The 125617-nt window shown below is 42.0% G+C and overlaps 2 protein-coding genes across 2 annotated transcripts; one reads left to right on the top strand and one right to left on the bottom strand.

Annotated features, from left to right (window-relative positions):
- Positions 1 to 19129: 19129 nt before the first annotated feature.
- PTER (phosphotriesterase related) lies at positions 19130 to 93405 on the top strand. Its single transcript, XM_047867761.1, has 5 exons — positions 19130 to 19200; positions 60168 to 60638; positions 61976 to 62241; positions 87345 to 87485; positions 93195 to 93405. The coding sequence occupies exons 2-5, from the start codon at positions 60207 to 60209 to the stop codon at positions 93403 to 93405; spliced, it is 1050 nt and encodes a 349-aa protein (XP_047723717.1). The 5' UTR covers positions 19130 to 19200; positions 60168 to 60206.
- A 2661-nt stretch (positions 93406 to 96066) lies between these two features.
- C1QL3 (complement C1q like 3) lies at positions 96067 to 103365 on the bottom strand. Its single transcript, XM_047867371.1, has 2 exons — positions 102724 to 103365; positions 96067 to 96901 (listed from the first exon to the last, which is right to left on the bottom strand). Exons 1-2 carry the CDS (start codon positions 103309 to 103311, stop codon positions 96722 to 96724), a joined length of 768 nt encoding a protein of 255 aa, XP_047723327.1. The 5' UTR covers positions 103312 to 103365; the 3' UTR covers positions 96067 to 96721.
- Between the last annotated feature and the right edge of the window lie 22252 nt (positions 103366 to 125617).

A 125617-nucleotide genomic window follows, 5' to 3' on the forward strand; every position in this document is an offset into this window, starting at 1 on the left:
TTTCCTAGCAGAGGCATCCCTAATAGTGCTATACAATCACTATTAGACCAAGCCTCAGAGAGGAGTGTCAGGAAAATTAAAACGGACAGGCACCTCTTTAAGCCACTTGGTGCAATTTAGTTGGGCTTAATAGGGTCTTTCTTTGGGAGTCTGAATAGAAGCATAAGCAATTCCACCCAGATTTTCAGATCTTAACTTGTGTTAGAAATGTCAGCTGCTTTTGATCATGTTAATGATGGGGTCCTCTAATTGGACTTGTATATAAGGCTGGGCTCCTACAAGATATTGTCTTCCTTCTTTACGCACTTAACTGTTTCTCTGCTTTCATTTCAGTGTAAACAAATGTGCATCTGGTAACAAGCCACCGAATGATGAGATTCCTCAAGTCGGTATTCCGTGCACATCTTTTCAGCCATGCATCTTCAGTTGCTCTGAATGTCTCCACATCCATTTTTAGGCATCATGTATGTTAGCCCTGTTGTATCCAGTTTTGTCACTCTATTTTCGAACAACTACAAAAGAGACCTTGCCTTTATAAAAATTATGAATGGAAAAAACTTATTTTCCATCTTAATAGAAGAGCAAACTTTTGAATTTTATCATCAGATGCCGCCTCTGTTTTAAATGCTTCGGCCAACAATGAGTTTCACTTTTATTGCATTGTCTATTCCATTTTTGAAGACAGTTTAGGGTGCATATCCAGACTGTGAAGCTTTCCATAGCAACAAGATACAAGAAAGGATGTGGCTTTCTTTTGCATTTTCTAGGATAAACGCCTATGAGCTACTTTGATTTTTGCCTTTTAAATGCATTTCCATCGCATTCGCAGAGAGAACAAATCCCAAAATTTATTGCACATCTCTCAAAACGAACTGAGTAAATTCTATTTTGTAACTACAACTTTAATTGTGACCTCTGCTAGATGCCAAATTTCAGGGAAGCAAAATTCTTGCACTGTGCACTTACATGAGATACGAAATGATTTACTTCATGTATAATCCGGGGAATGGAGAAGTCAGACATGCTTAAGGAAGCCGATCTCTCTCCCTTGCCCTCGCCCTCTCCTTCTGTCTACCCCCCAACACACACAGCTGTGTGATCTCCAGGATCTGAATCATGGCTGGGATTTAGTGAAGGAGGGAGTGAGGTAGAGTGTGTTTGTCTGTTGGGGAACAGAGTGGTCATTGTTGGTGGAGAAAGTTCACAAGTTCTAAAATCTTGGACCTCGCTGTTTTGTTTTCCCTACCTCACTAGACATTTTATCTCCTATGAGCTGGGAAGCCTGGCCAACTGCAGTAAAGGTGCCTGATGACTAATTTAACATTTTCCAAAGCTGCAAAATCACTGATCTACCAGTGGGAGACTCCTGGGCTCAACAGTGTGGCCAAGAAATCCAGCCTCAACATCCTCGTAACCTGGTGTTCTTTTGGAGAATAGTTCCTGCAAAGCAGTGCCTGGATAATGATATTTAAAAAATGAATCACTGCATTTGTGATCAAGGGGATGGGGAAGAATAAGGCATAATTTTTAATATTTGTGAATAAAAGAACTTTTGCTATTCAAATGGAAGGAGCTAATAATAGTGCTACAGGATGATGACTTGGAAATCTGGCATCAAATTTCTCTGTTTGCAGAAATGCCTGCCTTACACAATCCCTGTTTATACAGTTCTAGTTTACTTTAGCAAAGGTACCTGTTACATATTTGTTGATGTTCTCTTACCTTGTGTTGTTGATGCTGTTTTGTTTTTACATTAAGAACTCCCGAGGTACAGGGTTCTGTTTCCTGTTTCTCATGAAATGCCTATTTACTTAAACATGAAAGTCTGTAAAGAAAGAAAGAAACAGCATGGAAACACACACAATAGAGGAGCAAAATTTGCCATGTATCAAAATATTATATGTTCCTGACTGGTTTTTAATTGTTTTCATGAAAAACTGATTGGATACAAAGGAATAATTGTAACATGTGTATAAGGCATGATGAATTACACTAAAATTGAGGACCATGAAACCACCACCCAGGATAAGGAATAGAGTGTCCCCCCCCCCATGCCCACCCCTTTGAGGGCGCCTATGTGCCGCTCCCTAATGTTGTGGGGCTTCTCCCTGGAGAAAACCACTACTCTGAATTTTGGTTTATCATCCCCTTGTTTTGCTTTGTAGTCTGGCATATATGTTGATATCTTCAAACAATGTGTAGTTTAGTCTTGAATGTGTTGAGTTGATATAAATGGAATTGCTGAATTCTTCTGAAACTTGATTTTTTTTTCACTCAGTATTATTTCCTGAGATGTATCCAACGTGATGTGTATTTTATTCTTTTTCACTGCTGTATGGTAATTTTACATCATTTATTTTTAAAGAAAATGCAAGGAGGAAAGTTGGCTATAAGCATACATCTTCAGTATTTGTTGTTTAAGAGAACTTCTATCTTCATTTCCATTTTAGTGTTTGGATCAGCTTTATACTTCCCCTAGAGAAGAAGAATGATATACTGGGTTTTAAATTTTTTTCTAATGTTTTTCATTTATTTTGAGAGGCAGGGAGGGGCAGAGAGAAGGAGAGAGAATACCAAGTTGGCTCCGTGCTCTCAGCACAGAGCCCAAGGCAGGGCTTGATCTCACCAACTGTGAGACCATAACCTGAGTGGAAATCGAGTCAGACACTTAACCAACTGAGCCACCCAGGTGCCCCAGAATGATACGTTGTTTGTTAGCGCTCAAAGGAAACTAGAGATTCTTTTGCTCAACCTTACATAAGGTACCTGTAACTGCCCCCCGACCCCACTCCTGGTAAACAAAGGGATCCATCTAAGGTTACAGAACAGTCAGGTCTTTGGGCATCTAGCTCTCACCTCCTCAAAAGAAAGAAGGGTTCACCCTCTTGCTCTTCTCTTGTACCTTCTCTTTTCTTCAGGAATAATTCATCAAGATACTAAAAAAGAGACTGTGTCCAGACTCACTTCAAAGTGACCACAGGTCTTGATTTTTAGAAAAAAAATACAAGGACTTGATTTTATAATGTATGTGGATACTCTTAAGTACTTGTTCTGTTTTCTGTCATCTAGAAAACAAGCTCTTGGTGGATTGCAAAATTTTCTTTTCCCATTTTAGCAAAAGAAACTATTGAGAAAAGTAAGTTAAAAAAAAAAAACTTTGTAGCTCTCAAACTTTAGTATGTGCAAGAATCTTCTAGAAATTTAAATTCTGAGGCCACACTCAGAAACACTGATACAGAAGGACTACAGAAGAGTCCAGGAATCTTTGCTTTAACAAGCACCCAGATGATCAACACAGTCATCTAGTAACCTTGAGAAAATATACAAAGAAAGTGAGCTTCTGCACTGTATTGGATGAGTTTACCAAGAATACTCTTGGTTCCCATGAACAGAATTAAAAAAAAAATACAGAGGAAGAAAAGTGGAAATAATAGGAGCAATTAGAAGCTGGGTTTCAGTAAATTTATGCAGGGAGGATGGAGAAGAGCAAGAGTGTAAAATCAATTATTTTCTTTTCTTGAATTGAGGTATAATTGACATAAACATCACGTTAGTTTCGTGCATACTATGTAACGATTCGATATTTGTATACAGTATGAAATAATCACCACAATAATTCTAGTGAACACTCATAACCACACACGGTTAGGAAATTTTTTCCTGTGATAAGAAATTTTGAGATCTACTCTCTTAGCAACTTTCAAGTTATGCAATAGAGTATTATTAATTATAGTACACATGCTGTACATGACATCCCCACAACTTCTTTATTTTAGAAGTGGAAATCTGGCTTTTTTGACCACCTTCACCTATGTTGCCCACCCCCCAACACCACTGCCTCTAGCAACCACCAATCTATACTTACGAGCTCATTTTATTTTTTTGGTTCCACATATAAGGGAGATCATGTGGTATTTGTCTATCTTGTTTCACTGAGCTTAATGACCTCAAATTCCATCCATGCCATTGCAAATGGCAAGATTTCCTTCTTTTGTGCAGCTGAGTAACATTTCATTTTATACATACCACATTTCTTTATCCATTTATCTGTTGGTGGTGGACACTTAGGCTATTTCCATGTCTTGGTTCTTATAAAGAATGCTCCAGGGTGGGAGTGGGGGGTGGGGGGAAACTCCTGCAAGTCAGCAGTGTAGGAAGATCCCGAACTCACGGCCTTCTACGGACTCACCAAATCTATAGCTACAGCTCTGAAAAGGATCTGAAAACTAGATGAATTGCTTCTCCACAACAAAGGATAAAAAGACCATGTCCAGATGGGTAGGAGAGGCAGAGAGACATGGTCTCATCAACACCCCGGCCCCAGAGTGGCAACCCACAACAGCGAAGGATCTCATCAGGCACCCCCACCCCTGGGATCTACATTGGAGACATGAGCGCCCAAAATGTCTGGCTTGGAAAACCAATGGGACTAATGTCCAAAGGACCCAAAATGTAGTAGAAAACAAAGATTCCCCTTTCACTTTTTAATTTTTTTTTTAAGTTTCTTTATTTATTTTGAGAGAGAGAGAGAGGCAGGAGGGGCGGGTGGGCAGAAAGAGAGGGAGAGAGAATCCCAGCTAGGCTCCTCACTGTCAATATGGAGCCCGATTTGGGCCTGGGACTTACAACAGTGAGATCATGACCTGAGCTGAAATCAAGAGTTAATGCTTAACCAACTGAGCCACCCAGGCATCCCTAGGATTCACCCTTTAAAGGGCTCAAGTGACATCTCACTTACCTTGAGACCCAGTGAAAAAACAGCAGTTGGAAAAGCACCTAGACTATATGTAGAAGGCATTGGATGGATTGATGATGTACTGATATGGGGATGTGTTTTGTTTTGTCATGTTTTTCTAAGTAGAATAGCTTGCTTTCTTAGAACTTTCCCTTAAAAACAAATTGAATTATAATAATAGTAACTTTATCTGCTTATTTTTTTCTGTTATAAAATGCTTTCACATTATTACAACCCATGAAACTTACTCTATGCCCAGCCTACATTCTCTTTTACAGAGGAGCAAATTGAGACTCAGTGGAGTTCATCAGAGCTTTCAGTTAGTTAAATACTATACATTTTTAAATTTATATTTAAAATTAAAAATTTTTAAGCTACACTTTTAGAAATTAAGCATTGTCTCTAATCTGCTTTTACGAGTAATGTTTGAAATCTCTGAGCAATACTTTTTAACAATTTTTTTATGTTTATTTATTCATTTATTTTTTTGAGAGAGAGAGAGAGAACTAGCCAGGGAGGGGCAGAGAGAGAGAAGGAGAGAGAAATCCCAAGCAGGTTCAGTGCTGTCAGCACAGACCTGGACGTGGGGTTCGAAGTCACAAAATGTGAGGTCATGACCTGAGCCGAAACCAAGAGTCAGATGCTTAAGTGACTGAGCCACCGAGGTGCCCCTATGCAATATTTTTTAAAAACCATGTTAAAGCTAAAAAAAAAAAAATGTACACAGATCTACCTTTTTCATTGTTTTAGGACAAACATTAAGATTCTAATGTGTGTTTTTTGTTCTCCAATTCCTGCATTTTTAATTTGTTTTAGCTTTGGTTTGGTTTTGGAAAATAATAACTTCCCCTGTATATTCTCAAATGATTGTTTGATGGACACAACTACCTTTTTTCAGTAAATTGTTAGAGCATTATTTTCTTTATAAAGCAGGACACACTACTTACTTTTAGACAAGAAATTATACATCCTAGTTTCAACTGATAGCATTTACGCTTTTATTTTTTTTAATGGTTATTTATTTTGAGAGAGAGAGAGTGAGAGAGCATGCGAGTGGGGCAGGGCCAGACAGAGAAGGAGAGAGAATCCCTAGCAAGCTCCACACTCAGCTCAGAGCCCCATGTGGGGCTCGAACTTACAACTGTGAGATCACGACCTGAGCCGAAATCAAGAGTCGGACACTTAACTGACTGAGCCACTCAGGCGCCCCACATTTATGCTTCTATTCATGTTCCTCTTTCCAACCTCTTTCCAGCCTAATTTACAGAGGAATAAAATTCCTGATGACCTCTCCAAGAAGGCTCGGATTCACCAGGTGACACTAACCCCCAAGGTCAAGAGGAGGTGCACAGTCCAGACTGGGTCGCTGATGGACTGGTCAAAAAGATCCTAAGTGAAAAGTGGCACTGCCACTGCTAGGTCAGAAGCACTGAGAAAGATGTGATGTCCTGCATGGGGCCCTTCTGTTCTGTCCCCAAACAATGCAGAGAAACTGCCCCCAATCAAAGCAAGTGGTTTCGGAGGCCAGTAGGTTTGGCCAGCTCAGCTTTGAAATGGCGACTTGATCCCATCAGAAGCAACCATGGCACCCCCCCACCCAGCTTTCCAACAGTGGGGACTCTCAGCCAGGAAAATGTGGTCTGCCTCATCTTTCTACAGTACAGCCACCATCGCTGGTCCTGCAGGATTCGATCTGGGGGCGTTTACATGCTCAAGGCAACAACCCTGGACATCACAGACCCCCTTTTCCACGTAAAGAGAAATGGGTGAAACTTGGCAAGAGGAAACAAGGTAAGGCCTTTGTCTGTAGGCAGAAAATAGATGCTTTCTTTGTCTAAATACACACTCCTCTTCCTGAATGGGCTGCTGAAGAGAACTTTAAGTACAGTGATGATGTCAATAACAGGTGAATGATTTGTCTACATAAACTTAAAACCGGAACTGATCACATAGTAAATTGGATAAGAAAGCCAAATACTCAGAGGCAGAGGAGACAGCTGTGCGGATAGCATGATGTTAGAAGAAGTGAAAGACTGAACTGACTGGGTGATCCAGTCTGTTAAGCATCCGGCTCAGGTCATGATCCGACCGTTTGTGAGTTTGAGCCCCGCTATCAACACAGAGCCCACTTCGGATCCTCTGTACCCCTCTCTGCCCCAACCCTGTTCATTTTCTCTCTCTCTCTCTCTTTTTTTTTTTTTTAAATTTTTTTTTCAATGTTTTTTATTTATTTTGGGACAGAGAGAGACAGAGCATGAACGGGGGAGGGGCAGAGAGAGAGGGAGACACAGAATCGGAAACAGGCTCCAGGCTCTGAGCCATCAGCCCAGAGCCTGACTCGGGGCTCGAACTCCCGGACCGGGAGATCGTGACCTGGCTGAAGTCGGACGCTCAACCGACTGCGCCACCCAGGCGCCCCTCTCTCTCTCTCTCTCTCAAAAAAATCAATAAAAACTTTTTAAAAAGAGAGAGAAATTGAAAGAAGATCTAATTCCAAAATGCTTACTCAAGGTGCCACCACGGTATCTGAAATTCACACCAGCAGACAAATCACAACTTTGGAATAATGAAGTATATCTCTAAGTGTGTTCTCCAGGGAGCATTAATAGTCATTATACTAAGAAAAAAAATGCACACAGACAGATATTTTCACTAATGTTCATAAATGTGGGGAAATCCCAGGTTTAAATGAACAGCTGTCTTTACTGTAGAACTTACCCGGGCTTGGAAAAACTACAAAGTCTTATGAATCTCCAATAACGGGCATAAATGGGTAGTTTTTCCAAATGTGATTGGCCATAGGACACCCTTTTTAAAAAAAAAAAAAAAACAATGTACCTTATTAAACTTTCAGGTTTTTCTAAGACTAGAAAATGCATCTTTCCCAGATGACCCATAAGAGTATGCAAATGTCCTAGCAAGATGGACAACTCATGAACTCATTATCATTCATGAATACTTGAGCATGGGTCCCTACCTCCCCGCCCCCAACCCCATTCAACTCAGGAGCTCCAGAGAACAGAAACTTGCAGCAACAAGGGATTTACATTTGGGCCTGAAGGAAAGAGAATGAGTATTACCCAGAGGGGGCTGGCAGGGGTGAGGGCTAGTGTCTGGCAGGTGGACTTAGGTGCAGCACACTAAGAGTTACTACTACCCCTCTCCCAGTGAGGCCAGGGTGCACGATGTGGAGTCCAGACAACGTGGGAGAATCTCCAAACAGACCAGAATGGAAGCGAACAGGGAAAATGGAGAGAGACATTACAGCGACATTTTGTTCGTGGAAATCCTTTGGTTTGGACTATTTACCAAGAGAAAAAGTCACGATTTCAATTTCCAGTGGCAGCCAGCCATGATAGCCACCCCTGTTTCAAAGTCTTCCAAATGGAATTCTTTCTGCACTCAAACATAAGGAGCACAGTGGCACTGTGCAAAATGGTGGAGGCCTCCAGCAACACAAAGTTAATGCCCAACATGCAATAATATACCATGACCCTCCAACACTGTGAATGCCAGAAGCATTTGAACGCCTCCTTTCTTTTATGGAAAATGGGTTCATGTCACTCTCTTGTTAAGTTTATTTATTTATTTATTTTGGGAGAGAGATTGAGAGTGCGTGAGAGGGGAAGGGGCAGAAGGAGAGGGAGAGAGAGAGAGAGAGAGAGAGAGAGAGAGAGAGAGAATCCCAAGCAGGCTCCTCGCAGGGCTGGATCTCAGGAATCATGAGGTCATGCACGACCTGAGCGGAAATCAAGAGTCTGACCCACAACTGACGGAGCCTCCCGGGCATCCCCCCATTTCATGTTTTGAAAAATCATCGCTCGAAATCACACACTGTTTGTACGGTTTCACTCATATGTAGAATTTAAGAAACAAAATAAAGGAACAAAGCGGGGAGAAAAAGAGACATATCAGGAAACAGACTCTTAACTAGAGAGAACACACTGATGGTTACCAGAGGGGAGGTGGGTGGGGGGATGGGTGAAGTAGGTGAGGTACCTAAGTACCTAAGGAGTACATCTGCGATCAGCAACCTGATGGTGTATGGAAGTGTTGAATCACTATATTGTACACCTGAGACAAATACAACACTGTATCCTAACTAGACTGGAATTAATTTTTTTAAAAAGAGATATAGAAAAAAAAAACAAGGGCATTGGTTAAAAGTGTATATCTGGAATAGGAAAAAAAAAACCCAATTTTTAATTCTGTATTTTGTATGTATTCTTATGCTGAGAGTTTTAGATTCAGCTCCTAGGGATATTACTTTCTACTACAGGAGATATTGATTTCTACTGAAAAGTGAAGTTTCAGTCAAGGCTTTGGAATTCATACATAAACACCATTCTTATTTTAAAATTAAAGCGCTCAAACATTTCAAATGATTGGGGATTCGACTGAACCTAAGAGCAACTTTTGTGCGTTGCCTCTCATTAGAGCTGAATATAGTTCGAAGGTGGTGACAGGCGCTCTATTTTGGGAGATGAGCATATCATGTCAGGACCATAATTCAAGGAAGACATGATACATGGGTGGACTGTTACTTTGAACGGTATCATTTTCCAGCTGAACGAAAAAGGTGTCTTGCCATAGCAAGAGGGTTTTATCTCCTCCTTCCCACTTAAAGTCATGTTTTCCACCTTAATCCTCACATTCAATGAAATATTTTTTAAGTGATTTTATTTATTTTGAGAGACAGAGAGAGAGAGAGAGAGAGAGAGAGAGTGTGTGTGTGTGTGTGTGTGAGGGGGAGGGGCAGGGAGCGAGGGAGAGAGAGAATCCAAGCTGTCAGCACAGAACGCGACGAGGGGCTTGATCCCACGAACTGTAAGACGGTGACCTGAGTCAAAATCAAGAGTGAGACACTTAACCGACTGAGCCACTCACACGCCCCCTCAATGTAATATTTTCTTGTGAGGTTTCTGCTGCCCGTCAAAGGGCACAATCTGCCTATTATGTGATGTGCTAAGATATTTGTACTTTATCAACTGTTAATTAGAGTGACAGCCTAGCAAGCTTTTTCTTTTTTTTTTTTTAATTTTTTTTTCAACGTTTTTTATTTATTTTTGGGACAGAGAGAGACAGAGCATGAACGGGCGAGGGGCAGAGAGAGAGGGAGACACAGAATTGGAAACAGGCTCCAGGCTCTGAGCCATCAGCCCAGAGCCTGACGCGGGGCTCGAACTCACGGACCGCGAGATAGTGACCTGGCTGAAGTCGGACGCTTAACCGACTGCGCCACCCAGGCGCCCCAGCTTTTTCTTTTTTTAAATGTAGCACAGCTTTTGGTGTCTAGGCTTAGGTTAAAAGTGTAGCCTGACATAACCACTCTCCTTTTACACTTACCCCATGTTCTCCGAATGCTGACAGACATATTTTCTATGCTGATAAGTCAGACTGTCCTGTTATCTGAAAGAGGAAAGAAGGCAAGCAAAAAAAAATTTAGGGAAATAAACATTTCCATGACTTTCACCCATGCCAGAAGGAAAGTAATAATCCCACCTCTGAGGAGTCTAGGTGATATTTTATTCCTACAGGATTTATTTTAAAATACTGAATTTGCCCCATGTTAAAAAATATGATGTTGTTTTCTATTGCCATAATCAGTGACGTAACAGTAGCTTGTCCTTTTAAATAAATCCCTGATTAATTTCAAAACCTGTATTTTCCACCTTTTTTTCCTCTTTACTTTTCTGTCTATCCCCGACCTATTACAAAGTCACCTTCATGTAAGGCTGGTTTAGAATCATGAATCTGAGCCACAGGAATGACTCAGGGCGGGTACATCTGCAAAGTCAGGTGTGAGCAATGAAGACCCAGAATAGGTTTTCATGCAATTCGCAGGCAAGAAACAAATCCCGGATGAGGCAAAGGGACTTCTATCCATTCTGCTGATCAAATGGAGGAATTGTACGGCACATTCTCAATAGCACACAGCTGCTTTTTTACATAATTTTTTTTTACATTTATTTATTTTTTGAGAGACACAGAGAGACAGAGCTCAAGCTGGGGAGGGGCAGAGAGAGAAGGAGACACAGAATCCGAAGCAGGCTCCAGGCTCCGAGCTGTCAGCACAGAGCCCGATGCAGAGCTCGAACCCACGAACGATGAGATCATGACCTGAGCTGAAGTCGGACGCTTAACAGACTGAACCCCCTTTTTTTCATTGGCCCCAGGGCTCTTAGTTAGTTATCAAGTTTCTTTCTGTTTAATGACTGGGTCTAGTAGGGAGTGGCTGAGCAGAAGGGAGATGGAACCCATCCCATCATGGGACACCATGAAGTTGACCAAGGTCCAGCATGACCTATGACCTGCCTTGGAACTGAGTCCTTCTGGGTGCCTGTCCAAGCTTGGGCTCTCCGGATCTGCCCTTCCTACTTCTAGCAGGGAAGCCAGTGAGGCCAGAACGGCCGCCATCAACTTAGCGTCCTCCCCACATAACGACCTCACCCCGCACCACACCGATAAAAAGGGGGTCTTTGTGAGAAGTGTCACAGTGTCTCACCAGGAAAAGCTTCGGATCTTTGATTTAAGAAGAGGAGTGAGCCTCTTCACCCCAAATCTGCCGAGTACAGAACCGTCTTTCTCACAAATACAGAATTTGCATGTTCTGAACATTATAAGATTTTGAGTATTAATGTTAAAATAGCCTTCTCAATATACACCTAGTGTGGACATTATTCCTTGGGGAATTATAATCCTTCATTACAAGGCTGAGACCAAGTCAAGTTTACTCATGTGTTGTGGAATTTAACTAGCATCCTGTGTGCTTAATTCTATTGTGAAAGAACTTTTACAAGTCACTTCTACCTTATCTGCTATGTCTCGGAGAAGGAGTATCATTAGTTAATTTTCAAGACAAGCTAAATTTGGCAAACCTGTGTTAAGAAATACGGCGTTTGCTGTCAGTTTGCAACCCTGATTTATAACAGTAATACTTTCCCTACTCTTTGGAATCCTGCATCCAGGCTACGGTGTGGTGAAGGTACCTGAAATATTGAAATATTGGATGCCTAGGTATAGAAGAGTGGCTGCCCCTGGGGCGGGGGGAGTGGGGGTGAAAGCAGAGGGTAATTGAGACCAGAGAGGAGTATGCACTGGGCGTCTATGGTATTGGTAATGTTGAATGGTGGGTTCATAGATGTTTATTACAAGGCTTTATAACTTCCATAAGGTTTATTGAATATATTCTTCTCTACCAATTAAAAATGCCATGTGCCTGATATTCTAACAGGACTCTTAAAGCTTCCACACACTTATGCACCTTAGGGTAAAAACGATAGTTCTGTATTAAAACGACCACATCATCCTCACATCCTATTACCATGTAAACATCAGAATAATGAAATGCTCTATTTTAAGGGAATTTAAGAAAAAGAATGCCAGGATCAAATATAGATGTTTTCCTATTACATCTGTTACTATTAACACATTCTAACCTTAATCTCACACATATGCCATGGATTCTAGAGTGCTTTCTGACTCACTCTGTTTCTCTGAAGTTAAAACCTTTCTCTGGGACTTTAGATTGAGTTAAAAGCCCTTTCGAGTTTGCTTATTTCTCTGCGGTCGGTGACTTTTTAAAATCCCAGTGAATGTCCTTTGCCTCTTTCCGAGAGAAGAGAGTTGGGATACTAGATTGTTTTTAAGATCTTCTTCTGGCTCTAAAAATCTGATCCTGTGACAATCCAGGAACGTGTTAGGTTGCCTTTCCAGCTTCCCTGTTCTCAGAGCATCTGGTTCCTTCTTAAGACAATTAAAGAAAAAGAAGCATGGAATTAGGAATTATTTTGCTCCCTGACTTCACCACACACACACACACACACACACACACACACGCACACACGCACACACACACACAGAATATGTATGGGGAGCCTGGCCTCAGAGAGTCTTCAGCTCCGATCTCATGTTGCTTTTGCTGATGTGTGCCACATACTTATTCCCTTGTCTAGGTAACAACAGCTAACATTTCTTGATCCCTTTGCTATGTCCTGTGCTAAGCACTTAACTTGGATTACTGGGTCGTTAGTTCTTAGCATTTGGGTTTTGGGGTCAGCTAGTCCTAGACTGACATCTCAGGTCAGCCCTTTATCAGCTATGAGACCTCGAGCAAAAAGAATTCACATGTGTTAGCCTCAGTTTCCACATCTGTAAAATGCGGATTACGTAAATATAAAATCTTAAAAGTGTTTACAAAGGGCTACGAGAATAGAGAGACTGGCACACGGACCGCCATAAACGTCGACATTGTTTTTGCTATTGTTGTTAGTGTTATTTTTGTTACTATTAGCATTATTGCCAGTGAAAAATACTGCCAGACCACTACTCCTGAACCCTTGCTCCTAGGCTCCTCACTGGTGACTCTGACGCTTGATTTTCTTACGTCCAGCCTGGGTGTCAGATCCCTTCTGACCTGTTGGACCCTGGGCTTCTCACATGGGTGATTCCCCAGAGGGCTGTACCCTGAGGCCCATCTACACTTTCACACTGTTTCCTTTGTTCTATTTGCTGTGTCTGACTTCTCTGTACTTAAACCCTCCTTACGCCACCTGCCTAGCAAAGTCCCCCAATATTGCTCTCGAGACTCCAGATAAGACACTCTCATAGCCCTAATGCTTATGAGGACTTCATACAAACCTACGGAGGTACAGGATCTCTGCCATCCTCAACACGCAGATTCCATCTCCCAAGATTGCCCCTACAGCTCCCATCATCTCCCAGCCAGATAAGGCACATATCAAACCCGCAAAGTCACCTGGCCGTGGCCAGCCACAAGAGAGGCTGCAAAGCGTACCTCTAACAGGGTGGCCATGGGGGCGCTGGGTGACTTCGGGGTTTCGGCTCAGGTCACGATCTCATGGTTCACGCACCGGCAGCGTGAAGCCTGCTTGGGATTCTCTCTCTCTCCCTCTCCCCCACTTGCACTGTCTCTGTCTCTCTCAAAATAAAGAAATAAAGTTAAACAAAAACGAAAACAGGGTGGCCACGAACGCTGCTGAATTATTAGGGTGAAAGAAAGTCAGAACGGATCTTCAGGACAGCCAGCAAGCTGCCAGAGAGAGGTATTAGGATTTTCGTTTTATAGAGGGCACCGCGACTAAGGGAAATTAAGAGGTCGCACAGTAAGAAAGACAAGGAGCCAGGAACTGAAGTCAGGCCTTTCAGACTCTGGAGCTGCGTCTGAAGGTACTTGTCACTGGTGCCTCCCCACCACACTGTTCACTGAGAGCATAGCTGCTTCCAGCACTCTCTGACAGGTGATTTGTCCCCGATTTCCCCCCATATTCTACCTGGAAGATTGAAGCAAACTCTTCTCTTCAGTTATTTTAGGGTAGTTATATGCCCTACTGTGTTTTCAGACATCCCAGTATATTGTCACTTCTGTCAATATTTACTAAGTGACACAATCTGGCCAACAACTCACACAGAAGAATTCAAGGACTAAAGTTGCAAAGGTTGCCTTCCCATAGTACAAACTATATCAAACCATGATTTCAACAAAGCTTCTGAATAGCAATTTAAACTAATTCCATAGCAAAAAAAAAAAAAAAAAAAAAATCGCACAATCAAAAAAGATCCTGAAATGAAAACAAAGAAATTCTTCATCTTATGTAAAGGAAAAACAAGTCGAATTATTTGAATCATAAATTCAAGCCATCCCTTTAACATTTGCTTCAAGTCCACATTGTTTTGTTTTTCAAGACTGAGACAACTACTATTTGGTATTCTTCACAGACACGCATGCCTGGACTTACAGTTAATGAATAGCTTCCTGCTGGGTTTTTTGGATTTAATTTCATTCTGTTCAACTTAGCTCTCAACACCGTATTTATTAGAGATCAATAATCACATTATTGTGTGCTAACAGATGCCTCTAACACTTAAATAATTCTCTCAAGGATTTGGGAAGCCATAATGGAAGCCATCTAATATTAGTCATTAATACTAGCTGGCTAAGGGATAGTGGTTTTTTAATTTGCATACAGAACCGCCCAATTCTCTTACCGGGACAAACACTATATTAATCAGGGTCGACTATCTTCTGAAACAAATGATCCCCATGGTTTAATACACTTTTCACTGGAGAAAGAATGGAGGATGCGGGGTGGGTGGGGGGTTTTTCCAGGGGCTGCTTCTGGTTGCCACTTCCACTACATCCCATTGGCTGGCACCCAGTGGCAAGACCTCCCCTAACCGCAAAGGGGGCTGGGAAATGTAGTATAGCTACCTGCCCAGGAGAAGGAGGACATGACTTTAGTGAGCACCTAGCCACTGAATAAAATTGAGCCTGTCATAGACACCAAAAGAAATTGTTAGGCAAGAGGAAAAAAAAAAAAAAGGAAATTCAATTTAAAAGGGTTTTTTTGGGGGGGAGGGGTACCTGGGTGGCCCAGTCACTTAAGCGTCCGACTTCGGCTTAGGTCATGTTCTCACGGTTTCTAAGTTCGAGGCCTGTATCGGGCTCTGTGCTGACAGCTCTGAGCCTGGAGCCTGCTTCGGATTCTGTGTCTGCCTCTCTCCCTGCCCCTCCCTTACTGACGCTCTGTGTGTGTCTCTAAATAAATAAATAAATAAATAAATAAATAAATAAAATTTTGAAATTAATGACGATAAAATTGAACCTTATGACCTTTTATTTATAGTAGCAAATCTAGTGAGAGTAACAGGTGTTCTAAATTCACGTCATCTTTTTACAAGTTACAAACAGCTGTCTCAGGGTCAAAATTTTTTATTATGGGAAAATACTCACAACGTGAAATTTAACATCTTTAAGTGTGCGGTTCAACAGCATTAAGTAGGCTCACACTGTTGGTCTACTGTCACCACGCTCCACCTCCATTTTTTTCAGCTTCCCAAACCGAAACTCTGTGCCCATTAAACACGAACTCCTCCTTGCCCCTCCCTCCAGCCTCAGAGAACCACCATTCTACATTCTGTCTTCGTGAATTTGACCTCTGAAAGTGAAAACAACCAATATTTGTCCTTTGGCGTCTGACTTATTTCACTTAGCATAATGTCTTCAACGTTCCACTGGATGCACAGACCACATTTTGTTTATGCATTCATCCACCAATGGACACTTGGGTCGAATCGCCACCTTTTGACTATTGTGAATAATAGTGTTACCAGCATGGGTGTGCAAATACCTGTTCACGCCATGTTTTCACCTTTTTTGGATATACACCCAGACGTGGAGTTGCTGGGTCGTTTGTTAATTCCATGCTTAATTTTTTGAGGAACCGTTCTACTGTGTTTCACAGTGGCTGTAAAGTGGTAACAGTTCCAAAGACCAACTTATCATTGGCTTCTACAAAAGGTTGTAAAGGCTGATTTGTAAAGGGAGAGTCTCCATTAAAAAGTCTCTGGAATTGGGGGATTATGTGTTTTCCGTTTAGCTCTTTAAGAACTAGAAAAGTTTTCATTTCATTCTTCCTTTGCCTCTAAATGAAGTACCAAAATATACTGAGTAATTACTTGTGTTCTCTGGGAGGTATAAAGAATAGGAATTTGATAGAAAAACGTGTGATGAAAGTTCTGTCCTGGCCCTCTTGTGACATTGGTATCTAATAGATCTCCTGGAAATGATGGGACTAGTTTATCACACCATGACTAAAAATTAAACCAAGAAAATCTCTGTAGCACTGTCAACTTGAACTTCCAATTAACAGTTAAAACCCGACAGCCACACCATTTACAAACTGATATCGTTGGCTGTGCTTTTTTTTTCTGCTGCTCATCCGATAATTATCTGGCTTACTTTATATTTACCTCTTTGGTTTTTTTTTTTTTTCTTTTTCCCTATAGACTATTTTTGTGTAAATATTTAAAACAACTAACTAAGGTGATGAAAACCTGAGTGCTTTCCAGAAGTTTAACCCAACCAGCGAGGGGTTTGGATGTTTGGTTTTGATTTCATTCTCTCTGCCAATTTAGGGTTTCTGAGTACAAGTACTACCAAACTTCAAAGATACCATGAAAATGAAAAGCAGGTACTGTGGATATGAGAGCACGTTTGAACTAAACCCTTCTCTGACAGATTGATTTGGAAACCTTTGGTTCCTTAATAATATGATTTTTAACTCAGCTATTTCATCACAGGCTATGGCAGTACATTGATGTTCTAGGTTTCAAAAACTATCTCCAAGTTAAGCTTTTCCAGGAGGAAAGGCTGAAAAATGAAGTTGGGCACATGGCTTGATAACAGATTATCATTTTGGACAGCATAACACCATACAGGACCCCTTTCATCCATTCTTGCCTGCCTATCCTCAAGCCTAGCGGATTTGGGGGGCCAGCACGGGACAATGTTTATTTTAATTATTTTTCAGTAAGACAGCATTTGCTGCTTCACCAACAGTACTGCTTAAATCACCTATGATGTGAAATGGAATCGTACAGTATATACTCAAATACTGGATGACATCAACGTTTTTCACTGTTGCACACTGGATTGCTGTGGATTTCTCTCCCTTTGTTCGAACAGATGTTCACAATAGTTGGATAAAATTCCCAATATAAGACTTCTACGTATTAATTGGAAGTTTCCTTGAAGCGATTTCTTTCAAAGAGAAATAAAATCTACACTAGCTTCTCTTTAACACCGTCTTTAGGGAGTAAAGCCATACAAGTGAGAGCCTGCATGTGAAATCCGTCACAAACCTTGTACAATGGGTGCAATGTGGGCGGTGGAGGATTTAGCAACTTCCATAAAGAAAAGCTGACGTCATTTTTTAACATGAATCTTGTGTATAATTTCACTTCTGGCAGCATAGACTAGTAAAATGCAAAGCATGATAAATGATGGACTTTTAGTCCTCTCTTTAACAGCCATTGTCAGGTACACATTTATATGGCTTCATGGTTGCAGCATGGGCAATCAAAGGGGTAGCCAGCACTGAAATCTCTCTAGAAGCTTCCCTCCATCCATCTATTCACTAAACAATCTCCGTGTGAGCCCCAGTCATCCCTAGTGATATTGAACTCTCTCAATACTCTTTCCTCTGGAGTTCTTAACCTCTACATTTATTCTTATCTCTCTCACTCTTGGGCCCTATTTTTATTCCCTTCCCTGTTCCTAGGATTTAAGCAGCCACCTCCTTAAGGAACATTGCTCTCCTTCAGTCTTGTCCCCCTGCCTGTCCTTCACCAACCAAGTTATAGTTTTACCCTCCTTAAAACACAGACAGACAGACACACACACACACCTTCATTTCCTTTTCTCTTCTTTTTCTGACTGAAATATATCAGTTTAGTACCTAGCGTCTTACCAAAGTGCCCTGTTCTCTACCAGGAAGGTGTGGTGTAGTGACATCGACCACAGCACGTTCTAGCCCTGGCCTGGCACAAGGGACTTCTCTTTCGGGATCTGTTTTCTTATCTGTAATTGGAAGAGGAAACGATTCCACCACATGTAGGCTGTTCTAAAAAATTAAGCAAGATAACCTACACACAGGACCTAGAGGAGGAGAATTGGCTTCAGGAAGTATCATCATCATCATTATTATCGTTAATTATTAAACGTTTACCTTCCTTCCAAACGACACCTGGAGATTCTTGCCATCTGAGTACTCATCCCCTTTTCCCCAGAATTCAGGATAAAATTAATTGAATACAGCGTAATACCTAAGGGTATTGTCCTGTATCGCCGCGACTGTTCCCAGCACTAGGTTTGGTCGACAGGTGCACTCACTTTCCCTAAGCCAGCTGGCACTGAAGCGTAGGGCCACTTCAAGCGTCCAGACTCTGCTGGTAAGGATGAGAAACCTCAGGTCCAGGGACATGAAACAATGGACAATCAACCCAAAGTCGCTTTGCGTTCGGAATGATTATCCAAATCCTGTTCAAGATACCAAACTGCCAGTGCACCCCCTCCGATCCGTTATCCTTGGAGGAAGCTACAATAGCTACTAAAGCCTCCATGTTCCAGGCTTTTCTACAGAGACCTGGAGTCTGGGGAAAATGCAGCTGCTTCCTTTCCCCTTGGGGGATCTAGCCCCTAATTCTTTCGACTCAGCTGAACTCGAGGGAGACGAGAAACCTCTCCTTCCGGGATATTGGGGGGCGGGGGGGTATCTACAATAGACTCTCACGCAGAGAAAGTAGGCTTCCAGTGCGGCAGCTGAACGGATCCTGCAGCTACCAGCCTACTGCCCCCTTCAAGGTTAGGACAGGCAGCCGACAGGAGTGAACCCGGACTTGGACGGGCGGCGGGCGGGGCGGGTCCTGGACCCGCGGGGCGTGACCTAGGGCCGGGTAGGGCGTGGCAAGAGCCACAGGGCGTGACCTAGGGCCGAGTGGGGCGTGGCCGGGACCCGCGGAACCCTGCCCTGGGACCTGGGGGCGGGGAGAAGACTAGCCCCGAGCGTGAAGCGCGAGGGGAGTGGGGAGACCTTAAAGGCCCTGCACGCTGGCCCCGCCGAGGGTCCCGGGGGCGAAGGCGGCGCGCAGCGAGCGGAGGGAAGGTGCGCGGGAGCCGGGGCGGGGGCGTGGGGGCTGTGAGCCGGGTAGGAAGGGTGGGGTGAGCAGGGGAGCCTTTCGTGTTCATCCCTGCGGGGAGCCCCGGCGATGGTCCCCCTGAGGGAGAGAGGTTGAAAGCAATCCGCGCTTTGGCGAGCTGCTGCCTTTCTCCAGATGCGCTGCAAAGACGCGCGGATCGTGAGGCTGCGCGAGGCCTAGGAGGCTGGTCTGTGTTGGAAGTGGGTGGTTGGTGACCCCAAAGTCTAAAGTGCAGCGAAGCCTGGCTTGAAACCCGAAGCCGAGAGTCCCACGAGGAGGAAGGCCCCGGGGGGCCTCGCGTGGCTCCAGCCCAGTGTTGCTGGACAGAAATGCTGCAGGGGTTGTCGGGCCGTTGGGCTGGGGGGGGGGGGGGGGGGGGAGGCTTCTCTAACATGCTGGTTCTCCTTTCCTGAGCTTTGAAATCATACCTCTAAGCCTTGAGCCTCAGCCTTGCCCTTTATTTTACCGTCTCATGGTTCTTCTGTTGTAAAGATATTCCAAACACACATAGGTGCGCCTCCCCTACAGATAAGAGCGCGGTGTTTACAGGCGCAACGTTGTGATATTTGTGGAGGCGCCTCGGGTTGCAGGACACCTCCGAGGGGGACACATTTACAGAGGAGAGCTTCCGCCTTGTGTAAAAACGTGTCCATTCGCCCTCAAATCACTGCCACACTGGAGGAAAACGACAAGCGTTTGCTCCTATCCTAAAGGACCATCGCAGTCATTGTCAAATAGAATGAGCGTCAGTGAGAGAAGCGAGCTAACACTTCTGACACCGACTTGGCCAGTTGCGTCTTGTTTTGCATAGACAGCAGGGGTGTTCAGCAGTTATCCTAAAGGCCTGATGCAATTCCGGAAATAATGAACCCCTTTTTAAAAAGAAATCTCAGTGCACGCTGCAAAGAAAAAGGGATCGGACAACTTGCCGTGGAAAGCAAGGCAGCAACTTAATTTCAGAAAACAGGAGAATTGGAACACAAAATTCACGGCGCGCTGCTCTGTGAAATTACGTTTTCCATGTGTGGAGGCTGGATGTTGCTTTATTCTTATGGAAGTTACAAAAATGTATGTAGTATAGATTGGGGCATGCATTTTTATTGCAAAATGCAAATGCATGCAAAATGCATTTTATTCCCATTCCTGGATCTTAGAATCGGAAGAGGAATGCCCACGCCTATGTTTTTCAACATTAGTGAAAGCTAATCACCAAGGGTCTTCTTTGAGCTCTGTGCCCTAGAAGTTCACACTTTACACTGCTCCTTGAGGTGTTCTCCTGATACTGAAGAGGAAGTTAAGGCATAGGGGTGAGGCCACACTGCTGGAAAGTTTAGGGGGAAAAAACCCATGTCTTTCTAACTCAAAACCTGTGCTCCTACCACTGAGCCCCCCTGTACTTTGTTTTTCACAAGTATGCCCCCTGTCCAACAGGAACTAAAGATACGCGGGTAGAGGGGGCTATAAGACAAGTTGCTAGTTTAACATACTCAGGACCCGTGAGTGGAATCTCATTCTATTTCCGATTCCAGCTCTGTGACTTTGCACAAGTTACTTATCTTTTCTAGGCACATGAAAGTAATTGATCTCTAGGTCTCTGCTAGATCGAAAAACCTATAGATTTGTGAAAATAATATTCTGCTTTTGCCACTTAATGATATTTTTGGTCACACTTGGTGTTGGAATTACAGGGCGGTCAGGAAGGGTTGGTTTATTCATTCAATAAATGTGCGTTGTGTAGCTGGACACGTACTGGGGCTGCTGCAATACAGAACAGGACAGATGAGGATTCTAGCCTCCAGGGGTATATATTCTGGTTAGAGGCAGGGAGACCTGAGCAAACAAAGAAGGAACTAACAAACAAATTAATTAACCAACAGCTACAAGTTGTGAACAGAGGGCTGTGATAAAGGAAAATGGAGCAGAGAGGTGGTGGGGCACTTTAGATGTGGTGGTGAAAAGGAGTCCTCACCAAGGCCTGCTGGTTTGGAAGGATGCGAAGGACCTAGTGAAGTTCCTTCCTTGCAGTGGGACCTGCTTGGGCAAAGGAGCCATGAAAGGACTTGGCATGTTCTGGTAATGACCAGAACGTCTTTGTGATGGTGATTGGTTCAAGATGAAGTCGGAGAGACAGGGTGGGACCAGGTCATGCAGGGCTTTGTGCAGCCTGGTAAGGTCTCTAGATGTTCATCTCACAGCAACAGGAAGCCACTGAAGGGTTGTGGGCAGGGGAGTGACGTGAAGGTGGCTATGATGCAGCCCAAGTGAAAGGCAGAGGTAGCTCAGGCTGGGGTGGCAGTAAGAGTATTTATTGATTTTGAGAGAGAGAGAGAGAGGAAGGAGGAGGAGGAGGAGGAGGAGGAGAAGAAGAAACAGAGGGAGAGAGAGAATCCCAAGCAGTCTTCATGCTGTCAGTGCAGAGCCCCACACGGGGCTTGATCTCATGAATTTCGAGATCATGACCTGAACCGAAATCAAGATTTGGACGCTTAATCAACTGAGCCACCCAGCTGCCCCCTGACAAGCATATTTAAAATCACATGCTAACACCCCTCGAACACCCTGGCATTCCCATCCTCCTGTTCCCTTTAGTTTTCCCGCATACAACTTATTCCCATATGACATATTACACATTTTGTTTATAAATTATTTACTCCTTCCTATAAGAATGTCAACCACTTGAGGGCAGGGTGTGCATGTTTTATTTATGGCTGTTTCTCTAGCACCCGATGCTGTGCCTTGTGCAAAGTGGGCCCTTGATCCATTTGTTGTAAGAATGGATGTGATAAATGCTTTGGATTTTGATTCTGTAGAGCTTGCTGATGAATGGGATATGATAGTGAAAGATAAGGAGAAACCAAGGATGAGTCTCAAGATGCTGGCTCAGAAACTGGGCAGATGTGGATGTTAATCAATAAGGAGAAGGCTAGAGAAAGAACAAATTGGGAATTGGGGGAGGTGAGATGGAAAGTTCCATTTGGTACATATTAAATCTGTGGTGTGTGGATTAGTTACCTATTACTACATCTAAAAAATTACCCTAAAATTTAGCAGAGCAAAACAACAGACATTCATTGCCTCAGGTTCTATGGGTCAGAAATTTGCACACAGCATAGTTGGGGAGGTTCCGGCTCAGGGTCTTTCATAACGTTCCAGTGAATCTTTCAGCCAGGGCTATGGTCATGTCACGGTTTGACTGGAGCTGTGAGATATGCTTCTTAGCTTCTTCCATGGCTGTTGACAGATTTCAGTTGGCTGTTGGCCAGAGAGTTCAGTTCCTTGCCACATGGACCTCTCCACAGGGCTCCTCATGATGTGGCTTCCCCCAGGGCAAACGTTCCAAGAGGGAAAGCGAACCCAAGATGGAAGCCAGTCTTCTTTTAGAACCTGATCTCAGAAGTAGCATACCATCACTTCTGCTGTGTGCTGTTGATCACACAGATCAACTCTGGTGCAGTGTCAGGGGTGGGGGTGGCGGGGACAACACAGGGGTGCAAATACTAAGAGGGGTGGGGTTGTTGGGTGTCATTGTAGTATCTGCCTCCTACAGGGTCTATCAGCTGTCTAAGGGGAAATGTCATATAGGCTGGTGGGTATATTATGCTGTAGCTCACAGGAGAGATCTGAGCCACAGATAATTATTGGGGAATCATTGGAAATGTGTCACAGGATCCAGGGAGAGAATAAAGGTGGAGAAGGGAAGAGGATCCTGGACCCAGTATCGAAGAGCCCAATGCTTAACGGTTAGTGGAGTAGCAGCCAGCAAAGGAGGATGGCCAGCACAGCGTGTATTCTGGGGGTGACTTAAGGGAAAGATAGGTTTCACTGGACAAGTTTCCCCTTCCCTGTGAAGGGCAGAAAATAGTTTGAATATGGCGGAAATGAAAAGAATTTCTGAAACGATGCAATTTAATACAGTTGAAATGTGAGTAGTTAAACGTTGACCCAGATAGAAACAGAGAAAAGAACATTTGTTTATTTTAAAGTTTATTTATGTAACTCTGTGGGCGAGGGGCACACTGAGAGAGAATCTCAAGCAGACTCTGCACTCAGCACAGAGCTTGACGAGGGGCTCGAACCCATGAACCGTGAGATCATGACCTGTGCTGAAATCAAGTCGGCTGTTTAACCGATCAAACCACCCAAGTGCCCTGGGATGGAATATTTAGAGTTTTGAGAAGTCTATGGTTGCATCCTCAGTGCCCTGGCTGGGATTATAGTTGGTAGAGAGCCCCCGTGTAAAGATTTTAGAGGTTGAAGAGAAAAGAATAAGGGATGTAACATAGGTGGAGCTACTGGCCTTGGAAAAGGCCTACCCTTACTTCCATATGTTCTATAGCATTACTGTATCAGGAGTCTTTCTCCTCGAATGTCTTAAATACCCCAGTGAGCCATACAATGACAATGGGAAAATTAACTCCTGGTTCAGTGGTGTCCTGCTCATAGCCCTATGAACTTCACTGTTAATAGAAGGACCGAAGAGGATTGTTGTACATGTTTTTCACACACCAAATGTGGCCTCGGGCTAAATAAATAAATAAATAAATAAATAAATAAAATAAGGAAGATGGAGAAAAATAAAATACCTGCTCCCACCTGGCCACCTGGCATAAGCTGGCTCTGTGGTTCTGTCTGTTCATGAAGGCAGCATCTGCCTGAATACAGATGCCTCTGCCTCATGGCAGTCGTTGAGTGTTATCCATTTCTCTGTCCCCTTCCAGTGAGGTATGGCCACGTGACTTGCTTTGGCCAATGCAATGTGAGTGGAGGGAAATGTCACTTCCAGGTAGACGCTTTAAGAGCCAGTGAGAAGTCTGTCACACTTTCTTTCCCTCTGCCGGAGTGACCACCAATTTTCTAGATAGTGGCTGTTCTGTCAGCTTGGCTCTTGAAATGAGGGCAGTGAGCAGAGCCCCCTGTCAACCTCTGTTAGCCATAGAGAGAGCTAGAAATAAGCTTTTGTTGTGTTTAGGCCTCAAGATTTGGAGATGTGTTTGTTACCACAGCATAACCTTGCCTATCCTGATTAATGTACTTGGGTAAGGTCTGATCCATGTGCCTCCAGGAATTACTGATTTCCAGTTTACCAGATATAGTGGGAGCCTAAGAGAGAAGGCACCCTGAAAGTCTTGCTGTTGTGACTCATGTTCCTCTTACTGTTGGTAAACAGCAGGGTACTTGTTTCCATAACGCTCAACTCAGCTTCAAGATTTTAATCAAAGGGGGCAAAATGGCATTTAGGTGTTCAATCATACCCTGTAAGGGCAGCCATTGTTAAAGTGTAAAGTACATAAAGGCTCAATGTCCAGAGGAATTAAGGCTCTCATTTCTATTTTGAAAAACACTACACGCACACACACACACACACACACATATTATTTTTTTTAATTGTCAGCTCACTTCCAAGTTTTCCAACACAGAGAAATGTTCATGGGTTCAATGTTAAGAGATAATTCTTCCCAAGTGTCCGTATCCGTGGATGCATTTCAAAAATGATTTTGTCACCAAAGGACATTGGAAATGCCTCATCCATAAGCATTTTTAAGGCATTTTTAAGGCATTCATTTTTAAATGAATATTTAAGTATGATTTCCTGGCTATCTTACTTTTGCGCTAAAAGCATCAGACCTGGGTTTTGCTCTCACTGTCTTGGAGGCAGTGTGTTCGCACTTTTACTCTGAGTTAAGCAGAAGTGAAGCAGGGAGTGTTTTGCTTTGGGCAGAGCCATGCGGTGCTCCTAGGGATGTTGGCTATAAATCCATTCTCCCTAGAGGTTAACAATCAAAGTTCTCCCCCTCTCTTACTCAGACGAGTGATATGATGATGATAAATTGCTTGGACATGACTGCCCCAAGCACTAGTGTGATGAATTATGTTGTTGAGGGCATGACCACAGATTCTCCATTGTCAGTATGCCACATTGAATATTGGCAGTATTCATAAATAGCCTCCTGCCAATTTTGGTCACCGCTTTGCATATTAAATTTGCTGCTTTCACAGGTCATGGTTGTTCGTTCTTAATCAACTCTGTCTTTCCCTGAATTCACTTAACTAATCAACCTTTTGTTTTTCTGTTCTCTACTCGCTAAACCGATGGGGCGTTCTCAGAGTTGTGTTCAGTAAACATCGAGTCTTTCTTCACAGAAACTGTTAAAATAGTAATTATTAGTCCTTTTCACTAAATCTAGAGTAATAACAGCTTATCTTGCAGTGGCTTAATTGGGTCATTATTTAGCGTTTGAAAAGCACTTTGAGGAGAATATTGGTAAATACTGTTGTTAATTTAATGTTTCCTTGTAATTGAAAGTCCACTGCACCCGAAAAGTCCTTGGTATTACTATGTACCAACAAGGATGTCTTAGTACTGCTTACTGTTTTCAACATTATATATCTACTGATTTTTGAAAAATTTTAAATATTGTCATAAATTCCTAAAGTTATCATGTTCACACTGTCCCACTTCTACGTGTGTCATCTACTATATTCATTACACATCTGAAAAGTTAAATGTTATGAGTCGTGCTCTCTAAAGTTTGGAGGAAATAGAAAGCCCAACCCCCAGTGCAGAGGTATGTCACGTGCTATCTTCTACACAATCTGTGTGTAGTATCTGATTAACTTTTCAGCAAGCTGACCTATTATACCCTGACAAATAACTGAGGTAAATAACGCTGAGTCCATATACTGAGCTATCACCTGATTGTCATTAAACTTTGTCGAAAAGGGTTAGATTGAATCACACGTGCCCGGCCAGCTCTTTGAACAAATTTTCTGCTCACTCTAGCCCCAGATTCCCCGGGTGTAACTAAAGGCCACTCTGTAGCTTGGATTAGGCAACCTCAATACTGAAGGTATTACTTTGCTAGGGTTGCGATAGCAAAGTAGCACCAGCTGGGTGACCTAGACAACAGATATTTACTTGCCGGCAATTCCGGAAGCTACAAGCCCAAGATCAAGGTGTTGGTAGATTTGGTCTCTTATGAAGCATCTCTTGGCTTGTAGATGGCCACCTGTCCCTATGTCCTCCCTTGGCCTTCTCTTTGTCTATGTTGTCTGTGTCCTAATTTCTGCTCGTAAGTATTGAAAATGGTCATATTGAATTAGGACCCACTCCCAAAACCCCATTTTAATGTAATTACCTCCATGAAGGCCCTATGTCCAAATCCAATTACATTCTGAGGTTAAGACTCCAACATATAAAGGTGGGCGGGGGGAGGGGGGGCGGCACAATTCAGCCCATACTCCTGAACTATAATGATCTGTGGAAACTACCAGTTTTGGAGTTATTTTCGTTGCTTATCAAATCTGAGCAGACAGCTGACGACTACAAGCGTTTGGAGGTCTACTCAGTATAGGAGCTTCTTAACGTTACCTGGAGGAGGGCTTTATGCTTGTGACTAAAACAATGAAGTAATTTGATAAACATTGTAGCAACATTAAGTGAGTTCTGTATACTTTATTAAGATGCTAACCTTAAAGTGTACATGATTAAGTATACCTTGCCATCTGAACTACCACCCGCCAAATATTTGTTATAACAACTCGCCAATATTTTTACCCAGAATTTCCTCTCTGAACCAAAAACTTGGCTATGATTAGTCCACATGCTTGTATCATCAAAATGGGCAACAGGATGTAGAGGGCACGGTGGTCCCAGCTCAGATCTCCCCCCTAGAGGGGAACATCTTGCCCTCATGTTGTTAAACGTGTCGAGCATTTTTGCCTTCATGTTATCGGCTGAAAACATCTAAGAAAGCAGGAGAGTTTCTAAGGAGAGATGATGAGCCTAAGAAGCTAGAAAAGCTCTTACATTTGAAAAAAAATATTGGGAACGTGAAAGCATCAAATACCTCAATCTGACTGTTCCCTGCCTGCCTCTAGTATGGGTACTATAGTTGTTTCTGGAAAGCTTTACAATGTTCCTTCAGAATAGAATAATAGTGTTTTTGTAATTCTAAAAAAATGTCCTTTGTAGTTAATTAATAGCCAGAAACCCTTAGAGGATTGTTACATGGATCTCTAAGAGTATGTTAGTAATATTTGGGATAATTGGTTGGTAGTTTTGAATGAGCTGCGGAACATTAATTTTCCCCTTAAAAACTGTTTTCATTAGAATTTATTGTTGAAGCTGGGTGATGGATATCTAGAGGTCCATTATACTGTTCTCTCCACATTTGCAAGCTTTTGAAAATGCTCGTATTAAAAAGTTGGACTGAAATGATTTTTTTCTTAAAAAAAGACATGAATGAAATATATAGCCTCCTGCAATGCACCCATCATGGGCTCAGGGACAAATTACATTTGAATAATGAAGTATGAGTGCATATGTAAGACAATACATGTGTGAGCAGAAGGGGTTTTTTTTACTACCAATGTTGCCATAGAAAAGTACTGTTGAGACCCTTATCTAGGAAAGGCTGTGAGAGTGTCTTTCTTAGTTGTGACCTAGATTATTTGACACATGTTTTTATTTATCACTCCCTGGAGTATGGCATATCTGTCATTTCATGAGTCAATGCCTTTCTACCAGTCATGGAGTTGCCCCGGCCGCATTTTCTCCCAGTTGAGTCTTTTAGCTTCAGACACTTTCCACCTGTAGCTATACAAATCCATTTAACACGGGAATTCAAGAAGAGGGTGCTAGCTTCCAATGCCCCATGCCTGGCGAATACCTTCTGCCCAATACTTTCTATAAAAATGTCCTCTACTCCTGCAAGACGGGTGTTCACAGATTGCCGCTAGGCAAGAACAGATCTCTGCTGAATGTACTTTGAGGAAAGTTACTCCAAAGCCCCGTCTCCAGCCTGTTGCTGACACTGCCCATCCAAATCCCCCCAGCTTCCACAGGGAGGATTAGGGACTGTCCCGGACCTCTCTTATGAGTCTCACATTCCTGCATAAGTCGAAGGCCCAACATTGCTTTGAATTTGCCCCATTCTCATTCAGAGAAGTTCATCTTCAAGGTGTTCCTCTTTGTCTTGCGTAAATATTTTGGAGCAGCTTAGTGTATAAGAAGTAAAGAGGGGCGCCTGGGTGGCGCAGTCGGTTAAGCGTCCGACTTCAGCCAGGTCACGATCTCGCGGTCCGTGAGTTCGAGCCCCGCGTCGGGCTCTGGGTTGATGGCTCAGAGCCTGGAGCCTGTTTCCGATTCTGTGACTCCCTCTCTCTGCCCCTCCCCCGTTCATGCTCTGTCTCTCTCTGTCCCAAAAATAAATAAACGTTGAAAAAAAAAAAATTTAAAAAAAAAAAAAAAAAAAAGAAGTAAAGAACCTGCTGTTTTGAGCACTCGCATTCCTGAGCCTTTGGCCTTACAGACATATTTGATCTGGTGGGTGTGCGGGGTGGGGAAGGGTCCTGCAAACCACACGGCAGTGCTCCCTTTGGACATAATTCATTCCTCCCAGGCATTATTATTATTATTGTTATTGTTATTTTTGCTTTCTGTTTATGAGTGGATTTTAGTAGAAAGCTCAAAATATTTCAAGCTAAGAGAGCCAGGTTTAAAATGATCCCTGCGAAGATTTTACATAGTTCTCTATATTGTCTATTGAATTTCATTTAACTGTTAGATTTAAAATATATAAAAGAACATATACAGCTTCTAGCATTAGGGATACTTCATGGACCTTTGCTACTACTTACTCCTGACATAGTAAAGTCAAAAGGATTAGTTTCTAAATTCCGTTGCTTTTTGATAGACCGAATCAGAATTGTAAAAGGTTTTTTTATATAGAATTTTCACAATGCGTTATGTAGGGATGGTATAGTTTCTTGTGAACCTGTCTTCACTTCTTTATGTTTATCTCTGCGTTAGTAATACCTTGGCTAAAATAAATATTCATTAACTATTCTTATTTAATGTAATGATTTCATACCATTAGCAGAAAGGAACGTTTCTTTATATGTTGTTTCTATACAAAGAACAATGTATTAAATTTCAGAGTTTTCTCTACTAAAATTGGAAAGCTTACTCAGTAGCTACACCATGTCTGAGCCATAATGCCCCAATTTATATTCTTGACACCATGTATCATATTTATATTTTTAAATCAACCTCATTTAAAATAATGTCAACAATTATAGGACCAAGAAAAAGGTCTAAGAGTGAAAAGTGGGTGATAGCTTTCCCTGCCTAATTAGAAGTCATGATTGGGGCACCAGAATAGCTCAGTGGGTTGGGCTTCTCACTCTCGATTTCAGTTCAGGTCATGATCTTATGATTCATGGGATCAAGCCCCACATCAGGCTCTGCACTGACAGATCAGAGCCTGCTTGGGATTGTTTGTCACCCTCTCTCTCTCTCTCTGCCCCTCCCCAGCTCATGTGTGCATGTTCTCTCTCACTCTTTGTCTCAAAATTAAATAAATGAACAGAGAAAAAAATCACGATGATATTTCTGATGAATTAGGAGGATGTTACCCCCAGAACAGAAGTTAGTTCTTTGATAGGCCCAAGAAAAGAAATGTGTTACAAGACACTGTAGAGATATATGCCTTTTAATTTTCACAAACTCAGCATAATATTCATCAGAATGGATGAATTCATCATTCATTAATATTTATCAAGTTTGTCAAATTTGATTCATTCTCCTATCATTTTTAAAGCATGTTTGCTATGCCCAGGTACTACCTTTTCTAATTACTTAACATATTTTTTTAAAGTAACCCACTTTTTTTGCTTTACCCTTATCCAAAACAACAATCTCCATAAAGTCAGAGGCTTGCAACATTAATACTTTTTTCTAAAACACATTAAAATAAACAAATATGTGTTTAAAACATTGTTTTAATTCTTTTAAATGTCTTATTTATTTTTGAGAGAGAGAGACAGAGTGCGAGCAGGGGAGGGCCAGAAAGACAGGGAGATACAGAATCTGAAGCAGGATCCAGGCTCCGAGCTGTCAGCACAGAGCCCAATGCGGGGCTCAAACCCATGAACCATGAGATCAAGACCTGAGCCGAAGTCAGACACTTAACCAACTGAGCCACCCAGGCACCCTTCTAAAACACATTAAAATAAACAAATATGTGTTTAAAAGACCTTAAATGCCCATATATCACCTAAAATTGGTTTGAACCACCAGTGGGAAATATATCACACCTTCTGAAAACATTGACAAAACCAAGCAGATTACTGACTTTTTTACTTATCTCACTGTCCACGAGGAAATAAAATAATCATTGGCTGTGAAGTTGGCACAAAACAATTTTCAGAATAGTCTCCGTATTTGTATTGTGATAATTAGAAAATGTGCACACTGTATATGTATGTGTGTGTGTGTATATATATATATATAAATGCACATATATACACATGTACATAGGTAGATAATGGATCATTTTAGCTGTTATTTGGGAAATAGCCAAGAGTTTTCAAGTGCTTAGATACTGAGCATCATTTATTTGAGGCTAACAGAGCCAGCATTATTTGATCCTGGTGTCTCTATTGTACTGTTAGTCGTAAGCATTATAAAGAGTGATAATTTAAAAAGTAATAATCTGACTTGTGAGGTATGTTTATTTCATTCTTCTGTCCATAATAATCTGAAGTTTATAGTAAAGTAAATGCTGTAATGTGGTTAGAGGGTGGTTCAGAAAAAGAATTAGAAAGATATCAATAGGCTTCTCATTTGTCGTATAGAAATGTTCTGTCTGATTTTCGACTATATAAATATCCCCGTTTATCTAATGTCTAAACAAGGTGAAGTCACGGGGAGCCACTGCACGAGTTCTTTACAGGTCATTTACTGCCTTTTTGCCTAGAATCGTGGAATTTGTGTCCGGAAAGAACTTTGGAGATCATCTTGTTTAACTCCTTTGTTTTATCTGGGAGAAAACTGAGGCTCACTGCTACATTTGCCCAAAGACACACGTTGATCCTATCAACTTTTTGAAACATCTGTGTGCTTCGTCAAGCTCTAGCATTTCTTCCTATTGAGGAAATAGTGATATGTTCATAAGAGTGTTCTGTTGCATTCTTACATTTCTGAAATACAGCAGCAGAGCCTTAATATTTGGTGGTACTCTAGATATTTAATAGCTACTGACTATTGCTTGTGTCAAATAAAAGATGAACTCTATTGAACATTATCAGGAATGTTTTCTGTTGCCTTTAATACATTTGAGTGAGAAAGGAAAATGACATTTTCCTAAACAGTGTCAAGATATCTTTTACAAAATAAGTAAGATTTGTGTTCTTAAGGGGAGTACCTTTGGATTCAAACATCCCATTCTTGATTCTTGATTTTTACTCTGTATGTCTAATAACCAAGCAAATAATAAGAAAAACTGGTAATCAGGGGTAATAAAAGTAAATTCTGATATGAATTCATAATGGCAGATGTTCCTGGGAAGAATGAGCCAGAAGAGTTTAATTACGTAGGATGCCTAACCAAGAGCCCAAGGAAGAATTGGGTGGCAGGTGCCCATAGACTTTACCTATGAAAATTAAAAATAACTTCTGAAGGAAGGACAGCTAATTTTGTTTATGTAATACGTTTATATTGCTCTACAGCTTGTTGGTAAAAGTAGTTTTGAGCACTCAGAGAACAATCTTTCCCCTGGTCGTCTTCCAATTAAAAAAGCAGTATTACTTCTTTTCGGATACTGAGCCAGTGAGTAGCTCCAAGATCTCCCAGGCCCGCACAATTTAAGAAAAGGGAAATTAGCAACCCTTCCCCCTCAGAATGCTGTCATCTACCAGAACAAGAAGGCAAAGCAGGTCTTTAATAATACAAGAGACATTGCCAGTTGTTAATTCCTCCGCTGTTAATGCCATGGGAGCGCACGTATTCCCAATCTGCTGCCCGTGTGCTCAGACCCACAGCACAGTGTGTTCCTTCCAGCCGTGTTAATTTACGCATCCGTCCATCCTCAGCGCTTACCGGATGCCTGCTCTGGGCCAGTCACGGTGCCGAATGCTGGCTGTGACGTTCTCACTCACACACCGAGCGGAGAGGATTCCTTGAGACTTACGATCATCTGTTTGCAATTCTCCTGTGGTGTCCCCAGACAGTACCAGATGATTAGAAGCCCCTCAAGTGAACACAATAGACTGCCAGTCTTGCAGCGTGTGCCATTCGTCCCTGACACAACCTAGTCATTTAGCCCTGTGGCTTCAACCCAAGGAGAGTAGTAGGGGCTGGGCAGTGCTTTTCCGAGTAGGAGTTTCCTTTTGCTGGCCCTTGGTCTGATGCTTCGGAGACCGTCTCTGCTTATTCTCTTAGCAGTAAAGAACAAGGTCAGGCTTCCATTCTGTCCACCCAGCGGGGGAGATATGTGCAGAGGAGACGCTTCCTGTCCGAAACCTGTTCCCGCTTCCTCTGGCCAGGAAGCCGTGGCTCTGGCCGTGGCCGCTACTGGTGCCTTCAGTGGCCTGCCTTCTCCGCAGCCTTAGTGAATGCGGAATGAAGACGCCAGCCTGACTCTTAGGAGCCCTGATAACGTGCATTCCATTTCTGTCACGCAGCCCTCATGTTCAGTCTGTTTAACCCTTTATAATTATCAACCGTTTCCCTTGAGGAACACCTTGTGTGGTTTGTTCTCACCGTCTACTTAAATGCCGGTTACCAGAGTACTTTGTTTATTTGGAGCCTATGAATTGCATTGAGCTCTATGCTCTATAGAACTTGTTGCGAACCTGATTAAACAGTAAACTCCTTGAAGACAGGGACTAGGGCTGTTTCTTTCTGTATCACAGAGAGGGACTGACCCAACTGATTACCACTGTCTGAGTCCTGAACAAACAAACACAAAGAAAACCCAAACAAAACCCGTCCATGGTGTGCAAGGGCGTCTGTTCAATTCAGGGTTGTGTCGCAAACCTCAGTGCAAAATGCACGCACTTTATTGCTGAGCATTGCCTTTTTTTTTTTTTTTTTTTGAGCTTTCCTACCACCATTAATCTTATATGGTAATGCAGTGACAATGAGATGATTTCTCCGGAGAATCTATGCTAATACTATTAAAATGCTCTTACCATGTCAAAATGATTGCAGTGGAAGGCACGTGGGGACCGTGCTTATGTGATTATGATATTATAGCGATGGGCGATTACCATAGGAAACTACTAATTCAACCCTGCAGGGACTTGCATTATGAAGCCATTATAACATGAGATTATAATGACACAATAACTCGGATGCACACTCGTGATGTGAAAACTAAAAGCTAATTTGAATGCGAGTAGTATTTCCATTAAATTGTAATTAAACACCGAAAGCCATGCTTGTTTAAATTTAAGACGGAGACCTCCAATCCAGAAAAGGAAACCGTGGGTAAAGGACGCACGCCAGGCATGAGCTGATGATGGTGAGAAACCTTTCCCAATTCTGCCCTTTGGTACTTAGTGGGTATGGAAACTCACAACAAAGTGGCCTCCCCAGACTTCTTCTGTCTGTGCTGGCTCCCATTACCCGAAACCAGTATCAGGACTTAGCCTCTCTGGGTAATTTCTTTCAGGTTATTCTCTATGCAAAGTATATACATTTTCTTCTAGAAAAAAAACTGTATTATGCAATGCTTTTAAAACCTACTTCTTAATTCTTTCTATCCCTCTCAGAGTCCAGGAGAATCCAGTTGCTAAATTTTTGTTTGTCTTTTAAAGGTCAGCTCAAGATGGATGATTTTACATGTCAGGAAACTTATATTTGACTATTAGGGAATAGTATTTGGTGGGGTTTATGCCATGCCATCTATCAGGTACAGGGTGATTCGGTAGTAAAATTTTCTGATTCTGTTAGAAACACTAGGTAGTCTGTTAACACTTCTCTCTGTTAGGGAAGCCTGGTGCATTTCAGAAGCCAGACATTTCTCATTTATTCTCCACTGATAATCACTATCTGGCTTAGGTCAACATAAAGATAGATTATAAAAAGTAAGAGCTACTGTACTTGTTAGATATACACCTGCATTAGCGTGTTCAGGACGCACAACAGCTAATATATACTCCCTCCTAATTATGACTAAAAGTGGTTATTACTCCTTGGTTTAAATATAGTGAAGATGAGTTTTTGTTATTAAGCATTTCTTTTGCACTTAGATATGCTGTATGCTTTAGAGTTATTTTTATTACTACTGATTGCAACAGCCAATTTAAGCAGGGAAGTCTAAATTACTCGAGTCCTTATTTTTATAATTAGGAAGAGGAAAGTGCAGTGCAATTAAATGGCCTGCTTGATGGCATCCAGTCAGCAGTGGGGTTGGGATAGGATTTTCTGGTCCCAGATAAGTGTAGCTTCTTCCTTGGGCCATTGAGTGATGTCACCTCTGAATAGTACTCCCACGTTAATGGATACCAGGATAACTTAATGTGATGTTTGTAGCAAATATCTCCATGGTTAAAGGAAAGAAACACTTGCCTGTCAAATTGGGGAACTGGGTTCTATCTGGGGCTGTCTGGCCTTCAGGAGATCGAGCAGTCAGTGTTTGCACCTAAAAATGAAGTCATTGAATTAAATGATCTGCATGGTCCCTTTCTGCTCAAAAATTCTGAGATCAAATAGCATTTAACAGTCACTGAAATTTACATATGTTAATTATTGTTAACTATTATCATTTTAAAATAATATTTAATAAAATATTGATTTTACTTATTTTAAAACTATTAACCTAAATTCAAAACCATACCTTATTTAGATGCATTTCATACTTCAATGTGTTTTAGCAGATCTATAATTTCATTTAAAACTGCCTTTTTTATTTAGGGAATTTATTATAATTAGTAAAGCTACAGATGTAAGTCTATCCAAGGAGAAGATTAAAATTATAGTCCTTTGGTACACTGGCAATATCGGTAAAATATGTCAGAACTACAGTGAAATGAAATGTATAAGTATATAAATATATAAATGCTTTGTGGGAATTCTTAGGAAGCAGGTAATAGTGATGAGTAAGATTCCAAATCAAAATATAGTGCTGGGGCGCCTGGGTGGCTCAGTCACTTGAGCGTCTGACCTCGGCTCAGGTCATGAACTCACAGTTTGTGGGTTCAAGCCCCACATCAGGCTCTGTGCTGACAGCTTAGAGCCTAGGGCCTGCTTCAGATTCTCTGTCTCCTTCTCTTTCTGCCCCTCTCCCACTCCCCCCCCCTCTCTCTCTCTCAAAAATAAATAAACATTAAAAAATAAAGTAAAATAAAAATAAAATACATTATTGGCTAGACAAACCTTCCTAAATCTTTTAGGGTACCTTATTTTTATGGGGGAAAATACATAAGCAATTACATTCCCTTTATATTGCAATACATATATGTGACTAAGGATTGGTTATTTAAAAATTTGTTGTTTGCCTATAGAAAAATTTCCTAATTTAGTGAATCTTTTTTATCTAGAGAATTCCATTAGAGCATTTTTCCCCTGCCATCTCAAAGATTGGAAAAGAGAAATTATTGCTGTATGACCCATGAAGCTATTAGATTTGCCCTTGATCCCATTGTAGTAAATCGGCTTTCAGGAGTAGAGATAAGCTGTTTGTTATTTTTAGTGCATCAAATACTAGTCTTTCCCAAAAAAGAGGTTTCTGTGTCAGGTGCCACACTGTTTTAGAACTAGGCAAAATTTGTCATCTTGCCTTCTTCCCTAGTTCCACTAATAAAGACTGTCTTTTGGAGACAATTTTCCTCAAACTTGAGGCTCCACAAGTTGTCATCAAAATTTTTGTATTTACATTTTCATTTTTATGATAAGCCAAACAATTTTAAGCATAGTCTGGATCAATATAACCATCATTCAACCAAATATTGCCATAGGATTTCATTATTCATATCTTTGTTTGTTTTTAACACTTCGGTGAAAAGAAATTATTGCCTAAAACAATAACATTTACCTTTTTTCACGATTTTTTTTTCCAAACTCGGATGTTTTCCTGGGCGACACGACCGCATTTTCTGGGACATCAGAAGGTGGTTAGATTGACACAGTGGCGTCGTGGTCTGGTAAGGTGGTTTGGGCCCTTTCATTTCCTTTGGTAGAAGTGGAGTTGTTTTATAAACAGGAGCCTCTAAGATTACTGCATGCATGTTTGTTTTTCACCATCTGACTTTGGAATCTGTACCGCTATCCAAAGGGTAGAACCGTGAGTCAAGACTTGTCCAGTTTTCTACTCTTCAACATTTTTTCTAGCCCTGCGATTCGTACTGTCTTCAACCTAACCAGTTCTATTCCCTGATCTCCAACAGACCGGTGCCCGCTCTTCTCTCTGGTGTTGTAGGGGGGAAGCTTGGGGATAAGAGTCTATGGAAAGAACTAGCCGAACTTCTGGCCAACCAGTCAATCAAGGTTTAAAGACTGTACATCATGATAAATTGGGATTCTTGTCCTGTGGTTTTTTTGTTTTGTTTTTGATTTTGCAAAAGACGGATAATGTATATTCTCTTGGTGCACATTTTAGGTGTTTATTCATAAATGTTGGTCAGCTCTCAAAGGAGAAACCTCAGGGGTCATGGTGTTTGTACAATTTTTAAAGGTCTCCCAGGAAATGCTTACAGAGCCTATGGCATTGTATTTTGCCTTCAGTGAAAATAGAAGATAGCTCATCATCCTCCTCTGAATAATAACCCCATTTCCTCATTGGTGAAATGGGAACAATAATAATCAAAAGTGGGTTTCATCTAAAAGTATGTCCTATGGTCCAGTCTTCTAGCTGGATACTTTCCGATGACTCACCTTCTGCTGATCCCTTGCCAACTTTGCAAGGACATTAGGAGATTTAATTAAAGTGTGTACAGTGCCTTAAGCTCTTCAAAGAAACACATAGCGTTATTATTGTAGATAATACTTTTGAAATTCCATAATCTCTTGAAGGTAATGAAACCAACAACATAGAAAGTGGGGGCTTCAACGCAGTTTTATGAAGAACTTCCTACGACGTCATATTAATAGTGGCCATCGTGTGGCTTTGAGAATGCAGACTTCAATGACTGAACTTTTTAATTGTAAATATTTTGATTTAATGTTTTCCCATCAATAACTAACACATTTGAGAGGTCAATAAGTATTCAAGTCATGATGTTTCTGGCCCACTTTTAAGGCTTTATAAATTTTTTTTTTTTACTTTTTTTACTTCTTGGTTTAAAGTATGATTAAAAGGAGTACTTTACACTACTCCCAGCATGATATTTTGTAAGTTAGAGAAGGGTGAAAAAGAGAGTGCTCTTCCGGGCTTCTTCTGCCCTGACATGTAGTTCTCCTGCTCTTAAAATCCCCCGGGAACAATGAAAATTGCTTTAGTTTCCTAACTCATCCCGTCTCCAGCATTCAGTCTATACGCACGCTGCCCATTTAATTACCATCCTAACACAGGTCGCTTCCTCTGGATCCGGTGCCTGTGTCAGTGTCTTCACTGTGGACCTGCCATGCATCATGTGTATGAGCCTCAGCGGGCTGCTTACAAATCCCAAAACATGCCTTTCGTTGCTCATGCCCCCAGGATGCCTCCTTGTAAAAACTCTTTGTGCAGCCTTGCCTAAATGCCCCCCTCCTCCAGAGAGCCCTCCCAAACCCTCCAGCACTGATGAATCTTAGCCAGACACATCTTCCCAGAACATCTGCTTGGGACCTCTTTTCCAACGTTACTGCATTCACTGGAACATTGCAGGTGTCCCACTAATATATAAAAAATATCGGAGTTGCGGCAAGATGGCGGCTTAGGAGGACGCTGGGCTCACCGCACGTCCTGCTGATCACTTAGATTCCATCTACACCTGCCTAAATAACCCAGAAAACCGCCAGAGGATTAGCAGAACAGAGTCGCCGGAGCCAAACGCAGACGAGAGGCCCACGGAAGAGGGTAGGAAGGGCTGCGAGGCGGTGCGCGCTCCACGGACTGGCGGGAGGGAGCCGGGGCGGAGGGGCGGCTCGCCGGCCAAGCAGAGCCCCCGAGTCGGGCTTGCAAAAGTGGAGGGGCCGGGCGGACTGTGTTCCGACAGCAAGCGCGACTTAGCGTCTGGGAGGTCAGAAATTAACAGCTCTGCTCGGAAAGCGGGAAGGCTGGAGGACAAAGGGAGGGAGAGCTGCTGAGCCCCCTGACAACAGAGCTCAGTTTGGTGGGGAACAAAGGCGCTCGCCAGCGCCATTTCCCCCGCCCATCCCCCAGCCGAAATCCCAAAGGGAACCGGTTCCTGCCAGGGAACTTGCTCGCTCCGCGCAAACACCCAACTCTGCGCTTCTGCGGAGCCAAACCTCCGGCAGCGGATCTGACTCCCTCCCGCTGCCACAGGGCCCCTCCTGAAGTGGATCACCTAAGGAGAAGCGATCTAAGCCTGCCCCTCCTGCCCCCGAGCACCTTGCCTACCCACCCCAGCTAATACGCCAGATCCCCAGCATCACAAGCCTGGCAGGGTGCAAGTAGCCCAGACGAGCCACACCACCCCACAGTGAATCCCGCCCCTAGGAGAGGGGAAGAGAAGGCACACACCAGTCTGACTGTGGCCCCAGCGGTGGGCTGGGGGCAGACATCAGGTCTGACTGCGGCCCCGCCCACCAACTCCAGGTATACACCACAGCACAGGGGAAGTGCCCTGCAGGTCCTCACCACGCCAGGGACTATCCAAAATGACCAAGCGGAAGAACTCCCCTCAGAAGAATCTCCAGGAAATAACAACAGCTAATGAGCTGATCAAAAAGGATTTAAATAATATAACAGAAAGTGAATTTAGAATAATAGTCATAAAATTAATCGCTGGGCTTGAAAACAGTATACAGGACAGCAGAGAATCTCTTGCTACAGAGATCAAGGGACTAAGGAACAGTCACGAGGAGCTGAAAAACGCTTTAAACGAAATGCATAACAAAATGGAAACCACCACAGCTCGGCTTGAAGAGGCAGAGGAGAGAATAGGTGAACTAGAAGATAAAGTTATGGAAAAAGAGGAAGCTGAGAAAAAGAGAGATAAAAAAATCCAGGAGTATGAGGGGAAAATTAGAGAATTAAGTGATACACTAAAAAGAAATAATATACGCATAATTGGTATCCCAGAGGAGGAAGAGAGAGGGAAAGGTGCTGAAGGGGTACTTGAAGAAATCATAGCTGAGAACTTCCCTGAACTGGGGAAGGAAAAAGGCATTGAAATCCAAGAGGCACAGAGAACTCCCTTCAGACGTAACTTGAATCGATCTTCTGCACGACATATCATAGTGAAACTGGGAAAATACAAGGATAAAGAGAAAATTCTGAAAGCAGCAAGGGGTAAACGTGCCCTCACATATAAAGGGAGACCTATAAGACTCGTGACTGATCTCTCTTTTGAAACTTGGCAGGCCAGAAAGAATTGGCAAGAGATTTTCAGGGTGCTAGACAGAAAAAATATGCAGCCAAGAATCCTTTATCCAGCAAGTCTGTCATTTAGAATAGAAGGAGAGATAAAGGTCTTCCCAAACAAACAAAAACTGAAGGAATTTGTCACCACTAAACCAGCCCTACAAGAGATCCTAAGGGGGACCCTGTGAGACAAAGTCCCAGAGACATCACTATAAGCATAAAACATACAGACATCACAATGACTCTAAACCCGTATCTTTCTATAATAACACTGAATGTAAATGGATTAAATGCGCCAACCAAAAGACATAGGGTATCAGAATGGATAAAAAAACAAGACCCATCTATTTGCTGTCTACAAGAGACTCATTTTAGACCTGAGGACACCTTTAGATTGAGAGTGAGGGGATGGAGAACTATTTATCATGCGACTGGAAGCCAAAAGAAAGCTGGAGTAGCCATACTTATATCAGACAAACTAGACTTTAAATTAAAGGCTGTAACAAGAGATGAAGAAGGACATTATATAATAGTTACAGGGTCTATCCATCAGGAAGAGCTAACAATTATCAATGTCTATGCACCGAATACCGGAGCCCCCAAATATATAAAACAATTACTCATAAACATAAGCAACCTTATTGATAAGAATGTGGTAATTGCAGGGGACTTTAATACACCATTTACAGAAATGGATAGATCAACTAGACACACGGTCAATAAAGAAACAAGGGCCCTGAATGAGACATTGGATGAGATGGACTTGACAGATATATTTAGAACTCTGCATCCCAAAGCAACAGAATATACTTTCTTCTCGAGTGCACATGGAACATTCTCCAAGATAGATCATATACTGGGTCACAAAACAGCCCTTCATAAGTTTACCAGAATTGAAATTATACCATGCTTACTTTCAGACCACAATGCCATGAAGCTTGAAATCAACCACAGGAAAAAGTCTGGAAAACCTCCAAAAGCATGGAGGTTAAAGAACATCCTACTAACGAATGAGTGGGTCAACCAGGCAATTAGAGAAGAAATTAAAAAATATATGGAAACAAACGAAAATGAAAATACAACAATCCAAACGCTTTGGGACACAGCAAAGGCAGTCCTGAGAGGAAAATACATTGCAATCCAGGCCTATCTCAAGAAACAAGAAAAATCCCAAATACAAAATCTAACAGCACACCTAAAGGAACTAGAAGCAGAACAGCAAAGGCAGCCTAAGCCCAGCAGAAGAAGAGAAATAATAAAGATCAGAGCAGAAATAAACAATATAGAAACTAAAAAAACTGTAGAGCAGATCAACGAAACCAAGAGTTGGTTTTTTGAAAAAATAAACAAAATTGACAAACCTCTAGCCAGGCTTCTCAAAAAGAAAAGGGAGATGACCCAAATAGATACAATCATGAATGAAAATGGAACTATTACAACCAATCCCTCAGAGATACAAACAATTATCAGGGAATACTATGAAAACTTATATGCCAACAAATTGGACAACCTGGAAGAAATGGACGAATTCCTGAACACCCACACGCTTCCAAAACTCAATCAGGAGGAAATAGAAAGCTTGAACAGACCCATAACCAGCGAAGAAATTGAATCGGTTATCAAAAATCTCCCAACAAATAAGAGTCCAGGACCAGATGGCTTCCCAGGGGAGTTCTATCAGACGTTTAAAGCAGAGATAATACCTATCCTTCTCAAGCTATTCCAAGAAATAGAAAGGGAAGGAAAACTTCCAGACTCATTCTATGAAGCCAGTATTACTTTGATTCCTAAACCAGACAGAGACCCAGTAAAAAAAGAGAACTACAGGCCAATATCCCTGATGAATATGGATGCAAAAATTCTCAATAAGATACTAGCAAATCGAATTCAACGGCATATAAAAAGAATTATTCACCATGATCAAGTGGGATTCATTCCTGGGATGCAGGGCTGGTTCAACATTCGCAAATCAATCAACGTGATACATCACATTAACAAAAAAAGAGAGAAGAACCATATGATCCTGTCAATCGATGCAGAAAAGGCCTTCGACAAAATCCAGCACCCTTTCTTAATAAAAACCCTTGAGAAAGTCGGGATAGAAGGAACATACTTAAAGATCATAAAAGCCATTTATGAAAAGCCCACAGCTAACATCATCCTCAACGGGGAAAAACTGAAAGCTTTTTCCCTGAGATCAGGAACACGACAAGGATGCCCACTCTCACCGCTGCTGTTTAACATAGTGCTGGAAGTTCTAGCATCAGCAATCAGACAACAAAAGGAAATCAAAGGCATCAAAATTGGCAAAGATGAAGTCAAGCTTTCACTTTTTGCAGATGACATGATATTATACATGGAAAATCCGATAGACTCCACCAAAAGTCTGCTAGAACTGATACAGGAATTCAGCAAAGTTGCAGGCTACAAAATCAATGTACAGAAATCAGTTGCATTCTTATACACTAACAATGAAGCAACAGAAAGACAAATAAAGAAACTGATCCCATTCACAATTGCACCAAGAAGCATAAAATACCTAGGAATAAATCTAACCAAAGATGTAAAGGATCTGTATGCTGAAAACTATAGAAAGCTTCTGAAGGAAATTGAAGAAGATTTAAAGAAATGGAAAGACATTCCCTGCTCATGGATTGGAAAAATAAATATTGTCAAAATGTCAATACTACCCAAAGCTATCTACACATTCAATGCAATCCCAATCAAAATTGCACCAGCATTCTTCTCGAAACTAGAACAAGCAATCCTAAAATTCATATGGAACCACAAAAGGCCCCGAATAGCCAAAGGAATTTTGAAGAAGAAGACCAAAGCAGGAGGCATCACAATCCCAGACTTTAGCCTCTACTACAAAGCTGTCATCATCAAGACAGCATGGTATTGGCACCAAAACAGACACATAGACCAATGGAATAGAATAGAAACCCCAGAACTAGACCCACAAAAGTATGGCCAACTCATCTTTGACAAAGCAGGAAAGAACATCCAATGGAAAAAAGACAGCCTCTTTAACAAATGGTGCTGGGAGAACTGGACAGCAACATGCAGAAGGTTGAAACTAGACCACTTTCTCACACCATTCACAAAAATAAACTCAAAATGGATAAAGGACCTAAATGTGAGACAGGAAACCATCAAAACCTTAGAGGAGAAAGCAGGAAAAGACCTCTCTGACCTCAGCCATAGCAATCTCTTCCTCGACACATCCCCAAAGGCAAGGGAATTAAAAGCAAAAGTGAATTACTGGGACCTTATGAAGATAAAAAGCTTCTGCACAGCAAAGGAAACAACCAACAAAACTAAAAGGCAACCAACGGAATGGGAAAAGATATTCACAAATGACATATCGGACAAAGGGCTAGTATCCAAAATCTATAAAGAGCTCACCAAACTCCACACCCGAAAAACAAATAACCCAGTGAAGAAATGGGCAGAAAACATGAATAGACACTTCTCTAAAGAAGACATCCGGATGGCCAACAGACACATGAAAAGATGTTCAGCATCGCTCCTTATCAGGGAAATACAAATCAAAACCACACTCAGGTATCACCTCACGCCAGTCAGAGTGGCCAAAATGAACAAATCAGGAGACTATAGATGCTGGAGAGGATGTGGAGAAACGGGAACCCTCTTGCACTGTTGGTGGGAATGCAAATTGGTGCAGCCGCTCTGGAAAGCAGTGTGGAGGTTCCTCAGAAAATTAAAAATAGACCTACCCTATGACCCAGCAATAGCACTGCTAGGAATTTATCCAAGGGATACAGGAGCACTGATGCATAGGGCCACTTGTACCCCAATGTTCATAGCAGCACTCTCAACAATAGCCAAATTATGGAAAGAGCCTAAATGTCCATCAACTGATGAATGGATAAAGAAATTGTGGTTTATATACACAATGGAATATTACATGGCAATGAGAAAAAATGAAATATGGCCTTTTGTAGCAACGTGGATGGAACTGGAGAGTGTGATGCTAAGTGAAATAAGCCATACAGAGAAAGACAGATACCATATGGTCTCACTCTTATGTGGATCCTGAGAAACTTAACAGGAACCCATGGGGGAGGGGAAGGAAAAAAAAAAAAAAGAGGTTAGAAAGGGAGAGAGCCAAAGCATAAGAGACTGTTAAAAACTGAGAACAAACTGAGGGTTGATGGGGGGTGGGAGGGAGGAGGGGGTGGGTGATGGGTATTGAGGAGGGCACCTTTTGGGATGAGCACTGGGTGTTGTATGGAAACCAATTTGTCAATAAATTTCAGAAGAAAAAAAAAAAAATAAATTGTTTACATCTGTCAAAAAAAAAAAAAAAAAAAAAAAAATATCAATCCCCCATTGAATGCTCACCATGTGCCAGGTACCATGCTGGGGGCTCTTTAGCCTCTTACAGTAAGATTATTCCTTTTTCATCTTTGTCTCTCGTAGTATCCTCCTTTGGATGCACTAGATCCTTAGCAAACATTTGTCACATTGAATTGAAATGTACCCAGGTGAAATTTCCAGATGCCCGGAAAGCAAACATCTTTGTTACCTTCCTGTCTTCTGTGAATTTAAAGTCCAAGCTATCCCTCAACTCTGTAAACCAAAGCAACTTCTCTTACTATTTCAAGGAGAGTAACACTAGCTGGTCCCAAGCCTGCGAAGAGGCTGTGATGTTCATGAAAATATCCAATTGCTTTTGGCTAACCTTGCCTCCCATCATTGTGAAATTGAAGGTGGATAGAACGAAAAGTGTTCACTGGTTGAACAGACACCCACTGAGCATTTACTTCTTGCCAGTGGCTCTTGTAGCCCAGGGCTGGCACCTACTTCTCCATGTGTGGGGATGGAACTAGAGAGATTATCAGAACAGAACCTAGTTCTAGAGATGACTCTCCTTTGCATCAGGCATGGCATGGCATTTCTCATACAGCGGACCATGTTTTGGAAGCCACTAGAACAAGACAAGATGGGCCAGAACCAGGCTGGGAGAGCTTCTCGCCCTCCTTGCAGTGGCTCTCAGACCTTTCTTCCTGCATGACTATCCTTTTTAACACCAAACAGGAGAAGCCTGACAATGTGAAAGCCCATTCATGGCACTGATTCTTCGTAACTTGGAATTAGCTAAGCAGGGTAGCGGAAGTCAAGACTTTTCTAAGAAAATCTACTGTATGGTCTTCAGAATAAAGGACCTGAGATGATTTTGTGGGAAATAGCTTTTAGATACACATGGGTTCATGCAACTGAAGGGCTCTCTGTAATTCGAGGAAGGGTGCTTTAAAATTAAACTACCTTAAAAAGAAATTAATGTGGGTGGTCTATACATTTTAAAAATTAGCCTTACGGGTCGTTATCCAGTTTTACTCCTTGTAAAGGATGAGCTACTGTCATGAACCACCTGCACTAATTTAGATAGAAAATGTGCTTGAAGATGAAGTCACTTGCTGTTGGTTATTTCTGCGCTCAAGAATCTTGCCCTGGGGTGCTTGGCTGGCTCAGTCAGGGAAGTGTATGACTCGATCTCAGGGTTGTAAATTTGAGCCCCATATTGCATGCACAGATTACTTAAAATTTTTTTAAAAAATCTGAGGCGCCTGGGTGGCTCAGTTGGTTAAGCAACCAATTTCAGCTCAGGTCACGATCTCACGGTTTGTGGGTTTGAGCCCTGCACTGGGCTCTCTGCTGACAGCTCAGAGCCTGGAACCTGCTTCCGATTCTGTGTCTCCCTCTCTCACTACCCCTCCCCTGCTCACGCTGTGTCTCTCAAAAGTAAATATATGTTTAAAAAAAGTTAAAAGGGCGCCTGGGTGGCCCAGTCGGTTAAGCATCCAACTTCAGCTCAGGTCATGATCTCACAGTCTGTGAGTTCAAGCCCCGCGTCAGGCTCTGTGCTGACAGCTCAGAGCCTTGGATTCTGTGTGTGCCTCTCTCTCTGCCCCTCCCCTGCTCATGCTCTGTCTCTCTCTCTGTCTCAAAAATAAATAAAAACATTAAAGTTTTAAAAAATCTTACAAAATTAAAAATTAAAAAAAATTTTGCCCTTATTACTAAGGGAAAGTTATAAAAAAAACTTACAAAGTACCATGCTGGGTGCAAAAGAATAAGCTTAAATGGCATGTTCACTATCTTCTGAGAGCTTGAAATGCAAAAAAAAAAAAGGGAGGGGGGGGTAAGTTGTAAAAACAAACATGGCTTCAAAATCCCAAGCCCCCAAAGTTTTGGGAATCCATTTTCCATGCTTTTTAATAATACTTTTAGCTGTTTTGATTTAGGGAAATAATATGAACTGCTGGAAAAGGGGTGTGCTATGATCTCAGAATTATCTGTTGTCAGAAATGTGTTACATAAATATTCCAGGACAACTTTTTTAGCCCTTTGCCAACAACTGTTAACCTGCTCTTCCTTCTTGGTCCTTCTTCTACTTCAGTGTATAATTTCCACGCTCCTACTTTAATATTTTTTTCTTTGCTTTATGTGTCTTTTGTGCAAGTTACCTCCAGTCCTTCGTGGAAGAAGGCTGGCTCAAAACAAGCAAACGTATGCATGTTAATCAAGTACTGACTCTGTGCCAGGCACTGCGGGTGGCTGAGGACTCGCGACTGACCGAGACACGGACTCTGCCCTCAAGGAGGTCAGAGTCTGGAGGGAGAGACATGAACCATTAACTTAAGAAGTGAGTTTCAAGGTAAAGGTCCAAGGGCTAGGAGAGAACTTAGAATCGGCATGTTTCCCGGACTGCCTGAGCCACAAGGCGGAACATCAGGAAAAGCTTCTGATGATGCCAAAAGCCCTGATCTTGATGCCCAGCAGAAGTGAGCTAGTAGAGAAAAAGGGTGGAGGGGGTTGGGTTTGTGTAAGCTCAGTAAGAAAGAGGCAGGGATGCATTCAAGGACGTTAAGAGAAGCGTGAACAGTCTGAGCCCAGAGAAGGGCAGGCAGTTGAATGCGGCTGGAGCAGAGTGGGTTCAGGGGGCGCCACCAGGCTCTAGGTATAGATTTGTCTCTTAAGGTTAGCAGGACGACACCCGGGGGAGACCTATCTGAGTCTGTGTTTTAGGAAGAGCACTCTGTAGGCTCGCTGAAAGCGGACCACAATGGCAGGGAAACCGGGTTAGAAGCTCCTAGCAGTAATCCACCTGAGAGAGGGGGATGGTGGCTGCACTGTGGCCGTGGCTGTGACGATACAGAGGGACGGAGTGAAGGAGAGATTAAAATGGTGGTGTTTGTGGCATTTAGAAACTCCCTGTGGGTGAGGTGGGAGTCTGGGGTGACACTGGGTTATTTTTTTTTTTAACCTAGGCGGCTGATTCAATGGAGTGTCGGAGAGAATTCAGACAATGCACATCTCTAAATTCTGTCTGAGGACTAAATGTGCTTGGCAGGTAGTAATCATCCAATAAGGTTGCTATCGTTGTAACTGTAGGCTAACCTCATCTGGTTAGTTCTAATGGAACTCTCTAGAAAGTGCTGCTCATGATCGACATGTGCGTTCTCTGAGCAGACTCTGGATCAGATGGCAACTTTCGAGACTCTTAAGTTTCTTCCATTTTCTTGGCCTGTTTCCTCTTATAATATCAACCAGGCAACGAACGTTTCAGTAAGAACTTGAGATAAGAGATATAAAGTCCTTTGTGTGGCACCGTATGCATAATGGAAGCTCAGTAAATGACAGCTTCATACAGGAATGGAAGGCGTCATTGTTGGTTCTCAGCCTCCAGGGGCTGGGGGGCATTCTCTCTCATGGATCTTTGTAACTCTCACAGGCCCTGCCTATCCAGCACAGGGCCTTACACTTAATGCTGGCCAGTAAATATTTATTGAAACTAGAATAACTGCTACTTCATCTTTTCTTGTCTTTCTGCCAAAGGTGGTTAACCCTCTTTTAAAAAGATTCTTTTTTTTTTTTTAATTTTTTTTTCAACGTTTATTTATTTTTGGGACAGAGAGAGACAGAGCATGAACGGGGGAGGGGCAGAGAGAGAGGGAGACACAGAATCGGAAACAGGCTCCAGGCTCCGAGCCATCAGCCCAGAGCCCGACACGGGGCTCGAACTCACGGACCGCGAGATCGTGACCTGGCTGAAGTCGGACGCTTAACCGACTGCGCCACCCAGGCGCCCCTAAAAAGATTCTTTTTATGGTTTTGTCTTCGCATGGTTTACCTTTACTTAAACTTTATTTCACTTGGGCCCTCTTTTTTCCTTCTAAATGATGACCCACATTTCATAATTTCTGACGTTCTCCTATAAAATGTCTCCTTGACAATCCCCCATCTGAACTCCTTTTTTTTATTAATTTTTTTTTTAATGTTTATTTATTTTTGAGAGAGAGAGAGACAGAGAGAGACCGCGGGCGGGCCGAGCCAGAGCGCACGCGTGAATGGCGGAGGGGCAGAGAGAAGGGGACACAGAATCTGAAGCAAGCTGCAGGCTCTGAGCTGTCAGCACAGAGCCCGACGCGGGGCTCAAACCCACAAACTGCGAGATCATGCCCTGAGCCGAAGTTGGACACTTTGGCTGAGCCACCCAGTCACCAACCCCCTGACCCCCCCCCCCCCCCCCAGCCATCTGCACTCCTGCCCTCTCACAGGACGGTGTTTGATAGTGGGATCTTGGTTCTTGTGTGACTTGACTGTGATAATTACTTAGAGTGCTAAACCTTTCCTAAAATTCTTACTGGGCTCCAGGATTTCCACTAGAGCCAAGATCAGTCCATTAAGGACTTGGTAAAACAGCTTGAATTTAATCACAGTGAACCATACTCACTGCAGAGACATGTAATTTGATCAGAAATATTTGCACACAAACATACCAAGTCTCAGGCATGGCTGGCAATTAGCGACTCCGTGATAATAAAGAATTTGAAATAGCTCTTGAGCTCACGAATCTTTGCCTGTCTGTGTGTTTTCGTTGGGGAATTCAAAACATATATCCGGTTATTTTACATGCGGCACTGATATAAGCATCGGGTAGGTTTATACTGGTATCATTGGTCTTTTCCCATTTTACTCCCTTTTCCTGGTTATAAATGAAATAGATAAATATAAAAAATAAAAAACAGAAACTTGGAAATACATTAGCCTGGGAAATACGTTAAACTGTAATGAAGAACAAAATGCCACCCAAACATACACATAACATTTTTGTGCTTCTAATTAAGCTCTACATGTATGTAGATACATATACTCTCCATAAATTTATAGCACTTAAAATACAGTTTTGTATTTTGCTTTTTCACAAGTTATAATAAGAGCATTTTCCTGTGTCATTAAATAGTCTTTGAAAGTATAACTTGAACGTTTGCATAATGTTCTATCATACGTGTAAACATTCCCATACTGTGAGATATTTTGGTCGCTATTCTAAATAATGCCATAATGAAATCTTTGTGCGTAAATATTTTTTACGTGTCTCTAAATATTTCCTGAAGACAGATTCCCCAGCAGCAGAGTAACATTTTGAGACTCTAGATACATATTGCTAAACTGCTTTTCAGAAAAGTTGGGCAAATTTGCACTGTGGCCAAGGCTGTGCGTGTGGGAGGGCCACCGTATCACCACTCACTGTGATCTGTCTTATCTTTCACAAACCACACAGTGAACCTGTGGGTCAGATTTGTTTTAACTGCCTCCCAAGTGGTGCTTTCTGTCCTAACCCCATAATGTGATTTCTGTACACTTTTAGGACTAGCTTGCCATTTAAAGGGGAAAGCTTTTTTCCTGAAGTGTGAAGCTAGATTTCTATTCATGAAAAATTTCAAATGGTTATTTAATGTTTCCAGTGTGGCAAGTCAAGTTCCTTAAATGGGGCATCCATTTTAAATGTTTTTGTCATTTAGCACCGTTCACCCAAAACTAAAATCAAGCAAGCATCCCTCTTCCCCTCGTCACGTTTAGGGGCTTATCTAGCAGCAGTAATTCCACATAAATATCCTAATTAGTTGAGATTTGGACATTTGGACAGCTATTTGAAATTTGGGCAGTTTTCCATTATGCTGAATCCTCTGGAAATTATTTTTGAAAAATACATCATGCTTTATTTAGTTGTAGTTTGTAGGCATGAGAATTTTATGTATGTAGCCACTGCTTTCTTCATTTGTCCCTAAAAATGCCTATTTTAAACTAGATTGTCACATTTGTTTGTATATAAAAGAAGATGTAACTATCATAGGGTATTCTAATCCAGTGGGATTTTGGGTTCTACATTTGACATGCCCTTTCCACTTGAAACTTCAACCAAAAAAAAATTTTTTTTAATTCTTATTCGCATTTTAGAGCTATAGCAAATTTACTTTATTTATTTATTTATTTATTTATTTATTTATTTATTTATTATTATTTTTTTTTTTTAAGTAAGCTTCACACCCAGCGTGGAGCCCAGTGTGGGGCTTGATCTCACGACCCCGAGATCAAGACCTGAGGTGAGATCAAGAGTGGGACACTTAACCGACTGAGTCACCCAGGTGCCACTACTTTATTCATTTAGAATGAAACTTTTGACTCTTTCAACCTCGTTCTTACATAAGGCATAAGCTCATCACTTTCTTTCTGTCTATTCTGTTCAGTTCAGGTTCACAGATGCAAACCAAATGCTAGATACTATGTAAAGACAAGGGACACACACATACATAAAGACACACAGAGCACATCGTCAGAGACAAATCCCTCACCAGATCGAGTCAGTACAATGTGACACGTGCTGGAGCATACTGTTGGTCCCCTTATACGATGTACTCACTTACAAGTGCCTCTTCCCCCAGTTAACAGGTTGCTCAGATAAGCCAATGCTATGGTCTACCCAACTGACCATTCAACAACCAGGTTCCGTTCAAGCATTCCTATTTTCCCTGTGTGGATTTCTGTGCCTGCCTAACACCCCAGCATCTTTTTTTTTTTTTTTCATCTCTGGCTGACTGTTGTACATATTGATAAATTTCAAGAAATATGATGCAAGTAGATCGCAAACTGAAACTGAAAGCCTTAAAAAAAAGAAGATGCAGTTGTGGTGAGGTCGATGACAGTGATATTGGAAGAGAACTGTACTACATACAAAGCCCATTGTGGAATAAGTTGCATCACAACTGCATAATAAAAGACCTTGGTAGGGGCGCCTGGGTGGCTCAGTTGGGTAAGGGTCTGACTCAGGCTCAGGTCATGATCTCACAGTTCGTGGGTTTGAGCCCCAAGTCAGGCTCTGTGTTAGCAGTTCAGAGCCTGCTTGGGATTCCCTCTCTCCCTCTCTTTCTCTCTCTCTGCCCCTTCCCAGACTTCTCTCTCTCTCTCTCTCTCTCTCTCTCTCTCTCTCTCTCACAATAAATAAGTAAACTTAAAAAAAATAGAGGGCCTTGGTAAAAAAATAAAGCCTTCAGAGATACTTCCGCAAAGATAGCCTTTTTCGTCACTGGGTGCAAAAGTCAAGTAATGATGTCATTTCACATCATTTTGTCACCCCCAAATCTAACATTCAATTACTTCCTTGTTCTATAATTAGGACATGTTTATAATTATGACTTATTTTTATCATATTTATTTTATTTTCTCATTTGAAATATTGATCAAGTCTTTTTTTTTTATTAAAAAAATTTTTTTTAACATTTATTTATTTTTGAGGCAGAGAGAGACAGAGCATGAACGGGGGAGGGTCAGAGAGAGAGGGAGACACAGAATCTGAAACAGGCTCCAGGCTCTGAGCAGTCAGCACAGAGCCCGACGCGGGGCTCGAACTCATGGACCGCGAGATCATGACCTGAGCCGAAGTCAGCCGCTTAACCAACTGAGCCACCCAGGCACCCCGATCAAGTCTTAATATAACTTATTATTCAGTGTTGGTCTCTGTATTTTCTGGTTACCTACTGCTGTGTGACAACCCCAAACCACAGGTTTCAACGACCATTTTATTATCTCTCATAATTCTGTGGGTTGGCTATATTCTTCTCGATTGGCCATAGCTGGGCTCGCAGTCATGTGGAATCGTGGCTGGGTTAAAATGTTCAAGATGACTCATTCATTCATCTGGTACCTTCTCAGGGACAGCCTGGATTCTGGGGCGCCTGCCTCTCTCACTCCCCATGTAGTCTGAGGACCTCTCCTTCTCCACATTAGGGGTAGCTATACTTATATGGCAGTGCAGGTTTCCCCAAAGCACAAAAGCAGAAACTCCTTCTGAAGATTTGGGTCCCAAACACATTGCATCACTCCCGCCACATGCTATTGGTTAAAGCGAGTCACAGGGAAGCTCAGGTTCCACGTGGAAGGGAGCTGCACACAGATGTGAATACGAGAAGGCATGGTTCACTGGAAGCCATCTGTGGACACCAGCTCACACACTGTATTAAGCACATTCATTTAAAAAGGCATTTCCAGTACTAGTTACCCCTGGATAATGAGGACCTCCTATAGCTGTAATCGCTTTGGTGGGTCATTTCCAAAAGCCTAATGAGCTGTGATGTCAATCGCAACAGTCAATCTGCTTTTAAGAATCACAGGCCTCAAGTGGAGGAACCAATAAACAGATTACAGCCTCTAATTGATTCGTAAACTTCAGACCCTTACTGTTCGTTTTTTGAAAGAACAAGTTAGGGTTTATTTGCCTAAGGATACTCAGCAAGTGTTTGGAAAATAATTCACAGTTTGATGTATATAATAAGAATTTGGAGCATTTGTGTGTGCCTTATAAATTAGGTAGTGCTTTTAGGTGTTACCTTATTTGCTTTTCATTTCAAATCTTGCAATAAGGCAGGTATTCCAGTTTCCAAGGGAGGAAACTAACGCATGGTAAGCTGTTCAATTTTTCACAGTTACACAGATAGGAAACATTGGAGCCAGAACTCCAAGTTTAGGATTCTTTCAAACCAGCCATCCCTCCTAGGGTTCTTTTAAACTTAGAAGGATCTCAAACTAAAACCGATTCTTTCTCTCTCCATGTACATGTGTGTATGTATTCACACATATATAAATTATACATTAAAAACACTCAATAGGTACATCCTCCATTGAGAGTTAATGAATGAAATTGATAGGTAGTGAATGCAATTCGCCCATTCTGTTATTATATACATATATGTGTGTATACACACATGCACACACACACACACACGTTTATAAACTGTACATTTTAAAAATCAGTAAGTACAGCCTTACTGATAGGGAATGAATAAAATTGAAAGGTAATGAATGAAATTCATTCTCATTACATATATAGAGATGTGTATATATATATATATGCACATGTATATAAAATATACATTTTAAAAACCATTCTTAAAATACACCTTCATTGATAGATGAAGATTCTTCACTGAATGATTTATGGAAGGTCATTAATATCCATTTCAAGCTAAAGGATATTACAGAAGCATGAATGTCATCTCGAAGTCATCTGGTCCAAGCCATTTATTTCATAGATGGGACAACAGGCTCCGAGAGGTTCAGTTGGTTGCCCCAAATCACACAACTATTTAGTGAAAGAGCCAAGACCTGTTGACTCTGAACCTATTGTTCTTCCAACTAAATCAAGCCACTGAAGACAGCTTCGGCTCAGGTCATGATCTCGTGGTTCTTGAGTTTCAGCCCCGCGTGGGGCTCTGTGCTGACAGCTTGGAGCCTGGAGCCTGCCTCGGATTCTATGACTCCCTCTCTCCCTGCCCCTCCCCTGCTTGTGCTCTGTGTCTCTCTCTCTCAAAAATAAATAAACATAAAAAAATAAAAAAATAAAACATTAACATGTGATTCTCCTGGAATTAAAAGTAATGCAAATTGGGGACGCCTGGGTGGCTCAGTCAGTCGAGCGTCCGGCTTCGGCTCAGGTCATGATCTCACAGTTCGTGAGTTCGAGCCCCGGGTCGGGCTCTGTGCTGACAGCTCGGAGCCTGGAGCCTGCTTCCAATTCTGTGTCTCCCTCTCTCTCTGTTCCTCCCCTGCTCACACGCTGTCTCTCTCTCAAAAATAAATAAAGATTTTTTAAAAATAAATAAATAAAAGTAATGCAAACTGTAAACTCTTTAAGTGACTAAATACAGTTAAGGACCAGCTGTGCAATTTGCTGAAAATATTGTTGTTTCTGCGAGAAAACCTAGTGCTAAGAACCCATGGAAGAGGAAATTTGCTCTGGGAAAAGCTGAGAATTAACTTCAGGGTTGAGTTCTTTATGAAGAAAAAGAAGTTATCATCGTTGTATCCAGTAACTTGTTACGTGTTTTACTCCTAGGATTATGCTCGTTGCAAAATCAAGGAATTTACATCAAACATCCTCACAGAAGGGAGTGTAGAAACTTTCTCTGAGAATGAGGGGTTGAGATGAGCTAAATCTCATTTTTTTTCCAAATGAAGGAAAACATAAAGGTCAGTTCTGTAGATAGCATTCTGACAATATCACACGTGTCCCAGCTCTGATGTTACTATGACAAGTAGTGAGTAATGTTGCATTTTGACCTGAATACAAGGCTTTTCCGCCGTCCTCCTTTCCTCCTTCCCTCTTTTTATCAAGGAGGAAATGTTTTCAATTTGTTGACTAAACAGATAAAGTCAAGAAGCCAATAGTAATTTGCCAAAGTCATAGTGTATGTGACCAGCTGGCACCTGTTTGAGTAAAGAGCCCATTAAAAAATGGGCAGAGAAGGGCGCCTGGGTGGCTCCAGTGGTCAAGCCTCTGGCTCTTGATTTCAGCTCAGGTCATGATCTCACAGTTCGTGAGATCGAGCCCCTCCTCTGGCTCTGTGCTGACAGTGCAGAGCCTGCTTGGGCTTCTCTCTCTCTCCCTCTCTCTCTGTGCCCCTTTCCTGCTCATGCTTTCTCCATCTCTCTCTCAAAATAAATAAATAAACTTTGGGAAAAAATGGGCAGAGGACCTGAATAGAAATGTTTCCAAAGAAGACATACAGGTGACCAAAAGACACATGAAGAGATGATCAGTGTCACTAATCATCAAGAAAAGGCAAACTGAAACTATAATGAGATCCCCTTAAACCAGCCACAATGGCTAGTATGAAGATGGCAAGAAATGACAAGTGCGGGTGAGGATGTGGGACAAAGGGAACCCTTGTTCACTGTGGGTGGGAATATAAGTTGACGCAGCTACTGTGAAAAAGTTCTGGAGGTTCCTCAGACAACGGAAAATAGATAGAGCGTATGATCCAGCTATTACACTTCTGGGTGTTTGCTGAAGAAAACAAAAACACTAATTCAAAAAGACACATGCACCCCTATGTTTACCACAGCATTATTTACAACAGCCAAGTTAGAGAAGCTGCCCTAAGTGTCCATTGATAGATGAATGGATGAAGAAGATGTGGCATCCATTGGAATATTACTGGGCCGTGAAAAAGAGTGAGATCTTTCCATATGCAGATAGGTGGACCCAGAGGGCATTATGCTAAGTAAATAAGTTGGACAAAGACAAATACCGTATTTCACTTCTATCCAGAATCTAAAAAACAAACCAACAAAACCAGAAACAGACTCATAATACAGAGAACAAATTGGTAGTTGCCAGAGGCAAGGTAGTGGGGGGGATGAGTAAAACGGATGAAAGGGATTAAGAGGTACAAACTTCCAGTTATAAGTCACAGGGATGAAAAGTAAAGCTTAAGGGACATAGTGATATTGTAATAACTGTATGGTGACAGATGGTAACTATACTTAAATGGCAAGCATTTCATAATGTATATAATTGTTGAATCACTAGATTGTACACCTAAAACTAATATAATATTGTATGTCAACTATAATTCATTTAAAAATAAAAATTTTAGGGGCATCTGGGCGGCTCAGTTGGTTAAGTGTCAGACTTTGGCTCACGTCATGATCTATCTCACAGTTCATGGGTTCGAGCCCCCATCGGGCTCTGTGGTGCCAGCTCAGAGCCTGGAGCCTGCTTCCGATTCTGTGTCTCCCTCTTTCTCTGGCCCTCCCCACTCATGCTCTCTCTCTCAAAAATAAATAAAGTTTAAAAACAGTTCTTTAATAAAAATTTTAAAAAGAGAGTCAATTAAGCCACAGGCCGCATCTTGTCAGTTGAGCAGCCCAAAGTGATTTCTGGCTTTAATAATTACTGGACTGAACTATCATTTTTTTAATGTTTCATTTATTTATTTTTGAAAGACAGCAGGGGAGGGAGGGGCAGAGTGAGAGGGAGAGAGAGAATCCCAAGCAGGCTCTGCACTGTCAGTGCAGAGCCAGACAAGGGGCTCAATCTCACGAACTGTGAGATCATGACCTGAGCCGAATCTAAGAGTCAGACATTTAATCAGCTGAGCCACCCAGGTGCCCCTGAACTGACGTCTCATTTTAGATGAACTCTTGCTCAGGCCCAGGAAGGCCTGTGCTGATCCAGGGGAGGGAATCTTTCCCAGGCACACCCATCTGTGAGTGGCTTTTTCCAGGAGTGTCACCTCTTGGGTATATCTCCATCACCATCTTCATTTGTGGGATTTGGGATTTGGAGATATCCTCAAATCATCTCCCCAACTTCCTTAAATAGGGCAAAAAAGGAAAAGAAAAAAAAAAGCTTGGGAATGAAACCCACCGTTTTCCTCTGGATGCAAAATTCAAGGCTGTTCATTTGTATCCTCGAGTGGTTCTGTTTTATTTATGTCACAGTCTGAAGAACTCGCTGGGTCCCTTTTTTCCTCTGTGTACTGAAGTGGTTGGATTTCTTTCCCTTTACGCAGGTAGAGTTATTGATGTCTTGACAATGTTTAATATGAAAAGTTATAAGCCTCCATGCAATAGGGCCACACAGTCATATATACGTGGGCAAGCGGACAGGTACTGTGCATGGGGAGGAAATCCTGTGTCACCACCGCTCAGCCACCAGACCGATATTGTTTGCGAGAAGACAGGTCACGGGCTTGAAACTGCACTTGGTGAAGTATTCAAACGAGCTTTAAGAAATATTATGTGGTTTAACACATACATATTTCGATGACAAATCAAATGTCAGCCCTAAGTGCAATGTTTACAGGGTGCTGCGGCTCTGTGCGATTGAAACCATAAAAAAATAGAAGCACCTGCATATTTGCACCAGACGGCACTTTTTTCTGAGGAGCCCATTATTTGGAGGATACTCTTACAGCATCAGCAAGTCCGGTTAGAAATTTCCAGCACCTCCTGCTGCTTCTGCTTTCCCACCATCTCCACTGCTGTCCTCTCAGACAGCCACTACCTGATTTTTTTTTCCAGGTTCTAGCAACGCCCTGTGGGTCTCTGCAGGCACACTGGCTCCCCTTCGTCCATTCTCCACAGGGCTGCCTGTATTCAGTTCATATCTTCTCCTGCATAAAGCTCGGAAATGCTTTCCCATTTTTTTTTTAACCGGGGGGGCGGGGAGGGTTTGATCAGGGAACAAAGATTTATTATAGAGATCAGAAGTTGCACAGTTGTTGGGGAAGTGAGCTGAGAATCAGTGCAGCAAACGTCACTTGCCAATTTAACCAATGCGTCTAAACTTGCAGGGCAGGAACCTTCAGCCGGGTCTAGGACCAGTGACAGCAGGGACAGGGGCCCCGAAAGGGCATGAGTCTCTGAGATCTACAGGAAGCTCATTCATATGTGAAATTCTCAGGAAGCCCTACCCTCTGAAATGTGGAATGTAACTGGAATGAGCATTCAACTCCAGGAGACAGAAAAATCAAAATGAAGTATAACGATCAGGGTGAAATAGGTGTAGCAAAATCTTGGGGAAAACAAAACCAAAATCGCCCTCAAACTACCCACCCGCCACCAAATCTCCAACAATTTGGCAAATCTGCTCTGAATTTTATAAAAGTGAATTCATGTATATGTTTTCAAAAATGACACATCCTACACACTGTCTTTGATTTCCAGTTCAGCACTACAGCACGGATCCCCTGCTCTTGTCTTTTTCTTTCTCTTTTTTTCCTTTAAAGCTTGCGTTCTTATCCGATTCTGTACCTGTTGGAATGAGAAGGCTCATTTCCTTTGACCCGGCTGTGACAGGATTTGCAGAGGAGTCGCGTCAGTGTCTCTGCTCAAATTTCACTTCCGAAGCACAACAAAGCTTTTGGCAAATGTTACAGCTCCTCTGTCTCTTTTCCCACCACTCTGTTGCAGGTGTGTGCAATGCCGAAGCTTCCCATGGATGCCCTGCAAAATGCCTGAAGCCTGCTTTTTTTGGTGGAGGTCCCTCCGGTCTGTACGGTTGGGAGCTGGCAGTTCTCATTGCCCAGAACCTTCCTCCTTAATCTGTGAACGCTTCTCTCTATGGCGAAGGCCAGTGGTAGCCCCTTGTCTCTACCTTCAGAAGAGAACGACTTTCAGGCTGAATGTTCCTAGGAGAGGGCTTTCTAGCCTCATGGGAATCATGACTGCCACATACGTATTTTATCCCACTAGAAGACACATTCCAGCCTAGAGCAGTGGCAGCTCTGGTTTGTTCTTTAGTCATTTCTTATCCTTTAAGCATGGGTTACATTGTGATCATAGGAAGCACCAACTAGTTCTGCCTGAGGAATTTCCCACGAGACATGACATTTCTTAAGTGATTTTTTTTTTCACAGATTCACAGGTTGCGAGCTTGAAACTTACTAACATTGCTCTTTCAAATCCGTATCAATTAACCATGCTGTGTGGTACTTTGCTAGTAAAAGTGAGAGTGGTTTCTCCCCCTCCCCATGTTTTTAAAAAAACTGAAGTATAGTTGACACACAAAGACAGTGATGGTGTTTTATCAGTTTATCCAAGTTTCTGGCCTCCGTCCGTCAGAAGAAAGGAAAGAACAAATTAACCCTTATGGAAAATGAAATCGATCATTAGTGGAACTGTGATTTTGTCAACAGAGAGAACTAGCTATGTATTCCTTGCATTCAGCAACAGGGAATAAGGCATTGAACAGTGGGGTCCTAGACATCATCGATGAAAATGATTGCCCTGTGCAGTGACTGGCAGCTAGCTTCTGTCACCGTGTGAATTATTTAGAGGTTAGAAGTTTGGCTTGCAGAAGAGTGCTACCTAACGAAAACGAATGGCCATGCTAGCCACACATCCTATAGTTCTCTGCCAAACACTCGAAATCAATTATTTACACATTATAGGCCAATATATATCAAACCCCTCAGCTCCAATGGCTTGATATAAAGCTGCCTTTAGCTCGCTGCTCCCTCTTCTCCCATGCTGGTCTCTTTTCACCGTGTCTCTTGAACGTACTACACCCACTGCGAATTGTCCTCTACCCATTGTTCCCCCAAATGATCTCCTCTCTAATCAAAGACTTGGAAAAAAAGAACCTAGGGACTACCTAATAGTTCCTGGAACCAGCATCACAAAGCCACTGCTTTTTGGCCACATGCTGTGCCAACCATGTCTACAGGTCTTTTTTAACCTGTGGTATCTCATTTCATCGAATTCTTAGGATAGCCTAGGAAATGTGCATTGATTTCCTAATTTATAGATAAGAAAAGTGATAAATTTATAGATAATTCTAATTTATAGATAAGAAAAGTGATAAAGGGGCAGGGATGTGGAGGGTGGGGGGAAATGATTTCAGAATGTCTTTTAAAGAAACAGCTTGAGAGCCTCAAAGGCATTTTCTTTTACCTGGTTCCCAGTCCATTTGTCACCATCCTCCAAATGTGTGTGGCTGGCGGTCTATGTAGACCACTGTTTCTGGCAGGGGTTTCGTTCTTGGCCATGGAGGTGTTTGTCTTCACACTTTCAGTCGTGCCTTCTTCTTTCCAAGAGAATCCCTTCATTTAGGGAACATACGGAACTGTGGTTTTTGCTATCAGTGATGGAAACTTGGTGAATCCTTAGTATGTGTTACAAATGAAAGTAAATAGGATAAGTGGAGAGGTATTTACTCTTTTGGGGGATGGCAAATTTCAGCTTCAATAAATTATAGTTGCTTTCATTATAACAAAGGATTTTTGCTTTTAATGATTTTTGAAATGTTTCTATGGGCCCTAGACACAATAAAACTTCTAGAGCGAAGAGGTTTTTATTCTTGTTTTTTTTTTATTATTGAACCTAGGTGTTTTCCCCCAGTTTTGTTTTTTTTGTTTTTGTTTTTTTTTTGTTTTTGTTTTTGTTTTTTTTTTTTTTGCGGCGGTGGTGGGGAGTCTGTGAAATCATCAAGGTCAGAGAGTTTTGTCTTATGCATATTTGTATCTCCAATTTCTGGCACGTGATGGACCATCAACAGGAGTCTGATAGTAGATTCATGTGGATAGTGAATGAGTAGTAATGGCTAGTGATGATCAGTAGCCTCAGTATATATTTAATTTATCTGAAAAAAATGACAAAAAGTTCAGAGACAAGGCTGGTTTGGATAAAACTTACTGGTTATGAGTTTTTTTAGATGGAGATTACTGTTGAATTGACCAAGAGGTGTGTACCTGTGACTAATGAGATGAAATTAAGCAAAAGGAAAATGTGAGCTGAACACCAAGAAATATTTTCAGTAGATGAGGATGGGATTAAATCAGGCAGAGGAGTCCCAGTGGAAGTGGCCAGGGGACATTTAACACCATGCATGTCACTTAAGGCTGCAGTGAACTTACACAATTTACTAGAGACTGACTCTGGCTTTGGCAGGGTGATAAATGGGACCATATCTCTAGTCTCATTGATTCTCTTTCTTACACGGGTATACATTCACAGCCTCCCATCCCCTATGGACAGAATTTATGTGTGTGTTAAATTTTCTGATTATGGTTTTCTTTTTTTTCCAGAAAACACTCTTTTCAGAGCATCTCCTGGTATCATCAGAAATGTCCTCCTTAAGTGGGAAAGTCCAAACTGTTTTGGGCCTGGTAGAGCCAGGCAAACTGGGCCGCACTCTGACCCACGAACATTTGACAATGACCTTTGACTGCTGTTACTACCCACCTCCTCCACGTTACGAAGCTACCTCCGAAGAACCTATTATGATGAAAAATTTATTTTGGATTCAAAAGAACCCTTATTCCCATAAGGAGAATCTTCAGCTGAATCAGGAGACGGAAGCCATCAGGGAAGAACTGTTGTATTTTAAAGCCAACGGTGGAGGGGCTTTGGTCGAGAACACTACTGTTGGCATCAGCCGAGACGTGAAGACTTTGAAGTGGCTTGCCGAAGAGACCGGCGTCCATATCATATCTGGAGCTGGATTTTATGTGGACGCAACTCACTCTCCAGACACCAGAGCCATGTCAGTGGAACAGGTAAGAAGCCCCAAGTTGTTCAGCAATGTTTGCACGTAAACTCAGAAAAGCCAGAACTCCAGACGTCGGATTACCCCTGTGTGTCACCTACATTTGGAGAATGTCACTGACTCAGAGGTAGCTGGGCATGCTACAGAAGTTTGCTAGCTAGCAAAGGCATCTGCCAGTTGGGACCCAAATTAGGAACATTTCATTTCGTGAAGAAAAAAAGTGTGAAGGAAGGAGCTCTTAACCCACTGGTCACTGGAAAACCCAAAGTGTGAACGCTTAGATTTGTATGTCTTGTGTCTGTGCTCAGTGGTGGTGCCACAGTCTGTTTGTAAACCTCATTTTTCCATTATAAACTTCAGTTATGTAACCTCGATTTTCTTGTTGGATTTTATAATAACCAGCAATAAAAATTCACTGCAGGGTGAAACTTGGCAGGCAGAGACTTGGCGCATTTGCGAATATGTTTCCTTCTTTTACAAAACAGGAGGGGTGGTGGAAGAAAATCCATTCCTGTTTTTGTTATCATATGATCTGAGGCAAGAATGGGCAGAAGGAAGTAAATCTTTCACAGATAAAAAGAAAGAATTAACCACAAGTCTTTTTTGCATATACATGTGCTCTCTTTCTGTGATAGTAACTTAATGTGTTTATACATACTGTATTCATTTGTACGTGTCTTCCATTATCTGCTTGATAGGCAAGGAATGTCACCCATAGTGTTTGCAAAGAATCAATTATTAAAATCTTCATATTTCAAAGCTTTTTTGCATTATTTTCCAATCAGCCCTTTACCTTTTTATATGTCTATTATTTGAAGACTATCCTGAAGTCAGCTATCATACATTCTTCCAACCACTCTTAGTAGTAAATATACATATGAACCAAAAAATATGATATTAATATCATGTGCTGTGAATTTCCTATGCTGTATGGGACCAAGGGCTGCATAAATAAGGGAGAACTAAAGAATCAGTTAATACAGTGGACGTATGTTCAAGGGCAGTCTTTTTACGCTCTAGATGTTCCTCAGGTTAAATTACAGTTTGTTTTTTTTTTCTCATCTGAATGTACTTGCATGAAGTCACATCTTTTTCCCTATAGCTTTCTAAAGCCCCAAATTTCTTGTGAAATAATCACAGTAAGATATTATTGAGCCTTTGATTTAGAATAACTTGTGGAATTTGAGACTTGGCCTTTCTCATTGGCCAGTATTCGCTGAATGGATGTCCAGCAGATTTTTTAAAGCACGAATGACGAAATGATTAAATTTCATTCCCACACTGTGGTGACTATGGGTTGATAAATTCCACAATCTGTAAAGTATCTTCTTTCCCACTCTTCCTTAGCTTACTGATGTCCTCATTAATGAAATTCTCCATGGAGCTGATGGAACTAGCATCAAGTGTGGGGTCATTGGAGAAATTGGTTGCTCCTGGCCTCTGGCAGAGAGTGAGAAGAAGGTTCTTCAGGCAACAGCTCATGCTCAGGCTCAGCTCGGCTGTCCTGTTATTATTCATCCTGGAAGGAATCCAAGCGCACCATTTCAGATTATCCGAGTGTTGCAAGAAGCAGGTGTAGACGTCTCCAAAACGGTTATGTCCCACATTGATAGGTAAGCAGACTATCTCCAAATAAGTCCCAAGGCACCAGATGATTATGGATGATCAAATAAATAGTATCGTCAGATTAATGAAATACTAATCACCTAGAGAAAACCACTAACTACCTGGATGATAGTATTTATAATGTTTTACAATAGACACCAATAAAAGTCGTTGCTGCCATTTTTGTGTCCCGACTCTGGGTCTGTTAGTGTCCTAGGTATTTTGTGTAAATAATTCCTTTTAATTTACTGAGTCCTCCCCAACTCTTCATAATAACTGTCTCTATGCACGCTGGCTCTGATATTACAGTAGGTGCCAATTGTACATGCTCAGTATTTGTCAGTTGGGGGATAAATTTCTCTGCAAACATAGAAGGAAGGGAAAGTGAATGGTTTCACCCTGAGAAGAAAACCATAAATGTAAACATTCAAGTTTGCTGTTGTGACTGGTGGTTTGAATCCTCTGAATTTTGCAAATGCAATTAGAAAACATGATAGTAATAGGTATAATGATTTGTTTGGCAGTATTCTTAGTTTCCTACAGCTGCTATCACAAATTAGAAGACACTGGGTGACTTAAAATACAGAAATTTCTTTCTCACAGTTCTGGGGGCCAGACTCTGAGATGAAGGTGCTGGTGGGACTGTACTTGTTCAAAGCCTCCAGGGGAAAAATCTACCTTCCTTCTTCCTTCCATTGTCGGGTTGTTCCAGACATTCTTGGCTTGCGGCCGTATAACTTCAGTTTCTGCCTCTTTCTTCACATGGCTTCCTCCTATCTGTCTGTGTCTTCTCTTTATTTCTTAGAAGGACACATCATTAGATTTAGTGTCTACCCAGATAATCCGGAATGATCTGATCCCGAGACCCTTCGCTTCATCACAACGGCAAAGACTCTTTTCCCAAAGAGGATCATTTTCAGAGGTGCAGGGGTTAAAACATGGACAGATCTTTTTGGAGTCCACCACTCAACCCCCAACACATTATATTAGATGTGTAGGAGCAAGCAGAATAAATGACTATCTGAACAGGTGTTGGCTACAGTTTGTTTTATGAAAAGGCCTGACAGTGTTGCAAAGGCTAGACATAGCCTTTGATTAACGAATTAAATTGATTAAGGAACTAACACAGTACAAATGAGACTAATAATACATTACAATTACTTCTATCTTGTATATTGGAATAAAGCCATATCAACAGACTGGTAAATTCTCATAACCACACCTGGCATTCAGCTATTTAATAAACTCACAGTCCTACAGAATGTACTGAAACAATGCTTCTACTTAATAGAAATATTATAAAAGCCTGTGCTGAGAAACGTAAGTGATAGCTGTGGCAGAATAGAGAAGCCAATATTAATGGAGAGACTGAGAACACCAAGGTAAACGCAATTTTCCTGGCAACTGGGTTAGTATCAAGAACAGTACATACGTGGCTATTTTCAAACTCTCCTGGTCATACTGATAAAATACAGGGATGCTTCTAGACCCCCGTCGTAGACACAGTGCACCACAGTATGAAGAAGAGACTCTGTGGACCCAGAGACACCTGCTTTTGAATCTTCACTCTACCATGTGCCATGAGATCTAGGGTAGGTTCATGCGAATTTAAAATAATGTATTTGATCATGTCACCTTGGATGATACAGAACATACGTAGTGTCTCTAATCGAGAAAGATGAGTCTTTAATACTCATTAAACAATGTGAAGTATGTCATGCAAACGAGCAAGATATATGTTAAATTTCATAAATATTTCTTGGGTTCTTGAAAACATCTGTATCCTGCTACGATTATGCTCTCTATAGGTCCATTAGACCACAGTTATTAAATTAACCATGTTCAAATATTGTATATTCCTACTGATTTTGTGACTGCCCAACTGATTGATTACAAAAAGCAGTATGTTAAAAATCTATTACAGTGGATTTTTAGCTTCTGATTGCATGTGTGTGCACGTGTGTGTGTGTATTTTGAAGCTATGCTGTCACAAGTTTTTTCACCTTCCTGGTGAATTGAAATTTATTTCAATGTATATTGAATTGCTTTATCTCTAGTAATTTGAGTAACGCTTTTTGTTTGAAAGGCTGTTTTATCTGATGCTAGTGCGACTATACTGATCTTTCTGTATTAGTTTTATAATTCAGATGTGTTTTACATAAGGGGCATGTGGCTGGGTTTGGGATCTTACCCAGTCTCTTCTTTTATATGAAAAATTCAGTTTACATACATTGACCATGTTTACTAAAATGTTTACCCCACCTTTTCTTTTTGTCATAGTTAATGTCATTCTTTCTTGATTTCTTTTACTGATTTTTTTTCACCTCCTTATTTTATCTTTCCCCTTTAATACTTTGGAAGGTATATATACTATTTCTATCCTATCAGTGGTTATGATAGAAAATGTAACATGTATCAAATGTAACATGTAATCAAATTTTAAATATAATAAATTTCTTACCAACCTTCCTGCTAAGACAAAGACCCTAGAACCCTTCAATTTCAATCATCTACCATCTAAGTTTTATACTGTTTTTTTTCCAGAATGTGTGTCTATTTTCTTTTTCTAATCCCAGTGATTAGACACGATTTTACTATCATAAGACATATTGATGGTCATTGTATATTTAGATTTGCCTTTCTGCTGGCAAATTTCTTTGCTTTCTTTCTTTACTCTTACGTCTCAGGTCTTTATCCTTGAATTTCCTAAGGTACATCATTTGAAGATCCTTTGATGTGTATCTGTTTTGGTAATAAAAACTTAGCATATAGGTATCTGAGGATGCCTTCATTCCTTCATTCATAAGAGGTAATCAAATAGAAAAGGCAATTCATCATAATTAATTAAAATATACAATTCTAATTAAAAGTAAGTTTTTCTAAGCCCTTTAAAGATATTCCATTTTCAACTGAAATATGGTACTGCCGTTCATAAGTCGGCTGAATCTAATTATGCTTCCTTTGAAGTAACGTGCCTTGTTCTTTCTGTTTTTAACCTGTCTCTGGTAGTCTGTATTTGCACTATGATCTATCTCAGTGTGAAATTCTTTTTATGGCGTATGCTTGGGATTCCTGGATATGAAAATGTAGTTTTCATTGTTTCTGGAAAACTTTAGCCATTGTCTCTTTGAATATCACTTTATCTGGATCTTCTTGATTATTTGCATCATAAACCCCAATTTGATACATGTAGCATCTTATTACCTGTCCTGCAGGTCTTTTAACATCTCCTTCATATTTCCATCCATTTGCATATTTGAACTATTTTTCTTAAAGTTCTATCTTCCTATTTACTACTTCCCTCTCCAGCAAAATCAATCTGTTGCCTAGCCTATCAATTTGGTTTACAGTATTAAGAATAGGGGTACCTGGGTGGCTCACTCGGTTAAGGGTCTCACCCTTGATCTTGGCTCAGATCATGATCTCACGATTCATGAGTTCGAGCCCCACATCAGGCTCTGCACTGACAGTGCAGAGCCCTCTTGGGATTCTGGCTCTCCCTCTCTCTGCCCCTTCCCAGCTTGTTCTCTCTCTCTCTCTCAAAATAAATAAATAAACTTAAAAAAAATAAGAACATAAAACTTAAAACCGTAGTCTTTTCAAAAAAAATTCTATAAGTTCTATTTGTTTACTTTTTACATCTGCTTGGTTAATTCCGATCATTTCTTTTTCCTTCAATATGTTTACAATTAAATCTTTAAAAAATATTAAACATATAGGGGCGCCTGGGTGGCTCAGTCAGTTGAGTGTCCGACTTCAGCTCAGGTCATGATCTCACAGCTTGTGAGCTCGAGCCCCGCGTCGGGCTCTGTGCTGACAGTTCAGAGACTGGAGCCTGCTTCAGATTCTGTGTCTCCCTCTCTCTCTGCCCCTAACCCACTCGCATTCTTTCTCTGTCTCTCTCAAAAATAAAAATAAACATTAAAAAAATTAAAAAAATATTAAACATACCATATTTACCTTGTAATCAATAAATCTAATTTCTAAGGCCTGATTTTATAGTTTGTTGGTTCTTCTGGCTTTTATTCATGTGAGGTTATTTTCTCATATTAAAAAAATGTTATTGTGAGCTTGGATTCCTTGGAAATTATTATGAGTCCTAGGTTAGAAGGTTTTTTTTCCCATTTGTTTGTTTGTTTCTTTTTTTTTTTAATTTTTTTTTCAACGTTTATTTATTTTTGGGACACAGAGAGACAGCGCATGAACGGGGGAGGGGCAGAGAGAGAGGGAGACACAGAATCAGAAACAGGCTCCAGGCTCTGAGCCATCAGCCCAGAGCCCGACGCGGGGCTCGAACTCCCGGACCACGAGATCGTGACCTGGCTGAAGTCGGACGCTTAACTGACTGCGCCACCCAGGCGCCCCTGTTTTGTTTGTTTCTTATAGGCAGTTAGGGGGAATTGCCAATCTGGTTCTACTTTAGATTCCATTTTTGTAAATTAAAAAAAATGTTTATTTATGGCAACATGCTCATAGTATAAAATGTACCACTGTACCCATTTTGAGGCATAAAGTTCAACGGTGTTGTGCAACCAATCTCCAGAACTCTTTTCATCTTGCAAAACTGAAACTCTGTACCCATTGAACAACAACTCCCCACTTCTCCTCCCCACTGGCCATGGCACCTACCATTCTGTGAATCTGATGACTCCAGGTACCTCATTCAAGTCATACAGTATTTGTTGTATGTGTGTGACTGCTTAAACTTTTGACTTGGAGAGTTTCGAACCACACAGGTTCTATGAATTCTGTCCCCTAAACTCAGTGAGTGTGGGCTTGTGGTTATGGATTCTCACTGGAGACATTTTTTCTCACTCTGCTTCCCTTTCACCAGAAGACAATACTGAGAAAGGCATATCACCAAAGACTCCCTCTGTGAACCAGGTTTTTACTTATTCTGCCCACATGGGTAGTGTCTGGGGTGAGGGAGCCCTCCCTTTATGTACTGATGGGAACTGTGTTCTCCAATTTACTTCCTGCCTTATCCAGGCTGGGCTCTGTCTCCCTTTGGTCCATTAACCTACCCCTCTCCCCCACCTGCCAGGCAAATGAACACTCTAGGTCTCCCCTTACCTCTCAGTTTCTTTGCTCCCTTGTTGTTTCTGCACCATGAGAAAGTCCTTTACTTCCCCACCAGTCTAATCAAGCATTTAAAAATATGATTATTTTCCCCCTTTCATTATATTCAGTATTTTACATGCACTATGCTGGAGAGGCTTTCTCTGAACATTTAGTCCGCCATACTATTTGAACTGCCTTATGGTGATTCGTAAAGAAGAATCTTTCTAATTCTCACTATAGTTAGATATGTAGGTAAGTTAGAAAATTATGCTTGACCCTAGTAGAAAGTTAGCTTTTGTTGGAAATTGTGAAATAAATCTTAACTGCTAGGACAGTAGGATAATTTTGCTCAAAAAAACAAACAACATATACATGTACATATATGTGTATGTATATATATATATATATATATATATATATATATATTAACTAACAAAGGTACATTATCTGATTTTCAGGGGTTGCCATCCCAGTGCCTCCCTCTAGAATAGCTCAGGATGGAACTGAGAGGTTGGCCTGGCATCAGACAGATTCAGAGCATCCTAGAAAATCCTGAGACCATTTCTCAAACAGCCACCCATTCTGTACCTATATTAGGGACTATGCAGGGTTCCAGTGCCTGAAATACATACAAGTAGGAACATTTCAGTGAGAGGCAACTGGGCAAAATGGCTTCAGAAAAAGTAGTGCATTTAGAAAAACAAACGGAATAAAGTAACAGAAAAAAAAAAATAATCAGGGAGGCAGATGCCGGCAACTTTAGCTCTCTGATGTGGGTGTTCACAGCAAGACAGTTGCCAGGCTGACGTTTGACTAGGTCAGCCTTTCACAGACTCTCTGAGGTCTGCTGGGCTGTGCACGCAATCTGATCTGTACTGAAAGGGCAGCTTTCATAATGGGGACAAATCACAAAAGAGCATGTATTTCCTGCAACAAAATGCACAGACAACATACAAAAAAAGAAGAGCATTCTGAAAACAAGGCCTCCCAGGAAAACAAAACGGAACAAAACACAGAATCATTCCTTTCTCCCACCATGCCGTTTTCGGCATAAAAGAGACGGTTCTGAACCCACCGGCTGTTCTGATTGCCAGGTAACCAGTAAAGGTGCTGGCTCGGCCCTGTGGCTGCTTTTAGAACACGGGGGTCTCCCCCAGGACTGGCGCTCAGCCTTGACCACGCGTAAAATTGGTGCATTTATCCCCTCAGAGGTAAGACTTCTATCATTTCAGAATACAAAATAAAATATTCCAGCATGGATACAATCACGTTAAAGCAGTGAAATATTTGGAAGGAATATAAATCTTCACTAGCATTCATGCATAAGGCATTTTATCTTAAAATGTATGTTTACACACACACACACACACACACACACAATACAACACAACACAACAACAATAGCAAAACTGTTATCTACCTATCCAAAAGGAGCAGTTGGGACCCTGAGAGGGAAGAGTTAATGAATGGCAGACACCTCAGGACACTTCTGAACCACATTGTTGTCATGTGACCATTTGTGACCTGCTTACGGTCATTTACCTGGAGATAACAACCTGACAAGATAAATCTGCTTCGGTGTCTAGGCCCTCCCCTAACCATCTGCTCTCTTTAAGAAATATGGGTCTGTGGATGCGCCTATGGACTGCTGTGAATTTAGCCCTAGGGAACACTGCAGGGGGCTGTCCTTGACAGTTATAGTCACCCAAAGTCAACAGTTATTGGAAAATAACACCAGCACCTAAGTGTTCCTGTTTGGGTTGTTAATCCACAAAGGCTTTATGCCTTTTAATCATTTAGTATAATTTTACTCCCTGTTGAAACTCTATCTACATTTCCAGTTGGCATGTAATCACAGCCCTGTGTCTGCCCCTGGTCTAATATTTGGTGTATGTGATTAAAGAGGATACCCCATGGATAGTCTCTTTGCAATTCATCTCCAAGGAAATTTTATCCTTAATGTACTATAGAGTAGCTGTAGGTATTTTTGTGACAACACAGTTCTTTCATTACCAGTGAAAGTTGGGTAAAGCAATATGGCTGGAAGGCATTTGGGTGCTAACTATTTACTGATTAAAGTTTGAGTCCCGGGGAGGGCAAAAGACAGGTGCTATGCCTCCATCATTTTTCTACTTGGTTATCTATTTAACAAACCACAGAACTTTGATGGAAATCCAGGGCCCAGAGTCTGATTAGGGGCACAACAATAATCAAGTGTAGGAAAATAGCCCACCTCTCTCTTTGAAAATTGCTCCCTGTGGAAGGTAGAAGAATTTGACCCCAGGGTTCTGAAAGAAAGGGGAGAGCTCAGGGAATGGGCTAATAACACATTTTATTCTTCGTACCTCTGATTATTCATGCCAGATTCACCTCTTTATAGGTTACAATTTTGATATATTTTTTCATGCACTTAATTAGATGAAGTAAGAGGGTAGAATATAACTTCATTCATTCATTTATTCATTCACTCAACAAATATTTATTGAGCGCCTCATTACCATGTACCAGACAGTGGAAAGTAGCAGGGAACAACATATTCTCTGCCTTCAAAACGATTACTGAATTATGGGGCACCTGGGTGGCTCAGTCGGTTAAGCGTCCGACTTCGGCTCAGGTCACGATCTCGTGGTTTGTGAGTTCGAGCCCCGCATCGGGGTCTGTGCTGACAGCTCAGAGCCTGGAGTCTGCTTCAGATTCTGTGTCTCCCTCTCTCTCTGGCCCTCCCATGCTCATGCTCTGTCTCTCTCTGTCTCTCGATGATAATAAATAAACATTAAAAAAATGATTACTGAATTATAATTATGGTGACTTTTAACCTTAAGGTTGCCTTTGAAAAGCCACAAAAAAATTATCCGGGATTCTTGGAACTGTACACTTTTAATTCCTAGGAATCCTAGTGAATTAACGTGAAACCATTCAAAAACAATTCCAGGCAAATGTTTTGCAAACTTAAACTGAGCAAAACATCCTTATATACTTAAATAGTACGGCATTTTAAAGAAAGAACAATTGGAATGCTATGCACATGAAATGGTTTATAACATTTAGAATCCTGCGTGTACAATGCTGTATTTCTTAACAGTTTATTATTAGCATTATGCATATGCATGCATTATGTGCATAAGTAGAGCATGCCTGAAAGGAATGAGTACACACATTGGATAGTATACACATTGTGCACATTATTTATAGTAAAGAGAACTTATTTAGCCATATTGGCTCAGATCCTACCATGGAGTGAAAAATCAAAGGAAACAGTTCAGGCCACAAAGTAGAGGCCTGACAAGCAAGTGACAGTTTTTTTTTAAAAGGAAATATTTACTAATAACACACCCCTTTTTAAAATTTACTAATGTCCTCTGATATTTCTTCTGCTATCTCTGTGGCAGATGACAGGAAAGAAAAATTAGAAAAAAGAAAAAAAAATAGATGCTTTGAAAGCATGTCATTATGGCCACAAGTATGTAACTTGTATGGTTGGGGCTGAATTTTATATCAAAGTCTACACTGGTTTGTAGGGAGCACTCACTGACACAGAAACACAAACACCGAACACATATCAGGTTACCATTGTGTGAGGATATCGGCAAGGAACTACATCATCAGTGTGTGTGTATCTATTTTCTTCTATATTCTATGCATGGGACAATGGAGAAATGGGGTACGGGTGTCATGTGGCTTAATTTCTAGTTCTGACAACAGCATTTATTTGCTTGGTCTTGAGAAAGTCACTGAAGCCTTCAAGTCCTTCTCATCTGTCAAAGGGGGTTAAGAAAAACTACTTCTAACCCTTAATGCATTATGTGCATTCCTCCCCTGTTATTGTTTACCATGGATTTCTTTTCATTGCAGGACCTATTCAATAAGGAAAAAACAAAGTGCAGACAAATGTTTGACAGATTGAAATATAGCAGAACTTCTTTTTTTTTTAATATGAAATTTATTGTCAAATCAGTCCCCATGCAACACCCAGGGCTCATCCCAACAGGTGCCCTCCTCAGTGCCCATCACCCACCCTCCCCGCCATCCCACCCCCCGTCAACCCTCAGTTTATTCTCAGTTTCTGAGAGTCTCTCATGGTTTGGCTCTCTCTCTCTCTCTAACTTTTTCTTTTTTCCTTCCCCTCCCCCATGGTAGAACTTCTTAATATACACGAGTAATGCCAAATAAAATGCAATTAAGTAATGCTGGTAATTGGTATTTGTGGAGTATCCCAAATCGTGCTCTTTACAGACATTTGGGCAGATCAGCCCACGTCAGGGCCAAAGAAGGCATTGGTCAGATATTCTCTCCAGCACATTATACCCACCCAAAGCTTCTACCAGTAATTTTTTTTTCTAAAGTAATTTCTCATGACTCTGACACCATTCCCATGAAATGTGACATTTTAACAAATAGGATTGCCATGTCTATGAGATTTATCTTTACTTTTCTCAATACCATCATTCCCTGAACTGTGGACCGCCTTACATGAAAAATGCAACCTCTTTTGTGCTAGGTGGCAGCTGGAAAGTTCATATGGTAAAAAGCTCTTCCTAGGGTATATAAACTGTGAAATGTATTTTAAAATAAAGTTTTAATTACATTTCGCAATTCAGAGCCAACTTCTGGTGTTAGTCTAATTTAAACAAGGGTTTTTCTCTCTTGCAGCCATCTGTTCCTTTTGCGTAAGCCTACCCTTAAGTCATAATATTGAAAGTGTGACGTCATTCCTTCTATGATGTCATTTAATATCTCTGCATGGTGTGGAACCAGGCAGGAGGAAGATGCTCGCTCAGATGTAGGTGATGGGGAATACAATGAATACATGACAATCTGAACGGTTTTTCTATTGCTTTTCATTCCCAGTGGTTTTCTAACATTGAAAAGACTGTGCTATAAAAGTAATGCCTTAAAACACAAAAAGATAAGTGATCTTTAAAATTCATATACGGAATAAACAAGTGTGTTCATGTGAATGCACCCTAATAATGGACGGTTTTGAGTTTGTGTGAAACCAAAGTTTCTGGGAAATATTTAATTGAAATAACAAATTATACTTGCTAACCACAGGCAATGTTTAGATCACACATTAAGAATCTGCCTTAGTCAGTAGGAGGCTTGCCTGGTCCCACAAATACAACTCGATAATACAGCAGCATAAATAACCCAGAAAATGACCCAAAGACTACCAGAACGAACTCTACCCTTAAAGGTAGAGAAGAGACCACATCAGAGAGGGTAGGAAGGATGGAGGCATGGTGTGGAACAAAAGGGACTCGCTGTCCTGAGGGGATGGGGGAGGCATCAGCGTGGAGAGGGGAGAGAAACAGACTATGACGATGTCGGGGAGGGTGGGGAGAGCCTGTACAGGGAAGACAAAAATCTCTGCAACACTTGACTTTGAAATCAAGAAGGGCCAACTTTTGTAAGTTCTTACAACCAGAGGGATTTAAAGCCTGGAATTTTAAAAATCAGAGGACTCAGTTCTGGGACAACCAAAGGGAGATAGGAAGCTGACTCCTTGTCCTTAAAGAGACAGCACAACAAGCAGCCCACAAAGATAGAGCCTGGAAGCGGCAGTTTGAAAAATGCCTGGAGCAAATGGGAAGGGACCGCTATTTACCCATCTCAGAGCACGTCAGAGGGGCAGGGATCACCAGGAAGACCCCTTCAGGAACAAAGGGGCTGTCAGGTTCCATTTCCCACCCCGCCCCCCGGAATAAACACACAACCACCTGTGGGAACAAGCGTGACACTGCCACTGGCCACCTCACTCGCTTACACCAAGCCATGCCCACCTGTGCTTCAGTGGATCCGCTCTTCCCAGTCCTGCTTGCTTTAGTCCCAGTGCTGGGGTCCCTTCCCCCAGAAGAGCATTGCAAGCCTTGCCAACACCATGTCTCCTGACGGGCACACGTTGTGGGGCCTTGGTCCTGGCATCAGCGGCAGCAGGGGCAGCGGCCTGAAGGGAGGCCCTGCAGAAGCCCGAGCCACACTTTGTTAAAACTGTGTGCCCTGTCCATGCAGCCGCGGTTCCCGGTGTGTACCTTGTTAAAACTGCATGCCTCACGCCAGCCAGGGGCCAAACACTGCCCACAAGAGGCAAAGAGAGCCTCTGCAGACAGCTGACCTGAGAGAGAGAGCAGCCAGGGCACAACAGCAGGGCACATGCAACACATATAGGAGACACCTCCGGAAACGCCAGGTTCTGGGCAACACAGGACACTACAAGCCCTTTCAAAAGGCCGTTACTTTCAAGGACAGGGGATATAGTTGACTTTCCCAAGACACAGAAACAGATACAGAGAGGGAAACAAAAGGAAGAGACGGAGGAATATGTTCCAAATGAAAAAGACAGGACAACACTACAGCAAGAGATCTGAGCAAAACAGAGATAAATAATATACCTGATAGAGAATTTAAAGTAATGATCATAAAGATACTCGCTGGACTTGAGAAAAGAGTGGCGGACCTCAGCGAGATCCTTAACAAAGAGATAAAAGAGAATGAATCAGAGATGAAGAACACAATAAGTAAAATTTAAAAATATATACTAGTTGGAATAAACAGCAGGCTACAGGAATCAGAGGAATGAATTAGTGACCTAGAAGACAGAGTAATGGAAAGTAATCAAGATGAACAGATAAGAGAAAAAAATTTTGCAAAATGAGAATAGACTTAGGGAACCCAGTGACTCCATCAAGCGTAATAATATTTACATAGTAGGGGTCCCAAAAGAAGGAGAGAGGAAAGGAGGCAGAACATGTATTTGAAGAAATAATAGCTGAAAACTTCCCCAACCTAGGGAAGGAAACAGATATCCTGGTCTAGGAGGCACAGAAAATGCCTCACAAAATCAACACGAGGAGGTCCACACTGAGACACATAGTAATTGAAATGGTAAAAAGTACTGATAAAAAAAATCTTAAAAGCAACAACAAAAAAGACAGTTACATATAAGGGAAACTCCATAAGGCTATCAGCAGTTTTTTCAACAGAAACTTTGCAATCCAGAAAGGAGTGGCATGATATATTCAAAGTGCTGACAGGAGAAAAATCTGCAGCTAAGAATACTCTATCTAGCAAAGCTATTATTCAGAATAGAAGGAGAGATAAAGAGTTTCTCAGACAAACAAAAGGTAAGGAGTTTATGACCACTAATCCAGCCCTACAAGAAATGTTAAAGGGGACTCTTTGAGTAGAAAAGAAAGACCATAAGCAAAAGTAGGAAAAGTGAGAAACATAAAAGCAGTAAAAATAAGTACATCTGTAAAAATCAGTCAAGGGATTCACAAAATAAAAGGATGTAAAATATGATACTATATCCCTAAAACATGAGATAGAGGGAAAGGAACAAAAAAATGGGTTAAAACTTAAGCAACCATCAACTTAATGTAGACTGCTGTATGCTGAAGATGTTATAAACAAACCTAAGAGGAACCACAAATCAAAAACCAGTAATAGATACGCAAAGATAAAGATAAAGGAATCCAAGTACATCACTAAGGAAAGCCAGCAAACCGTGAGAGAGAGCAAGAGAAGAAAGGATCAGAGAAAATCTACAGAAACAACCACAAAACAAGTAACAAAATGGCAATAAAAATATATATATCAATAATTACTTTGTATTTAATGAACTAAATGCTCTAATCAAAAGACATAGGGTGGCAGAAGGGATTAAATAAAACAGAAACAACAACAACAAAAAAACAAGACCCATCTATATGCTGCCTGCAAGAGACTCATTTTAGACCTAAAGAAATCTGCAGATTGAAAGTGAGGGAATGGAGAAACATCTTGCAAATGCATGTCAAAAGAAACTTGGGGTAGCGATACTTATATTGGACAAAATGGACTTTAAAACAAAGACTCCAACAAGAGACAAAGAAGAACACCGAATAATAGCAAAGAGGACAATCTTTGTCCTTCCCGACAAGAAGATATATCAAATGTAAGTACTCATGCACTACACATGGGAGCACCCAAATATATGTAGCCACTATTGACAAAAATAAAGGAAATAATCAATAGTAATACAATAATAGTAGGGGATGTTAACCCCCCACTTACATCAATGGAAAGATCATCCAAACAGAAAATCAATAAGAAAACAGTGGTTTTGAATGACACACTGGACCAGATGGGCCTAATAGATATGGACGTAGCATTCCATTCTAAAACAGCAGAATGCACATTCTTTTCAAGTGTACATGGAACATTCTCCAGAAGATGTCACATATTGGGCCACAAAACAAGTCTCAATAAATTAAAAAATACTGAAGTTATACCATGCATCTTTTCGGACTGCAATGCTATGAAACTAGATCAACCACAAGAAAATACCTGGAAAGCGCACGAATACATGCATGTTAAATTCCATGCTACTAAACAATGGATGGGTCAACCAAGAAATCAAAGGAATCAAAAATCACATGGAAACAAAAGGAAAAGGAAAATGAAGACATAATGGGCCAAAATCTTTGAAATGCAGAAAAAGCTGTTCTAAGTGGGACATTTATAGCACTACTGCCTACCCCCAAAAGCAAGAAAAATCTCAAATACACAACCTAACCTTAAAGCTAAAGGATCTAGAAAAAGAACAAACAAAACCTGAAACCAGCAGAAGGAAGGATAATACAGATAAGAGCAGAGATGAATGGGATAGAAACTAAAAAAACAAAACAAAACCATAGAACAGATCAATGAAACCAGGAGCTGGTTCTTTGAAAAGGTCAACAAAATTGATTAACCTCTAACCAGACTCATCAGAGAGAGAGAGAGAGAGAGAGAGAGAGAGAGAGAGAGAACTCAAGCAAAATCAGAAATGACAGAAGAGAAATAACAACCAACACCACAGAATATAAATGATTATAAGAGAATGTTATGAAAAATCATATGCCAAACTTTGGATAACCTGTAAGAAATGGGTGAATTCCTAGAAACATATAACCTACCAAAACTCAAGCAGGAAGAAACAGAAAACTTCAACCAATTACCAGCAATGAAACTGAATCATGAATCAAAAAACTCCCAACAAACAAAAGTTCAGGATTGGATGTCCTCACAGGTGAATTCAACCAAACATTCAAAGTTAGAACCTATTCTTCTCAAACTATTCCAAAAAAATAGAAGAGGAAGGAACACTCCCAAATTCTACTCTATGAGGCCTACATTAACCGTAAGGCAAATAAAGATACCACAAAAAAAGAGAACCACAGGTCAGTATCTCGGATGACATAGATGCAAAAATACTCAGAAACATATTAGAAAACCAAGTCCAGCAATATATTTTAAAAAATCATTCACCATGATCAGTGTGGGATTTATTCTCGGGAGGCAAGGGTAGTTCAATATTTCCAAATGAATCAGTTTGATATATCACATCAAGAAGAAAAAGGTTAAAAACCATATGATCATTTCAACAGATGCAGAAAAAAACATTTGACAAAGCACAATCTCCATTTATGATAAAAAACCCTCAACAAAGTAGGGTGAGAGAGAACATACGTCAACATAGTAAAGGTCTTGTACGAAAACCCCACATCATACTAACATCATACTCACTGGGGAAAAACTGAGAGCTTTTCCCTTAAGGTAAGAAACAAGACAAAAATGTCCACTCTCCCCACTTCTATTCCTCATAGTACTAGAAGTCCTAGCCACAGCAGTCAGACAACAAAAAATAAAAGGCATCCAAATAAGTAAGGAAGAAGTAAAACTGTCATTATTTGCAAATGACAAAATACAATTTCTAGAAACCCCTAAAGACTCCACCATAAGGCTGGTAAAACTACTGATAAATTAATTCAATAAGGTTGCAGGATACAAAATAATACACAGAAATCCATAGCATTTCTATACCCTAATAATGAAGCAGCAGAAAGACAAACTAAGAAAACAATTCCATTTATAGTTGTACCAAAAATAATAAAAAACCTAGGAATAAACTCAGCCAAAGAGGTGAAAGACCTATACTCTGAAAATTATAAAACTGATAGAAGAGGTTGGAGACAACACAAATGGAAGATTCCATGCTCATGGACTAGAAGAACAAATATTGTTAAAATGTCCATACTACCTAAAGCAATCTACAGATTTAGTGCAATCCCTATAAAAATAACAACAGCATTTTTCACAGAATTAGAAAAAACAATTCTAAAATTTGTATGAAACCAGAAAAACCCTAAATAGCCAAAGCAATCTTGAAAAAGAAAAACAAAACTGGAGCTATCATAATTCCAGACTTCAAGTTATATTACGAAGCTGTAGTAGTCAAAACAGCATGGTCCTGGAACAAAAATACACACATAGATCAATGGAATAGAACAGAAAGCCCAGAAATAAACTTAAAATTGTATGGTCAATTAACCTTTGACAAAGGATAAAAGAGTATGCCATGGGGGAAAAAAACAAATGATGCTGGGAAAACTGGACAGCTACATGAAAAAGAATGAAACTGGGTCATTACAGCACACATAAAAATCTCAAAGTGGGTCAAGGACTTAAATGTGAGATGTGAAACCCATAAAAATCCCAGAAGAGAGCACAAGCATCAGTGATTTCTCTGACACTGGTCATAGCAACATCTTTCTAGATATGTCTCCTGAGGCAAGGGAAACAAAAGCAAAAATAAAGCATTGAGACTACATAAAAATAAAAAGCTCCTACACAGCAAAGGTAACAACCAGCAAAACTAAAAGACAACCTACTGAATGGGAAAAGATATTTGCAAATGAAATATCCAGTAAAAAAGAGTTCACATGCAAAATATATAAAGAACCTATACAACTTAACACACACAAAAAACACTGCAATTAAAAAATGGGCAGAAATATCTGAAAAGATATTTCTCCAAAGAAGTCATCCAGATGGCTAACAGGCGCGTGAAAAGATGCTCAACTTCACTCATCATCAGGGAAATGCAAATCAAAACCACAATGAGGTATTACCTCACAACTGTCAGAACAGCTAAAATACACAAAGTCAGAAACAAGTGTTGGCAAGGATGTGGAGAAAAAGGAACTCTCATGCATTGTTGGTGGCAATGCAAACTGGTCCAGCCACTGTGAAAGACAGTATGGAGGTTCCTCAAAAAATTAAAAACAGAACCATCCTACTGGGCATTTACCTGAAGAATACGAAAACACTAATTCAAAGGGATAGCTGCATCCCTATGTTGATTGCAGCATTATGTATGGACAATAGCCAAGCTACGGAAGCCACCCAAGTGTCCAATGGATAAAGAAGAAGTGGTGTGTGTGTGTATATATATATAAATTTCCATTGATGAAATCTTTCCCATTTGCAACAACATGGATGGATCTAGAGAGTAAAATGCCAAGTGAAATAAGCCAGTCAGAAAAAGACAAATACCATATGATTTCACTCATATGTGGGATTTAAGACACAAGACAAACAAACATTGGGGGAAAAAGAATAGCAAACAAACCAAAAAACCAGACTCTTAACTAGGTAACAAACATGGCTGCCAGGGGCAGGGGTTGAAACAGGTGAAGGGGGTTAAGAGTATACTTACCATGATGAGCACTAAGTAGCATATGGAACTGTTGAAACACTATATTGCACATAGTATATTGTATATATAACACTGTATGGTAACTACACTGGAACTAAAAAAAAAAAACCAACTCATTCTATTTAGTTTCTATTTTGGCATTAAAAATAAATGAAAATTATCAATTAAGAATTTCTCAGATTTATTAGGTGCAAGTGCCATTAGCAATATATGAACATATATGAATAGTGTCTTAGAATTATATTAATATTGAACTTATTAGATTATAGTAATTTATATATTAATTTCTTCAACACATTACATTCTATTTAAACATACATGTTATTATATTGATAGTTCTCAGTGAGCTTAGTAATTCTCTTAAGGAGTTGTTGAAAAACTCTTATAAAATAATAAAGAATCCCACATAACATTATCTGTACAAATATCACTGGTTTTTAAATTGAGGAATTCAGTGGTGACAGAGATTAAAAGGTTATTTTAGGAATTACTTTGGTGATAACTAATTTTTATAATAATCAGTCACTAAAATTCAACATTGTTTTTTAAAACTTTGAAAACATTTTTTATTTATTTTTGAGAGAGAGAGAGAGAGACAGTTCAAGTGGGAAGGGGCAGAGAGAGAGGGAGACACAGAATCGGAAGCAGGCTCCAGGCTCCGAGCTGTCAGCACAGAGCCTGACGCGGGGCTTGAATTCAAGAACCATGAGATCACGACCTGAGCCGAAGTCCGACGCTCAACTGACTGAGCCACCTAGGCACCCCAACATTGTTTTTAATAAATAAGTTGTGTATACACACCCACTTATTATTGTATTTCTGTGCCAATTCTAAAAAATTACTTGGTCAAGTTCATTAGTTTTAGCATTGAATGTATTCTGTGTTTCTCTTGGCATCAGGCCGTGAGCTGGTCTGATCTCAAATTAGCGCTGCCCTCATGGTACTAAGTCTCTAGGCCCAGGAATTCACAGATGGGACTGGCTGATGGATTACAACACGGTCAACAATGCAGTGTAATGGAAAGTGAACTGCAATTGGAGTAGGAATACTTGACCACTCAAAAGATCCAAGCTTTAGTTTCCTCTTCTATATAATAATGATAATATGTGGTAAAATGATTTCACCAGCTGATTGTGAGTTTCAGAACATGCTCCTCCCATGCTCTTGGTGTCATTTAACGACACCAATATCTAATCGACTGCCCAAGACAGGCCCTTGATTCTCCTTCTCCATCGCTGTCACTATGGGGACAGTGACTCGTGGCTTCCTCTTCCTGCTGTGTGCCCTATTCTGGTCGAACACAGCATTATTCACCCAGGTGTTAAATTCCTCCCTTCCCTGCACCCCCACATGATGAAACCTGTCTACTTTACGAAGATCTCCGAATACAACCCCTCCTATGCATTCCTTCCTTGTTGACTTAATTCAGGCCCTCATCTGCCCTCTGAACTACTGTAATCATCTTCAAACAGGAATCATTCCCTTCGCCTCACCCACGTGGCCACCAATTTTGATCTTTCCAGTGCAAACTGGATTACATTCCACCCTGAGTCACAGCTCTTTAATGACCCCTTCGCCTTCAGTACAAAATCCAGATATCTTGGTCATCTGGCCTCTACCCATCCTTTCACCTCATCTCCCATGGACTCCAGTGCACACACCAAATTTGGACCAAGGCCACCCCGACTGTGACCCTGAGAGCCCCGTGCTGATCATTCTTACATGCTTCTCACACAAGCTAGTCCCTTTGCTGTGAATACTCCATTCTCCCTTATCTACTCGGCAGAGTCTGTTTGCAAACACAGTAAGTTCAACAGAGGTTTTCTTCTTAAGAAAGCTTTTCCTGAAGGAGCCAAGAAGGGTTTGTTATCTCCTTCTCTGTGCCAGCCCCGTTCCTAGCAGTACTTTTATTATGACTTGGTAGGTCTGGAAAACAATCGTTTGCATGTCTCTTTTTTCCTAATAGACACTGAACTTCTTGAAGGATGGGACAGTGTGCTGTCTTTGTTTAGCCAACTAATATCTCATCCTGTAAGTTGATGATCAGTAGTTTCTTGGGGTGCCTGGGTGGCGCAGTCAGTTAAGCGCCTGAGTTGACCTTGGCTCAGGTCATGATCTCAAGGTCTGTTGAGTCCGAGCCCCATGTGGAGCTCTGCCCTGGCAGCACAGAGCCTGCTTGGGATCCTGTCTGTCCTTCTCTCTCATCTCCCCCACTTGGGCTCTCTCTCTCAAAATAAATAAATAAACTTAAAATTTTTTAAGTAATAATTTCTTTTTTTTTTATATTTATTTTTGAGAGAGACAGAGAGAGAAGCGAGAGAGAGAGAGAGAGAGTGTGTGTGTGTGAGAGAGGGGGAAGGACAGAGAAAGAGGGAGACAGTATCTGAAGTTGGCTCCAGGCTCTGTGTCATCAGCACAAAGCCTGATGCAGGGCTTGAACCCACGAACCATGAGATCATGACCTGAGCCAAAGTCGGACACTTAACCGACTGAGCCACCCAGATGCCCCAAAAGTAATAATTTCTTATTGGTGGATGGATGGGTGGCTGGATGGATAGATGGATGGTTGCCTCTTCCCTCATGGACTTTATTATTTTTTTTAGGTTTATTTATTTATTTTTGAGAGCTAGAGAAAGGGAGCGAGAGCACATGTGTGAGCAGGGGAGGAGCAGAGATAGGAGGAGAGCGAGGGAATCCCACGCAGGCTCCGTGCTGTCAGTGCAGAGCCCTATGTGGGGCTTAAACTAAGGAACCATGAGCTCATGACCTGAGCTGAAATCAAGAGCTGGATTCTTAACCAACTGCACCACCCAAGCCCTCCCCTCATGCACTTTGGCTCTGATAATTACAGCTTTATCATCAGGAACAGCAAGATTCTTTTTCTTTTTTCTTCTCGTGCCTCTCAACAGGTGTACTTCATTATCATCCATCCAGCAACACCTGAACCCCACCAACCTTTATCTGAATCATCTTCTATTCAATAGACTCCACCCAAATGAGTTATTCTTTTCATTTTTCTTTCACGATACTTTGTATTCATTTGTACTAAAAAAAACCTTTCAACACGTTTAATTGCAATTATTAGTCTAAATACCTATCTCCTTCCCTTTGGCTTTACATTCGTTAAGACAGCAGCTTAAATATCTCCCTCATATCTGTATTCCCAGCGGAGGCTAGCACAAGGTAGGTGATAGTACAAGATAGTAGATGCTTGCTGAATTAATTCATGAAGGTGTGCTTGAATGTATGAAGTGAAAGAAGGCATTTGAGAGTTCTTTGAAACTGGAAAGCCCAAGACAAATGTTAGATACTGTTATCATCTTGATCACACCCACGGATCATATTCTTTGCTGCTTGGTTCTTTCGACCCTTGTCTAAACTATCACTTCACACAGACTTCCTTGCTCCCACTCAGAATGCATTTTGACATTAAACTAAACCCCTCAGCACTCGGATAAGATCTAGAGTATAAAGAAGTTTGACAAACAGAATCAACTGTCATGAGATTTAGTACCAGCCTGAAAACACTAGTGAATGATAACCATATTCTGAAAATGAAGATAGCCAAATCGCTTCAGGTACCACTTTGTGGCTGATGGTAATATGTCTGTCATAAATTTATGCCTGTTCCTGATATAGAGAGAATTTGTTTATTAGTTAGGGAGCATAAACATAAAGCATGCAACAGGAGAAAGAGTATATATAATATGAATGATAGGAACAAATACTTGATACAAAAATTTCAGCTTCTTCCTGGGAAATCCCAGGATGTTTTACAACGACATTGTAACCACTTCATCCACCTTGAACAAGGAACTTTCTCCAGTGTGAAATGCGGGAGCCCTTCTGTATCTCAAAATCACCCCACTGACTGCTTAGGGCAAGAGGTGAAAAATAATTACCTTAAAGGCTGGGGAAGATTGGAATAAGAAAGAATATCATTTTCATGGATCTAGAATATGCAATGAGCAGAATTAGAGTTGACACCTTGTATGAGAAGCCCTACGAGATCCCTGACGACCGGGAGGACCAGGACCTCTTTAATCCTCATCTGAAAGACGTCAAGCAGAGTACATTTTCCCAAGGTACCATTCTGACATTTGGGGTCAATCCTTTCTCCAAGTGAAAAAAAAAAAGTCACTTGCATAAATGTGACTTCAGTAGCACCTTGACAGTCCCTGGAAGTCATCCAAAGGAATGTCAGTTGAATGTGGCTAAGTCACCTTGTTAGACATTCATGGTGCAGGGTTACTAGTTTGTGATGGGGTGCACTTCGCCATAGCTGAGTCTCAGCGCCGGCGAGTGGATGGATGTGGGTGCTTCTCCCAACACAGAAGGGGCTACATGGCCTAAGAACATGGATTTGGAGACAAACACAGTCTAGGTTTATTCTCAGTCCCTCAGTCTGGAAGTTGAGTTCCTTAACTTTTCTGAGTCTCAAGTTTCCCTGTCTATGAAATGGGGATGATCAGACCTTCTTCATACAGTTTTTGTAAGGATTAAATGAGATAGGGCTGTTTTAAATACCTGATGATTATTATGTGTTGACTGTCTTGCTTTACCTACCATCCCCCATTAATAGCTTATACCAAATTCTGGGATTTTTTTCAGGACTTTCCTTGAACATTATGCATGATCACTGACACTATTTTCTCCCCGTAGATTTTGTGCAGCAGTAAGGAGAATTAAGGTGAATTCATTTCTTAGTCACCTTCACCCTAATGTTCAGTTATCCAGAGGGTGTTATATTACCAAATGCCTGTAAAAATAATAATATGTAATACATAATACATGATATATAATGTATGATTTCATCTATCTATCTCCTGACATTTTCATGAGAGCACATTTTTCAGCTTCGTTTTTAACTGCATTTTCCTAATGTCCAAAATATCAGCTTTTGTTCCTCTTCTGAAGAAATCTTCTCTCCATGTGACTATGAAATTTTTAAGAGTATTTTATAGGAGGACCATTTGCCTCTTAATCATACTCCTTTCTATGTGCTGTCCTACAGAATAATTCCCACGGATTTACTTCTGAAACTCACATGTGTAGATGAATCTTACTAAACCTGTTAGTCTTCCTCTGGAAAGATATCTTCACCTATAGCGACGTTCTTCAGATAACATTTATAACGTAGGTAGCACCTATATGTAATTGACATCTGGAGAAACGGATTCCTACCTTCCCCATTCCTCTCTTAGATGAGGCGGTTACAAGACCACATCAAAGAGATCAATCATGGCCTCATGGGCCACTGCAAGGCCTTGGCTTTGTCTCTGAGGGACATGGGAAGCCACTGGTGAGGTGTGAGCACTTGAGAGACCTGGTCTGACTTAGTTGTGGTGATAGCACTTTGGTTGCTACATGTGAATAGAAAGTACTAGACCAAAGGCAGAAAAGCAAAGAGAGCAGCTGCGAAAGAGATGGTGGTGATTTGGACCAGGAGGGTAGAGGGAGAGTTGGTGACACGTCCAGATTCCAAGCACATTTTGAAAGTTGAGCCAAAAAGCTGTCCCAGCAGGCTAGATGTGTAGTGTGAGATGAAGCCTGTCAAGGACAATAGCAAGGTTCTTGGCCTGAGCAAACGAATGGATGGAGTTGCTGTGAGAAGAGAGAGGGAAGGGTGTTGGGACAGCTGGTTTATGGTGGTCGAGGAGGGGTTTAGTCTGCTATCTATTAGACATCTCAGTGAGGATGGCAAACGGGCAATTAGACATGCAGTTCTGGACTTCAGGAGTCCAGCCTGGGATAGGAGACTCTTAATATGTGCCCCTTAATATTTGTAAGAGGCTCAGGGCAATGTCAGGCTCCTGGTAAGAAAGTAAGCAATGGTCATAATTAATATAGTTCCTTCTCCTTCTTTGACCATGTCAGTGAAATTGTCTAATAGAACTGTAATGGTCAAATACTGCCTACTGTATATATCTACACTTCGAGCTAGCAAACAAAGAACTCTTCAAAGTAATCCTTTCTTACTTTTCAGGTTTATCATGGCCCAGCCCCCACACTACCCTTTGACGGAAATTCTCCATTTTTTTCCTTTCTTTTTTTTTTAAGTTTATTTATTTATTTTTGAGAGGCAGAGAGAGTGTGTGAGAGTAGGGGAGGGGCAGAGAGAGAGGGAGACAGAGAATCCCAAGCAGGTTCTGTGCTGTTAGCACAAGCCCAACATGGGGCCCCATATCACAAACCATGAGCTCATGACCTGAGCCGGAAATTGAGAGTCACATGCTTAACCGACTGAGCCACCCAGGTGCCCCATATTCCCCATTTTTCAAGTGTGTTTTGTGGGAGGGAATTAAATTTCAAAATAAAGATTTAAAAAACCCTTTGTGTGCTACAGTCAGTGTAATTCTGGAAAACGTTCTTTGAGCACAAAATGTTTAGCAGTAGAAGTCATATAGATTGAGGGTGAAGATAGGTGATTCTAGCACTGAAATGAATTTATATTTCAACACATCACCTTGAATAAGTCTCTAATCTCTCACATCCCAGTTTCCTCATCTGTATAATTGAGACCAGTGGGATTACGGAGAATATGAAATGGGGTAACAAATATAAAGTGCTTTAGCACAATGCCAGACACATGGTAAATTCTTATAATTTTTAGCTATTATGATGATAAGCAATTTTGGAACTAAGATGAAAAAGTTTCCTACGGCTTTTCATTTACTACAGGCTTCTCATTGAATATCTATCTTGGTGTGTCATTCAAAGTCTAGAAAACTTAGTCTAAAGACATTAGGCCACAGAAAGAATAAAGACATTAGAAGCAGAAAAGAATCTGATCCAACATGTTATTGGCCCCTACATCCCTGGTTTGTCCCCCCCCCCGCCGCCCACCTACCCAGTAATTAACACACTGAAGGAACTGACTCGAAAGAAACACACTAAACTTATCTTTTCCTTCTTATGTTATTTTAATTGTGCATATTTTGTTTTTAAGCATGGTTCTTTGGGGGAAAACAGAATGTGTCTACTATAGAAAAACACATATTCTTTTAGGCAAGTAATTTTGGAAGCAAAAGATGGTCCCCGGGGTAAGAAGATGGAAAAGGAAGAGTATTAGAAGACAGCACAGAACTAATGCACGTTTTATAGTATAAAAGAAAGATATTTTAGCCTCCCTGCCTAAAACAACATTGTGAACTCTAAGTTATGCTGAACTGTTGAATAGAATAAAAAGGAAGCAGCTACAATATGACTGCTCAGAGTGAAAGTCAATAGTAAGCTCCTAGGGAGCATCCCGAGACAGCAGAAAACTCTTGCACTCATGACACACAGAGGCTTAATTGGTCCTCCCATGGTTTGGAAGAAAGGCCTTGAAAATACTTGTGACCTCTTAGAAGCAGATTTATAGACATATGATAGTGCTTTAATCCTTGCATCCTGGAATAGCCAAGGTAATAGAATATCAGTGGATAAAAGCCTAGTAAGACAATGATCATCTGATAAATCCCACTCTGCACCAGGCCAATTTGGGATCTCAATCACTTCCATAATCTACACCCTTACCACCCTTCACACAATGTCTAACGGGGTGCACTTTTCCCCTCACATTTTTTCTATATTGTCTCCTGAAGAACAAATCCTTCCTCCCTTCCCTACCTCCCTTCCTTCCCTCCCTTCCCTCCTCTCTCCCTTCCTTCCTTCCTTCCTTCCTTCCTTCCTTCCTTCCTTCCTTCCTTCCTTATTTTTCCATGTGTTTGAATCTCTACCATGGTATTTTGGGGGTTGACCTAATGCATCCCTTTTTACTTATTATAATCTAAATTTCTCGAGATAATCTACTCTTGCTCTGGACTCTGCTCTCCTGTCTGTAGCCTGTGTTTATCTCACATACCTCTCCTTTCCCATTCATTTACACAGTCTTACATCACAAGATAGTGTTATTCTTACTATGATCGCTAAAGAAATGAGAAGACATCCATAAAGATTATCACAAAATAATAAATTCTATTTAAAAATAGGTACACCAGAACACAAATAAATATCTGTAGGAATTTTGCCCCCCTTTTTAAAAAGAAGCAATGACATCCACAAAGGCCTTGGAATTAATTTTGGAACCACCTTATGATCTTCATAAGAAAATCTCCTTACCTTAGCTTCATGTTTTACGCAGATTAGTATTACTCACCTAGTTCACCAGACTGATGCCAAGTTCCCTTTGATAGTTTCCAGAGCTCACAGCTGTTCCGCTGCTATGAAGGATTTCCAAAAGAATACGGAACATATCCTGATGACAGTTCTGAAGGAGAATTGCAAGATTGCTTTTGAGTAATGGCAACATAATTAAAATGTCTATAGTTCCCAAGCACTTTAGAAGGGAAACCCCCTTTTAGATACGGTAAATTCCCTTATTTCTGGTAACAGGTTGAACTTACTATTTTATAGTCACATCATAAGAGCGGACTCAAACTTCTGTTACTTTAATTATGTTCCAGTTCATGGTGTACTTAAGACTTTTAATCTGTATATGTGGAAAATATGCTCTTGATAATTACACTGTGTCCGTCTTATTGCCTCTAGGACTATACTTGATAAAAAGGAACTCCTGGAGTTTGCTCAAGTTGGCTGTTACTTGGAATATGATCTCTTTGGGACTGAACTCCTTCATTACCAATTCAACCCGGATATCGACATGCCCAATGATAATAAAAGAATTAGGAGGTAAATATGATGAAATCCCTGATAGTGTTCCCTTTTACCAGTCCTTTTTGATTCATATCTGGGTAGGTATTAGCAAAGATTCGGAAAACAGTGAGCAGGCAGAACCAAAGACTTGCAGAAAAAAATGTATCAATGCTGTTTTGGGGAGAGAAATCTCTATATATTATTTCAAGAAGCAAATGAGTCATCCTAAGTAGGCAAAAGCTTAGCAGAGCCTTAGGAGTTCAGTGCAGATGGGCAGCTGACAAGAAACAGATAATACTTAACCCCTGCCATGACAAAAAGAGAACAAAGATGCTTTCGTCTTTCTATCCCTAATGAAGTAAGTGGTTTCTTTCCCATGTTGACCACACTGAAGTCCTAACCTCCTACAACGTGTGTGTGAAATGCTTTATCAAAAATATTCACTATGGAGATGACTGAAACTTAAATGCTGTAAGTAGAATGTCTAAAGACCAAACATCATACAGAATTTGACCCCTCAAAATTGCCGAAGCAACAAATTGTCCGAGTCATCCTCTGTAACCAAGTGGAAAGTTTCTGGAGTCAAGGATGGATGGTTACCTGGTTTGTCCTGGTTACACGGTGATGTGAACATTGGATGCACCAAGTTAGGGAATCTGGGAGGAGAAACAGATTTGGGATTGACAAGGAGGACTTTGGTTTGGGAATAATCTAAGAGTAGCTATCCAGTGGGGCTGTGGATAAGGCTGTGAGGCTCAGGGCAGAGAGCTGGACTCAGACATAAATCTAGGCATCTTTGGTTTGTATGTCATGGTTGGCAGCGTGGGAATGAATGAGATCACTCAGAGGAGAGAATGAGGACAGAACTCTAGGGAACAATGATATTTAAGGAATGGACTCAGGAAGAGTCACTCAAGGACAGATCGAAAAGTTTTCAAAGTGAGAAGAGAATCAGGGAAATATGTTGTTGTGCAAGTAGGTGCAGGAGACTGGAGCAGAAGGGCTTGGGCAACTGACAGGTGGCAGGCATCAGTGAGGTAAAGGCTGGAGATTCTCACTGTGCAGTCAGTGAAGTCTCCGTAGAAAAGTCTTGAAGAATGAGTAGGGGGCAAGGAAGAGGAGAGAGAAGGTGGGGTTACTCTTTCAAGAAGCTTGGTGGTCAGGGGAAGCAGGGGCATAGGGTCAAAGTGAGAAGACAAGATAGGATCAAGGGAAGGTTTTGTCAAGGGTCCAGCAATGTTTGGGGCACCTGGGTGGCTCAGTCAGTTGAACATCTGACTCTTGATTTCGGCTCAGGTCATGATCCCAGGATCATGGCTGGGCTCTACTCTGAGTGTGGAGCCTGCTTAAGAGACTTTCTCTCTCTCCCTCTGCCCTTTTTCCCCATTCACTCTTTCTCTCTCTCTCTCAAACTAACGAAGGGTTAAGCAATGTTTATGTGGCTGAGAGCAAAAGCAGAGACACAAAGAGAACAAATCGCAGGAAGAAGTACCTCTTCTATAGGGTTATGGAATTTATATGAAATAAAGTATGAAGAGTTTTTTCCTGAATGTCTGGTGCAGAATATGAAAATAGTCGATCGACACTAACTTAAAACAATCTGGAGAGAGGAGATATAGAGCAAGCTTTCCAAGGAGACAAACAGATGGCAGCTGGGAAGCAAACAGAAAGTTGGTTGAAAGGTGTAAGGCGAGTAATGGGGTGAATGCAGATAGATGTGGTGAGAATGGGAAACCGAGGACATATGACCACCTGTGTTCTGTAGGGTCCCTGTGAAGTCAACATGGTTATCTTCTGCGAAGGAGGGAACAGATTCAGGGCAGGACCTTGTAGAAGAGGAGGAAGGCTGGGAATGGACACTGAGTGAATGAGACAGATACTGATAGGACACGGTGTGTGTGAGACCCCGGTGAGGCTCAAGATCATGTCTGCACGACCGAACATGGGCACCAGTGCACATGACTTGGTGATTATTCCGCCCCCGCCCAAAAGTTTTGTATTTTGATAATAAGACCAAAGAAGCTTTGAGGAGAAGCAGAAAACGTGAACAGTTAGAGAGACTAAGGGTTGGGATTCTGTCTGAAAAATGTGGTCGACAGGGGATCTGGGGTGGGGTTGAGTGAGGGTCCTGAGGTCCAAGACGAACAGAAGAAGGTATAGAGAAAAGTAAGAAGAGGTGGGAATAACATAGCAGCGGCAACCAATCAGAAGCTTGAGTGAGGCGGGAATGTACCCAGAAGACGGTGAGGGAAAAAGAGAAATGTGACTCGTGGTCGGGGTGGGAGAGTGAAGATTGGGGTTTCAGAGAGGAAGTAGTCTTCTGGGACGGAGACGGGCCAGAATGTGGTTAAGGGCGTAGAAAACTGTGTGGGCTACGAGTAAAGACACCTGACCTACAGAAGTGATGTCCAGAAACGGAGGCTAAAGCAGCAATGGTAGGACATACCCCCACACTGGAATTGAGGGGAAGATCTGTGGCCACGGTCGGGGACAGCCCTCAGCTCTTAGCGTGGGCGGCCAACCTTTACACCTGTGTGCCTTCTGCCATCCCTGCGTATGGGTACTCTTCCTGCATGACCTCATTAACAGTAAAATAGGCTTCAAGTTCAATATCATCAGGGAGAGCTAGCTGATCCATGTAATGCTTGCTATGTAAATATGGAGATGCTCAGCTGTACAGGAGCAAACTGACCTGACCAATGAAGCTAGGACTTAAAACAAATTTTTTTAAACCACTGAAATCAGTTCTTTAATACAGCAATTTATTGTTCCGTTTTTGTTGTTGTTAATTTTGCGTCAGGATTTTACCTAACTTTCTTAGGAGCACCATTCAGTACAGGCAGACAAGTTACCCCAGGGCCCTACGAGCCTGGGCCATGCTGTGAGGTGAATATTCTTTGGGATTTAAAGTGGGGGTGTAGGGTAGGGCTTTCTCATCTTTCATGATCTCCAAACCCTGTTTCCTGATGAATGCCCTCAACATACGTTTTACGATTCATCTTGGAAATGGGAAGTTTGCTTCTAAGACCCGCTTCCTTTTCCTAAGCCCCTTTGGGGCAGTGAGCTGTATCTTTTATATCTTCTGAAGCAACCCTACGCCACCCATGCGGCTCCCAGACCTTGACTAAGAGAGAGGGGATCGGCAGAGGGGGTCTGAAGGATATATGGGGGGAAGATGACCAGCACCTCTCCTCATATTCCTCCTTGATAACTTCTGGCTATTAATTCAAGAACAAGAATTTAATTTTGGCCAGCTTTCATTGAGCCAAATGTAAACATTCTAGATGTCTGGAAATACATCAAAATATATATGCGGTATATGCGTGTTCATGTATATGTATGTGTGCTTTATCTTCCCTAAATTAAAATCATGCATAAGGTCACTTGGCTCAAGCACAATTCACGGTAATTACCGAATGACCTTTAGGCAGGGGGTGTGTTCCAGCACCCCCCCTGGTCCGCCATCTCTTGGGCACTTGATTTTCATCATCCATTGGCAGTCCCTTTCTGAGCCTTAGTCATCTTACATCTCTGAACTGCAAGAACATAGAAGCACGCTTCTGCCTACCTCTGGTTTTCAGCACCAGAAATTCTGTGTCTGACACCTGTTTTCAATCTTACGCTCCATTTCTCAAATCTTATTATATCTCTGCCTTTTCACACTTTGTAGTCTCTCTCTAATATTTGTTTGCAAAACACTAACTCATTTGTATTTCTATAATTACTGTCATTTTTGTCTTCTCATCTACAGTGGTTCCTTCCTTCTGGCAGCGTCTCGGAACTACTGTTCTTCCACACAATGGCACAGCATGAGAGAGGAGCTTTTATTTTAAGACTGGCCAAGTCATATCTTGATTTGATAGTCAGGAGAGAACTGTTTTGTAGAGTCATAGCAGTGTTTTTGTCGTGAGGTAACTAGTCTCTACGTTCTTGACTTAAATCAGTTCTAAGGATTCTCAGTTTTAAGCGAGTGTCTTAGCCATTATACTCTTTCCTGACTACTTCACAATTGAGTAGCAGTGTTGCAGGAACAACAACAAGGATCTGCTGTTCCATACGATATGCCTCTGACATAATACGATATCGCTTTTTTTTCCTCAGACAAGGGAAAGAGACAAAAACTTCTGGGAAATGCTCAGAGACGATAAGGAGGAAGGCATACCCTAAAATTTCCCATAACGTGACACTCCTTCTCAGTTGTGGATTAAGGGTGGTCACACTAAGTTTCAGCGTGGGCATGCATTCTGTCAAATCTTTCTCTCTTCTCATAAATGACCCTAGAACTTTCTAGGGAATTGCCTCAAAGAGAGTTCCAAAAGTAACTTCAGGTCAGAGCTTTTGGACATTGTACAGATTTACGAGGTAAATATCCATGGTGGCTCAAACAGCATCCAAGTACTTACAGGACATGCGTATGAATGACACGAATACAGATTTCTAGACAAAAATGCTCGGCGTGGCTCTTGTTAGGCACGACCTACGAACACAATGTCTCACCTTCAATTATTATTTTATTTTAAAATGTATGTTCTCAGAGGGCAGAGCTTTGTGTCTGAGGTTTCTGTGCAGTGGCCCAATTTTGCATACTTTTAGTAGTTACTAAATATGACTCACACGCTAGGATGCCAAGAAATGTCACAGACACAAAAAGGATATCTTCTGAATAATTAGCCCTTGGAGGAAGGTGCTGTCTGACCATCTAGATTCATTTGGGAATCCAGAGACTGACATGACCATGAAGAGAACGCCAGGGAAGAGCCATTGTCTCCACTTTGCACCTTCTGCAAGTAGAACCCCGTGGAAGTCATGACAGACACTGCCCAGAGTCCAGACATACACAGATGGTGGCTGTCAGGAGGTGACTCACACTATAGATTACAGCATTTAACAAAGCAAAGAGGATTAGATGTTTAGACAGTAGTTGGAAAGCCCTTCTCCAGTCAACTGGCTATAAATTTAAAGGAACGGCTTGGTATTTACAGCAATCTTGTTGAGATAGAAGGAAGACAGAGTAAATTTGTACTGGTTGATTTAATACAGTGCTCCAAGACTACTACTACTAAGTCAGAATTCTCGTAGACTTCAAAGGAACAGATGCTCAAAATACAGAGGTACCCTTCCTGATCTTTTGAAAATGACCATTTCGCTTATCATATGCCCCTTCCTTTCAAATCAACTGATCTGACTCTCAGAATGTTTTACCTTTGCGAAGGTTCCTTTTGCTTCTCTGTTTTAATCAGAAATTGCCATTGATTTTATTTGCTAGAAAATAAGAGAGAGAGAGAGAGAGAGAGAGAGAGAGAGAGAGAGAGAGAGAGAAAGACGGGGCGGGGGGAGAGTGAGGTCTGGAAAATGGGACCACCGAGGGAGGTATTTTAGAGTGGAGAGCTGGATACAAACCTAGAACAAAGTTATTTCGTGAAATGCCCAAGCAGCCATTCACTCAGACTGGCACATCCTATTAGAACGATTTTTAATGCCGTATTGTAGGCACTGTCATAAATATCACAGGCTGGAAGTTTCTGTGTGCATGGAATAAGGATCATGTTCATGTTCCTACTACGATGCAATATTACCTTTATCATGACCACGCAATCTTTATTAAGGGTCTCCCAGTACACATGCCATAGAAGAAGGCAGTAGCTCTACAGCAAGCACAATAGATTTATGAGTAAAAAGTTGAAAGCACCCTGATCATTTTAAATGTGAGACAAATGCCATATAATGAGTTGACATTTTTCACAGAGTGCGTCTTCTGGTGGATGAAGGCTACGAAGATCGAATTCTGATGGCACACGACATACATACGAAGCATCGGCTGATGAAGTATGGAGGTCACGGCTACTCTCATATACTTACCAACATTGTTCCTAAAATGTTGCTTAGAGGGATCACTGAGAATGCACTTGATAAGATACTAATAGAGAACCCTAAGCAATGGCTAACTTTCAAGTAGGATGGTTGTTTACAGACTCACACCTTGAGTAGAAAGCTCGCAGAGAACATTTTTCAGTGATTTCAGACCCACAGTGAGATACTAATCAGAGCTATGTAGGACGAATGACGGATCATTTCCTATTTATGAGAATTAGAAATTTTGCCTTCTCAGAAACCAGCTGGTACATCGGTACCTTTAGGAAGTTACTGACCTAAAGGAGCCCTCTTGTTCTGCCTTTAACAAAATAAATACAGAAGCACCTATTTCCAAACAGTGATTTACATTCTGTAGCCCCTCTAGCAAAGTTTTGCTTTGCTTTGTTTTCTTAATCTATCAGCTGCACTACTTGAGGAAATTTAAAGTGTTTCTAGTTAAATTACCCCCTTCTGGAGCAATCTAATGTTTCTTGTAATATTGATGATCCTACTAATTATCCTGCTGTTCTTTAATTAATGCTTAATGAATAATATGGCACTTGAAAATAGCTTCTGCGGCAAGGGAAGTTAAAGTTTGAGGCTTTTTCCCCCCCAAAGGACACTGTAATACAATCACCAATTCACAGTGATAAAAATATTGTCGAAGCTTAATTATATTCATTATATATTGTAGAAGTTGTCTACCTATCTATATTGACTGGTAACAAATCAGCTTTGTTGCCTGTGGCTTCCTGGTGTCCATTTTTGCTGTAAAGCTTTGTTAGTTTAAACATTTGTATAAGGGGGCATGAACACATAACATAATACTGAATTATAAAAATTCAATGGTAAAAGTCAAAATATATTACATAATATAGTTTAATGAATCATTACATTTATAATAACAAAGGCCACAGTTTAATTAATAATATATATGCAAAAAAAGAGAAATGTTTGCCATATGTATATTCCCTTTATCTCCCTTACCTTTTATTTGTTTTTCCTTGGGCCTAAACAGAGAAAATGATGCTTAGTTATCTGAAGAAAAGGTCAGATCTATTAGAAATGGCATTCTGACTCGAGCCTACTCTTCAAAAGGTACCCACCCCCGATGTTTTGTGTAAATAAAGCCTTTTTAAAACTCTTAGTTGATGTGCACTGCTGTTTATAAATTAATCTTTTGGTTGATTCCTCATTATGCTATTTGTTACAAACAAAAACAAAAACAAAAAATCCCAAAAACTCCAAACTCCAGCTACCAATTCCTCTTTGATAAATATATATCGTTCAATAGAAATAAATTCGTTGAAACCCCATTATCAGTTATCTAACATATTAGAAAGGCCAAATAGAATTAGTCATTATTCCTGATGAATGGGCTAAGCATTTTTGATCATAGACATCATGACAGTGACTCCGACCAAGGCATTTAAACTAAGCAAACAGCACCTTCAGATGGGAACATCATGCATAACTCTTTCGGAAAGTTGAGGTTTACGAAACACAAGATATTTCTGTGGCTCAAAGATGATCACGCTTTCTGTGTATTAGAACATAAAGTACCCAAGAGGAACGAGCCGGGGGAACAAACTAATTCCTTTAAATGAAAAAATGCAAATGTCCTTCACCAGTAAAACCAGCAGATTTTTAAATCCCTGTTTTTGAAATCTACTTGTCAGAGTCTTCAAAGGCAACCGAGGAGGTGGGGGGAGGGGGGGGGAGGGCGGGGTGGGGACAGGTTTTTCATTGTAACAGTGGAAGTTGTCCGATAGGGAGGATATATCAACATGCATTTTTAATCTTTTTCTTAGATTAAAGAGATGGCTTTTGGCAGTGTATTTTAACCAGAGAGAAATGATTTGCACTACTCTCAGAATCTACTTTACTGTCAGCTTTAATCCACCTGAGAAAAAAGAAAAAAGTGATCATTCAAATGCATATCATTCATAGACATTGCAAAAAAGAGCCACCCGTTTCTGCAGTCCTAATATTAACAGTCTGACACAGAATGCGGTGGGAATATTGATTGGCATATGGTGATAAAGAAGCCGTAGGCTTAATTTACAGACATGTGACGGATAGGGCATTTTAACCTAATAAACTTTACGTTTCTGGGTAGCTCTTAAAAGAGAAGCCATTTCAATTGTTTTGCTATTCCATACGCTTTTGTAATCCAAAATATATTTCGATCCAAAATAAGTCAAATAATTTTTGCGTGTTTGTGTGTATATATACACATACTTTTTTAAATTAAATTTTTGAGGCTATACAGCCACTGTGCCTGTGGTCTGAAGCCATATATATATTATACTTCCTCTAACATATGTGTGTGTGTGCGTGTACACACAAATACATGTATTTGTAGCAGATACTGGTATAAAATATATACACTTTGTTGTCATCTTGGTTATACGTGAAATTATTCCTTTTGAAATAACCTCAGGCCAGGACTTGTAGTAACTATTTGAAGGCCTTACTTAGTGTCCCCTTGGTGACCCATGCAGTAGCTCAAATTAAACCTTTGTGCATTGGGTTTATGAATAATCTTTTGTTCCAAAGAAAGCAAAAGCCTCAGTCTGATTTAACACCAAAGAATAAATTTCTCTGACTTTCTAAGTAAATCTAAACGCATTCTATTGACAAAATGGACACACAGGGGATTTTCTAAATACCACACATAATTACACGTTTGCACACTTAGAGGGTAATCCTATGATACAATTTCGATCTCCATTTTTAAAAGATAATCACCAGAAAGGAGAGAAAAGAAAATTCACAAGAAAAAGGAAATGTGAAAATGATCAGAGGCTTGGGAATTCCCTCAAATCCAGAAAATTCCAGGTTAAGGCTTGAAGTTGAATCATTCCCAGGACTAGCTCTAAAGTTAACAAAAGTACAAGGCAAACAATTTCTTTGGGGACAAGCAGCATTATTTCAATTAGACCTTCTCCTGCAGGGTAAGATCATTCTCCCCACACTACGAATGGACTCCAAGTATCATCAGAAGCAGGTAAACTCACAAGAACCAAAGCTGATATATGGATCAAAGCAGCAGGGTCACAGAACACCAAAGTATCATAGATATTGGAGAAATAATTCAGTGTCTTAGATTTTTCTATAAAAATTTGTGATCTATATAGGACTTCATTCACATGGGCACTAACAATGAGGAGGAGAATTTGCTTTGGCGGTAATGGATAACACATCTGCTTATCTTGCTTTTAATTTTTTTTTTTTTTTTTTTTTTTTTACAGAATGTTTCTGAGTATACAGATGTGAGTCAGGTAGCATTTGAATTCCCCACATATACACAACTGAGGTGCCCCGCAACTGGCATCCCCTGGGATCCTTGATTCAGTGACGTCAGCCGTACGAATCCAGTGTCCAAACTCAGAATAATAAGCTTAGTTTCTGCGTTATCAGTCCGCATAAATAATAAATCCAGAAAATGTGCTGTATTTGTTGTTATTTCCTCCGTGTGCTTTTCCGCCATCTAGTTTGATGTAGACTTCATCTCCTGGCTCCAAATGAAGAACCACACTGTTACTGGCATAATCATAATTCTGATCGGCGTCTTGGGCAATGGCACTGGCACGCACCTATGTGAAACAAACAAGAATTAGAATGCGTGGAAGAAAATTCTCCAGTATTCTCTCTCTGTCTCTCTGTCTCTCTCTCTCTCTCTCTTTTTTCATCCATTCACAGCACCGTAAGCAGACTTGCTGCCATAGCACAGAATTTAGCATGAGAGAGTCCACCTGGGCCTTGGAGCTCTTTGAGGAGATCTTTGCAACAGTTCGAGCTCTATCCCTGGAAAGGAGGAACAGAAAGAAGAAAATGGTGCTTTCCTGAGGGTCACAGCAGCCGTCTTTTCTTACCTTACGTGGTAAAAACAATGCACACCAACCTATTCTCTTCCTAAATCAGCACTTTTTCTAATTCCTTGAACCTCTACGCCCAATCACTTCTTGGAATGGAAATAAGGGTAATTTTTTTGCATTTCAATTCAGACCAATTAGCAATAATCTAAACCAGCTGTTTATGAGTACAGAGGTTTAATCCAAACTTCAGCGGGTCCCCAGGATTTTCAGAAAATCGAGATCCACAGGCAGTTGAGATTCAGGGAAATAAAACAACTCCAGCTCTACTACATAGGGGAAAAAAAATGAAGAAAGCCTTTTCACGTGAGGCTTTCGAAATCTAATTCAAGTAAAGCCTTTTTTTTTTTTTTTTTTTTTTTTTGCCAGAAATCTAACTCCCTTAAACGTCACCCAAGTTTGCAGAGGTCATTTTTCTATTTGTGGCTTTTTATTATTTCATTGTGCTGTGTGCACTTAAATAAATTATTTAATTGCCACATATCTAAAAGTTGTAGAAGGAAATAAGATTTGAGGCCTCTAAAATTTCTAAAACTTTTTAATGATCTGATTGAATACCCTTTTATATTTAGGTGATTCTAAAATGTGTGGTTTGCTTTGAGGATAGAAGCTGCCTATAATCCTCTCATGTTCAGCCTGTGACATAGACATCCTATCACATTCTCAACTCCGATTAGGCTTCATATTCATTTAGCCATATTTTGATTCTGCCTTGGAAAAAAAATTTTCCATAGGCAGACTTACATTTGACTACTTTCAGTAAGACATCTTCTACTCTGTGCCTTGTTTCTATTCCATTATAATGGTGCTTCCCTTAATAACAGAGCAAACGATTTAGTGGTTTTGTAAACCTGTGTTATGTACTAATACCTGACTTGGGGTACCGTGTGCTGGCAAAATGAGGGAAACGAGGCACACGTCAAGAATTTCCAGGTGTTTCTTTCAAAATTTAAGTGATAGGTTTTCAAATTAAATTTTCATGGGCTATGTTCTCACATTAATGCTGAAATGTTAAAAAAGGACAAGGCTCTTTGACACTGCTGAACTTGTGAAGTAATTTGAGTAATATTTTAAAAATTTCTTTCTCTGGATATCGTATAGCAAAAGGAGAAAGGGGCTTAAAGGATTTAGAATTGCTTAACCCTGGGCTAACTGACACTAATACAGTGAAAGCAATGTACCACGCAATTATGCTCAGAAACACTGACTCAAATGTATACACCGATTCAGCGAGGCGATCTGTGTTGACCATTAAGTAATAATACAATGTAACGTCACAATATTTCCTAGAAATTAATTGTAGGTTTGTAGGAGTTGAATGTTTTGATTCATTAATTTCACCTAGTTATAAATTCCCTGGGGGGGGGGGGGATCTACAAGGAGGATAGTGCTGTTATGGCCTGATGTTTTTCTTAACGTGTGAATTTTTAATGGGTTAGAGAAATTAAAAGACAAATTAGTAATCGGCCATATCAGTAATATATTAATGAATTCACAATCCATAAATATACTATTCAGCTATTATTGATAACCAGACGTATTTAGTGCTTTAGGTATTTAATATATGCTCTGCTCTATGGGTGTTGTGCTTTAACACTGTTCTCTATAGAAAGGCATCTGGGAACCAGGACTCATTAAAATCCCTTGATTTAGAGACAATAGTCTTAAATGTAGTTTTTATTCGATAGGGTATAAGCACAGAACCATGTAAATGTGACCATTTTTATTCTGTAGGTACAACACGGAGACCTGCAAATGCATTAGTGTGATCCTACAGACTAGAAGGTTACCCTTATGGTTTTTCACTTCCTTTGTCATGTGACTGCTTTTTAATAAAAGTGATTCTCTTAAGCTATTAAGCTATACTGTAGACCGCAAGACTTTCCCAATTAAATAACTGCCATACTCCAGCACGCTTTGGACAATTTCAGAATGTCTGCTCACCTGATCACGCTCGGAAGGTACAATGGCACTTGAAATTTCAAGCTCTAGTAACCAGCTCGGCAACTTCGAACAATTCTTCCTTTAAGCCATCAAACTACTGAGCAAGGTAATGCATCCACCTTGGAGGCTATTTTCAGGTTCCCAAATGTACACCGATTTCAGCATTTTCTCCGGGAATATGATGCATCCTTTCCTCAGCCCTATGTACCCATTTCTGCCTAAAGGTCCTCTAAAATCTTTTCATATCACAAGTTAACTATTTAGATTCCGCTTCATCTGTAGTGCGGGTTTCACAGCTTTTTAAAATGATGGTATTAATTTGGCATTTCATTAATCTTGCTAATAAATGAATATCAACTCACAGACTGTTGTTTCCAATATATCTCATGTTCCTCGATGCTGTGATTCACACATTCTTAGAATAAAAATCGGTCCTGAGTTGTTTTATGGTTCTAATCTGGGGCCAGCTTCAGTGGTTAATACAGTGGCTTGTTACAGGGACATTACAGTGACTGTGCTCACACAGCAATTTTTAAATTCAGGTTTGGCTGCTAAAAGTGTACAAACACATTACAATTATGTTTCCTGTCTCTTTATAAAGCCATTTGAGTCCAACTTTTACCTTTCATATCAACAAATGGTATGATTAGATTTTAGGTTGATGGTTTCAACAGGGAATACGAGAACTGTAATCCCTTTAGTGGCATATTTGTGAGAATGTAGCAGCCTGTGTGGCTTTAGCATTATCTTATTAGTGAGGGTTTATCATCGGAGACGATATTTATGGTAACATTTGCTAATTTAATTAATTGCTACTGATGCTCCCATAATTTCATTTTCATTGTACTTCTGTGGGATCATAAACAAAAGGTTAAGTGGTGCATCAGGTTAATTTACCGGCCTTTGATGTTTCCATCTGTGATCCTGCATTCAACACAAAGCACAAATAAAATGTTTCCCATATAGTTACGGTCCAGAGGCACTCTTCTATCCTAGAGTGAACTGCATTTTTAGTTTAATTTTTGTGCTTCTCAAATCCACTTAATCCATAGCACATTACACTGACATAGATCTCTGAGTTTCTGTTTTATGAAAACAAATTAGGTCTGCTCAGGGGGGAGACTGCCATGCTAAGAAGTGATCGGACAAGAACATAACTGAAAGCCAAGGATAAACAATTTGTTTCATAGTAATCAAATAAATTTCATAAAATAGTTCTCATTTGCAACTCTCTGCAAATCAGACTTTACAAAATAGTCCTGTCCTAGGGATAAAATTCCTTAATGGTAATATTTTAATAGCCATTTTCCAAAAGAGTCCATGTTGAAGTCGAAAATACATTGTGTGGTGCTACATATACATATATTTTTTAATTACTTGTTGCACACCTTTTGAAGAAGTCACAGCTTAATAATGCCAATGGAGAGCTTGCTACATGATAAGGTCAGCTGGTTTGCCTTATTTTTTTTTTTCCTGATCCTCACAGAATGTGCCTGCTAGGATGATACAAAGGAGCATTCGACTCTCCAAACAATGAAATAATTTTAAAAACAAAATGCAGATAGCGCATGTATAAGAAATGGTTTTCTTGGAATCAGTACAATATACCTGAGCTCAGCAGTTGAGATAAGAACACTTAAACTAATTAATATGTATCGTTCCCTGATTAGTCATGCAATTGCCATTTCTGGATACTTAAAGATGTGAGTGTTTTTATTCAGTGGCTGATAAAACTTGGTATTGTTCCATTTTAATTAATACCTCTAAAAACAATCCTTCAGCCCGACAGTAATTTCCAGACCTAACCTTTGAGTCAGAAGAGAGCCAATTTGAAAAGAAATGGGTGCCTCATCACTGTCTGCCAAGGGGCTGGTCATAAACCATTCCCTAAAGGCGACAGAATACCTCTATTTGGGTACGGTGAGTCATGCCTTTTTTAGCCATTTACCTATACCTGGCTCACTGCTCTATAAATGATTTTTATTTATCTTAATATTATTTTTGTGCATAATAACTATAATAAACAACCCTGTCAGTGCCGCCTGGTGGCCATTTTCCCTTTTTTGTTGTTGTTGTTTGTTTGTTTTGTTTTGTTTTGTTTTGATTTACCTGTCTTGTGGGTTCCTTGAGCTTTTTTAATTCCTTTAGAAGTGACAGGTGGGAGGAAGGGGGAGGGCAGGATTTTGTGCCCTTCCTTATACATTTAGAGTATTTGTCTTCCACTTTTGAAAAAACTCTGATACTGAATTAGGCCTTTGGAATAAATCCTGCCTTAATGCTGCTTAATAGAGACCTGGGTTAGAACGGAAAAGGTCTGATTTCGAGGGGGCGGGTGATCTGAAGCCCAATGAGCCCTCGTTAAATCTAAGTTGGCCACAGCGGGGTTCCCTGGGCCACCCAATAAGCAACATTAAAGCCAGAGAACCCAGACCAGACTTCAGGCTGCAGGTTGCAAGGCCTTGCCCGAGTGCGGCTGCTGATTCAGCGCGCGAGCCTCAGGTCCGATTACACTTTTAGGCAGTTACAAATACTATTGTCCTCTTCTGACTGAGAAATTAGACACACTTTGTTTTCGCACTGACCGCGAATTTCTCAAGCAAACGGTAAAGTGGCCCCGGCATAAAAGTGCCCACCCGTGGCCCTTGTGGCAGAGCCGACCAGCTCAGGAGAATAAGTCCCAGGGGCCCGGGCGCTGCTCTGAGGCTGGTTCACAGTCAAGGCCAAGGCCACTGCCTCTCGAGAGAAGGCGGGGTTGGAAAGACTACCCAGCCGGCGGCCCGGGGCTCCCTGGCGGTGAGGCCCGTCGCCCCAGGGCCGGCTCGGCCTCCGGCCCTCCTTGCCCCCAGCCTGTGCGGCCTCCTACCCCAGCCGGTGGAGTCAGGGCTCTGCGTTTGGGTGCGTGTTTTACGGAGTGCACTCACGAATCTCAACTTTTTTCTTTTGTCATCAACACTCTTTACTTCTCCCCCTTCTTCTGCTGGGGCTGAAATCTAAACAGGAGTTTGCGTCTTGCATTTGACTATATGCTTGTTTCCGAGGTCTGGGACGCCGCAAGGGCCCTGGCGACCGCAAGTCCCCGGTCCCTCTTCGGCTCGGGACGCCCCACACTTGGACTCGCTCTTTCGGGTCCCTTCTTTCTCCAGCGGGCCCCTTTCTCCCCCGAGTTTGCCACCCTGGCACGCCCACTTCGGGGCTCCCCGCTAGCCGTCCTATTCCAGGCAAAGCCTGAGAGCGACCCTAAGCTGCAGAAGATCCCCCGGCCGAGGGTAGCGTCCCTCTGCCGGCCTCCCGGGGCACAGGCTGCCCAGGGGACCGAGCTCCCAGCTCCCCTGCCCTCGAGGGTCGCTCTCGCACTGGCGCGCACAGCGAGCGCAGGTCCTAGCTTGGGAACCGCCCTCTCCAGGCCTCCGGGCGCCCTCTTAGGCCCGCGACCCCCGCCTCTCCAGGGAGTAACAGCGTCCCCTCGGCTCCACTCCCGGGAGCCCGGCTGCCGCGCCCTTCCTCCGCGGGCTCCCACCCCCATTTCCGGGGTCTCCTCCCTCTTGCCTGCACCTTCCCGCGCTCCCTCCCCGCCCACCCCGCTGCCCGCCGGCACTCACCTGGTTGTTCTTGCAGAGATCAGCCCACATGCTGGTGCCGTCCCCTCCGCGCATCAGGACGTGGTAGGTGAAGAAGTAGATGCCCGGGATAGAGCAGGTGAACTTGCCCGTGGTGGGATCGTAGTGGTTACCGAGGTTGGTGACCACGTCGTCGAACTTGAGCACCTCGTAGCCTTCGTGCTGCCGCTTGAGGCCGGCGTAGAAGGCGATCTTGGGCACCGTGCTGTAGGTGGCGGCGCTGATGGCCCCGGCCGCGTTCAGGCCGGGCGCCCCGGGCGGGCCCGGCAGGCCTTGGCGGCCGGGCTCGCCCTTCTCGCCCGGAGGGCCCACGGGACCCGGCGGCCCGGGCTCACCGGGGGGCCCGCGCGGGCCCGCCTTCCCCGGCCTGCCGGCCTCGCCTTTGGGGCCCTGGATGAAGGTGGGCAGGGACTGCATGAGGCCGCGGTCGGGCGTGGCGGCCGTGCTGGGCGCCTTGGTGCCCCCGTAGGGGTCGCAGACCATGCGGCAGGTGCCCAGCATCTCGTAGTGCGCCGACGTGCCGGCCGAGCTCACCAGCACCGGGATGAGGATAACCAGCAGCAGCACCATCACCACCCCCAGCGCCCCGGCGGCGATCAGGCGCCTCCTGCTGCCCACCAGCCGGCTCAGCGCGGGGCGATCCTCTTGTCTGCTTTTGGACAAAATTTTGAAGGTTGGGCGGGGACCTCCTCAGAGCCGAAAACAACCCCCTGCGAACCCCAACTCCCCTGGGCGGGCGCGCGCCGGCCGCTCCCCGCCTGCTCCTGCTCCTGCTCCCGCTCCCCCTGCTGAGGCTGCGGCTGGGGAGGGAGCTCGGACGCCAGGCGACTTGAGCTGAAGTCCCGGGCTGGGGGGTGGGGGCTGGGGGAGGGGCGCGCAGGGCGCCCTCTCGCCTCCCGCGAGCCCCTTGGCACCTGTGGCTGCGCCTCGGGCGCCGGCGCGGCCACCCGGAGGGCAGAGCCAGCCGCCGCCTCTCGCGCCGCCGGGGGCCGCTCACACTTTTATGCGGCCGCTGCCTGCGATCGACTTTTCCGTTTTTGCCGACTGCGCCAGTTCGCACCAACTTTCCGTCTGAAGTTGCCTTTTTCTGCCTCCTCCTCGGCTTCTCTCGCTGGCTCGGTTCGCCCTTCCGCTGCCTGTCTCCCCCTCCTTCGCCACCGCCACGGCAGCCCTAAGAGAGGCGCACCCCCCCCGCCCCCCGCGAGCTCGGGCCGGCCGCCCCCCGGGTGCGCGGAGCAGCGGCGGCGGCGGCGGCGGGCACGGTCAGCGCGGCGAGGCTCGGGGCTGGAGCGGAGGAGCCAGTGAGCAGCGGCGAGCGCCTGGCGGCCGGGAGCGGAGCGCGAGAGAGACTGAACGCAGAATCCTGCCCGGGTACCACCTGCCAGGAGAAGAGGAGGCTGACAAACGCGCGCCGGAGCAATTTATAGGCACCCAAGGCACAGAGGAAGGGGAGCCGCTCTGGCATCTCACTGCAGCATCTGCTCCGCGCATCCCACTCAGAGAGAGTTTGGCATTACTCTGACAATGTGGGATTTTTTTTTTTCTCAGCCTCTCTCTCTCTCTCTCTCTCTCTTTCTCTTTTTTTCCCCCTCTGCACATGGATGAACAGTGAGATCGTGAACACTCCCTTGCCGAGCCCAGGTGATGGCAGCTCTCTCGTTGGACACACCTGGCGGGGGGAGGGGGAGGGAGACAGATGTGCAATGGCCTCGGGGACTCGAAGGTCACACCTAAGCCCCCTGTGTCCCCGCGGGGAGCTGCGCCACTTGGAGGGTGGAGGTGAGGGTTGAAAAGAGGATGGCTCCGTTGACAATATTTCTCTGCTGGCTCACCCACAATCAGCCGGCGCTTCAGGTGTTTTTCAAAATGCCACTTTTAACATAAGAAGGGCCCTTTAGAATTTTCCAGATGGTTTTCTTTTGTAACCTTATGGTTTCCCTCGCCAGTCTTCTAAAATGAAACAAGATGCCACCCAGAGAACAGGAAGGTGTGTTGAAAAGCCCAAGGGCTGTTTTGAATGATTATGAATGAATAGGCCCACCACACAATGGGGTGGGGGTGGGGGTGGGTTCTTTTAACAAATGCGCGGATCCCGTGTCCTCGCTTACAGGACTGCAGTTCTAGCTACCTTTCAGGGGATCCTGCCATTGGATCTGAAGTTGCATGTACTTGCACCACATGCGCGAGAGATAATGACTTGTCGGATGTCTTTAAAGGTCTTAAAGCAAGCAGCCTTTACAAAAGTGCTGGGCAAGATCTTTTTGCTGAGATATGGAAAGTGTCCTGTAAGCTCCAGGCACAGTTCCTGCATGTACACTGAGGCATGGGGAAAAGAGGTAACATGGGAGAGCAGAAGGGAAAGCCTGGATTTGTAATATTAATGTAAAACCCCCAGAGTAGGTATTAGGCAAGTTATCCCACTAACAAATACAGAAGGCACACAAGAACGGCCTTAAATAAACAAGCAGAATTGATTTGTAAATCATACTTTTGCATTCAGGACCCATGGATGTCAATCAAACGTGGATGGCATTTGCTTGTCAATACGGGGATGATGGCTGGGAAGATGGTGACTTATTACATCAGGGTGAGAATCTGAAATGAGCAAGAACAAACACCACCACAGCAAGCGAACAGTAACCTCCCGGCGGCCTGGGATCTTGTCTGTGGCTACCATAGCACCGAGCGTCTCCTTTTCTGTTCCTTCCGCCTACCTTCCACAGCACCCCGGTTTAGTTCTTTCTTTCCTTCTTCTCGGTTTCAAAAGTAAGGTCAAATGAGCAGGCGGAAGACAACACCGATTCATTGATTCTTTTAAGAGAAATGTCAGGAGCTCCTTCAGGCCTTTCCTGGGAGAATCAACAGCGAGGCGCAGGCCCGCCGGGCCCAACCCAGCCTAGGTCTCCAGGTTTTCTCTCCCTCTGGCTGCTGAGGGGGCCGCCGCTCTTGCTACTGGACAAGAGTCCTTCCCACTCCTCAAACCTTTAACTTTTATTTTCGGGTAGTGGTTTTAGAAACGTGTGTCTGTGTCTTGGGCATAATTATACATGTATTTCAGAATACTTTTATTCACACGAGGAACGTTGTTTTCATATATTTGAGCAGCGGACACATAGCACATTCTCCACTGGCCACAATGCCTATTTTCCTAACACACGACCTGGGTTGCTTCTCAAAAGCCACCTTTCTTTTAGGGGACGAGATGGTAAAGGGTGGTAACAGGATGAAGGTTAATGCATTAATCAAACTCTTTTCCGATGCACCAAGTTATCAACATTCAGCAGACTTCTTTATTGCTAAAGAGAGTCCAGGTGGGGGGTAGAGGGGGTAGTTTTTAAAAGGTAGAGTTGAATAAATAAATTCTCTGGGCGCCTGGGTGGCGCAGTCGGTTAAGCGTCCGACTTCAGCCAGGTCACGATCTCGTGGTCCGTGAGTTCGAGCCCCGCGTCAGGCTCTGGGCTAATGGCTCGGAGCCTGGAGCCGGTTTCCAATTCTGTGTCTCCCTCTCTCTCTGCCCCTCCCCCGTTCATGCTCTGTCTCTCTCTGTCCCAAAAATAAATAAACGTTGAAAAAAAAATTTTTTTTTAAAAATAAAAATAAATAAATAAATAAATTCTCATTGAAAAATCTCGAGATACATGGCATTTTCCGCTGGAGACTGCTCACCTTACAGAGGAACCCGGTGAGGATGCCATGAAATGGTAGGGTTGGAATGAATGCGGGCAAGCGAGTCCACACCAGCTCACTTTTGCAGATCTTGTAAGGGCGGGACACAGCTGGGAGCAGAACCGGGGCCGTCCAGTGTGCGTGCTGGTACCCTTTCCTCTACATTGCACCGACGGACCTATGGTACCGTTCTGTTCATGGAGGCTCTTCTCCTTCTCCTTCCTTTAATGCCAAAGCGCAGCTTGGCTTCATGAGCGAGGGCACTGGCATCTTAAAGTTCCGCTGAGGTTTGGAAAGGTGCTCTGTAGTCCTCCTTCACGAAGAAGGCAACGTTGGCCAGACCACATGGCTGAGCCATTTTCCTGTTGAGTGCACAAACCTGGGTGGCCCATGGACATTTGGCTTTTCAGCGAAGTAAGTTTAAATTATTGGTCTCCTTCCTTTTCTCTAGAAGCGTCCCACCATGTGCTTTGGGAGAAGCTTCTTGTTGTTGTTCAGGGATGACTGGGTAGTAGGTGAACTAATGGCAGCTTGCAGCCACTTTCCACCACTTGAATTTCTGAGAAGGTTCTCTGGAAAGTTACTCACGCTTCAGCCCTTATTCTGACAGTTTGAATAAGCCATCTGATATGGCATATTACTCATCATCTCTATATGTATATAATAATAGAAAATGTGTCAATTAAAAAAAAATATTTGGTTCTCTTCAGTCATCATCAGAGAAGCAAGTTATCGCTCAGATTTGATGTTAATCTTGGAGATGAGCCCTGGGAATCTAATTTTCCCAATCATTTCTCAAGGAAACGCAAGGCTCCGTATTCCCGTTCCTTCTACACCTGGGACTTTGTGACCGTTCGGATTATGAAGTTAAATGCAGAAACCCAAGATCCAGGTTGGATGATGGTGCTGTGATTTTCATCTTCCCCACATCATCTCTGTCTCTTTCGGAGAACCCAGCAGATCCTGAGCACGCGACTCCCACACAGATGTGCAGGGACATCATTAATCTTTATTGAGCGCCCACCGGCAGCACAGCCCTCCACTGGGCTCTTACAAGGCAAACAAATCTTTAGTCATGAGAATGATTTCCAAATGCAGCCACACTTAAACAGAAATAGCATTTATAAGGAGAAAATAAAAGGAGTTAGCAAACCCAAGGACTATCTACAGAAATAGAGATTTTAAAAGTCTGAAAAAAAATCAGACTGCGATCAGCTATTTACCTTTGATTTCTGGGTCTCCAAATTGTATTTCAGGACATATACTCCTTTGGCTGAGGAATTCGAGATTTCTAGGAAGGGTCTGCTTGGAGTATTGGAAGGAAGTAGTAGTATATCCTTATGGCTTTGGAATCAGATGAGTCTTAATTTGGATCCAGTGTCTTCATTTACTAGCTATGAAAGTTACTTAATCTCCCTGAGGCTTAATTCCCTTTTCTCTAAAATGGGAATAACACTAACACCTAAATTGTATGGTTGTTGTGAAGACGCAAGTTACTGCGTCAATTACAGTGCTACCCAACTCATGACCAGAGCCCAGTAAATGTCAGTTTTCATGTTTATCTGTTGTAGGACCGCTGAGTAGAACATGTGCATACGGGCTGGACGGTAGGACACAGGCTTCATAAAGGAAGCTAAAGGGTCAGATTTAAGACAAATGCCATCAAATGGATACGAAGTATCACAGACTTGGACAAAACTAGATAGAACACACAAGTTTTCCAGGAGATGCGCCTGTGTGTCATATTATATAATATGAAATGAAGTAAGACGAAACTCAAAACAACGCTCACCTTCACCTTTCTCCAAAATAAGAAAAAAAAAACACTTTTATAGCAAGATAATTTGAATTCACTGCAGTTTCACAGACCAAGATGTTGGATTTAAAACCTACTAGGAAGCGTTAAAACGTGCCCCCCCACCCCGTTCCCGGAAAGTTCCCCAAATCAACAGGTTGCAAATGTACATAAAAATCATTGAGATAGTTACTCAGGAACTGTTCCCGTGGATGACGATTCTTGAAAAAGTTAACATATATCAGAGAGGGCTGCTTTGTATAGTTAGCCAGAAGAGTAATCACTCTGAAGGAAATAAGTCATAACCACATGCAGTAGGGAATTTTCAACAAAAAACTCTCCATGGAGGATAGTGAGTTGGAAAGCTGGCTTGGCAGGTCTATTGCCAGAAAACTATTGAATAGCCAGCTGGAAAATTATTGAGTAGCACATTGCATAAGACTTGGTATAATGCATGGCTTCAAGTTGGTCTCAAATTCTTGTCGTATCAATCAATGCAAGGATGAAATCTCTAGTATGGATATGCTATTTTATACTTGCTTTCCACGGGTGGACTGTTCAGGCCCTAAGACCCTATTTGATGTAGAACTGAAGGGAAAGTTACCAACAATGAAATCTCAGGGGTCAGCAAGTCCTCCCAAGTGATGGTCATGATAACTCAGCCATATGAGGAAGATGGGCGAGTTCAAGAAACTACTGCCATTAGACTATAGGGAATTTCAAGCAGGAGATATATCATAGAAACACAGCTGTGAAGCCTACAGGTCAATTGGTCAGGTCAGATTGGTCAATCAGGCAGGTAGCGATAAGAACTGTGGTAGTCTTATTGTTTTAAAAATCAAAAGCATCATGAATCCTGACAGAGGTTACAGAGAACCACCAACAGAGCCAGACCCTGCCAAGAGCAGCTGCTATTCTAGAATCTGGCTCTAAGAGAAATTGGGCTGGGGTCGACAGAAACATCAAATGAAGGTACATTCAGCCCCACTGCTATATGAGAGTACCCCCAGAGAAACTCACTTTCAAATATGAACAATCTGTCCTGTGGAAAAAAAATACTGCATTCCTTGGGTATTTGTAGATGAATAGACATATCAGCTTTTCCCTAATTCGGGCAACCTCTTGGGAATAGTCTTGAACTATATAAAAATAGATACAGTTTAAAACCATAATCCTAAAAATAAATTGTAATTTAGATCTGTAATAAGCTGGAGGGGAAAAAAATAACTATCGTAGGGAGTTGTATGTTCAATATAAGTAGTTGTATATTTCAGTGTTTCCCATTGAAAGTAGTTGCAACAATTCATAATTTAATTACTTTATATTTGGCTCTGGAAAGTGGAAAATGTAGTAAAAGGTGGTGCTCCTTAGATGAGGGTTTGATGTTTTTCTTTTGCCTGGACAGTCCAAGATACAAGAGGTAATCTTTCCACTCATCAATATCCACAAAGGTCTATGGTTTCGCTCAGGCCTTCTAAGACTCATCAGCACATAAAAATATTCCGAGTGTGAGCTGCTCCACAGATGGTAATCATTCTGGGTATTTTAGCCTTTTATTGTCTGCTGCTGCCTTGTTTGGACCATTCTAGCAAGCTAGCAAATTCACCGGGGCAGGAAACAGAAGCAAAATGATTCATTTTATTACCAATGGCTGCTTTCATAAAAGAAAGTTCAAAACTATTTGCTAAATTGAGGATTACTCGAGCATGTCTATTATCCAATAGTTGCCATCATGCATTTATATGTGTGTGTGTATTTGCAATCATATGTATAGTTTCTTTACATGTACTCTTAAGGGTTTGTTAAACCTTAGTAGTTGGATAATGAGAGCCAGATGTGGTCTACCCATGATGGCTTCTCTTAGTTAAAGCCCCATAACGTGATTTCGGCACCCCGGAAAGTACGAACATTTGTTCTAGCATTACACAGACCACTGGTTGGCCCTCTTTGCCCATTTCCCTGAGGGCTAAGGGTGACATGGTCCTTTTTACAAAAGGCCTTGAATAGAAAAAAGAAAAAAAAATTAGGATTTAATTAAAAGGAATTTTAGACATGTGGTTCTCAGATACAATCACGCATCAGGTCTAAACTACATAATTAACTTTTCCTTCAGAAATTCAGAACAAGCACAGAAGGCCCTAATCTAATGTTTTATCCAGTTTTGACTCTACTAGTTAGAATGAATTTGTTAGATAAGTCACTTCTATTATCTTCTCATTAACGTGTTCCATTCAATTCAACTGAACTGAGTTAAAACCTGCAAGAAAAGAACTGGGCTTTGCTACACATCTGCTCCTCCTGACACCTCTCCCATGACCGGACCCCTCTCACGCTCCCGTTTGCAACGACCTGCCTCCAGCACCTTGCTCAGGGTGGTTCACCATTCTGCCCAGAAATAGCAACACCCTTAGTGTCCGCACGGCCAGAAAGTCCAGGTACTCAAGCTTGGAATGCTGGGCTCTTCAGAAATTGCCCCAAGGCCTCTTTACCTGGCCAGCCTTGATTTGCATACCCAGCCCCCTCTTTATCCATTTTCTGGTTTTCAGTTAATCATGCCAGAAGTGGTCTTGTCATTGCCTTCTCCTCTACTCTGGCAACCAACCTCCTCCCTCTTCTCTTTCCTCCTTCTGCTATTATCCCTCTTTCAGCCCCACTCCACCCATCTGCTAAAACCACCTCCTTCATCCCTTCTCCTACTGGCTCCCTCCCTGCACCCCGTTGCCACTCCCTGCCTCCACGGTTCTTCCAGAGCCTGTGGCTTGTCCTGGTTCACAGCACTTCCCTCCCATTGCTTTGGTGGTGGTGGTGCCGGACGGGGGGGGGGGGGGGCGGTTGTCACCTCTGTCCCCCTTCTGTTACTGTCAGAAATGCTAGCAGTTTTCATCTTCGGGCCCTATGCCACCCCCAGGCACCAAAGACGTGTTGATTAGGGGCCAAATGCGTTGTTTGTTGATTGGAATTGTTAAATCACGATTGGACAGTATAGTTTTCAAAAGAAATTGTTAAGGTTTAAGAAATCTGGATGTGGTCGGGCCCCTGGGTGGCTCAGACATCTGACTTCAGCTTAGGTGATGATCTCACGTTTCATGGGTTCGAGCCCTGTGCCCCGCGTCCAGCTCTGTGCTGGCAGCTCAGAGCCTGGATCCTGCTTCCAATTCCGTGTACCTCTCTCTCTCTCTCTCTCTCTCTCTCTCTCTCTCTCTGCCCCCTCCCGCTCGTACTCTATCTCTCTCTCTCAAAAATAAATAAACATAAAAAAATAGAAATCTGGATGTAGTGAACATGCCTGGACTGGAAATTAGATATTTCCAAGGACTAGACTTTCCTAAAAGACTGGAAACCCTTCACCTGCCAAAAGTGTTAGTTTAAGAAGCAGATTAGTATCAGATCTTTATAAAATCAGCAAAATTAGGAGCTGAGAAATACCCTGTACAAGAATCGGAGGCAGAGATGCATGAGGGCCTTAGATGTCAGACCTCGTATGTGTTTACCTCGCAAGGAGAGATGTGTGCAGGGTTGGCTATGATAGTGGAAAACGACAATTAAATTTGTTTAACGACTGTATTTTCCAAATGCCTCATACTGTGTGCATGGTGGGGAGCAAAAATTCAACTGTGATTACTGAAAGAGAATATGAGTTTCTCAGGGATTTTGGCCCAAGAGGATGGCCATATGAAACACCTAAACTACAGGCCCCAGGGGGTCTCCTATGGGTTTCTCCGCCCATTTCTTTAAGATTCATGCCAAGGTATTCTGCCTATAGTCTATCTGCTGTCAAGAACTGGAGGCAAGATATTTCTTCTAAAATACAGAATGATAGGGGCACCTGGGTGGCTCAGTTGGTTAAGCGTCTGACTCTTGACTTTGGTTCAGGTTGTGATCTCACAGTTCACGAGTTTGAGCCCTGCATTGGGCTCTGCGCTGACAGTGCAGAGCCTGCTTGGGATTCTGTTTTCCTCTCTCTCTGCCCTTCCCTGACCTGCTCTCTCTCTCTCTCTTTCTCTCTCTCTCTCTCTCTCTCTCTCTCAAAATAAATAAAAAGTAAACTTAAAAAAAAAAATAAAGTAACATACAGAATGGTCATATTAATTCTTCTAAACTTCACCTAGTTCCAAAGAAGTATTGAAGTTTCTAAAGAGAAAAACACAAAGACATGTAAAACAGCTCCTCAAAAATCAAAATAAGAGAACTATAGCTAGGTGACTGAAAGAAAGGCTGGGGACAAGGGAGAAAGCTTTGCCACAGAAGTGTTACATCAAGGGTGGTGGCTGCTGCATAGAAAATACTTCTGGGTTCCCCAGTAGCCAAGGCAAAAAGGAAAACGTTGCAGATTATCTTCATCTTGTGATTTATGAAAAAAAAATTCCAACATTCAGGAGAAAGAGATTATTCTTATTATAAAATTCTAAGAATTTAGTGAGCGAGAAGTATGGAACTGTATCATGAATAACAGTCAAAAGCAGCTTCACAGAAAATGAAGAAATGTTCCCCAGTGGCAAACTAAAGAAGCCCAAATCTAATGCAGCTTACCAACCCTAGTACATCTGGAGATTCATTCAAAGAAAGCTGACAAACTCAACAAGAGGGAAACAAGACTCCCCGAAAACACACAATTAGCAAGAACAGAATGATATGGGATCGAGGGCAGAGGGTGCGGTTTAAACCCGAATGGGCCACGGCTCATTTTCAAATAAAAATCAGAAGTGTAGTAAATGCTATCATCGGAGTGACGAAGCTCGGCGGAAACAAATGCAAATAAATTCCACATTTCTGTTTCTTTTTAGTATGTAATTTGAAAAGATCAGTCAAATGTGACTAGCTACAGAAAAAAGAAAAGAAGTTAAACCATTTGGCAGATTTGTTCCCAAGTCATGCCTACAATATTTGGACCCGTGCATTACTACAGATAGAAAAGCGTTACTACTCACATTATAAAAACACAATGTTGGGCAGATAGGAAGTGAAATAAATCACACCTAATTCTCCAGTTTTGAAACCAAAATGAATGCATATCCTGCCTGATGACAATATTCATAAACACCAGGAACTATTCATATAAGAGATTACTGACCCCATGCGCCCCTGTGATGTCACAGCAAGCTACTTACAGCAGGTACAAAAATCACTTTTCTCTCTTCACATTCCACTGGTTACTTACAATTAAGACTCTTTATTTCAACCCTAGTAACACCTTAATTAAGCCTATACTAAGTCATTGGATATTTAGTCACAGACGAGTGTACATAAGGTGAAAACATCCCAATACTCCTGAGGCAGCTGATGAATTTTCTGAAGATTGTAGAGCATGCAGAATAGTAGGAATTTTAATGGTTTTCAGCTCCTCTTAGATCTACACGCAAATATAGAAATATGTATTGTGAAATGCAAATGAACTTGAAATGGGTTCAGTGGATGGTAATGCCATCCCCATGATGGGCACATTCATACTCAGGACCAGAAACCACTCAACAGGTAACAGTTCCCCATCAGCAAAAGATAAAAGGCAAACTGCTCTTACAAAGCGATAAACAGTACATAATACAAAGGGGAAAAATAAATACTCTTTCATGACACAAAAGGGAACGGAGCCAGGGAGATAAAAATGCAAGAATAAATATAGGTGGTTTAAACTAGTAAAGGAGAATCTGAATGAGAGAGAAAAAGGACTTGCTGCTTTTCTTTCTTTGAGGATGTTACATCCAAGCTTTCTCTGAATAACTCAAGTTTCAAACATGGCAGCACGTTTTAGTTCAGCGTTTACGTTTCATCGCGGTCAAGCACAGATTCTGAAGCACCGTGAGTGTATCTAAAGAACTGGAATCCCTTTGAAATGACAATTACGCTATTTATCAGTGCAATTGGAAATAAGCAATAGGGAGGAAGGAGAGGAACAGTGAAGATTCACCATATAGATGTCTGCCATTTCCTCTGACCAACTCAAAATCTGACATCCTCAGTCGGTGCTCTGATGGCATGATAAACCGCGGTCCTTCATAGTCATCAGGACTTGATGGATGTGCACTATGAATGGATAGCTGGGAGCAGAGCAACTCCAAATTAAAATCTTCACTGTTTTGTTGGCCTGGAGATTCATTTTTGCTGTCATCCCCTCAATACACGCCTCCTTTTGTTTTCTGATTATTAATTTTGGAATCATTAGTGATTTAATTTTTTAACCACAAATGCAATCATTTTAATGATTCATTTGAGTAACATTTTTTAATTGGAAGCAGGAGAGAGTTTAATCTAAGCTGAGTTCTCTGAAATGAAGTGGCCTCTTTACGGAAGCTAGCATATTTTAAAGGGATTTGAAGTCTTTGCGTGGAATTTAACTGCAATCATAGAGCTCAGTGTTATGGGATGGTTAGTGCATACGTACACCGACTTACATAAAATGTACAAGATTCAAGTTGGAAAACTCTTTCGGGGTGAACTATTCACGAAAGTGGAAAATTATAGGGTTTCCCTCACTAACAAAACTGTTGGTTTCACCAAGATGTCATTATAGCTGATCCTGGTGATCATACCTGGTTAAAGTAAACGAGGTAGTTGCTTTGGAAGGGAGGGCCTTGGGTTTGAGAGTTTCTTGTTTACTGTGTGTAATTTTTCATAGTGATGAAGCAGCAAAAGAATAAAAATATTTATAAAGGTTGGGCAACTATGGGGCAAAGAATCCAGTGAAACTCTCAGTTCCCAAATTACTCAGTTTTGTATAAAACGAGTTTCTATTAGGGGACTAGGTATATTTTTAACCGAACATATCTTATCCCCTTTTATATGTCCCATGGTCTCTATACCAGCACCTGTGCACCAAGGAAGCCCTCAATAAATGTTTGTCAAAATAGGTAAAGAGAACCAACGTGTTTGCTGCGTGCACCCTACAAAAAATAAAGATCAGAGCATACACAACACTTACTACGCAATGGAAGGTTCTAGATCAACCACTAAAGAGCTACCATATTTATCTTAGTTAACAGTGCCCTGATTGAGAGGGCAGCTCCACTCACAGCGACTCCTTGCTCTTTGGTGTCGTGGGAAAGACACTGGGGTGGACATCACATGTCCATTCTTTTGTCCTTCAGCACCCTGTTGCTGTCTCTTTGTCAGCCTCATTTGGCTGAGTAGACTTTTTTTTTTAATTTACTTATTTATTTTGAGAAAGATAGAGACAGAACAAGTGGGGGAGGGGCAGGGAGAGAGGGAGAGAGGGAGAGAGAGAATCCCAAGCAGGCTCCGCAGTGTCAGCCCAGAGCCCGACGCGGGGCTCAAATTCACAAAAGCGTTGAGATCAGGACCTGAGCCAAAACCAAGAGCTGGATGCTTCACCGGCCGAGCCACCCAGGCACCCTATCTGAGTAGATTCTTGTCTGAAAATGGGCCACTCAGTTTCTCTTTCCTGATTTTTGAGTAGAAAGAGGTGGAAACTGACAGCTCCGTAGAGGAAAGGCCCGCAAAAGCGTCACTGCCCCAGTCTTTGGAGTGGCCTTTGGTTCTTCCAACTGTCCTTCTGATCCTGTAGGATATTTGCTATTTCCTAGGAAGACCCACCACCACCTTCCCATCCCATTTTTTAAAAACTTATTCTACCAACAGTGGATTTCTGATGCTTATGCCGGAGAGAACCTTACTAAGCACAACAGGTTGGCCTTTAAGGAAGGGTTAAGCATTCTTCTACACCAGCACTGTCCACTACAATGTTCTGTGACAACGGAGATGTTCTATGTGGTACTAGGTGGTCACTCGTCACATGCGGCTATTGGGCACTTGAACTGTGGCTAGTGCTAGAGAAACTGAATTTTTAAATTTTATTTAATTTTAATTGAGTTAAGTTTAAATAAGCACAGATGTGATGCGTGGCTAGGTGTTGGATGGGGCAGCATGATGAGGGTGATTGGAATCCTTTTTCTTCATTTACAGATAGAACAAGAGGAATGGACTTCAGCTGAAGCAAGAAGGCTAAGCATCGGCTGTGAGCAAACCGTGAGAAAAAGATGAGTTTTTGGAGCTCTCTGGCACGCTCAGAAGCCACCAGCAGAATGGAATGGGGCATTAGGGTGCTAGGCTGCTGTAACAAAGTACCACAGCCTGGGGGTCTTAAACAACAGAAACTTTTTTGTCTTACTGTTCTGGAGGCTGAAGTCCAAGATCAAAGTGTGTATAGGATTGTTTCTTCTGAGGCCTCTCTTTTTGGCTTATGGATGGCCGTCTTCTTGCTGTGTCCACACATGGTCTTCCCTCCCACACGTGTCTGCTTCCTAATCTCTTCCTCATAAGGACACCAGTCATATTGGTTTAGGGTCCACCCCAATGACCTCATTTTACCTTAATTACCTCTTTAAACATCCTGTCTTCAAATACCAGCATATTCTGAGGTAGTTGGGAGTTAGGACTTCAGTGTATGAGTTTTGGGGGGACACAATCCTGCCCATAACTAATGGTCAAGGGGTGGACATACCTGAGAGACAAAGGCATGATGGACATCCCAACCTCTGGCATGGCCAAGAACTAGCCATCCCTTGAGCCTGGAGGCCTGCTCAGTATTTCCAGTCCAACTTTGACTGCCTTTTCTGCATTTTAGTTGCAGCACCAGATGAACTATAGATATGGGCATAGCTCTACTCCAGGAAACCATTTCCAGGGAGTTTAAAGAGTATGACTTATTTCACATAACTAAGAGATTTGAATGCTGGTTTTGAGTCACTGGATTCTTCCTCTACAATTATCTTTAATTTTGAGTTTTTCTTCCTCCAAGTGCTATCTGAACAACTCTTTAGGACCACACGCCAGGACCCTCCTAAATAGCTTTCTGCATGATCCCCTGGCCTCACTCCAGCCTGTCCCAGTGCTCATTCATTCTACTTAACTAAGTTTAGAGTCTTCTTCCCAAGAGGCCATGTTCATTGTTCTTCTCATTTCCTGGAATCTTCCAGGGACTAGTGGTCTTAAGCCAAATCCCGAATTCCTAACCTCAAGCTAAGTGTAATTTATTACCTCACTACACCTTACAGATGACTCTAATTTCTACTGCTACCGAGAAAAAAAAACACAAAAAAACAAAAGCAAAACAACGACAACAACAAAACTCCTCTGAGTCCCCCTTGATTTCCTCACTTCCCGCTGATATAGCTAATACACACTCCATGCCCAAGCCCTTTGTTACCTTATTTGCAATGTCTTCAAAGGCCTTACTATTCAATAAATTAGAACTTTGATTCAAATTTTACTTCTTCAGAAATGTCTTCCCTGTCTAAAATAGTGTTCCCTCCATGCACCAAAAGTCTGTAACCCCGCTTTGATTTTCCTTATGGTGCTGTTAGGGGCTGAACTGTGTGTCTTCCCACCCCAAGTTTATATGTTGAAGTCTTAACCCCCCCAAGACTGCAGGTCATTACTGTATTTAGGATAGGATGGGCTGGGCTCTACTCCAATGTGACTGATATCCTTATAAGAGGAGATTAAGACAGAGGGAAGATGCAGTAAAAACAGGGAGAAGTCGGCCATCTGTAAGACAAGAGGAGAGGGCTGGGATCGGTCCTCCCTTCATGACTCTCAAAAGAAACCAACTCTACCAACTCCTTGATCTCAGATTTCCAGCCTCCAGAACTTTCAGAAAATTCATTTCTGTTTTTGAAGCCACTCAGTCTGTGGTACTTTGTAATAGTAGGCCTAGTAGACTAATAAAGGTGTGTATATAGCAACATTTTTGTTTTTGTTGTCTATTTCTCCCCCACTAGGAAGTCAAGTCCGTAAGGGCAGAAACTTAATTTTGTTCATGGCTATCTCCCCATATGTACAGCAGTGCCTGGTGCATAGTAGGTGTTTAATATGTTGAGTCTGGAATACCAGTCTGTAAGCATGGCTCCCCCCATCTCTGCCTAATTTTGTGGTTTAGCAAAGGAAACCCATTTAACTGCAGATAACATCTACATTCCTCCATACAGCCTTCACGGGTAGTAAAGGCAGCACTCTGCAGGCTTTCTGTTATTTCTCAGTGGGTTCCAAACTTGGACAAGGAGGGGGCAGCTAGCTATTTGTAGTCTCACTCCCTGAGGACCTGAAGTATCTTGCAAATGGCAGGTACTGGACGAATATTTCACCCAAAGATGCCCTATCTGCATGTTGCCTGACAGTTGCCATCCATGCATATTTTCTTTCCAAGCTTCTAGAGGGCAGAGGTTGTCTTCGGTGGTGCCTGCAAGTCTGCCCCTCTGCTTTAGTGGCTCCATAAATCATGGTGAATGGATGACCATTATGCACATTCTGTGGAGCCCTGGGGAAACATCAGTGAGGCTCCCAACGACTCCCCTTCCCTGAGGTTTTTCTCACTTCCCCACCCTTCATCTCGCTCCCACGACGGACAGAACACAGAGATGAGAGTTGTGAGTGTGCACTGTGAGCCTCTCTCCTCTTCCCCTTGGCCACAGATACTGGACCAGACACAGATACCGTGCCGCTAAAATGACTTCAGCCAGGAATGCGGATTGAGACGGAGACTCATGACAGCCTCTACTGACTGTAACACTTAGACGTTCTGTGTACTTGGGTGATGAAAGGAAGCTGATGGGTGTTCACTTTGTGGCACAGAAGAGGAAAGGCAGTTCATGGAGGAAGCGATGGGAGTCTGCAGTCAGGCAGAGAGGAGCAGTGACAGGGAGCCCTGAGAGCTTTCCAGGAGTGTCCTAAGGCCACCTTCCACTTCTGCCCTTCACTTCCATGGCACCCCTGCGTCCCAACATCAATTCCCTCTTGTTTGCCTAAGATAGTTTGAGTTTGTTTCTCTTGTTTGCAAAACAAAACAAAGAGAAAACAAAACAAATAAAACCCCCAACCCATTAACTCATTCACCCCTGTGATGATTTTTGGAAAATAAAAAAGGAGGGAGTCATTTCCTACAGGAAAAGAGACATAAAATTCCCTGGCCCCCTCCCCTACCTCTCAAATCTCCCATTAAAGCCCATTTCCTTTGGGGAAAGAGAAGAGCCCTTGCCATGCATCAGCTAATGTACAGCGTTGGACAGCATTCTTTGCAATTCTTTCCAAATGGAAGAAAGTACACCTGTGCTCCAAAATCTACCAGGAACACTCAAATGTTTTTAAATCTATCTTTTTCTAAATTGCCTCGTAAATCCGCACTGTTCTCAGGATCACCTTTCTCCACTACGCCAGCTGAGATCAACTCAGGTGGTCACCCTAACAGTTCCAAGATGTTAAAACTTAAATGCTAAACAAAGCTCTTCACGGGAAGAAGGCGTTCTTTTCTTGTCCTTGTGTTTACATGTCCTTGTGTTTACAGCCACACCGTTCAAGAGAAAATCTTAGCGGGGGTGGGGTGGGGGGGGGGAGCGGGTAAACGCTTGTGTATGAAAATTAAATCCACATGGGGCCGAAAGGACCCAATTGTTGGAATCATCTTCAAGGACCCCCACTCATCTTCGTTTGTATCTTATCGATAACCAGCTAGGAGGCGGCTGCGGTTGATCAGGTCAGAAGGTGGCTTGGACCAGGTGGCCTCAGAGGAAATGGTGGTAAGTGGTCAGTGAGGGCTCACTGAGAACAAGAACCCCGGGGGGCAGCAGAAAAGAAACAGATCACAGACAGAGAAATAAAACATAATACGCAAGGATACATTCTGTGAAGAAAATAAAAAGCAGGGGGATGGGACAGTGCCCTGTCCCTGTCACCTTGGGTGAGTAGTCAGGAAGGACCCCCCCGAGGAGGTGATCTGTAAACTGAGAGCTGCAAAACCAGGTAAGGAAAAAGAAGAACCCAGACTGAGGAAACAATAAGCAAAAGACCCTCAATTATGAACAAGACCGACAGGCTCCAGAACCACAAGGAAGGTCGGTGTGGCTGGGAGAGTGAAGCTAGGGGCAGAGGTGTTCAGAGTCACAGAAAGGGGGCAGGCCTTCGAGGTCTCTGGTAATGTGCAGCCAGTTGAGGGGTCTTTTTAATTTTTATTTATTTTTATTTTATTTTATTTTATTTTTGATATTTATTTTTATTTTTAAAATGTTTGTGTTTATTTTTGAGAGACAGAGACAGTGTGAGCAGGGGAGGGGCAGAGAGAGAGGGAGACAGAATCCGCAGCAGGCTCCAGGCTCTGAGCTGTCAGCACAGAGCCTGACGTGGGGGTCGAACTCACAAACTGTGAAAGCATGACCTGAGGCCGAAGTCGGATGCTCATCTGACGGAGCCACCCAGGAGCCCCTTGAGGGGTCTTTTTAAAAATGTTTATGTATGGCACAAAAACAGACACATAGACCAATGGAATAGAATAGAAACCCCAGAACTAGACCCACAAACATATGGCCAACTCATCTTTGACAAAGCAGGAAAGAACATCCAATGGAAAAAAGACAGCCTCTTTAACAAATGGTGCTGGGAGAACTGGACAGCAACATGCAGAAGGTTGAAACTAGACCACTTTCTCACACCATTCACAAAAATAAACTCAAAATGGATAAAGGACCTAAATGTGAGACAGGAAACCATCAAAACCTTAGAGGAGAAAGCAGGAAAAGACCTCTCTGACCTCAGCCGTAGCAATCTCTTACTCGACACATCCCCAAAGGCAAGGGAATTAAAAGCAGAAGTGTATTACTGGGACCTTATGAAGATCAAAAGCTTCTGCACAGCAAAGGAAACAACCAACAAAACTAAAAGGCAACCAACGGAATGGGAAAAGATATTCGCAAATGACATATGGGACAAAGGGCTAGTATCCAAAATCTATAAAGAGCTCACCAAACTCCACACCTGAAAAACAAATAACCCAGTGAAGAAATGGGCAGAACACATGAATAGACACTTCTCTAAAGAAGACATCCGGATGGCCAACAGGCACATGAAAAGATGTTCAGCGTCGCTCCTTATCAGGGAAATACAAATCAAAACCACACTCAGGTGTCACCTCACGCCAGTCAGAGTGGCCAAAATGAACAAATCAGGAGACTATAGATGCTGGAGAGGATGTGGAGAAACGGGAACCCTCTTGCACTGTTGGTGGGAATGCAAACTGGTGCAGCCGCTCTGGAAAGCAGTGTGGAGGTTCCTCAGAAAATTAAAAATAGACCTACCCTATGACCCAGCAATAGCACTGCTAGGAATTTATCCAAGGGATACAGGAGTACTGATGCATAGGGGCGCTTGTACCCCAATGTTTATAGCAGCACTTTCAACAATAGCCAAATTATGGAAAGAGCCTAAATGTCCATCAACTGATGAATGGATAAAGAAATTGTGGTTTATATACACAATGGAATATTACGTGGCAATGAGAAAAAATGAAATATGGCCTTTTGTAGCAACGTGGATGGAACTGGAGAGTGTGATGCTAAGTGAAATAAGCCATACAGAGAAAGACAGATACCATATGGTTTCACTCTTATGTGGATCCTGAGAAACTTAACACGAACCCATGGGGGAGGGGAAGGAAAAAAAAAAAAAGAGGTTAGAATGGGAGAGAGCCAAAGCATAAGAGACTGTTAAAAACTGAGAACTGAGGGTTGATGGGGGGTGGGAGGGAGGAGAGGGTGGGTGATGGGTATTGAGGAGGGCACCTTTTGGGATGAGCACTGGGTGTTGTATGGAAACCAATTTGTCAATAAATTTCATAAAAAAAAAAGAAACTAAAAATAAATAAATAAATAAATAAAAATAAAAAAAATAAATAAAAATGTTTATGTAGGATGTGTCCTTAAAAAACCATCAGGTGTTTTTTTTTTTAATTTTAAGAGCAGTTTTAGGTTTACAGAAACATAAACAGAGAGTTCCTAAGTAGCCCCCTCCCCGCCACATACAGTTTCTCCTATTATTAACATTTGCTGCAACCAATGAACCAATGCTGACTATTAACTAAAGTCCCCAGTTTACATTAGGGTTCAGTCTTTCATTCAAGGGGTCTTAACCTAGGCAGGGGGTGGAGTCGAATTCACAACTCTGGAAGAGTCAGGCTCACAGCTTTGGTGGAATTTCTTCTTTGCCCCAAATTCCTATGAAGTCCTCACTCCTCGTGCCTCAGAATGTGACTGTATTGGGAGAAAGGGTCTTTAAAGAGGCAACTAAAGTAGGCCACCAGGTGGCTCCGTCGGTTGAGCATCCGACCTCAGCTCAGGTCATGATCTCGTGGTTCGTGAGTTCAAGCCCCGCGTCGGGCTCTCTGCTGTCAGCCTGTCAGAGGGGAGCACGCTTTGGATCCTCTGCCCCCCCCCTCTTTTTCTCTGCCCCTCCCCTGCTTATGCTCTAAAAAAAAAAAAATTAAAAACAATAAAAGAAAGAGGCAATTCAAGTAAAGTGAGGTCACTGGGGTGGGTGCTAATGCAATATAACTACTGTAGTGTCCTTGTAAGAAATGGAGCTTAGGACATGGACACACACCGGGGGACGACCACGAGAGGACACGGGGAGAAGACGGCCATCCGCAAGCCGAGAGAGGCCTCCAAAGAAAACAACCCTGTCCACACCTTGTGCTTGGACTTCCGGCCTCCAGAACCGGGAGGCAGTAAATTTCTGCCGCGCAAGCCCCCCTGGTCTGCGGCACTTTCTTAAGGCAGCCCCAGCAAACTAATACGCCTGTGAAGACACCCAGTGGAAAAACCTACTGGGTTTCACCCAACCACGTATTTTCCAACGTTTTAAACCAGAGCACTGGCCACTGACGCTCCACACACTGGCATTTTGGAGGTCACACTTTGGCACACGCTGAACCAGAATATAAACTTCGTGAGGGAGAGGACTTTGTTCTCAACCCTGCTGGGTCCCCAGCGCCTGAAATCGTGTCTGGAACTCAGCACATGCTTGTGGAATAAACGCACTCGGCGTGTGACTTTCTGCTGTTCCATGTGCGTATATCGCTTGTCCAGGTTCTACTCCAGGTTCTCTTTACAAAGCTTGACAGCACGTGCCCTCACATTAAAGCTGAGCATGACTTCAGAGCTTTCCTCTGAAGTTCCTACAGGGAACACCGTATCAACCCAGTCCCATATTAGTGCCTGTATCTTCCAAAGGACTGAAGAATGCCACACACTCCCTGATGCTTCCTTTTCATCAAAAACTTTATAATTATTTTTTCTCTAATGCTAAACACATTAACACACACGATACACACACACACACACACACACACACACACACACACCCCTAAGTAAAAGGAACAGCCATAAGGAAACAGGAGTTTTTCTTCACCATTCTGACCAGAGAAGTCTCTAGGGACACCTGGTTTCTAGGTGTCCAAAACCCAAACCAGCTTAACTGTATTCTCTGGAGGTCTGCTGAATGCTGGTCCAGCAGAAATACTCTATTCCTAGAAATCAAGTCTACATAGTATCAAATGAAAATTAAAGCTGGTCATCTTTGTTTAAGATGTAGATCTATGAAATATTTAAGTATAACAACCATAGCTGTTCTGGGGATTAAATGAGGTTATTTATAGTAGTCTATGGTAGTCGCAACTCTAGCAGTCCTGTGGTACTAGGATTATTATTATTTTTTAATGTTTATTTTTGAGAGAGAGAGAGAGAGAGAGAGAGAGAGAGAGAGAGAGAGAGAGAATCTCAAGCAGACTCTGCACTGTCAGCACAGAGCCCAAGGTGGGGCTTGAGCTCATGAAACTGTGAGATCATGACTTGAGCCCAAGTCGGATATTGACCTAACTGAGCCACCCAGGCACCCCTAGGATTACTCTGAAAGAAGGAACAGAGGCTCATTTCAGCAGCTGAAGTAAAAGGGTGTGTATCATAAAGACATATACAAACCATTGAAAAGTAAGATCTCCTCAAAGACTGGCTTATTTTCTAGTGTCTATGTTCTCTCTTAAGCATCCACTCTTGTTTTCCTGATGTTTTTCTGTGAGTGGGCTCCATTCTCCTCTATGTCCTAGATGATCCTTCTCAGATTATGTGTTCTCAGATTCTGGAGGGACTGAGTCTTTTTGCTTGACTACAGTCACTTTGGGCAGAGTCCCTTGTAGGACACCACCTCAAGTCATTAAACGGACTCATGGACAGGCTGCCCAAGACCATCTCTCAGGGCTCAGGAGGTCATGCACAGCGATTCTGGGGCTGCCCATGGGCCAGAGTCTGCTTTTTCAGAAGGAGCTACACTTGGAATGTCCGTGACCATGATGGACTTGTCCACAATGCCTTACTTTCGTAACCCATTCACTTGAATCCTGGTAGCCACCGAAGCTCTATTTCAAGGCTCGCCATCTGAAATGGTTTATAAGCGTTGGATAGAAGCTTAAGACCACAATGACAGTCTCTTCGTATCTATGAACTTTAATTTACTTTGCAAATTGTATTTCATTTGCGCATAGCTAGTATATGCAAAACCCAGTCTTGTTTAAAAACTTCAAACGCATCTTAACATGGATGTAACATCTTGAGAGTCATTTTTCAATATGTATCTTAACTTGTAAACAGAAGCTTGGTAGCAAATATAAAATGTGACAGGGAATACATGGTTAAAACACTGCCAGGTAAATAATGTTTTAAGAAGCTGACGACGAAAACTGACGTGTCTGTTTCTCTTGCCACATAAATGAGGACATGACGCAGTTTCCAGCAACAGTGAGCATAACTCTGCCCCTCCACGGCCCTTGTGATTGAAAAAGGACACGGTGTCGTTATATCTCAGACAAATGCCCCCGTCCCAGTCCCTTGGCTTTATTTGAAGGTGGGTAAGGGATGAAAGAGTGTCTCCTGAAAATCAAATTCTAAAGGCTCCAAACACCATCTCAAAGAACCTAATTTATTTTCCAGCAACCTCTCGTAAACCCTGGGGGGCTACGTGGATCTCAGTGACAAAGAAAGTTACTGTACAAGCCAAAGCTTTGTAAAATTATAAAGACATTTAGTCACTTAGTCATTAAAAAACATTAGATAGTACTTTATAGATACGTAAATATCTTCCATGAAATCTTCTTGGTTATTGGGAAGGAAAGAAGCGCCAAACCTGAAAATGGCAGCTTCCCCCAAATGCGTGAACGGGGAGAAAAGCGGATGTGTTTCTCACAGCCTTTGTGGAGCCTGTTTTCACTGGGAAAAGGCTGTCCTGTTTCTTCTTTCACTATACACTGAGCAGCACTGCAGCCAGATTTCTTTCAGACGATTGAGGGAGACTGGTGAGAAGCAAAGTATGCGTTTTCCAGCCATTTGGTTGGCACCCTGCTTTTAAAAAATGGGTTAGATCACTTCATATTTCCCCGGAACCCCAAATCATCTATTTAAAAAGAAACGGCAACAAAGACAGAAATCAAGCGTGGCTTTTCCCCCACAAAAGGGTACCAATCCCAAGTAGCTGTTTTAAATGTTAACTTGATCTTTGATGGTTGAACTTCGATCTTAGACATGTTTTAATTTTCTAACACATAGTTCATATAGACTCGGGAGTCATGTTTTTGCCTCTTCCTTCCTTCCT

Source organism: Prionailurus viverrinus, chromosome B4 (assembly GCF_022837055.1).
Source record: "Prionailurus viverrinus isolate Anna chromosome B4, UM_Priviv_1.0, whole genome shotgun sequence".
Lineage (NCBI taxonomy): Eukaryota > Metazoa > Chordata > Mammalia > Carnivora > Felidae > Prionailurus > Prionailurus viverrinus.

Excerpts from the sequence above, each read along its gene's own strand:
- PTER (XM_047867761.1), top strand. The coding sequence starts at position 60,207 with ATGTCCTCCTTAAGTGGGAAAGTCCAAACTGTTTTGGGCCTGGTAGAG. Across the intron at positions 60,639-61,975 it reads GAGCCATGTCAGTGGAACAG|CTTACTGATGTCCTCATTAA; the intron begins GTAAGAAGCCCC and ends ACTCTTCCTTAG. Across the intron at positions 62,242-87,344 it reads GTTATGTCCCACATTGATAG|GACTATACTTGATAAAAAGG; the intron begins GTAAGCAGACTA and ends TATTGCCTCTAG.
- C1QL3 (XM_047867371.1), bottom strand. The coding sequence starts at position 103,311 with ATGGTGCTGCTGCTGGTTATCCTCATCCCGGTGCTGGTGAGCTCGGCC. Across the intron at positions 96,902-102,723 it reads ATCTCTGCAAGAACAACCAG|GTGCGTGCCAGTGCCATTGC; the intron begins GTGAGTGCCGGC and ends TGTTTCACATAG.